At 43.2% G+C, this 121,896-nt stretch overlaps 4 protein-coding genes across 8 annotated transcripts in view; 3 read left to right on the forward strand and 1 right to left on the reverse strand.

The window, feature by feature from the left end:
• The window catches only part of GFRA3 (GDNF family receptor alpha 3), a gene marked incomplete at both ends in the record, with an annotated part of 8,345 nt that extends 3,208 nt beyond the window's left edge, over positions 1–5,137 (reverse strand). The window contains 4 exons of the mRNA XM_082323728.1: positions 1–114; positions 541–633; positions 1,351–1,626; positions 5,095–5,137. The exon at positions 1–114 is cut by the window's left edge and continues 232 nt beyond it. Of these exons, the coding sequence (XP_082179854.1) occupies positions 1–114; positions 541–633; positions 1,351–1,626; positions 5,095–5,137 (526 nt within the window). The remainder of the gene's footprint in view (positions 115–540; positions 634–1,350; positions 1,627–5,094) is intronic.
• Positions 5,138–16,423: 11,286 nt separating this feature from the next.
• LOC309596332 (C-terminal-binding protein 2-like) lies at positions 16,424–25,279 on the forward strand. The gene is made up of 9 exons (XM_082324404.1): positions 16,424–16,572; positions 17,248–17,402; positions 17,495–17,639; positions 20,058–20,264; positions 20,876–21,090; positions 21,869–21,999; positions 22,165–22,292; positions 22,851–22,971; positions 24,044–25,279. Exons 1-9 carry the CDS (start codon positions 16,524–16,526, stop codon positions 24,213–24,215), a joined length of 1,323 nt encoding a protein of 440 aa, XP_082180530.1. The 5' UTR covers positions 16,424–16,523; the 3' UTR covers positions 24,216–25,279.
• A 4,635-nt stretch (positions 25,280–29,914) lies between these two features.
• Positions 29,915–99,687, forward strand: KDM3B (lysine demethylase 3B). 5 transcript variants are annotated; one of them, XM_082324515.1, is made up of 24 exons: positions 29,915–30,184; positions 51,684–51,851; positions 54,300–54,413; positions 54,866–54,971; positions 56,480–56,604; positions 58,047–58,115; positions 59,045–59,623; positions 62,165–63,410; positions 63,710–63,911; positions 65,278–65,492; positions 66,556–66,708; positions 69,280–69,387; positions 73,594–73,721; positions 74,360–74,639; positions 75,652–75,908; positions 79,023–79,289; positions 87,371–87,542; positions 90,637–90,727; positions 90,815–90,945; positions 94,297–94,416; positions 94,931–95,070; positions 95,401–95,577; positions 96,138–96,272; positions 98,388–99,687. In XM_082324515.1, the coding sequence occupies exons 1-24, from the start codon at positions 30,014–30,016 to the stop codon at positions 98,466–98,468; spliced, it is 5,235 nt and encodes a 1,744-aa protein (XP_082180641.1). In that variant the 5' UTR covers positions 29,915–30,013; the 3' UTR covers positions 98,469–99,687. The 5 variants fall into 5 exon arrangements, 4 of the variants coding, with proteins under 4 accessions (XP_082180641.1, XP_082180643.1, XP_082180644.1 ...); XM_082324516.1 differs by lacking the exon at positions 29,915–30,184 and adding an exon at positions 46,294–46,396; XM_082324517.1 differs by lacking the exons at positions 96,138–96,272; positions 98,388–99,687 and having other exon boundaries at positions 95,331–95,454.
• A 6,477-nt stretch (positions 99,688–106,164) lies between these two features.
• On the forward strand, positions 106,165–121,368 carry REEP2 (receptor accessory protein 2). The gene is made up of 9 exons (XM_082323788.1): positions 106,165–106,207; positions 106,534–106,606; positions 111,824–111,900; positions 113,757–113,825; positions 114,030–114,150; positions 114,715–114,828; positions 115,196–115,343; positions 115,646–115,803; positions 118,668–121,368. Exons 1-9 carry the CDS (start codon positions 106,176–106,178, stop codon positions 118,740–118,742), a joined length of 867 nt encoding a protein of 288 aa, XP_082179914.1. The 5' UTR covers positions 106,165–106,175; the 3' UTR covers positions 118,743–121,368.
• Positions 121,369–121,896: the final 528 nt, after the last annotated feature.

Consider the following 121,896-nt stretch of genomic DNA (forward strand, 5'->3'; position numbering starts at 1 on the left):
CCTTGGTGCAGATCGAGGCGTAGTCTGTGCGCAGACGAACACACTTCTTGCTCAGATTGCAGACATGAGTTGCTTTCAGGCATGGATTTGTTGCATCTCCTGCTAACTGTGAGCCTATAAAGCCAAAAGAAACCCAGAAACAATGAAGCAAGTCTCCAGAAGAGATTCTGTGTGGAAACAGGAGTAGCCCTTACTTGATGGCCAGATTGAGAACATCAAAAAGAACAAAGCAAATTAGTCCTGCTATGTGCCTGTAGTATGACATTGCAGCTATACTAGTTACAAAATCATATTTTTTATTGGTTCATGTTAGGGTGTTTGTTTCAGAGAATGCATCATTGTGGTTATTCCCTGTTTCATGGGCCTGGATCTGTGGCTATATTTACACATGATAGGGGGGACAAATTTAAGCAAGTATCCAGAGCAGGCGTTCCTCTGGTTAAAGGGGCCATTACCCCAAATTGTTCTTCTTAATAATTTTCAGCCCCTGAAAAGATAAGAAAGGACAGTATTATATCACGTAACCGTTACAATCCTTACCTGATAACAGAGCTGCCAGTTTATTATAATCTGTCTTCCAGTGTTCTTCATTTGCAGGATTCTCATAGGGAGAGGTCTCCAGATTGAAATAACCTAGGCAAGATACCAGATATTTTATGCAGTGGGAGAAATGCTTTGTGACCAGTTGTTTTTTTTTTTAAATTTGATTTTTTTCTTATTTGTGCCTGGCTCTTTCCTCAGGCTGGAGTTCAGAGATGCTCTGTCTTGCTCAAAGCCAAATGCCAAGAATGGTTCTGCTGGAGATGCAAAGGTATTAGTGTGTAAAAACAGCATTACATTTTGTTATCAGATTTCCTCTGGCTGGAATCTGGTCTACATTGTCATTTAGTTTTTTTCAGCCTCAGTACGAGTGAGGAGATGTGCAGCACAGGCGGTCTTTAGTGGGAGGCCAAGTGAAAGCATCCCACTAAAGCTGGAGAGAAGCGGCATGCTCAAGGGTGCCATTACCGTGTGGGTCATAATCGCACGTCTCTTTTCAGTGACGGACAGACGTGACCATTTTGAGGTGATTTTCACAGCAGTCTCACCTCACAGCACTAAATCTAACTGCCTCAGAGGAGCTATCTTTGTCTCTTAGGGTCCCTGGAGTATTTGAAGGGCCGGTCCCAGACCAGGCCAGTTTTCTCTGCTTATCAAACAGAGCAGTAACGAATCCTCTTCACTAGGAGATGCGGTTGCAAAGCGATACCTGCAGTGTTGGGAAGCGGCCTTTCGCAGTTGTTTTCAGATGGGGGGCAGGGGTGAGCCTTACTAGTAAGTACCTTGTAAATTCATATTATTTCATCTCACCATCTGCCATGCTGGAGTGAACGGTCCAGAAAACACGTAAGCAGTGCTCCTGCCTCTTCATGCGCCGGTGACACCTGCAGTGCAGCAAAGAGCTGTTTCCGAGGTCTAGTTCTGCATTCAGACATCTGACCCTGCTGTCGTGATCCAGCGGAAGGATGTGAGTCTTAGCCAGGGCACAGTGTTCCAGGATCCTGTAGGTGGCATTGCAGGTAGAGTCCGAGAGGCACAGTTGTTCTGCTGCTATGCAGTCACTCCTTGGCAGAGCCAGGAGGTCTCCTGGTCAAGGAGGGAAAAGATTGTTAGGACAGCAATCACGGTGAATGCCACACAAACACCTTGTTCTTGTTCTGTAGGCATCCTATATTCAGTAAGGGCTCCTCTCAAGAGGCAGAACTGGTTGGGGTCTTTTATATGGAGTAGTAAGGAACAACAGCTGTCTCCATTTAGAAACAAAAGGATGAGTATTAATGTATGAAAGATGGAACAAAAGGTTAAAGAAAAGCCTCAAGAATAATTTTGTTTAATACAACCTTTTTTTATCACCCTTAACTCTTTCAGCTTGGCCAGGATCAGGGACAGCTCTGTATTTTATGGAGTAGTAAATCCCTCTGGAAACCTCTGGGTGGCTGAGGCCTGCTTTGAAGAAGCTCTTCTACCTGGGTAGTGAAAACAGCAGTGCAATGAGCACATAGTAACGCCCTACTGTGCGCTGTGCGTCCGTGCTGCTGCCATTGCTGAAGTACATACTGGTCATGAAGAGATGTGCTGAGAAAACCACTTGTAGGGTGTAAAAACAACTACTTTACTGAGCTTGGAAACTTAAGAATGCATATTTTTTGCACAATAGACTAAATTCTTAACCCAAGATGCAAGTAGCTTCATACAGAAGGGCTGATATGCAATCAATTTAAGTATATAGAACCCAGTCCCTGAAATCCCTGACAAAAATGCTGGGATGCAGGCTTGGCCTGCCAGCTTTCATCTGTTGGTTGATTGTGAACTCTGACTATATCTCGGTGTATGTGTGTGTATATTTGCGTAACACGTGCATTGATTATATACATATACACACACACACACACGCACCACCTTATGTTGAAGTATTAGATAATCTGAGTTTAACAATATAATCTTTAAAACTAGACTTTTTTTCAGCTTTTAAAAATTTTTATATGGACTGTGGTCTCCTAAGGGTAATACTGGGTTGATACCTAGGGTGATGTTGTCACAGGTAGGTGAATTCAGTCCATACCCTTTCTTCATTTCTGTAGTATATGAATCTGCGTTTACAGTAAAAGCATAATGAAGACCTGGAACAAGACTGTTTACCAATAAAATTTATATATAGGCTAGTACGTTTCTTCCCTTCAGGACAATATTGCTTGGCTGGTTTTAGGAAATGACTGTGCTGAGCCTTACATCTACCTTTAATGTTCTTTGGGTACATGATCTTACCTATCATCCTCTTGTTTGGCAGGTGCAGTAGTGTTATTTCAGTCTGCCTTCACTACAGATTAGAAAAAAAATCTTGGTACAGCTCGTATGACCTGGTATACCGTCTTCACCATCTAATTTGTCTCTCACTTCCTTCACTTTTGCTGGCTTCACCAGTTTATTTGCTGTAAGCAGTAGGCTGCATAATTCTATGCTAGTCTGCTTCTCAAACTTTCTACTTTTCCTACAGCCCGGTAATGCTATCTAGGTGTCTCTGTCTCACTTGTACAAATTTCTTTGCTTTTCAGGCAACTTCTTGTACTTTGTTGTTCATCTGGCTGTTACGTACAGACTGTATGACTTTATAAGCTCCCTGAAAAACAAATCTCTCATCAGAAATGCTTTGTACCCAGGACAGTGGGTTTTGGTTAGGCATCACACCGAGGCACAACCTTAATGAACGCTCCGAGTGTGATTACATCCCGTAAGGCTGCAATCAGTGCAAATTCCCAATAGCAAATCCGTCCGCTCTCTCCAGTAGCTTTTGGAACTCTAAACTGAGCGAACTGCTCTACCCCACCAGGCCAGACCAAAGCACCAGCTCCCCCAGTATCCCATCTCCAACACCGGCTCGCAGCAGCTGGCGTAGGAAGTTCCTACAAGGACACAATGCGCTTTCCCAGCCTTAAGAGCTCTGCTCAGCAAGCACCTCAGCTTGACGTGACGTTTTTAAAACTTTAAAGTGACCCGGTAATTGCCAGGGTAGAGCAGAGCTGGGTGTAAGTGCATGGACTGTGTTTCTACCACAGGCCTGTACCAGATGCTTCAGGTGAAGCTGCTGAAAACCTCAAATTTAAAACAGCCCTCCTCTACAGACATCATTTAATAGCTGTGCATTGTCTTAAGCCCTAATACTTGACATGTTGTTTAATTTTTTAAAACCTTGTCTTAGTATTCCAGATAATAACGTGAAAGAATGAGAAAGGTAATTCTTTCCTAGACCTATTGCAAAACACGTTAAAGATGCACGTGTAGGGGAGTCCCTTCTGTAGTTTAAAAAAAAAAGTTAAAAGGTAATAATCAATTCACAGACTATGATTATTTATACCTTAGAAAAAAAGGAAAGGTAATACAATATCCCTTTATTCTCCCTTTTCACTCCACGTCCTGTCATATCTATCTATCTATCTATACACACAGATGTATTATTTTGATGCCCCTGGTGCATGATGCTGTTGAAAGAGAGGACGATTGCAGAAGGGAAACCTTTCCTTTATTAAGCACAGTTATCAAAGAAGCATTAGTATTTGGACATGGAAAATTGTGGGAAATCTACTGTAATCATGTGGCTGCAAATGCTACTGAGGTCTCGGTGCAGTAGCCCATTTTTATAGCAGTCACCGTGCTAGCGATATAGCAGTTTTTTCTTAGTGTAAAGCACTGACATCCCATAGCCAGGGTCTAGGAATGCTTCAGAGCAGTTTCGTAATTTCTGTATTTCTAGTCACATCAGCCATGAAGACTGCACAAGAGATGAACTGGAAGGAGGAATAATTTCTCTCCTCGGCTTCTGTGACTGGGCAGTAGTAGAAGGCGGAGTAGAACAAACAGCTCCATCTCTGCAGGAGCTCCCTGGATCGGTCTTTGCAAACTGAGCCTCAGCTCAGAAAACTCAGCCTGGAGCATTTCGGAGGGGGAAGGGATGGAGGGTAGGTATCAAAAACAGCTTTCGGCAAAGTCATTGGGAGCGAGGTACAGCAAGGACTGCGGGCAGGTCCGGCTCCAGCAGATGCCGGCTTTGTGCCGTTTCTGCCGCGCTGGGGGCCCCCGGCAGCCCCCCGCCGCTGCGAGCGAGGGTCCCCCGCCACCTCCTCACGCCTTGCCCCGAGGGCAACCGCCTCCCCTCCCCGGAGCGTCCCTCCACGTCGGTCACAGCCACGCTTGCCATTCCCGTTTCGGGCCGGAGCAGCAGCTCGCCTCTCCTCGTCCGAGCAGCGGGCTCTTCCCCGGGGCAGCGGGGCGCCCGCCGCAGCCGGCGGCCGGGCAAGGAGAGGCGGGCGGCGGCCGGGAGCCCCGAGGTCTCGGGAGGCGCCGGGGGAGCCCCGGCCGCCCCGCCGCCAGCAGCGAGGGGCCCCGCCGCCGCCCCCAGCCGCCGCGGGCGCCCCCGGGGCAGGGCGGCGCGGATCCCGCTCGCCTCCCGCCGGGAGAGGGTCGGGGGCCGGGGGCCGCGCCGCCCTGCCCCGCCGCGCCCCCCAGCCCGCCCCGGCCCGCCCCGGCCCGGCCGCCGCCCCGCGCTCCGGTCGCTGTTACCGGCTCGGGAGAGGAGCAGCCCCAGCAGCAGGGCGAGCCCCATGCTGGAGCCCGGCGTCGGTCGCTCAGAGCAGCGGGGCCGCAGCTCACATGCTGCGCGCAGCCCGCCCGCCTGGCACCGCCCGCCGCCCCGCCTCGGCACGCCCGGCCCCCACCGGCCCCGGCCCGGCCCCGGCCCGGCCCCCACCGGCCCCGGCCCCCACCGGCCCCGGCCCGTCGAGGTGCGGCCGGCGAGCGCCGCCCCGCGGCCCGGCCCCGGGAGCGGGGCTGCGGGGCCGCCGCTGCGGCTGGCCCCGGAGCGGCCGGCCGAGCCCCGCGGTGCGGGGAGGCGCATCGCAGGCGAGGTCTGCAGGGGGGTTTCGAGAGGGGCTGTGGAAGACTTGTGTTTGTTTATTGATTCATAGTCCAGCCCAGGACGGAGGGCAAAGCTGGGACTGCTCGGTGAGGAGCACCCACAGGGGCCTACTTTGATAAAAGAAAGTAAGTCTTAACAGAGGGAGCGTTCTCGGCGGTGACTGGCTTTTCAATAAATTCCTTTTGTGCTTCTTTGGTCTGCAGGAGGGATGGGTGAGCTTCTGCCTCCTCCTTTTTGGCTTTGTTGTGAAGGGTCTTATTTCAGTATCCTACCTGTGGCTGGCTCTGCCTTGATGGAGCTATTTGTCTGTATCCACACTAAGGATGGCATTTCTGAGAGTCTACCCGGCATTTAGGCAGCTGTGCTTCTCTTTGAACAGGCCCTTATTTCAGTTTGCATCCTAAGGTCAAATTAACCAATGTGAAAAAAGTAACAGTCCAACGTGCGCACGTCAAACATTAGTATATGCAAATGAGGCAAACCTTTTGTAGGTTGATTGTTTGCACAGGTAGAGAGACGTACCCCATCCACCCAAAAAGCCCAACAGCAAGGGCAGGAATTGTGCAAACACATGAAGTATTCTCAATCCCAGTCAGTGGTGCCCTCCTCTTCCTGGGTTTTGAAAAAGATTACAAAAAACAAGAAGTGGGTTGGTCCTGTGAAATTCTCTATGGTTTTTTTGTGAGAAATGATGAGAATAAACAAGTGGAGCTGAAAGTTTTTAATCACGATCCAAATTGTACCTGTGACACAGTAGAGACGTGCTTGGACGATTACTATGGCTGGAATACTAATTTAGCAGTGTGCAACTTGTCAGGAATAACAGGCAGGCGAAGAAGAAGAGATGTTGCCCTCTGTGCCATGGATTCGTATACTTGCTTTGAGGCTGCAGGAGGATCTTTTCTAAGCAATCTGACTGATGGTTAAAATGAAAGAAAACTGGGCGCTACCATGCACGTTCCCGGATGCCTGGCTGGAAAACCAAGCAGAGTCATCCAGTGCACAGCAGCGGGAGATTACAGCTGCCCCGGCACCTGACGGCAGGAGCACCGCTGGCACAGGAACCTTGTGGAGCCTGTTACGGACTTTCTCGGTACAGCAGATGATGACAACCACAGGACGGGAAGCTCTGCTAGACCGGACCGTAGCTGACGGGTGTAGCTTTTTGAGAATATGAACGTCAAGGGCAATTTGGATGGTACTGGTTGTCAGTCTGCGATCCTTAGTCTGTTGTTTCTATTTTGCTGGTTTTAGGCTTCTCCTAAGCAAAGACAGATTTTGGTAAACTCAGTGAATTGATAGGCAACATCTCACAAGAGAAAAGCCTGGAGAAGAGAAAACAGTGTGTGTGCCTTGAGAAAGGAAAGAATATAAACAATCTTAACTTCAAGCTCTAGGAAAATTCTGGAACACATAAACAATCTGTTAGCATGTGGAAAACAACGGGCTTGCTATTTGTCTCCCAGATGGCTTTGTCAAAGACAATACAATTTCTTGTACAACAGGATAACAACTTTTGTGGGGAAGGAAGAAAAAGAAGACATCATATGTACTGGGGATCTTTAAGAACAGCTTTAGATAGGTCAGTCTGGCTTGGTACACGAGAATAGTTTAGAGGATCTTTCAAGTTCCTTTCCAGACTGTTTTTCTGATTCTGTGATTATAAATCTTCACCCAAAGCCCACTGAAACGATTCATTAACTCAGCTTTGAATTATGCTCTGCAGCAGATAAAAAAAGGAAAGGGAAAAATTCCTCCTTCCATGTTAGAGCTGAATGCTGGAGCAGCGTTTTCAGGTTGCCTTGGCAAGTGGCCAAGTCGAGGAACCCTAACGTAACGTCTGGTGAAGGGCTGGCCAATTCCCTGCACCTCCCTAGCCCGCACAGCCGATGACTGCAGTGGAACAGCCCCTTTCTCGATTTTTGCGCACTTACACGTACCTTTGCCTGGGACCCAGGACATAGAAGGTTATTTGGTTATTCCCCCCCTGCACACCCGCAGAGCAGCACTGTAACCTCGTTACAGGTCTCAGAGAGTTGGATAATTACCAGTCTCTCACGACCAGGGCTTTCATCACTCTTCCCATTTGAAATTGTATAGGCCAACTCTGACCTGTGGGGGTCATCTACCGGTGTAATGTGTAATATCTCAGGAATCAGTTTCTCTAATTCTGTGCGAGGTCCAGGCCTTTGACCTTCTCAAACAGTTGCAGAAACAGTGATCAACTCTGATCTGATTTCCTCAGCTTTTAGCCGCAGTTCCATGGTTTATGTTATCTTTGTTGCTCTTTGCAGGTTCATATAGGTCCTGGCTGATTTGGGGTTAGTGATGTCAGCAGGTCCTCTGATGAAATGGATATGACTAAGGCTCATAGTAAGTAAATACTTGTCAGATCTTTGCCAGTATTTGGTTATGCCCAAAATTGAAGTGTTAGCCTTGTGCATCAAGGCTGCATGGGGGTTAAACACATGCAAAAATCGCACACTTTTTGTTCCTTTCCTTCCTGTCCCGGCAGATTTGCCCGTAGCATCTTGTCAACACCTCCTGCAGTAAGCACCGTTCTGTTCATAAGGCTAAGCAGTACCTGGGCAGTAAATCATCACGCAAGTATTTAAAACACGCTCACTTACACACAAGCTCATGAGAACTGTTACCATTAACGCATGGGACCTTGAGGCACAGAGTTGCCCAAACTCATCAAGGAAGCCAATTTGCATGCAAATTCTTTCAATCCAGAGCTATGCAGTCACATTCATGTGGTCTCACTCTTTTCCTAGCATCTAAAGAGAGTTTGCTCCTCAGCAACTAGTTGGAGGGTGTCATCCCTGCACATACGAGAGAGATGGGCTGTCACTTCAAAAGAGCTGAGGGAAGCATTCAGTAAGGTAGTTTGTCATGGCCAAGGAGGCAGTCAGTTATCTTACAGAACCAGAGTCGATGTTATTACAGAGCTGCAGTTCCTTTCTACTGAATCCCAGGAAGACAGAACTTGTGCTCTGACTCCGGCGTGAACCATCTTCCTCTGCTTTTGTTCTCTGAGGGAAATGCTGCTCTGCCTGCTGGGCATTGAGCTTGAAGAGGCCAGCTGTATGCAAGGCGATCCGGCATCAGGTTTGCATTGCCTGTTTCATCCTTATTTCGTCCTCACGGAGGCTGTGTGGTTTTGACTGTTAGGCTGAGAATCATCAGCCAAAGAGAGCAACTGCTTTTACAGCAGTCGCAGGAACTCTCTCTCCATCCCAGTACACTCCAGGCAGCATGACCAGTACAGCTTTGTACGGGTCCTCCCCTCACCGCCCCACCTCTGCTCCCTGGCATGCTGCCTTACTTTTTGCTTTTCATTTTTGTTTTATCATCCATGAGTCTGGACCCTCTGGTCCTCGCAGTGCAGATTACCATCCAACTGCCTCTAATGGAAAATATTAGCACTAAACCTCGTTCGTGAAATTCCTTGAGCCATCACAGTTCATCTTCTTTGTATTGCTTGCAGGCTATGAAGGACTTGATACAGTGCACGGAAATTTTTCCTCTAACACATTAAGAACTCGTTCAGCAAGTTTGGACACATGGCAGGCCACATCTATGTTATGTCTTATCCTAGACTGTGCGCGAGGTGCACGCAGGATCCTCTCTGGAACAAGGATTCCATCCACCATGCTGGTGCGGCTTCCTCATGACTTGTTCCTCTCTTTGGTGGCAGGAAGATCCCTACGGTATCTGCAGGAGAATAGTTTCAGTTTTCTTGTCTGTTCAAATCAACAGCAATGGACAGTCCTTTCCATTACTGGGGAGCCCTTTTGAACAAAACAAGAGCAGAAATCATTAGTTTCCCTCTGAAGTGACTGCATATCACTCTATTAAAGCAAGTAGCAGTTCCAGTGATGTCCTAGGCATTTCTTCTCTACACCTGCGACTGCCACAGCCAGTGAAGAGTGAGTTTCATCACACAAATATTTTGTTTGCAGTATGCACTGAGTTACTTAGTTGTACCTTATTTTGTGTAGTATTAATCTTAGGAAGATTATAGCACGCTGGTGCTTCTGCTGCGTTTTTCAGGATTTGATCACTACAACCCTTCTTGAGTCAAAACCTGAGCATGTTACTGCACAGTGCAGACGATGCGGAGGCTCTGGCAGCTGAGCCTGGGTCCTTTGTGCGGAGCACTGTCAGAGTGCTGCTGCAGGAGGCAGCACCGAGGAGGGCTGTGCAAACACTTCCCTGCCTGCACTAATATTGACAGCGCCACACTCTGCTCTTTACAGGGCTAGAGACAGACAGGAGACACTCACAGCTCGTATTAACACCTGTACACTACAGAAATATTAACCTAATGCAAACAGCCCAGCAGAAGTTAATGTCTACATTCACAGAAAACCAAATAAAAACCTCTTCCACTTCCCAGCACGAGTGCTAGTGCCCTGAACGGCTCCGGCTGCTCGTTGCCAAAGAAGGTTCAGGGGTTTGACATCCAAAGCAGCTACCCGTAATTTTCTGCTTCAGTACCTGTGGTATTTGGCCACTTCTGGTTCAGATAGTTTGATTCCTTTGTTCCTGTGAATAAAGCATTCAAAGCTGCTCTTGTATTTTAGCCTCAGTGTGGTTCACAGCAGGGAGATCAGAGACATTTAGGTGTCTGTCTGGATAGGTACAAAGTTATATAGCTTAATGGATAGGCTTTATCGTTGGTGAGAATAACTGTCTGTAAGTCATCCTCCAGGAAAAAGGAACTAGCAAATTTACAATGATAATAATTTAGGGTGAGCAACTGACATGCTGAACAACTGAGCTTCAATTCAGACTTTGAGAAATGAGAGGAGTGGGCCAACAGGCACCTTGTGAAGTTTAGGAAGGAGAGTGGAGTCCTATAACGGGGCACAGTAACGCCATGCATCTCTTCTGGGTGGGGACTGACTGGCTGGGAAGCAGCCCCACTGGAAGGACCTGGAAATTGCCAGTAAGCTCTGATCCTGAGTAAGACAACCCACGCACCACACTGTGTGAGGAAGAACATGACCAGAGACCGAGGGAAGTTATTCCTATTCCTACTCCTACTCCTACTCCTACTCCTACTCCTATTCCTATTCCTATTCCTATTCCTATCCTGTGCAGCCACACCTGGACTGCTGTGTGCAGTTCCCTACCCCTGAAGTTCAACAGGGATGTGGAGGAACTAGCGAGACTCCAGTGGAGGGCTACCAAGATGGTAGCGTGTGACCTACAAAGAGGTTCACAGAGCTGAGCTTATTTGCTTGGCAAAGAGGAGTTTCAGAGGCAATCTATTATCAGCCTACAGCTACTTGATTGTGAGTTGCACAGGTGGCAAACCCAAACTCGGGTTGGCAATGGCAGGTGATATAAGAAGTGATGATGGCACAATTTGTAGCTTGGGTTGTTCAGGCTGGATACTATGAAAAACTTTTTTGCTAAGAAGTTGGTGCAGTGCTAGAACAGGTTATCCAGAGACATGTTGGAGTCTGTATCCAAACCCGGAGAAAAAGCCACAGCTGACTTGCTCTTGTGTTGGTGTAGTACTGCCTAGCGCGGGTTTTGGATTAGAGACTCTGTAAGTCCCTTCCCACCAACTCGTCAAGGCAATGGTTAGTGTGTGCACGCTTGGATGGCAGATTCAGAAGCAATCCAAGTCATGAGCAGCTCAGAAGAAAAATCATTTGTAAAAAAGGAAAGCCAAAATATTTCTTCAGGCGAAGAAAGGAGGAGCTCCTTAGAACAGCACTGCTCTACTACCTTAAGTCTAAATTTTTTCAGAGACAAGACCATAGAAAAAAGTAAGTGGCTTTAATAATGTATTACACTAGATCTTGGCTCAAAGACATTTAAGGGATGCACTGTGAGCCCGCTGTTCTGATCCTGGTATACCCATGATGCATATTGTCAGAGCAGCTACTTGCTTTCTCCTTGTCTCAAGTGAAGCTAAATTAGCATGCGGGACAGCGGATCTGGCAGTGGCAAGACAGACCCAGGCCTTTAAGGGGTAGCAGCTGTTCAGGGGCACGTACTATATTGAACATGGTAACAGACAGAAAAATAATGAACTGAAAACAAGATTTTACTGTTCCTGTAGGTTGGCAAGGTACTTCAGCAGGTATGAGAACATCAAGTTAGAGAACATATATTAGATTTTTTCCCCTTGATTCAGTAGCAGCCCTACAGCTGCTTTCCGCAGTGAAATGGACTTGGTCTCCATTCATCCAAGCCGTGACACAGAGGACTCCAAGGCACATGAGGCAGCAAAGATCAGTGGTCGCACCCTGCTGCCGCCTTCACTACCCTTCAGTGCTGTGGAAGACAGACCCGCAGGCAGCAGGCTCCAGCTGCTTGCAGTGGGTTTATATTTTAATCCCTCCTGCACATTTTCTCCTCTTTGCTTGTAAAAGAGATGGGCACATGGCAGGGCAGCAGCACAGGGGCTGTTTACTTTACATCTTATCAGCAGCATTAGGTGCTCTAGAGACTGCCAGGAAAGACCCAGGTACGAGCCGCTCCCACATGGCAGGACTTTGGACCACAACATAGAGCTGCTGTGTCCAGATGGATGAGACTATCTCTGCTAGTGCTGGCCCTGGCAACAAGGTTTCTAGGATTTCCAATTTCTTTGTCTGTCCTCAGAAAAACCGTCTCTTCCCTCCTGTCCCTCCTGTTCTTTTTAAACATCCAACAAAGTACTTGCCTTCAGAGCTATCAGCAAGATACTCTGACAGTCCGGGGGGATAACTCACTGTGCTCAGAGAGGTTTTAACTGAGGTTTTTATACGGAGGTGAAGGTCAGTCAGCATAAATGTAAAGGGAGACTCCACGTGCCATACGCCATGTGCTCCGGAACACTCGGGCTGTTTGGCTAATAGGTAGGAAGGTAGGGCTTGCCTCTGAGAGTTTGCATGCAAGCCAAATGGGTACAGCTGTCCAATTTTTTTTTTTAGTAGCAGTATATAGACACTGTTGTGGTGGTAGTTTTTTTTTTATTTTAACTAACCTATGCTGAAGGAAAGCTGTGCCAATAGCTGAGGCACCATCGCAGGTATGCTCATGCACCTCTTTCACCCCAACGAACTAGTTAATGTGTAATAAAATGGAAGATGTTCTAGGTAGATCCCCAGGGCGCTGCTCAGTGGCAGGCGCATGGCTGGGGGAGCAGGACAGCCGGGAGTAACACAAAGGAGCACAGCACCATCTCTTCTCGGGGAACACGCATAGACAGGGGCTGCCGTACTGGAGTCTGTAGCCCACCTAATGCCCCGGGGCGAAAAAAAATCCCCTCATGCAGGCCTAAGGCGGCTCAGGAACATTATATATTCCGCAGGGCTCTGCAGTTTCTGTTTGTGCCCTCTCTCGGGAGAGACCTGTCCTAATCCCCTTTCCCTAGGAGTGAGCTGTGCTGGAAAAGCAGTTGGGTGCAGCGGGCTGTGGCGGCTGTCCCTGCCGGTGCTGCAGGAGTGCCACCTGCTGGGGCCTGTCCTCACGCCGGCACCCACTGGGTGCGCTGACGGCCACCTCCGCCTTCCAGACAAGCATGCCCAGAGCGGTGTCTAGAAAACACTGCCACGAACAAAAAACCCTGACAGTGCCGTGTTTATTTCTGCCATCTCCAGAAGACGCGCAGAAAAGGTAACGCGCTCTTCCTAGCGAGCGTGATCTTCAGGCTCTCGTGCTCTCAGGTGGGTTTTGTTCAATAAGAGCTGATAAATGAATATGGACACATCTCAGAATCACAGCCTTCAGAAGTACTTCATAGGGCAGGAGACAGTTAAAACATAGATGGCTGGTAGAGTGCAATTCATATACAATAAACAATAAAGTTGGAGTCGCAGTGCCCAGAATAGCCCAGAGCAGAGGAGGCAAAGGAATGATGGATATATATGGTACACTGGTAGTCATCCATGTTAATTTTCTTCCCCAGCTCCATCATGGAGGTCACAGGAGAGGGAAAAAGCTTGCTTGTCGGACAGGAGTTGGTTCAGTGACTACAAGACTACTTGTAGCTACGGGCTTGCTCTCTAGTTCGAAGACTGACTTGAGCAAGTACTGAGTGGAGCAGAAATCTGCTCTCCCACAGGGGGTTATGGTGACAATCGGCGTGGCACGCTTCACTGCTGAGGGTGTCTGGAGCTGGCCATCACTACTGTGTGGGCTGGTGCGAGGGTTTTGGTCCTTCCTGAGATGCGGTGACTCTGTTTCCCTCCGGAGCCTTTCCCTCATCACCCCGATGTGGCCTGCGATGGCAGGTCCTCCAAACTGTTACTTTGTCTGGATGGATTTTACCTGCTGTACCCACATCAGTCTCTTCCCACCCCCAGCTCTTTTGGGGTGAGTTTGTTGTTGTTGTTGTTGGATTTTTTTTTTACTGGTTTAAATAGTTATCAGAGATGAGGTCAATACAAACGTGGAATGGATTTGATCAGGGGTCAGTTTGCAAAGTGTGTGTTTAAGTTTATGGAGGAGAAATGCTCAGACCCTTTTCTGGCTCTAGGAAGCACAAGACTGAGACTTTCCCCTTGTTTCTTTTGTCTCAAGACTGTGTTTCACCATATGCCTAGTCTTAACTCTCCTTGTCTCATCATGCATGATTTTAGCTTTTCTGTGGCATCAAACTTAGCAGCTGGACTATTTGCTATGTGACAGTTCTTTAAGGTGGCTCCTGTTGTTCCACAGCACAGGCATGCATGTCCTGTGCGGTCATCTCTATCACCCGTATCCAGAACTGCAGCTTGCCCGTATTTGTTCAGCTGGGGGTTTGGTGATCTTAGCGGGCAACCGAGATCATCGGCTTTTCAGCACGTTGCTGAAATAGGCTTCTTTAAGAACTGGTGGTGCAGCAGCAAGGCCTTGCGAATTCCAGGAGCTGGGCAGGGACTGTGGCATCTGCTGCGCTTCAGTGTGGTGCATTCAGACTTGTGTACACACTTACTCAGTAAAGTTCTTTGTGCTCGGTTTCTTTTTTGGGGAAAAAAAGGGTAGTGAAGGAGGTGATCACATCTCCTCTTTCACCTCCAAACTCTAACTGGTGTATATTAATGCTCTGCTCAGGGAAAAGGCAGTAAGTTTTGGATATCCAGAATGCAGGCTGCAGTGAGGAAGGCCTGTCCAGTCTGTGCCCTCCCTCACTTCGTCCCACCTCCTGAGGCTTGCTCCGTTTGTGTAACGTCCTTTGCGCCTCACCTATCTCACAATGATTGCATCCTTTCTTGCTCGGTCAGAAGGAAGCTGTATCCGTTTAGGGCAATCTCTGCAAACAAGACAGATGCTGGGACCCATGTCCAGAAATAACCAGCTCCAGCTCTTTGTGGGCGCTGGGTAACAGTAGTAATGGAGACTGTTGGGGGGGCAGCTGGTGAGCTAGAAAATTAGCCTGCTTTGTGATATTGTGCGGCTTGTTTGTACATGAAGCGTGAGCAATTGTGGTGACTAGCTAAGGGAGCTGAACTGTGACGTAGTCAGCACACACTTGGGGCCAAACGTTCCTCCAGGAGAGGCAGTCAGCATGACGCACTCAGTGACACGGTGAGCACAGGATATTACTAGATGGGATGCAGAGATGCTGGAGAGGATGCTGTAGTGCTGATCCACTCACAGGCCCATGGGACAAGTGTGGGAGCTATGGCTGCAAAGGTGACAAGACAGAAGCTGAGCTGTTTTGGATGGCTCTCCGGTTTGTCTCATGCAGACAGAGCTTCCTGGGAAGACCTGAAGCCATAGCCCAGGATCCACCTTCCAGGCAACGCAGGCTTTTGTAACCACCCTTCGTGGCTGACTCCTTGCAGCCACGACACTGCTCTCCAAATGGCAAACTTGCATCTCAAACATCTGCTGAGGACTCTCTTACTTTGGAGAAGACTTTAGTTCCTCTTTCCAAGAGGTACTGCAGAGGCAGAGCAGAGCCAGGCCCAAAAAGCCTGTGTTCTCAGCTTTGGCTAGGCCTCTTCTGTCTCTTTCCTGCACGCGCAAGGCAGCAATGAACAGTCCCCCTTTCTCTAGCCTGGGCCTCTGCTGGGAATTCCCTGTCATGGAGTTTCTGAGAACTGGAGGTATCTTGGATCTTTACAGACTGCACTGCTGCTTCTCATCGTCACCTTTCCCTCTTGCCCTTCCAAGAGAGTTCACGTGCCTCCATGCCAGAACTGTTGAGATACCAGCGACCTCAAGGGGCATGAAAGAACACGTAGCAGGCACCCGCTCAACAGACAGAATACGATCCACATGAGGTGGTGGCAGAGGGCTAAAGGGGCAGAAGCGACAGGGTTGCCTGGCTGTGCTTTCTGTCTTCTCAGGAAGGTGCAAGAGGCCGTGTAGTTCCTCCCACTTTTGTGAGCGTCCGGTTGTTCGTAGGGATCTTCGGGGTTGAAGACCACCGTGATCCATGGCCCTAGCAGCCGGGGCTCGGAGAGGCACCCCCCTGCAGCGGCAGGTCTCCCCCCGCCCCGCACTCGCGCACCCCGAAGGCCCGGGGGCCTGACCGCGGGGCCGCCTCGGGCCGCGCAGCCCCTCCCGGCGGGCGGCGCCGCGGAGGCCGCGCAGGTCCCGCCCGGCGCGGAGGGGCGGGGCGGCCGCCGCGCTCGGCCCTGCTCCGCGCTCCCTCGCTGCCCGCCGGAGGAGGGCGGCTCCCCGGCCGGGCCCGCAGCCCGCCGGGCCGCCGCTCTGGTTGCCGGCCCGCAGGCGCACGCCGCTCCCGCAGGACCCGGACGGCCCGGAGCCGGCTACGGCCCCGGAGAACAGCCAGGGCCGGGAGGACCGGGAGGCCCCGCAGCGGCGGGGCCCGGCTCGCCCCCGCCCCGCCCGCGGCGGCCGCTGGGCCGCGCTCGCTGCCGCTCCGCAAAGGCTTGTGGGGCGGGCGCGGGCCGGAAGCGGAAGCGGCGCCCCCCGAGCTGCGGCGCCTCTGTGGCGGCTGGGCCGCTGGGCGCGGGGCCGCGGCCCGGCCCTTCCGCTTCCTCCCGGCAGCCGGCGGCGGGCGCGTCTGCGCGGGCGGCGGGAGCCGGCGGCGGCGGCGGCGAGTGGCGGCAGCGCGTCCCTCCGCGTCCCTCCGCAGCGCTGAGGGGCGGCGCGGCGCCGCCCGGCCCGGCCCATGGACCGGCACAAAGTGAAGCGGCAGCGGCTGGACCGGATCTGCGAAGGTGAGGCGGGGCGGGCGCCCCTCGGCAGCGGCGGCGGCGCCGCGTGGGGCCACGCCCGGCAGCGGCCCAGCGCCCGGGCGGCGGGGACGAGCGCCAGCCGCGGCAGCGAGCCCTTCTGCGGCGGGGACTCCGGCCCGGCCGCCGCTCTCCCCGTCGAGCGGGGCCGGGTCCCGCCGCCCGCGGGTGGGCGTCCGCCCGGCGCTGCTGGGGGGCGTCGGTGCCCCGTCCGCCCGGAAAGGGGCGGCTGCCAGCGGCTGTCAGCGGCCCCGTGAACGCGCAGGTCCTCCTGCCCGCTGCAGGAGGAAGCGGCCGTAGTGCCTGGGCACGCTGAGGGGGGAGAGGGGGGCGGGTTGACGGGGAGCAGGCCTGAAGCGGCTTTATAACTAGTTTCAGGAGCCTAGAGTAAGACGGCATGCTTCCCAGTAGACCACTTCTATCATCTCATTATTAATGATAAAACATGTTTTGTTTTTCTTTATATCATGGTGGCAGAGGTTTTTTTTTTTCCCTATCTTCATTTCCCTGCGTTTGTTTCCTATTTATTTCTTTTGCTTTGACTAATTCCTTCCTAAATACCACAGAACTCTAACAGAACTAGTGACTTGTTGGACTAGCAAATGAGCGTTCCAGAACTCTTGTCTTTCATGTAATCACTGCTGCTGACTTTCTTAACAGGCATACGGCCTCCTATTGTGAATGGCCCAATGCCGGCACGGCCACTGGTCGCGCTCCTGGATGGACGTGATTGCACTGTGGAGATGCCCATCTTGAAGGATGTTGCTACAGTGGCATTTTGTGATGCTCAGTCAACTCAGGAAATCCATGAAAAGGTGGGCAAGAAAATGTGCAAGCGTTCGGACGTAGAGCTCTGCCTCCTCGAGTAACCGAAGCAGAGATTGATTTGAACTGGTTTTTGTTGTAGGTGCTGAACGAGGCGGTAGGAGCCCTGATGTATCACACCATTACCCTTTCTCGTCAGGATCTGGAGAAATTCAAAGCCCTCAGGGTCATTGTGCGTATTGGCAGTGGCTATGACAATGTTGACATCAAATCCGCTGCAGAATTAGGTATGATGACACCATTAGGGCTCTGTTGCGGTCAGAACTGAATGTGAAGTGGAACACTGCGCATGTTTTTCTGTTTTATAGCTGAGTGCATTTAAAACCTTTTACGTAAAAAGATTTGGAGCTGCTTAGTATCAGGCATCTTTACGAAGCTGACCAATATCGGAGCTGGTAGGTGGCTTGAAGGAAAGATTCTCAGATTGCTCTGCTGTAGGTGTCAGCACCTTTGCTATCGTTTGGGATTCAGATTGTGGGGAAAGAATTGAGCAAACTCTGATGTCTGAAAGCAGCCTGCAAACGCTGATGCAGGATAAACTCACTGTAAATGCTTGATTAGTGAGTTTTCCTGATAGTTTTTTATGTGCAGGTAGGTTCTGATTCAACGCTTTATTACTGATCCGTTTAGAGCCCTAGGCATGTGAAGAGTCTCTGGATCAGGTGACAAAAAGCTGCTATTTATTAAACATGGCAGTGAGACCGTTGGACCTTGTAGTCTCCTAGGCGAGGTGCGTCATCTAAGTACCTTGCCCCTTCTTTTTTGGGTTTGTGTCAGTGCTTTGAAACCTTCCTTAACGTAATGCAGATCAGATTAAGCTTAAATCAAATGCAAGTATTTTATATATGAAATTGAAATAGGCATTACAGTTTCCAGATCTGTAAGAACAGATGAATTGCAAATAAACGAAGAGTGCATATTTGTCTAGTGCTTGAATGAGGTCTAAAGAGTCTTCTCGTCTGAATGGTCTCAAGAGGTCCTGGCAAGGTCTTTGGCTCTCATCCAGCCATTACAGTTTTGGGCTGAGTTTGGAACCTAATCTGCTCTTAGGGTTCTCTACTTAAAGTCGCTCTCCATAGCTTTGATTCATTCAGATTCAAAGCTTTCCCTTTCCCCCCACTCCACACTCATTAACCCAAGGAGAAATGGGTCAAAGGTCTTTCACCATCAGACTGCTGCTTGCCACTTTTGCTTTGGAGCGATAGTATGATGATCCTCAGCATGGCCAGATTTGCTTTTACATGGACAATGAATGGTTATTTCCAGGCTTAGCCAGGCCATTTAATTCATTCTGAGGTAAGATACTGTTCCTTATGTGTTCTGAATCTTCAAATCAGACCAAAGGGCTGTTGTATGTGTTTGCGTTTTCTTACATTTAGGCATAATGTTGCATGTAAACTCAAATTTGTGTCTAGCTGTGTAACGAGATGAATGCATGTGACTTGTCTGAAGTTGAATGAGATGGTAACCGGTGAGATGAAAAGAAGTTAGGTTTCCCTGTCTCCCCTCCTCATGTCCTCCGAGTTGTCTGTGTGGCGTTGTGGCACAATTGCAAAGGATTTGATAGAGAAAAGGCGGCGGCTCTCTGGGATTGTGTGTGGCCATTGCTCTCCTAGTTCTTTTGGGAGAGTGTGGTCTGCGTTTAGTCAAATGTCTCCTCTGTAATAGGCTTACAAAAGAGTGATGCATTGCTGAATTTTATGTGCCTTCAACCATTGCCTAGATTTTATTCCTAGTTTTTTAGATAGGTGGCGGACTTTTGAGGAGGAAGAGTTTCCTTGGTTTGGCAAGCGGCTCGGTTTATGTTTGGGAAGAGACCACTTTCATCTAGTTATTTTTATTTCTTGGCTGGTGTATTGGATGGAGGATAGTGGCAGTTAAGTGGTATGTTGCCAGCCCCCCCCTTGCCTTTTTTTTTTTTTTTTTTTAATGGATTGCTCAGGAATGACCAGATTTTGCTAGCGTTCCATCTTTCCCTTTCCTGACAGTAATTTGTGCTTCCAGGGCTTTAACTCTGTTTGCATTAGTAATTTACCTGATAGTTCTGGCCCTGGGTTTTATGGTCCCTTGTGGTTCTATGTTATTCTAGAGTTGGGAGTGTTATGTGTTGTTATTTTTAAATGTAGCTTCAAATGGATTTAGAGAGGCTCCTGTGGCTTCTCTCCGCATTTAATGTGTTAGTTACTTATTGTTGCTCCTGGGGAAGCTGATGCTTGCAGTGAGCATCTGGACTGTGAGGCATGAAAGAGCTCAACCATCTGTCTTAATTCTTCTACAGTCTGCCAGTTAATCTGTCAGGAGTATCTCTGGAACAAGTGCATCTATTTGGATGCAGATCTTCTAAAACAGTCAGTTTCTTGCATCACTTCTATGACCCAGTTTTCTCATTTCAGCCTGTTTTTTTTTTCTGGTGAGCATGTCAGTCAAATGGATATTTATAAGGAAGGAATGGTTATTTCCTTGGGGTTAAAAAGCTGGCTGGTCGCAGCTATGTTGCTGTAGAATGAGCTTCTGAAATGAATCCTGTGCTTCTTGGCAGTAGTTCTGGAGCACTGAATTATCTTCCAGCACTTATGCCTGAAGAGCTCTATCTTGGTTTGGCATTGTGATGCTAAAAATCTTATATGACCTCTGTGGCTTTGTAGGCATTGCAGTTTGCAACATCCCTTCCTCCTCAGTAGAGGAGACTGCTGACTCCACCCTCTGCCACATCTTGAACCTCTATCGCCGTGTTACTTGGCTACATCAGGCTATGCGGGAAGGGAATCGAGCCTCGAGCGTAGAACAGATTCGAGAGGTGGCTGGAGGCGCTGTGCGTATCCGTGGGGAGACTTTGGGCATCATTGGACTAGGTAAGTGATGGGAATTGTTAGATTGAAAAGTGAACCGTGAAAGTTTTTGGGAACCTAAGAGTCACAGACTGAAAAAAGTGATAATTTTACAGCTGTTCATTGTGGAACACACTGACTCATAAGGAATGCTAGTGCCCTATTCTGTGATGCTGGATATCTTCGAGAGTTGGGTGTATGTCATGGGATTGGGGATTTTTTTTTGTATTCAAATGGCTAGAAGAATTGGAACATTCAGACAGCTCTTCTCAGTGACTGTTTCCCTGTGTGCTAGGCTCTGTATCAGTAACAATGCCACCTGAAAGCTACCAATTCCTTCTCCAAGTTCTTGTAATCAGATTATTTCTGACTCAGGGTCCAGATTTGGCCTGAAAAACAGAGCTCCTTCTAGGCTAAGCTCTGGCTATTGCATGGGGAAGGACTAGAATTAGCCACATGGGATCAGCACTGAATAACCTCCTCTGGATCCCTGTGGCAATCCTAGGGGTTTCCAGGGCTGCAGTACCTTGGGCCCTGGCAGTAAACTCCAGTGTAGGCTCCCAGTCTACCCCAGTATCTTGTCTTTAAAGTTTGTTTTACCTTTCCTTGATGATTGTGGGTTTTCTTTTGTGAAGGCCGAGTTGGACAGGCAGTGGCTCTGCGAGCCAAGTCCTTTGGCTTCAACGTGATTTTCTATGATCCCTATCTGCCGGATGGAGTGGAGCGATCCTTGGGTTTACAACGAGTAGGAACCCTGCAGGATCTACTAATGCACAGCGATTGCATCACATTGCACTGCAGCCTGAATGAACATAACCATCACCTCATCAATGACTTCACTATTAAACAGGTGCAGCAGGAGCTTGATTTCCCCCACAGAGCACTGTGGAAATGAATGCAAACAGAAACTGCTGCTTTCACAGAGGCTGAGAGCGTGTGAATCCTGCTGCCTCTGTCGTGTGCCTCCTGCTGCCTTTGGAGGCTGGGAGCGTGTGGATCCGGGTGCCTGTGCTTTGAGCTGTATAGAATTTCATGTTAAGAGAAGGCTAGGATTGGCTCTTTTTGCCAAGTAATTTCATTTATAAAGAGTGTTTTAGGTGATTCGATAATTTCAAATTACCTTTAAAATGCATAAGTGACTGTGTTAGAGCCAGATGTGGTGTGGCTGGGACTGTGTAAGCTTCTTTACACAGCTCTGCCAAAGGCTCTCTGCCCAAGCCCACTGCAAAGTCAGTCTCGGGCTCTACTCCACTAGTCTATGAATGCTTTTCAGTGCTTTCATGAGAGACATCTGGACGTTGTAGTCCAGTTTTGTATAGCTGGATACTTGATTCATGTCCTCTTTCTTTTTTAATGCAGTAGGATGAATATGGAGTGCAGAACTTGAGAGTTCCACTTTTGCCCTTGTTGTCTTGTGATTTTGTTTGTTCATTTTTAAAGCAAATTTCTCAAGCATTGCTTGCAGGCATTTCCCCTGTGGTTAGCTTTGCAGTGAGAGCACTCCTAGTTCGTCCAGGCCTCATCTAATCACTGCAGGCTCCTGCTCATTTCCAGTAGACTTCCCAAGATTCACTTAGCTTCGATGAAAAGTCTCATTCTCAACCCACTTAATATTTTTCTTCTTCCAGATGCGGCAGGGCTGCTTCTTAGTGAACACAGCCCGGGGAGGGCTCGTAGATGAGAAAGCCTTAGCGCAAGCCTTGAAAGAGGGGAGAATCAGAGGAACAGCATTGGACGTGCATGAGTCTGAGCCTTTCAGGTAACGTTGCACCTGCATGCCTGCTGCTGTCCTGTGACTCACCTACGCTGGATGACTCGTTTGGTTTTTTGTTACTTGAGTTACAGTGATACCTGAGAGGACAGATGGTGTTATCTCTTCTGGAGAGAAACCACTTTTGTTTTTTTTTTTCCCCCCCCACCACAGCTTTGCTCAGGGGCCCTTAAAAGATGCACCCAATGTGATCTGCACCCCTCACACTGCCTGGTACAGTGAGCAGGCTTCCATTGAATCCAGAGAAGATGCAGCTAAAGAGATCCGCAGAGCTATTACAGGTAATGAGGAAGACTGTGTGCTCTGGAGCTGCTGCTGAATTAGTATTCTTTTGTTAGTTCACTGCAAGGATTATGCTGATTGTTCTGAAAACTTAGACTCAGTAACTGGTTTCTGGTACTGGAGCGTAAGTTGATATTGTCTCTTTGCCTTCCGAGAATCTTGTAACTGATGCTGGAGTGGCACTTTCCCTCCCTGGGACAGCCTTGTACCTAGTACGTCTTCCAAATCCTTTGCAATAATTCCTTTGACAATAACACGGTGTACACCTTTTTTCTGGAGTAGTACATATTGTCTCTTGGGGAAGGAGAGGCTTGGCAATTGCAGTTTGTGGCCAATAATCTCCACAAGATCACAGAAGTGGGAAGGGAGGATCAGTTTCTTGTCTTCTCCAGAGCCCAGTTGTTCAGAGGAGAGTCTCCCCTGCCCAGCGTTATCCCGTGGAGGCAGATGGAAAACATGTGGCGCATTTTCTTTCTACTTTCCTTTGTAAATGCTTCAGCAAATAAGTCCCTCCTACTTGTGTTGTGGTTTTTTTGTCATTCTTGGTGCTCTTCCAGGTCACATACCTGATGCTTTGAGGAACTGTGTTAATAAGGAGTACTTGCTGTTACCAGCTCAGTGGCCCAGTATTGATCCTGCAGCTGTCCACCCAGAACTCAACGGAGCTGCAGCTTACAGGTGAGATATGTCGGTTGTCCAAGTTACTGCTTCCAAGCATATCTTCCTACTGAAGCAGGCCGACATCCCTCTTTGGCTTTGAGAACTGCTTGTACCTGCCAGCAGGTGTGTTCCTGTTCCTATATGCTCTGTATATGAGCTCTTTCCAGAAACTTAACAGCAGCACTTCTGAAGCTGTACTAAGATCTAACGTTTACTTGCTCATATTTAGTTCCAGCTGCATACTGGTTAATTTTTCCAAATCCTTGCAAGACCTGCCCAAGAGATATCTTAACATAAGAAACCCTGCTGGGTGTTTGAAAAGAGGTCTGGAGCTTAACATTTAGAAGTTGTGCATATCATTAGGGCTGTATAAACAAAGCCCAGTTCTTATCTAGCGCAAATATAGACTATTAAAGAGGCATTGTCTGGTGGATTTTAGTGGCCTAAATAGGGTGTATTTCAGTTTGTCTGTTACAGACCCGCCAATTGATTGTGGGCAGGTTGCTTCCCTTCTGTTTTTCTCCCATCTGAAAAGTAGGAAATACATTCTATTCCCTTCTCTGAGAGATCTACAGAGGTTTGGATATATTTATGGAGAAGGCACAGGGAGGCATAATGAAAATAATGGAAGAATGGTTCATTAGCAATTCATGAGTATCACTCTCCTATTTTTCATCTTACATCTAGCTGTTGAATGAGTTCAGCTCCTTACTTTTTCCCTCTTGGAGCCTGGTGAAGGATAACTGGCAGCTTGCCCTCCTCCTGCTGATGGGGAGGGAGTTTCCAGCCCTTCAGGGTACCTTCATACAGTGCCTTACGCTGTTTTCCACAGGAGATAAACTTTGTACCTGTTTTCGAAATGCTTAGTATGTGACCTGAGATCTCTCTGCCTGGCTGAGGACAGGTGTCATTTGGCACTGGGCTATAGCTGCTACTCTGCAGCTCCGGAGACTTTTCCTGTGTTCTGTCTCAGAACATTTCTGTTAGAAAGAGGGGTTTGTATTCAGCAGGTGCCTGAGGGCACGGCTCCTTTCCCCTTGCCTAACTCTGTTGGACAAGCTTGTAATTTCTATGTTTCTGTTGGTTTCAGGTTTCCTCCAGGAGTAGTGGGAGTAGCCACCCCTGGGCTACCAGAACCGCCAGTAGTGGAAGGGATTGTAGCTCACGGGATCCCGTCTGTTTCTCACTCTGCACCGCGTACCCCTTCCCCAGGAGAGACGAGCAAACTGGATGCAGACAGAGAGATTCCTGCTGACCAATAGCAGCATCTTTCTCTCCTCTGGCAGCAGAAAAAAGTAGGAGGCGATCTCTCCTAGGACCTTCTTTAACACCCTACAGAGACTGGTTCCTGTTCATACGGGACGGGAGAATGCATTTCATTACCGGCAAACTTTAGCTCTTGCCTTTATTTTGTAACCCTTTAGTTTTAATCTCTCAATGAATCTTTCTCCTTCTCTGGGGCAGGGCAGCAGTGACCTTGCCTCCCCTTGGAAATACTTGGTTTAACCAATGATTTTTCCCATGTATCTGCCTCGGTTGTCTGTGACAGGGAACTGTCCTTGTGCACTTGAAAACAGAAGTGGAGCTGCCTGATCAGGGATGGCCCTCAGTGTTCCTAACACCAGGCTTCAGTGCACACTTTTCAGTTGTGACTTGTAGCTTAAATTTAATTTGGCTGAACCTCTGTAAGTGTAGCCATGGGGAATATTAGAAAAATATTAGTGAACTGGAGAAGTTGTGACTATTGTCTTTATTATGCCCTTGGTAGAATGCAGCCTAGGCTCAGCTGTGTGTTACTTTGCTTGTTTTAATTAAGGTTTCCTGTGAGAACAGACATAGCGCAGGCCTTGCTGTTTCTTGACCATACAAAGTTTTGTCTATGCAGTACCAGGCCTGAAGTTAAAAGTAACAGTCTCAAAACCAGCCTTGTAAATAATTTGGAAGGGATTAAAATGTCATCAAATGTGTTCTGGTGGCCACTGTGTTTGTGAGGCTTCAGAATAGTTCACCCTGGAGTCTGTAACTCGGAGAAGGCAAGAGAATGCAGAAATGGGAAAAACTTGCACTGGGAGACAGCAAGTAGCAATAACTTGCAGCTGCAGTTGCTGGTTCCTCACACACACGTACCTCACAGTCTAATGGCGGTGGTTATCCACACGGTATCTGTCCTGTTAGAATTCTAAGCTTTGTGCTACAGTTTTGGGCTTTTTTTGGCATAATTGCATCAACTAGAAGTAACATAGCAGTTCCAGTGACACTTGTCTCTGTGCTGATGGAGAAGGCAGCTTTTAACAGTTGACCAAATTACTCTACTTTAGCTCTGCTAGCATATACTGCATCTCCAACAGTGGGCAGGGCAAGGTAGTGTTTTTTCACACGAATAAGCTTTGTGATACTGAAGGAGAAAGAACGTTTTTAGCTTGTCACCTGAAGCCAAGGCAGGATTGTTGCTCCCAAGTCTTTTCCCATTTCCCAAATGACTGACTGTGAATCGCTTCTTTGAGGGTTACGGAGTCTTCAGCAAAACAGGTTCCACGGGAGAAGATTTCCTTAATTCCAAATCTTCCTTTAATTTCATCTTGTTACGCTTTAGTTACAGCCTTTCCAGGCACAAGATGTAACAACTCCCGATTGATTTGTTCATGTTGTGTGGGTATATTAAAGTAGGTGCTATACGGGAGGCATACCCTACGCGTGGGCTTGTCTGCCTCCCTTGATTCTTCCCTCTGTTGTGTGTGACTGGAAGCTGAACAGCTGGGAACTGGAACAGACTGGAAATACACCTTGAGGTGTGGACAAAATCCTCTGTTTAAGCTGTTTACAGTTTGTGAAGCTGAGGAAAGCTTTCGGAGTGAATAAGTTGTCAGATTTTTTCCTGGTTTTAATTTTTTCTCCAATACTGCCTTCATATAATGGCTTACTACTGATACAGTGAAGTGATTCATTCCTTTCTCTGCCACCCTCCCATTCCGCCCTGGCAATTCAAGAAAGGAAAATAGGCAAGAAGTAAACTTCAGGTGTTTTCTTACAGATTTTACACTTTAATTATTTAGCATTAGTAAGATGATATTAGTTCTCTAGTGCTGAGTGTCTTTTTTGATAAGGTATTTGTCTCGGTGAAGGTTCTTGGCTTCTGTGTTTTCATGGATGATGCTGATTCTACTTAAATTCATATACCTCCTTGGCTGCTCAGGTTTAGCAGATCGGACTGGGACTGGTGGTAGGCACAAGTTACAGGAGAACTTTTCTGAGCAAAAGCTTAGAGCTCAGAAGCACTTTGATTGCAGCTGTACCTAACATAACCAGCAGCACTTTCCTGAGTTCTCTAATCTCTAGAAATGTAAATTTTAACAAGCTACTCGCTCAGAAAGCTGTTCTTCTGACAGGCAGATGGGGAAAAGTTTTCAGGGACTGAGAGTCATCTTCTGGCTATTACCACCTTAGGGAAGCAGTCTGTCATTAACTCCTCTTTCCTTATTTGCTGCTGAAAACTCCTGCCCTGCTTACAGGTTCAGGTCTGAAATTATTTTGTGGTAAGGGGCTTCTAGGTATGAGCTTTGTGAATACAGAGAATCAGAGTACATTGACCTTGTCTCTTCTAGAGCACAATGCAAGATAGGTTTATTTTTTTAAAAGAGGCAGCATTTTTTTTTCTTCTGAACTGCAGGTATCTCTGTAGACCAGTCAAATAACTGAGCAGAGGAAGAGTGGAAAGATCTCATTTGGGGGACACTTGAGTTTCTCAATTCTTATTTTTTGGTGCCTAGATATACTGGTGACTAGTAAGCGTAGGAATTAAATAATTGATTTCATAAGAAATATTTTCAGTTATGGGTATTGAGGAGTTGAAGCTGACAGCATTGATAGTGGCTCTGTTCTGTCCAATGCCGTGTAGGCTTGTGATTGGATATGAAGGCAATTTTCCCCTTGATTAAAGCCACAGCAGAAAATGTTGAGGTAAAAATGAACAGAACCCTTATGACCTGAAAGGAGGACTCTCTTTGTGCTTATAGGATTACTCTGCTTCTATGCCATTTGTACCTCTGCTTATAGACTGAACCTATTATCACCAGACGAAGGCTGTTCTGAACAGATAGCTCAAAGAAAAATTTACCAGTACTAAAGCACCCTGTGGTCTTCTCCATCCCCTGAGTGCCAAGTCCTTTGTTAGTACTCTCTCCTGTGTGATACACTGATTTACAGCTCCCCCTCCCAAGCTTAGTGCCGTATACAGAAGTGGAAGGATTTTTCTTTTTCTTTTTTCTTTTTTTTAGAATGCCTTCCTTCAGAACTAGCGCAGAGCTTTAATCCCAAAGAACAGAAGTCTCCCAGGGTGAGGCAGGAGTGCCCTAGCTGCACTAATCTGCTTACAGGAGGTGCTCACACTGTCCCAAGGTACATTCTGTTTGTCAGGGTCACTGCTGCTGACCAGCTTTTTTATAGAGGACTCAGAGTTTCAGAAATATATTTTTGTAGACAATGACTAAACTGTGAAACATTGAAATAAAGCATGTAAACAAAAACTTACAGCACTGTCCTCTGTACAGATGTTTTTCTCACTTTGGTTCTCTCCTGACTCGTTAGAAAATGTTTGATTACTTCTTGGATATATTTTAATAAAGTTCTCCAAAGAACATGGCTGCTGTCTATGGAAGGGGTGGCCTTAGATACAATACTGAAGGGGAGGGTTGAAAACCTGTACAGGTAAGTGTCTGCATCACTCCCGCTTTTCTCAAATTAGGTAAGTTGGATCTTCCACACACTCAGTCCCTGGATCAGCCACTCTGGCAAATGGCTTTGGATTCTGGAGCATTGACCATCAATCAAGGCTGTGAAGGTGGCAGACTGGAGAAGAAGCCAACTTCAGTGGTTAAGGGACGGCTTTGGATGTAGCCTGGTGTTTGCTTACATGACTTCTCACAAGTTGAAATTGTGGTAACTGGTTTTGCAGCCTTTTACATGTGTAATTTAAATATACATGTGTAAACAGCGGTAGCTGTCTTCATCCTTTTACAGTAAAATAGTATTTGAAATTAATACACAAACTATTTTTTCTAACATACAATAAAAGTCGGTGCAACAGAATTAGCATAGAAAAGTAGTTAGGTACTTCATAAATTGGAGTTGATTCATGTTTTATGGCCTCCGCGCCCTGTGTTGATCATTAATGAAAGCTGGGAAACCCCTTCGTACTCTTGGTGGATTACATCACTATTTGGCTAGCTGGTGCTGCACGCCTTTGCAATATCCAGCACCACGCTCAGGAGATGGGATATGGGAAGTGCTGGCCTGCTTTATCATGGCAATTTCAGTCTTGGAGCTCGTGGAATGGGAAGGGGCCAAAGGACCACTTGGAATCTTTCATGTGGTGGTACTCTCTCTAATACACAGCTGATGATCTTACTGTTTCAGTAAAGAAGCTTAAGACATGAGGGCAAAGCCTGGTCTTCAAAGAATGTAGTCCTGATCTTGGATTTACCATGGCAATCGCTTGGACACAAGAAATAATGGCTCTGCTGCCCTTCAGCAATGTTTCATGTAGGTATTGGCTCCTGTACTTTAAAAAAAAAAGGGGGGGGGAGGAGTTAGCAAACCTAGTGGTGTGTAGTAAATCAAAACTCGCAGATGCTGCACAGCAGGAGGGTAGAGCAGAGTTCTGATGCTGCTAATGTCAGTTCTTAAGTTCGATGTAGTTCAAAATACCAAAGGCAGACCCCGCTTCCAAAAAAAAGTCTTTTGAACCTTCTCTTGATATAATCTGTCTTAGAATCTGTTCAGTATTTTATCTGCGTGCCACATCAGGACTAAAATCACACCATATAGAGTACAGATAACAGGATGAAATGATGAAATGCACTTGTGAGGACAGGCACATTGTACAAACTGGCATTGTGCATCGCCTTACCCATTTCCCAGCACAGTAAATTGCATCCCTCTAACCAGAAAGTAACGAAGATGAAATGTTGTCATCTACTTAAAACAACCTGACACAATCATTTTGAATAAATGAAAGTGAAAGCAAGCAACTTGCCTTTGCTGCTGCTAATTCAGTGTCGCATGTGACTCTCCCAAAGCGAGGAAACAGCACACGCGCAAGAAGAAAACAACTGCACAAGAATATCTTGTTCTGGTATGGAGTATAGCATCTGCCCCTCCTTCCAGTTTCTGTCAGTGCTGCTGTGTCTTTACTGCACAAGCAGAAAGAGATGTGAAGTTGCACGTCACTTCTCTAACAGTGCAGGATTCTGAAGTATTTTGTGTTTGTTCAAGAATGTTGAAAAGGAGCAGGTTTAGGGCATTGCACCATTCTACATGAGAACCATTCAAATGTGTCGGTGAATCATGACAGCTGCATCCTATTAACATAAGGATTTTGTGTCTTAACCACTCCCTAAATAAATGCCTTTTCAAAATCTACCTCGCCGAAAAGCAAAGTGCCCAGACCTGGGACGCGCTGCTGTTGCGCTGGGGCCGGCAGCGTTTACTCACGCCAACCTGAAACATTCAAAACCGCAACGCGGATCCCAGATTTCAAGCTGTCATTGTACTGTTTTTTGTGCACGTTTACCTCGAAATTTAGGTAAAAACTCCTTAATGTCTGTCACAATTTCAGATTTTGAACTTGGCGTTAACGAGAGGCCCTGCCGCGGGAAGGCCGCCTGCTTCGGCTCCTCGCCGCCGACCGGCTCCCCTGCCCCGCCGCGGGGCCTGTCCCTCCGGGCGGCCCCTCAGCTGCGCGACGGCTCCGGTTCCCCTCCGCGGGCTCGACGCCGCAGGGCCTTGCCCCTCCCGGGCCTTGCCCCTCCCGGGCCCCGCTCTCCCCTCCCGGCCCCGCCGCCGCTCCTCAGGGCCGGCGGGCCCGCCGCGCCAGGCGGGGCGGCGCGGGGCATTGTGGGGCAGAGGAAGGGGGGGGAGACTGTGCGAGCGCGGTGCATGCCGGGATCGGGGCGGGCGGCGCTCGGAGGCCCAGCGCGGGGCAGTCGCTTGCTCGGTGTCTCGGGGCGTCGGCGGCGACCGGTGGGCTCGGGCCGGCGGCGGAGGAGGCTCCTGCCCGTCGGGGATGGCGGACGCGGCGGCCTCCCCCGTGGGGAAGCGGCTCCTGCTGCTGCTGGCGGCGGGGCCGGGCGAGGGCGAGGCGGTGGGGCCGGAGCCGGGGCCTGCGCTGCCCTCCCGGGCCTGGCGGAGCGGCACGGTGCGGGCCATGAGCGGAGCCGTGCCCCAGGACCTGGCGGTGAGGCCCTGACGGAGGGGGGGGGGGGGGTCGGGGCTGGGGCGACGGGGAGCCGGGGGCGGGGAGGCCGCGGGTCGGGGCCGCCCGCGTGGGGCGCGGCCTCCCGCCGCTGCCGGGCAGGGCTGCGGTGCGGCCAGGCGGCGGGGCCGGGGCCTCCCCCGGGCGGGTGGCGGCCTCGCTGGAGCGGGCTGCCCGCCGCTCCCCGCTGGGCCTGCCGGGACGCGCTCCGGGCCGAGGAGCGGCGGGCCCGGCCTGCGGCGGCGGAGCGGCCCTGCGAGCTGCCGGGCGTGGGGGGTCTCCGGGGCCGAGAGGGTCCGGCAGCCTCGGGTGCGGCGGCTGAAGTAACTTAGGTGTGGAACAAATGCGCCTGGGGCCTTTCGGATGCTGATGCGGCTGTATGTAACTTCTAAGTGTTGTGGGTTTGGTTTTTTTGGTTTGTTTTTATTTTTGTTTTTTTTTTTTTTCGGGAAGATGTTAAGTGTTCTTGATGAGTCTAAATGATGCCCCTTGTTTGAAGGCGTAATTTTGAGCAAGCGTTATCGATTTTATTCTGTCTTATATTTTGTTTTCAGCTGTAGGAATTTGTGCTTTATGTAATGTGTTTAACACTCTTTAGCATTTGTTTGGTTTATTTCTAGTGTAGCTCAGTGAGCCGCTTGGGTCAAGATCTTAAAAAAACGTTCTTAAGATATCTGCGCTGTTCTCTTTTCATGTGTCAGTGTGGCAGGTATTCGCTGCAAGTGGTGGCGTGCTGCTGCGAACTGTGGCTGTTAAAATGACCCATGTTAGGGGGGATGAGGTTCCGTGTTTGTGAAGAGTTTTGTCAGTTCTCTTTATGATTAGCTTTTTAAAAATTTGTTGTTGTTACGATAAGTTCTTTGGGTTTCTTTGGAGAGTTCCAACTCCGAGAAGTGTCCTTGACTCCCTACAATAATGCTGCTTTCTTTGGCCTTGTTTTAGAACTGCAACTGGGGCTATCAGTAGGAAGTAGTGTGCTGGTTTTAGCTTTGCAAAGCCAGGTGGCCTGGCACCCTGTCTCTGGTTGAGAGCGGTGGTGATGCACTCTGGCTGCTCCCTTATTTGTTTAAGGAGGAGGGGAAAAAAAAAAAAAACCACCAAACCGTGCGGAAGGGGGATCTTCAAAAGGAAAATGGGACAAGTGTTTGAGACTCTATCTGAAATGTGAAAATGTGGTGGGGCTAGCGAAGACCTGGTGTGGAGAGCTACTCTTGTAGCAGACTGCATTTGACGTGTGTATCATCAGTACTCTTGCGTTATGGAATCATCCATCCCAAATATGAGTATGTTGTAATGAATTTTTGGTGTGCCTGATCTTACTGCTGTTTTGGTGGAAGGACTGGTGGAGTGTTGCTTTTTTTGGGGGGGGCGCGCACAGAGGAATCTCTGTCCAGTAAAAGGTAGTCACTTTTTTCCTTGTTAGTTATTGTTGTCCAAGCACGTGACAACTGTTAGACTACCCTAACAAAGTAAAATTCATCTGTGCTTGATAGCATGGGAAGAATAGGATTTTTTTGGGGTGTGAGTTCATTACCTTCGTTCGGCACTGCAGTTCTCACCCCAGTTCCTTTCATCAATAACCTTCTACTTAGCACAGTTTCAGTGATATAGCTGTCTCTAAACAGTATGTTCTCCAAATCTGTACAAGAATTCTTAAATGTAAACTGTGTAAGATACTGAAGGCAGATTTTTCAGAGTTCTGTAATGTGGAATATTTAGTGTTGTCATGGAACCTTCCATGCATAATGAACACTGCTTTGACAATGATAATGATGTACTATCAGAAAAATAAGTCTTCTTTTTAAACTCATTCTGCCAGAAGAAATGACGAGTTGGCACCAAGCAGTCAGCCACAGTTTAGGAAATACTCATCTAAGGTAAAGTAATAATGTGGACTAGATCTGAAAAAGGCTAGAAAAAAATCTGTTCTACTCTTTGGGTTCCTTAAGTGTGTGCTTTCTCATGGTATCCTGTAAGGACGGTTTCACTTACTAGCCCGTAGTCTGACACTGGGCTTTTAGAAATACAAAACTGCAGTTGAATGTCTACGCCTTTCCAAGGCAGAAAACCCAGGAATAGACAAGAAGTATAGAACTTAAAGCATTTCAGAAAGCAGCTTTTTTTTTTTTTTTTTTTTTTTTTAAATTAGAATTTTAGGAGACTTACTTTTTTTGGTGAGGTGAAGCCTCTGAAAAGGTTTTGCTTTTTTTTCCCGTGTATAAATTTGGCTTTAGAGAGTAGCTCTTAAATATTCTCACTTTGATCAAATGTGGCATAATCTAATCATGGTTAGTCCACAAAAAATATATATAATGGTCAGTCCTAGTTATACCATTTTCAGAACACCTAGAAGAAATCCTGAGGAAAAACTCTGCTGCTATTAGAAAACAGTTTTGCCTCTTCTAACTAGAAACAGATCTTACCCTTTTTCTGAAAATGTCTCTTAGGACAGAATCATAAAAGACCTGTCAAGCTTTAGCTCAGTATTGTCCTAATATTGTAAAAGGACATGTTACGTGTCAATGGCAAAATAGCTCAACGTGTCATGCAGGACAGTACTGCTTTTGCTTATGTGGAAAACCAAAGTGTGTGAGATGACTATTTTAATATATAGAGAAGCTATACAAATACTGTGGAAGTCAGGAGGCCTGGGACACAAGGTGTTTTGAGTAGGACTGTTTTGGAATAATCCACATATGCTTCTTATGGTAGATGGTAGAGAAAGGGTTGTTTTTTCTTCCCCCACCTCCCCATGGGTAGTAAGTTATGTCTCACAATTTTTTAATGTCTGAGTTTTTATCTATTTCCTACAGTAATCTCCACATAAAATGGAATGTATTCTGAAGACCTTTTCACTTGTACATGATAAGTAGATTATACAGTTTAATGAAAAAATAGTAATCTAAAGTATCTTATTCATAAGGAATTTCACTGAATAAAGCTGATATTTAGAAATGATCTGAATTGTGGATTAAGCTTAATTTACTTTGCAAGTATCAGAACTGTTTGAGTTAACCATAAATATCAGGGTATTTCAACTAGTTTTTCTAACTAGGTCACACTGGAAAAGAGTATCTTCCTGTCTGGAGACTGTATGTAGTAGATGAGGGATGCTGGAACCCTGCAAGGCTGGATTTAGATTTATGTGCTCTCAAGCAGTTTTCAGATGCTGCTTGAAAGTCATCTTGACAGTAGAGAAGAATGTGGGAAAATGCGTGTACTGTCTGTTTGGGATAGGGGGTGTGGAGGTTCTTGCCAGCTGTGCATATGTGTCAGCTGCAGAATTTCAGTTCTCTCTGGTTGGGACTGAATGGGGAGTTTGTGGAGGCTTTTAAACAGCAATAGATATGGCAAGAGGAGTTTTCAGACAGGGAGTTGAAACCAGGACTCTATGGAAGCGGTGGGAAGGTTCACAACAAGCTGAGGTTGTTTGAGTCCAGGATATCCAGGTTGCTTTCTGTGCCTCTGTACTCGTCTTCATTTCTGTCTGTCCTGCAGAGGTGATCGTATTCCTGGATCATTCTTCCTGTCAGCAAGACACTTGTGTGTGTTTGCGTATTGAAAGAGTATATGAGGGGAATGGACCACGGAAAGTGGTCTGGGCTTTGTCTCACTCCCTAAGTAATGTCTCCTATTGCTGCTGTTGAAGGCAGAATACTGGGCTGGCTGGATGTCGGTAAGACCAGTAGGCGTATCTTTAATGCTTCTTGTTGTAAAAGAGATGTTTAAGAACAAACAGAATGTTGAACAGTTTTTCAAATAAATTTTTACTTGCTTTGCAAGTAAAATACAGTTCTTAGAAGGAGAGCTGACTGCAAAGGTAGTAGATGTACATTTTCTCCACATTGCTCCACTCTGTGATACTTTATTGGTGGCCTAAGTACGAAGTACTATGAACGCTTGTTTTGCCACCGTTTTTTTTCTGAAAGCTTTTCTGTCTTCCCCTGTGTGAGAGACATCTACACTGAAAAATTTGCATCCTTATGGGGAGCAACATCTTCTGTGGCTGCACTGATTACTTTTGTTAGGGCTCAATAGGGTCATGAGGGATTCTGTAATCATTTATACTACTGAAATGCAAGGAGCAGGGATGATATGAGGGGGCTGGAATACCTCTGCATTTGTAGCTTATGTAAGCATAAGTTTACGTGATTTATTTTAAAAAAAAAAAAAAAGTCTTGGCTGCTTTGGCAGTGTAACTGCAGTAGAGGAAACTCAGTGTGACGTGCAAAATTCTCAAAAGGATCTTGGCAGATCTGAAGTGGTTATCAAGTTAGAGATGAGGAATGGAGGGGAGCCTCAAGCTACTGAGCCTTCCCAGTCTTGTGCCATCTCTGGTGTCCCTGTGTCGTGCTCACTGAATAGTACGGGCAGGGCAGATGGTGGCTGTGGAAGGAATTCGTAAGGCTGATCTCAGCAGTGGTGTTATCAGGGCTGGCAATGGGACTGGGAGGTGAAGGGCTGTTCCTCCAAAATACAGGTTATGGAGAAGTAACAGTAACAGAATTGGTGTGGCAGTGTATAAGAGAAGCTTATTAGCCTGCATGCATTTGGTTAAATCCTTTGGGGAGTTGTCCTTACACATCACTGATTCCACGTCCACCCTGTTGTCTTCCATGTTTCTGTTAACCAAGACACTCCAAGTGCCTGTCTTTTTTCTTTTCCTCCCCGTTTCCTTATTTGAGGATACTTGTTATAATTTCTTGACACCTGGTAGCAATTACTGTACACGTGCAGGAGTTTCAGTTGAACTGCTTGTCGTGGTTTAACCCCAGCCAGCAACTAAGCCCCACCCAGCTGCTTGCTCACTCCCCCCCAGTGGGATGGGGGAGAGAATCAAAAGAGTAAAAGTGAGAAAACTCATGGGCTGAGATAAAGACAGTTTAATAGGTAAAGCAAAAGCCATGCAAGCAAAGCAAAGCAAAACAAGGAATTCATTCGCTCCTTCCCATGGGCAGGGAGGTGTTCAGCCCTCCCCAGGAAAGCAGGGCTCCATCACGTGTAATGGTTACTTGGCAAGACAAACGCCATCACTCTGAACGTCCCCCCTTTCCTCCTTCTTCCCCCAGTTTATATACTGGGCATGACGCCATACGGTGTGGCATAGCCCTTTGGCCAGTCTGGGCCAGCTGTCCTGGCTGTGCCCCCTCCCAGCTTCTTGTGCACCGGGCAGAGCAGGGGAAGCTGAAAAGTCCTTGACTGGTGTAAGCACTGCTCAGCAGCAACCAAAACATCAGCGTGTTATCATCATTATTCTCATCCTAAATCCAAAGCACAGCACTCTACCAGCTCCTAAGAAGAAAATTAACTCTATCCCTGCTGAAACCAGGACACTGCTTTATTCCTGAGGATTATGGAAATGCCCACTTTCAGTGTTCACTGTGCTTAAATGGCATTTATGCAGTGTTTCTGCTATTTTAGGAAGTTTCACGCTGTTGAACATGTGCTATGCTGATCTGCATGTCTGCTGTAATTTCAATATGTTTTAAACCTATTGGACTTGCACAAAATAAATATGTTTGGGGAAGTCTAGGTAGAAATATGGAAACTCTAGATAGTGAAGGTAAGCTTCTAACACAGAGAAATGCTGCCTTTAATACAGCAGTCTGACTATTTTACATTTGTGTCAATGAAAGAACAGCTGTACTGGACAAGGTCAAAGGTCCACTTAGTCCGTCCCCCCCTGCCCTATCCTGTCCTGCACTGCTCAGATGTGGAGGTCCCTACGCAGCTGTGGAAGGAATCAAAATTTTTAAGCCTTCCACCGACAGGCTGCCAGGCGGGAGTTTTCTGAAATGATGCTTAGCTGTAGAATCACACACAGCATGACTGCTATTTATTTGCATCGGTGAAGGGCTGTAAAATAAGTTTTTGCTCATCCGATAGTGGATGCTCTGTAGAGCTCACTGACTTGTAAATATTGGATTGACTTTGGAGGGTCGGTCCCTTCCTCCTTCTGTGTGGTGTTTGTTGCAGCAGAATCAAAGATTTCAGATTTCCTAGTTCAGACTCGGTGAACCGTGTTTATGTGACTTTGGAATATTGCTGCTCAAATAGGCTTACTGCTTAAAATGTATATTCAAGGAATCTCTTACTGGAGTTAACACATCTTCTTTAGTGGTAACTGCATCTACAAGTTTTATTTATACCGATATAAGCAACATGAAATCCAGTAGTGTTCTTGCATGTTAAATTCATAGGAGTTTTCAGATCCAGCTTTTGCAAGTGAAAGCTGGAAAGTTACCGTGTACTGGCAAAGTCCGTCTGCAGGAAGCTCCTTGTAAGTGTTTGCATTTGCAGATCAAACTGCCTTTGAAGAAGCTGAATGTTCCAATTACAGGCAGAAGAGATTTAGAGATTTCATCAAAATTATTTGTTTTGGCCTTTTTGAATATTGTTTTGTAGCATTGAAGTGTAACAACAGAAACAAGGAAAAAAGGCTAGAAAAATAAAATATACTTTGGCAAGACCTTGCATTTTTTCCCCATCATTGTCAAAACATAGCATATTTTTCCTTTGATAGTTTATTTTCTTGGGTGGACAGTGTTGATGTAGTATGTACAGGGCTTGCTTTTTACCGAATAAAATGCCATAAGCTGGGAAAGTAGAAACCATATGTTTTATGGTCTGTTTGGTGATATATAATCACTTCATGTAGCTGAATTTTTAGTTATGGCTACAGAAAGCAGTAGAGTCAGTAAGAGCTATGCAAATAGAGTAAAAGTTAGCAAGTTGAACGCTGGAATGTATAATCATAATTTAGGTCCCTGTCTTGACACATTTGTTGGTATGTTTTTCTCTAAGGTGGTTGTATGTGTCACACTTCAAATAAAAACAAAAAACTGCATCATGCATTTGTAATGGCAGTAGTTCAGCACTGCAACTGGCAAGGTTTTTGAGCCGCAGGTTGGCAGCTGGGAGTCCATTTTGTCATTCAAGGGGTTGCAGAAAGTCAGGTTTCTGTAATATCCATATGAAGATGTTTTCTCAGTTTTCAGTGGAGGTTTCGGCAGAGATACTAGAAGTTTGAAAGGTTTCTTTTGTTTGTTTATGCTTCTAGGTGTGACTGCAGTGCACTGCCTGATGCAGGAATTCCTGTGGAATAAGGGCAGTTGTGTACTTTTTTCTGTCAGGTTTCAAATGGAAGACTGATTATTTCCTAGGAGGTGAAAACACGTGGACTTGTGGATATGGAGCGACTTCTACTTGAAATGCAAGTGATTATGACAAAGTTGCTTGGGGTTTTTGTCTTGAGTTATTACTGTGTTACATCTCTCTGCTCTGATGGCAGTCCGTTTCCTAAACATCGTGGATGAAAAAAGGTAGGCCAGCATTTTAACCGAGCAACTGCTTCAAGAAATTTTGTAGGTTTAACTTCTTAAGGTATAAGGCATTCATTTTTTTTTCTGTTTACATATTCCTTGGGCAAGTTGTGTGTGCTGAGTAGCTGTTTTCTTTTGGCTGATCTTGTTCTGTGCTTCAGTGAATTCCTTGATTATTAATTAGACTGACAATTCTTTTTTTCCTTCAAGGTCTGTCTTGTGATTGTTTGGGTTTCTAGGGTTTTTCCGTGCACAAATTTTGTCTTCTCCGTGTTGCTACCATGTGCTTGAGGTTTTTACGGAGCTCCCACTTTTTTAACCAACTTCCTAGCTGATGGTGGCTTCAGAAATATTTCTATATAGCCACATCATGTTCTTATGGAAACATTTGGAGAAATGCCTTTCCAAGAAGACTTAGCCAGTGTAATGACAGTTTGTGTATCATGTTCGCGTTTGGTTGTTGAATAGCTTTTTAATGTGGTCATAAAATACATTTGCTCACACAGCAACTTCTCTCGATAGTGTTGGAGTGCTCTCCAAGTAGTCTTAATGCTTCCAGTTTCAACTGCTGATTACAGAACCAAAACAAAACTCAGTTTTACCCCCACATAGTTACTGTCCTGAGGTCACTGTGCTTGTGACTCCAGTTACTTGTGCAATGCTTCATGCTTTCCCTGTGAAGCCGCCAGTGTCTGTATCTAATAATTTGCGCTACCTCCTTTGGATTAGATGCTCTATTTTATCAAGGCATCCAACTTGTCAGTCAGCGGCAGATTTATTTTCTTCTGTAGTTTCTAAGTACATTTTGTTTTGAAACTGTTCTTAATGCAAGCTTATCTGTAGTTGGAAAAAATCTTACTACTTCGGTCTTGTTAGCATTTGATTAACTGATCATGCTTTTCTGAGGTAGTGCTGCTTGGTAGTAACTGCCTTGTTGCCAGTACTCACTTTTGGGAGTCCCGTTTTAGTATCTCACCTACACTAGAAGCTCTGTTTGCAAAACATAAACATGGGGAGGTTTTCTTGTGTAGTCAGGTTTTCTTTGTGGTTTTTGCATGCTTAGCAGACCTTTTGCCATCTTTCTGAATTTTCTCCAAAAAGCCATGGTTTTGTCGATGTCCACCTTGTTCATTTTGACATTAATAACTGTATTTAGAGAGGAGTTTCATTTCTTAGCGTTGCTTAGTATGATAAATGACATTGAGGTGGGTGATTCTGGAGAGAGACTGACAGTTTCTTAGATATTCTTCGAAAGAACAGCATCATTTTCTACTTAAGAAGAATAGCTTTGGTTTGTCGTTTTCAGATGGTTGAGAATGTGGCATTAAGGTTCGGGTTAAAGCTTTTCTTTGAGATTGGGTTTCTTTTAACGATAGTCATGTGGTCTATCATCTAATAAACTAAAATGAATGTTTTTCTTTATCCAATTTAATCTATAAAACTCAGCAAAAATGAGATGTACTACTACTTTATCACTAATGTTTTTTCAAGGAAGATGCCAGACTTGGAAAGCAAAGGAAAAAGTGAGGCAAACCAGAATTAGCAATTGGAATAGCAAATTTCCAGAAGCTGTGATTGTAAGAACTTCCAAAAGCTCCTCAGATTCTTCTCTGGTCTGCATAAGGTACCATTAGACTTGAGGCCAGGAGTGTGTCTAAAGAAATGTGATACTTTTTATGCCAGCTTCATCAGTGACATTATTAATTATTTTGCAATAATAATTCTACTGCTCCAATACTCGCCATTTTAAAACTTATAATTTTCATCCTGCTTTTACCATTCCCCTTAGACTTTTGTAAATCCCAGCCTTCTTCATTTTCAGTGCAGGGCCATTTAACGCTTTGGGTACTCAAGTTCAGGTTAGATGCAGTAAGAGAAAGTCCTTCATGTCGTATGTAAGCTATGTAGCTAAAACTTCCTGTCACTTTTAACTCCTTCCATTTATTGCCACTCTTTTTTTTACAGCCCCCTCCCCCAGCCCTCACCTGAAACTTATTCTAATATTTGGCAAATCACTGGTATTGTCTTAATAGACTAATAGTTATGAGGTTCTTTTTTTCTTATTTTTAAATACAGGTGCTGTATTTGCCACATGCCAATTATACAATACCAATTTTAAATTGTTTGAAAAACCTGAGCATCAAACCTGCAAGTTAAGATGTTGCTTTTCCTTCAAAGTTCTGAACTGGAGGTCCTCATCCCGTTCTTGTTGATAATTGAGTTGTAGAATATTTGGGATTAGGAACAGCCTACTTGGATTTCTAGGTGATTTGTTTTGCGAAATGGAAGATTTCATCATCTCTACAGTCCAAATAGCTGCAGAAAGAAACAGTAGTAAAAAAAGATTGTCTTGATATTTCACTGAAGTCGTTTTTTATGATACTTTGCTTGGGATGCAGGCAGACATCAAATAAAGATGCATTTTGGAAGAAATAGCAACAAAGAGCACAGTATTTGACAAAAATATGTATGTGTTTCCAAAACAAATTTATTCTATGAAACTCATGCTTTCCAATAGCTCAAGTATTTCAAGTTACTAATAGCAGAGAAAATTCAGAACTGTTAATTTTAGTATAAATTAAGGAAAAAAGGCATCACTTTTTAAGGATAGGCCTGGGGAGTGGTGAATGAGTTCTTAGTGTGCAAAACAGGCTGGTACTGCTTCAAAAGGCAGTCTGTCTCTGGCTATGCAGCAAGGAGGTCTCCGATGGCAGGAAGTTTCTGTAGGAATGCAAACATTTTCTGAAATAAAGTTCCGCTTAAAAAGCAAAGCATGGTGATTAACATATTTGGCTCTGCCTGGTGTAAAATACACCACAATTACTGGATTCATTTCAGAGTGTGAGGGATGTTGCATAACGGGCTTGAGATACGGCTTGCATAAAGTGGTACTGTGTCTAACGTGCACGGCGTTGCAGGTTTTGCTTCAGCTGGTTTGATAGACTCAGGTTGACTGTGCAGCCACAGGGCTACGAGGTTACTGTTAGATCCCAAATTTGACTTGGATAGCATTTGTTATCCAAGAGACATACTTGGCACGGTCATTTTCTTGTTTGGCGTAAACCAGTACTGTCCAAATCGGCTCATATCTGGAAGTGTTCAGCTGCCTGATAGTTGTCGTGAGTCTTATTGGGTAGAGTGGAAAAAAGCAGTGCTGCATGTGGGAGAGATGATAGTCCGGTATTTTATGTTCCTGCTCTTAATGTGTAAGAAAAAACTTGTTGATGAAGACTTCAGTGGAAGAGTTTGATCTGACGTTACTATTAAGTCAATTTAGTAGCTAGCTACTTGTCGTGGTTTAACCCCAGCCAGCAACTAAGCCCCACCCAGCCGCTCGCTCACTCCCCCCCAGTGGGATGGGGGAGAGAATCAAAAGAGTAAAAGTGAGAAAACTCCTGGGCTGAGATAAAGACAGTTTAATAGGTAAAGCAAAAGCCACACGCACAAGCAAAGCAAAGCAAGGAATTAATTCACTACTTCCCATGGGCAGGGAGGTGTTCAGCCCTCCCCAGGAAAGCAGGGCTCCATCACGTGTAACGGTTACTTGGGAAGACAAACGCCATCACTCTGAACGTCCCCCCTTTCCTCCTTCTTCCCCCAGTTTATATACTGGGCATGACGCCATACGGTGTGGCATAGCCCTTTGGCCAGTCTGGGCCAGCCGTCCTGGCTGTGCCCCCTCCCAGCTTCTTGTGCACCGGGCAGAGCAGGGGAAGCTGAAAAGTCCTTGACTGGTGTAAGCACTGCTCAGCAGCAACCAAAACATCAGCGTGTTATCACCATTATTCTCATCCTAAATCCAAAGCACAGCACTCTACCAGCTCCTAGGAAGAAAATTAACTCTATCCCAGCTGAAAGCAGGACACTACTATTAAAAAAAAAAAAAAATTTGCCCTTCCTATCTCTTGTGCATGATGCTTCGTTGGACCCTTAAGCAAACAGCATGGAGGAAGATTGCAGGAAATTAACAATTCCTCGAGCGTGCTTAGTTTCTAGGCCGCACGTTCCCTAAGCGTACGCACCGTGGAGTCGGCTGGGTGGCTTGTTCGAGGGGAAACAGTGAGACTGTGTAGTGACCCTGGTGAGGCGATGTCCTGGCGCTTTCAGTAAGAGCAAACTGCTGGAGTGTGGTTTGATCTTCATCTAAGCTGGTCTCAGGGTTTTTACCCATGTAAATTTCTAAATCCTGTTCACTACATACACTGACTACAAAGAACCTCCAGCATTTTCTCAAAGTGCTGTTTTGAAAGTAACATCATAAAGATACTTTGCGTACAGAATTATAAATGCACTTATTTGTTACCTGCTATGTATCAGGAGAATAAAGCACTATGCTACTTGAAGACTTTAATTTTTGAATTGTGGACAACTGCTTTTCTTGGACTAATGATCCAGTTTGCATGGTGGCTAAATCTCACGGGGAGGGGGCAGAAGTGTTGAGGCCACCCTCAATCTGCCTTTGGCATTTGGATTGTATTAAGTGGAGTCTTTGGAGTTCCAGGCTTGATGTAAATCTGCTTGTACTTCACCTTGTGTTGTAAACGAAATTGTACATCAGTTTTGAGTAGTGTCTTGTTACAAGGATGAGGTAGCGTGGATTGAGGGCTAACTAGATTGCTCTCACATTCATACCTGTGGTAACGAAGGTTGTGGACTGTCTCTGTGTCACAGAGGCACCGACAGGGCTAATTGTACAGGGCTCTGAGTGTTGCTCACGTTTGTTACGACACGAGTGTGGCAGTTGCAGTGTGCTCTAAAATGACTGTGAACGGACATTGGTACAGAATGGGGTAGGGTCTTTCCGAAGATGAGGCTTCTTCCCTTGCATTTTGTGGTTTATGTGTAGTTTCCAGCACTGATGCTGAGCTGTGATATTCACAGTACTTGACATTTTCCTCCGTATATGTGGCCAGCGTTAGGGTCGGTAGCGATGCTCAAGCTGGAAATGCTATAATACTGAAAGAAGCGGGATACTGATGGAGCGCTGTGGTGGATTCTGTTTGTTTTGGCACTTTGTCATTCTTTCTTTCCTACCTACTTAACCCAACTTGTCTAAATACATACCTTTTTGAGCCATATGAGGAGGTAGTGGAAGACCAGTGTTTTCAGGAATGGTTTTCTCTACTATTTTTGCTGAAATACATGTTGTGGGCTTCTTTTGGCTCCCTCCCCCCACCTTGTTTTAAAGAGCTTATTAAACCAGGTCCTGCCTGGAACTGTCTGGGGTTTTAGGATAACTATAGAATTTAACTATGGCATTCTTGTTTTGCAGTTGCTCCTAATTCCCCCTATAATTCTGTTTCTTATTAATCTCAGAATTTCTTTTTCCTCCTTTGTTAAACTAAAGTAAAAAACAAACAAACAGAAAGGGAAACTTATCATTGTTGTAGTGTCAAATGAACAGAGTAAACAAACTCATATTTTTCAGATACACTGTATTTGGGTACTTAAAGATCTAAATTTTACTGTGGAGTTTGCCATACAGTACTGTGGTGTCAGACCATTGTTTAGACTTCAAATGTAATAATCATAATGCCAGCCAAGAGAGATTTAAATTCTAGGAAGCTGTTTTGATTCAGTAGTTGTTTGAAATGGCTGTACAACTGATGATTTTTGTATTGGCCCCAGTAATTTATTGTATAAAGAGTGTTCCAGAAAGGTGTCCAATGTTGATTTGATTCTCCGTGTCATATGGTGTTCTGTCACTTTTTACTTATTCATATGAGTGATCACCTTTGAATAATAATGACAGGTTCCCCCCATCTCTTTTTTGTCATTCCATCCTGTTGCATCAAACCATCATTAATTCTGCCAGTGCCATTCCTGACATGTTTCTGTAGCCTCTTTTTTTCCATCTCCAATATATAGAGGTCTTTACAGTGTCCCCTCATAGTCTCTTCATTGCTTCTGTTCTTGTAATCTGTCATTCAAGAAAATTTTCTTACCCAAGTATTTCTAGTTGAATCTTAATCCCAATATTGTGTCATTTCTATAGTGGACAGATCAAATAGGATTATTTATTCTCTTTTTGGCAGGTCTTTCATGAAGAACATGTTATTAATACCCCTTTCAGTCTTCTTTTTTCTCAATAAAGCAGCCTAATTTAACCACTCCGAAGTTTGCATTTTCTAGACCGTTGATTGTTCTTGTTTGCTTTCTTCGCTGTCTCCTGTTCTGACCCAAACCGGTCATAAGTATTTTAGCAGAGGACTTACTGAGGCTGAGTAGAGAGACAGTCACTTCAGGTGTCTTGTGTACTATAAACCTGTTTAGGTACGTGTCTGTCCTTTTCTGAAACAGCATAAAATAGCTGAACGTATACCACCTTACGATCCATTATAATCTGCTCACTTTTTTTTTTTTTTTCCCTATAAAACTGATCCCTGTCCTGCCACTGGTAGTTTCTGCCTTTGTTTAGCACCTTGTGCTTATTTTTGTGGTTGTGTTGTGCTCTGATCTGAGGCAGTTTCTCAAGTTTGTCAAGGTAATTTTGAATTCTGTCTTCAAGTGTACTTGCAGAGCTCTTCAGCATGCGATCTTTCTGCCGAATTTTGCAATCCTGGTCTCAGCTACAACGTTCAGTGACTTGTTCTCAAACACTTTCATTTTTGGAACTAGAACAGATCCATGTGAAGACCCTCAATCAAATGCTTCCATTTTATCAGAGAATAGTTGTTTTTTGTGCTCAGCACATAGGCTATCTTTTCCTGGTGTGAAATGCTGTACCAATGTTTTCCAGAGCCTAACTTCAAGGTGTGAGACCTATATTTCTCTGCTTGGAAGACCTGGTAATCTTTCTGCAAGTGGAGAATGACAGGGCCTTTAAGTATCTAATCTGTATCTACCAGTGAATGTTTTAAAGTAACTTTTATATGGGAAAGTTACTGCTCTTTCTTTGTAGCAATAGATTAACAAAGCTTTTTCATATTTTTTTTGAAAGCTTCAATAGTAAACTGAGGCAAAATTGTTATTTGTGTTGTGTGCACCTGAAGATTATAAAAGCTATGTTTCACAAAAAAAGCCCTTCATTTAAAAAACAAAGTGAATCGCTTGCATCTGTTGAATACTCCCAATGCATTACTTCTCAGGATGCAATGCTGTGTTCTGACCGCACGTCCAACATCTTATAACAAAGAAGTAGGCTGCTAATTTCTGACTGGCAGTGCTAAACGTGTGTTTTGTGATGCCATCAGCCTGCCCGAAAACGTGAGGTAGGGCTGTGCTGTTATCCTTGTTGTTCCCTTTGGAACTTTTTAAGTAAGGTGCCAGCTTTGTCATTGTTACCGTGTTTCTGGGTCATCAGTGCATCAAAACTAAGTAACGTTGGACCAAATACCAAGGTCTGTTGAAGCTCACATGAAATACTTCTTTTCAGTGTTCGAGATCCATCAGGTTCATGGGTTTTGTGTGTTTAACTTGTACTCTTGTATGTATTTAGTATGGTGTGACACTAATATTTTACAGAAGTAAAAAATAAAAGTTTGATTAGTCAACAAAATAATAATTTTATCAAATCAGATTTGAGATAGACCTGTCATTTTTGTAGTTTTGTTTTAATTTTCATGCTCTCCGCTCTGTTTTGGCCAGAACTGCACTGAGGCTAGTAATCAGATTCATTTCTTGTCCTTTTTTACACCTGGCTCCTCAACTGCTGAAATTGTTGAAAGAAAGGTTTTAAAAAAAGTAAAGTACATGAAGGCAGGTATCTTGTTAAGCTCTTGCAAAAAAAAGTTACTGGTACCTGGAACCCATTGATTCATAAACATGTTCATCTTTATTAGAAATTGTTAAGTACTGTTGTAGATTACTGTGCCCTTTTAGTGTTGACTCATGTGATACCAATGCTCATCTTCCATTGCAAAACAGAAACACTTCTGATAAATATTTGTGGCCATTTATTAGCAGTTCGCTACCCCATAAGGTAATGGCTTTAGTACAGTTATGATTTCTCTAGTTCCTGCTGTTTTAATACTATTTCTGCCCTAGATCCTGTCAAAAGCGTTTCTGATTGTTTTGCTTAATTATCATTATGCGTTATGAGCATAGGAAGGTGCCAAGGAAATACAAAAACTACGTATATTTTCTAATTTTAGGAATATATTTAGTGTGTTCACAAAATATATAGTGTCTTAATCAGTATCAGCCTTTAAGCATAATTTTTCTGTCTAATAACTGTGATTTCTTGGTTATATGATGAAATCGACTTTTTGCCTGGCTCGATACAAATTATTTCAGAGGAGGATTTTTCTCCTTGTTTTTTTCCCCTATTTTTCCTGGCTTTGGGAATAAGCTGCAGTAAAACACCTAGTGTGTGTATATATATACTTCAGATCAGATTTTTTTGCCTTTGCTTGTAAGAAATAGTTTGAAGCATGATTACTGGATTGGAAGCTAAAAGTTTTCTAAGCATCGGTGTGTACGTTGTCTTTGTCCCACATAATGGATTCCAAAATAATACTTTGATTGCATTAGAAAGCTATTAGAAAACTGCTGTAGTTTATTTAATCTCATTTAATGGTGGTACTAGCTGCACAAGATCTCAGATGTGTCTCCCAAGTTGAAATCTCAGTATCTACCTTCCTTTCTTTCCTCTCCCACATGTTGACAATGTAGTTCTTTCTACATCATGAGTAAGAGGTCATGGACCAACTTGTTACCCAGTTTTACTTGGTAGTCTGCAACAGATTCCTACCAGTGCCTCCTTTCTGGGCGTAAGTACTATTATTCCAATTTACAGATGGGGAAACTCAGCCAGTGAGACTAAATGGCTTGACCATGGTCATGCAGGAAGCCTCTGATGAAGCAGGGAATTGAACCTGGGTCTCTGGCTACTCTCTAGCAACTGATGGACCATCCTTCCTTTCAAAACTAGGTAAAATTTAAGACCATTTTAAGGGATATTTTTGAACTTGGATTTTTTGCCATCTTCTGCTTTTTATAATATATAAAACCCTAAAATGTAAAGATTTTATGTTTTTCATAGATGGCATCTAGATTAGACCTTTGTGCAAATTCTAATGCAAGAAGCTGCAGTATTTTTTCTATTCTAAATCATGTTTAGAGCTTGTGTGACACGTGATGAAAAAGACCAATATATCTGTCTTAGCTATACTATGGTCTTCCTATTGTTGCTGCTTTTATAGTGGAACCGATGTTGGAAAACTTCAGGGGAAATTCCACTTGAACCAGACTATAGTTCTCTGTAATGTATTAAAGCCTGAATGTTAGGGTAGTAGCTAGACAAGAACGTGTCTTCTGGAAAAAAATGCTTTGGGCTGTCTGTGTCTATCAAATAAAGCAGAGCAACGGCTCTGCTTTCTAGTGTCACTTTTTATTGGGACAGGCAAAAAAAGGGGGGGGGGGCGAATTACAGGTGTGTATGCATCCTCTGGTTTTTTTGTATTGGGAAAAAAACCTGGTTTTGTAGATTTAAAAAAACCCAAATGATCAAAACATAAAAATCTTTATTTTTTGCAATTAAATATTGCTTAGGGAAGGCGTTTTTCCCTGTAGGAGAACTTGGGAAATCCTGCAGGTGCATTTTTGTCTAAGCAGCATAATTTTTTTTTGTGATACAAATATATCTGCACTAATTGCATATCTAGTTGCTGTCATCAATATCACTGTTCAAAAGCATTGGTATTAAGAAAGCACCACTGCTGTTCTGATCAATGGCTTGTCTAAACCGACTGTAAGCAGAGTTAGGAGGGTCAGCAGAAGATGTGATCGGTAGATGTGAACCTATGAATTGTAGGGCCATTGATATATTTGAGAGGTAATTTATTCCGAAGAGCCAGGGCTTTAGTGTACAGACATTTCCCTCTTGACTCAGAACTACACAATTTTTAAATTAAGATGAGAAAAAACCCAGGAAATTCTCAGTTATAATGCAGCTGCTTTGCTTAAGGCTTCTGGGTTTTTCAACAAAGGTAGAATGTTTCTGTTTGCCGCTTTAAATATCAAAGGGAAATATGTTTATTCACTCTGAAGTCTGTCTCATCTGTCCTTACTTTCCTTGCGTTAGGCATCTCTTTCAGGATTCCCTTAGTGTTTTTCTCATTGAATCTAAGCATATTGGGCATCAGTTCATGAATATGCTGTAGTTATTTTCTGTAGTGATACCAAGTGGTATATGCACAAACACTCAGCGTGCTGTGCAAGTCAGCTGCTGTTTCTTGCACACCCAGTACACAAAGTGATTTCTATTCCATGTTCTGGAAACAGAAACTGAGAACATAGCTGTTCATATTGAGGCTTTCATCCTTTTTGTTGCTGTGTGATCTGTTGGAAACTACTGACAATACTGACAATATCATGTGTGGTGTTGCATGGACCTGGAACAGCTGCCCTGCATATCTGTGTGTAGGAAAATGCTCTGTGGGGTATCGACTGAGAATTAGTAACACCTTTTTTTAATGGTTGTAAGTCAAGATTTGGCAGGACTCTATTGCTTATGTTGATTATACAAAGATGGAAGAAAATTGAATATTGAACGTAAAGCATGTAAAACAAAACTTCCATGACTTCTCTGTTTTGCAGGGGAGAAAGATGATCTCAGTATGATAATGTTGTAAGTCTTTTTCTCTCCTTTTGACCCAGTTTGTTGGTCTGGGGTTTTAGAAAGGAAAATGATAAGGTCTGTTTTCTGAGTTAAGTGATGGAATAGAATAGAATAGTCCAGTTGGAAGGAACCTACAACGACCATCTAGTCCAACTGCCTGGCCACTTCAGGGCTGACCAAAAGTTAAAGCATGTTATTAAGGGCCAAATGCCTCTTAAACACTGACAGGCATGGGGCATCGACCACCTCTCTAGGAAGCCTGTTCCAGTGTTTGACCACCCTCTTGGTAAAGAAATGCTTCCTAATGTCAAGTCTGAGCATCCCCTGATGCAGGTTTGAGCCATTCCCAGGCGTCCTGTCCCTGGATCCCAGGGAGAAGAGCTCAGCACCTCCCTCTCGACGTCCCCTTCTTGGGAAGCTGCAGAGAGCGATGAGGTCGCCCCTCAGCTTCCTTTTCTCTAAACTAGACAAACCCAGAGTCGTCAGCCGCTCCTCACAGGACATGCCTGCCAGCCCTTCACCAGCTTTGTTGCCCTCCCTTGGATGCATTCGAGGACCTTCACATCCTTCTCAGATGGCAGGGCCCAGAACTGCACACAGTGCTCAAGGTGAGGCCGCACCAACGCTAAATACAGCGGGATAATCCCCTCTCTTGACCGGCTGGTTGTGCTGCGTTTGATGCCCCCCAGGATGCGGTTTGCCCTCTTGGCTGCCAGGGCACGCTGCTGGCTCCTGGAGCCTGCTGCCGACCAGCACCCCTGGATCCCCTTCTTCAGGGCTGCCCTCCAGCCACCCCTCTCCTACTTTATCCTTGTGTCAGGCATTACTCCTTCCCAAGGGCAGAATCCGGCATTTGTTCTTGTTACATTTCACGCCATTGATGATTGCCCAGTGCTCCAATCTATCTAGATCCCTGTGCAAGGCCTCTCATCCCTTGAGAGAGTCGGCAGCACCTGCCAGTTTGGTATCATCAGCAACTTGCTAATGATGCATTCAACTCCTGCATCCAGATAATTGATAAAAATACCGAAGAGCACTGGCCCTAGGATTGAGCCCTGAGAAACTCCGCTGCTGACCAGTTGCCAGCCAGATGTAGCCCCATTCACTACAACCCTTTGAGCCCTGCCATCCAGCCAGTTCTTCACCCAGCTAACTGTGAACCCACTTATCTCCCAGTTGGACAACTTGTCCAGAAGGATGCTGTGAGGGACATTATCTAAAGCCTTACTAAAATCCAGAAAAACTACATCCACCGCCTTCCGTTCATCCACTAGGTGGGTGATCTTGTCATAGAAGGAGATTAAATTAAACAGAACTTTCCCTTTGTGAACCCGTGTTGACTGTGCCTGAGGATTGCATTGTCCTTTAAATGTCTTTCAGTAGCACCCTGTGTGATTTTTGTAATTTTTCCAGATAGTGAGGTTAGACTAACAGTTCAGTAGTTCCCTCGGTCTTCCCTCATGCCCGTCTTGTAAATTGGAATAACGTTGTCTAGCTTTCAGTCAGTGGGGACCTCTCCAGACTCCCAAAACCTTTGGTAGATGATTGAGAGGGTTCCTGCTGTAACATCTGCTAGGACGTTACAGATGGCATTGCTACTGCTTTGTATATGAGGGGTATGCAGTATCCGTCAGAATATTTAGTGAGCCTCTTAAACAAACATGGAACATGCATCTTTAAGTTCATCACAGGCAATTTCTTGTAGTATTTTTCTTTTTCCCTTTTCTTTTTTTTTTTTTTTTTTTGAACCAGGGAGTAATATGTTAAATTTGCAGCTAGAAGTACAGCTGTTCCACTTCATCAGTTTATAATGGTTCATAGAAATGTGAGGTGTCTTATAGGTTAAGACTGGAAGAAATTTTCTTGTAGTCTCACTTCACGTGTGTCACAAAGTAAACTGACTTGTTTAAGTCTTGTGTGAAGTAATAAATTAAAAATAAATCTAATAGGTATCCTTATATATTTGGCACAGAGTGGTAAGCTGCACTTTATTGCTTATTTGAATTTGTCTGCCTTTAGTGATCCTTGCCAGCTAGTTTAAGGAGACATGCTAGTGAGAGGTCCTGTCTGTGTAGTTACTTATAAAATCTCCCCTTCTTTTCATCAAATTCTTAAATATCTTGCAAAAAGGCATATATTCCAAAGTCAGCATTATTCTAATAGTTCTTTTTGACAACCTTTTTTCATATAACCTTTATGATAAGAGAATTGTAACAAGATGATGACCTCACTAATATTGTCCACATAAACAAATAATTCCATTTTGTTATTCCTGTGTGCTAGTCCTCTCTTTATGTCACATTCGACTGCCAAAGTAGCACAAATATAATATTAAGAAAGGTACAGGCCCACTAAAACCAAAAAGGTGTTTAGTCCAATTTCCACTATATTACTGAAATTTGTTGAATTGAGGAAGCATATCTTGAAAGGCCCAGTCATCTTTCTCAGCAGGGCAGCTTAAGCTTGAGCAGTTACGGAGTTCAAGAATTCATCAGGAGAGTTGCTTCATATTCTCTCCCTCTTCTCTTGGAGTTTGAGCTTTTGAGTCTGGGGGGAGGAGTGGGGAAGAGGAGTGTATGAGTGGTCTCTAATACCCCTTTTAATAAGGATTACTGGTAAAGCAGAGAGCTGGCTGTCTCCGGTTAGTGCTCCGTTACCCTCAATGATCTTGTAGTTATTACAAAACTCTGTTTTGACTGTCTAGCTTAAGGTGTTTCTTAACTGATTAGGAATTTCTTGCTGTTCATCTGATGTATTTGATTATATTTGTGTAGTTTGTAAGTTCTGTAGATGAAAGATTGGAATGTGACTGTGCTTTAACATTTAATAGCCCTAGTTGTTAGGATGTGGAATGAGACTTGTAGCCCACGTTCCTGTTCTTAGCATTCTTGCCATGTAATTTCATATGGCTTTAACATTTGTCCTTTGTGATAGAAAAAGGAGGATGATATCTCAGAATAGTGATTTAGAATTGTAGTGTGGTTTATATTGTCACACTTGTAAATAAGGTAATGAAAAATCTAGTGAGTAGATGTTTCTGGATAATCTCATGCCATCCAAAATATTTGCATTTGGTTCAGGGAGTTTAATAAGGTACAAGGCAACACAAAACTTCTGATTTAGAGTGGATTTCACAAACACAAACTTTCCCGGCTGAAGGATTTAATTCTGTGAATGTCAGTTAACCATACTGATACAGGCCGTCTGCTGAAGCGCCAAGTAAGAGTGTCTAAATTCTCTAAAAAAATCCCAATGTATAAGAGACTTGCATTGGGTCATCAGTTGTATTTTGGGATGAACAGTTTTCACATCTTTAATTTTGCATGGGGAAATGCAGCATTTGGAGCCAGTGGTGTGCGTTTGGGATTAAATCATTTTTCACAGGTTAGTAATTGCTGTGAATTTGAGTCCCGTTTCTTTTGTAGCGTTTGATAGCTATGTAGATGTGATGTTCTCAGCGTTGTTATTACAATACTTAACCTGATTTTTCTGACTAAAGCTGCTGTCTCCTTATCCATAGCGATTGTAGGAATCTATTGTTTTTCTATTCAGTGTCTGAAAAGAGCTGAAATACCTTCTAAATTTTTTTTTTTATCAGATCTTTGTGGAATTCGATGGCTGTAACTGGAAGCAACATGCCTGGGTGAAAGTCCATGCTGAAGAAGTTATAGTGTTGTTGCTGGAAGGATCGTTGGTTTGGGCACCTCGAAATGATCCAGTTATGCTTCAGGGGACTCGAGTCTCACTGGCACAGTGGCCTGCACTGGTGAGTATTTGGCCAAAACTCTCATATCCTCAGAGGTCTGCCTCAACTCTGCTGTGAAACACAAGGCTTGGATATCGTACAGGGCGTCATTATGCAGGTACCAAAAATTGCTTGGGGATGGATTTTTTTAAAATGGTAAAGAGGAGAGCAGTTAACTGGGAATTATAGTGCCTTTGGAAAGGCATCGGAGAGGCAGTATGCTTCCAGTTCCCGCCCTGGAAACTGAAAGCTCACAGAAATGAGATATTGTTTACCAGTGGGTCTCTGAAGAAATGTGATACATATCTGAAAAGATTATTTTTTCCTATTTTAGAACTTTGAGTGTGGTAGGCTTTTCTGAATTGTGAGAATAAGCCTTTTGGTCTTATTATGGAGCTCTGTATGGTAAAGGTTGCTGCATCATTTTAATAGGTATTCCTGAAGGCACTTTGGGGGAGAGAATAGATTGTGGGCTGTGCCTGACCTATAAGTCATAAGTTGACCACTCCTAATCTAAAATAAAATTTTATTTCAGTGTTGTTTTCAGCATTAACTAACGTGACATGCAAAATTTTGTCCTGTTTCTTGAAGTAGTTATCCATATTGCTGTTTACATGGCAGTTACATGTCATGACACTTGAGACCAAAGCCAATATGTTTTAGCTGGCATATCTGAGTATATGCATTCTGCAAACATCTTGATAAGTAGTATATAGTGAAGAGCATTCCTTACATCCTTCTTTCTTCTCTTAGTGGCTTCTGCATTGTATGTGAGAATCCTACCCTTGTTTTCATGCTGTCTAATTTTTATTATTTTGCCCTTCTTTTGTTTCTTTTCTCTTCCTGCAGTCCTTGGACTGCTTGGGATCCTACTCTCTGCTTTTTAATACTACATTTTGTGCATAGGCACATTGAAATATTTTTTCCAGTCAAGGACCTTGTGCCTTGGTAGAATTTGAATTTAGTGTTTTAAATTGACACTTGGGCTCAAAGCAACAAGTTCAGCACTGCATCTGTCTCTGAGGGTTTCTTTATTGCAGTTGTCTTAAGGCATAAGAAAACCAGGCCTGTACAGCAACAGCAGAGCTTCTGTATATAGTGGTTTTTCCATAGGTGTGGCATTTCCCTTTCAATGTATTTCCAACTTGTCTCCAAGAGTGAACTCCAGTTTAATTTCATCTGGGACACTGTGTTTATACAGGATCAATTTCTTTCAGATGATTCCCAAGTATCTTGCTATCGGAGTGATTTGGGGGTGCTACCATAGTCCACACACTGATTGTGTAATGAGTTGTGTCAGAACCTGTTAGAAGATTGTTAGAAGCAAATATGGGTCCACTGAAGATTCCAGAGTATTTCCACTATTACTTAGAATATATCTGTAGACTTGCTGAAAAAATGTTTCCATACCATGTGTTCTGGACAGCCACATGAGCACTCAAGCTTTCACTAAGTACTGGAGGCCTACGCAAATAGCTGCATGGGAATACCGACTGGAGTTAGCCAAAGCACCGGCGTACATATATGCAATGTGGACAATTCTGAGAAGCCAACTACTTAGCATTACAAAGTGAATGGTATTTTTTTGGGGGGGTGTTGGTGTTGGGTTTTGGTGGTTTTTTTGGGATATATCACTTAGGAATGTGTATTCATCCTTCATTGTTTCTTTCTTATAGTCCTGTTCACTTTTAGGAAATATTTATTTTTCTCAGTTTACGTAAAATTATTATATTCGTACTGTTGTGTACAGGAGTGTGGAGTGTGAACGAACTTGATGAGAGCTGTTAAGGGAAAAATGTCGTGAATACTTGTGTGTTACAATCATGTAAGTGTGAGCGTGAGCCAGATAATACGTTTCAAAGACTCCAGTGTTGGCAACTTCCTCTTCCATCAGCAAGTTACGTTATAAGGTTGTCATTCTGATTCTGCTAGGTATTTTTAGTGACTTGTCCTGCAGCTTGAATAACAATAGTACACCTGTTATGAACTTCAGTTTTTCACAAAACAGTAGTAAAAGATGCCCCCCTTTATTAATATGCCTATAAATTACTTACACCTGACTTCTGTATGGGAATAAAAATGCTCCTTTCAGGAGGCTATACCTGAAATATGTAGCATAGTTTCAAACATTAGCCAAAGCTTTTATTTTAACCTGAGCATCAGAAGGTGCTTACCTATGAAAAAACAAATACCACAAAAAGTGTTTTCAGTTCTGCTTTAAGTTCTAACAGAATAAGTGGAGCCAATTTTCTATAATTCCTTCTTGTTACATGCCACACTTGTAAGAATTATTGGCTTAGACCTAATGAGTAATAATTTGCGTTAAAACTCACGCACTGGATGGTGCAAGGTGAGAAACAAAACATTTTATTCTTTGTGATACTCAAATAGCATGTGAAAACAACCATCGCTGGCCTGTATGTGCGCTCAGTCATTTTTATAACCTTTGTTTTCTGTTGTTCATCACAGACCTTCACTCCTCTAGTAGATAAGCTGGGTTTAGGCTCTGTGGTCCCAGTGGAGTTTCTTCTGGACAGACATTTACGTTTCCTGTCTGATGCCAGTGGATTACGTTTGTTTCAGGTATTTGAACTGTGTTCAGTTAAAGTGCAAATTTAACTTTGTGCTGTGATTGTCAGATTAATTTTTTTTTTTTACTGTTCCACTTCCATATTCTTGTCTTCCTCCTTTCACCACCCTGTCATGTATTTGCATTTGTCCCCCTGCTTTTCCAGGTGCTTACACTAACCTCCATCTGCATTCGAAAAGTCCTAGTTCTTCTCTGTATTGGTCAGTTGGAGAGCTAGCTGTCAAGCATCGTGTAGCTGGTACTTGCAGTGGAAGTTTTGCAACAGCTTTTGCATAGCTAGTCCTTTTGTTCCTCCTGGCATGTTCAGCAATGTTTTTCGTAGTTTTACTTTTTTTTGGTTTGTCAGTCTCTGAGAGCAGTCCAAGAAGAGCTGTCCCTTAAAAACTAATGATTCTATTACCTTAAAAGACTGTACTTTTATGTTAAAACTGTTTGTTGTTGGCAGATGGGAACAGAGAGTCAAAATCAGATTCTGCAGGAACAGCCTTCACTAAGAGAATCTGTCAACGCATTGATCAGTGACCAGAAGCTTCAGGAGATATTTAGTAGAGGTGAGACTGTGTTTTTCTTTCTCAGAGCTGCTTTGTGGTGGAACAGTTAGACTATGCTGGGATTTGTGAAGGAGAATAGTATAGTGTCTGTTACTGTTTGATTTGGAAGGTCAATTTTCTGTATTGTTTTGCAAGTTCTTTACAAAGAAGCGTTATTTTGTCACGGATACAGGTAAGCAGTTGCTGAGATACAACCAGAAATACCTACTGGGAATGACCACTGAAGATGTAGTTAAAGTAGGACAACGTATTCTTGATAATGTCCATGTATTTACAACTTCCCTTATTTTAGCTTTTAGTTTTGAATTTTTAAAGTTTTGATCCTATTCTATAGATCTATTCTATAATTCTGGAAATTAGAAGTGAAGTTACACTGTAGTTGTTGATCTTCAAAAAATTTCTTTTGTGACATCAAATTCAAATTTTGGCAGTTTGATAATTAATACATGATTGTTTAAGTTGAAAATGTGGTGTGGCCGTGGCTGCTCAGCCTATAGTTAATACCTTAATTGTTTGTGGGTTGTGTATTAGGGTTAAGCCTGATTGCAGCTTTTGTTGTCAGATTGGAGTCTTCTAGTTCAAGTGCTAAAACGATTTTCTACCCAGAGTTTGGGTTCATGGGCCAGGTGGCCACCCTAGATGTAGACCACTATTATATTTGAAGGACGATGTAATTCTTAATGGGGATTTGGTGCCTTTTTGTTAAATAAAATGTTTATTGCTAAAAATGCTATGAGGACAATACTTCTTACAAGAGCAAGTAGCTTCAGAATTGCCCAGTTTGGAGCCTTCTTCTGAAGCCTCGTTCTGGTTGTATCAGATACAGGCTGTTGGATTGTGTGGATTTTGATGATCTAATATTAACGAAGTTTTTGTTGTCTGGACTTAGGGCAGGAGGAAAGCTCTGCATGCTGATGTGGAGAGTGAGGGCAGGGTTGGAGGAAACCGGTCTGTAGATGATCTGTTACTCATGTCAAAGAACTAAGACTGGTTGGTTTAGAGATGTTGGATATTTGTGCAATTCTATTACATTTTCCACAGTTACAGATATATGTTTCTATTCTGAACTACATGCAGTTTATACTGGGATTTGATGCATCTGGACTGAGTCAGAATGCTGACTGTCCACTGGATTGATGCTTCGTAATTACTGACCTGTAGGTTTAGAAAGCAAAAGAGTTTAGTTTAGCAAGGAGCCTCCGTCTAGCTTGATTTTGTTTATTGAGTTTATTTTGATCTTTTGCGTTTTTTTTTACTTGTAAACTGCATTAATTTTGTCTTTACAATAGTTTTGAGTTACAGCAATGAGGGCTTACTGACTTTTTACAATAGAATGCATGGCTTATGCAGGATTTGCAGCAGAAGCCCTAGCGTTTTAATTTCTTTCCAGCTGAAAGATGACACTTCAAGCCCTAATTATGTGCACAGAACTCTTTTTATTGTATGACTCTTAATTAGTATGACACAATGCTTGTCTGGAAAATGTACTCAAAGTCCTTCTTTTCCAGGTCCTTACAGTGTCCAGGGCCAAAGAGTTAAGGTTTACCAACCAGAGGATGAAAATAGCTGGCTCTCTGGTGTTGTGAGCCATCAAGACCCAATAACTCGTCTTATGGAGGTGTCTGTGACTGAGGTAAAAATATGAAACACTGCTTTGGTGTTCCTAAAATACTATTCCTCAATATCTTGTGGAGAACGACAGCTTCACCAAAACTTGTACTTATGGTTCTTTGTTTTTTTACTTTAAAAGATGAGTAATTATCCATGTTGCAATTTGCAGAGTTTTTTTTCTTTCTGTTATGATGAGTTTCCACAATAAAAGATGATACACAGCCCACTTCTATAAAAGAAGCTATAAGAATTTCTTGGGAAATAAGTGCTATATGAAAAAATATTGGAAGGGGTTTTCTGGATGGGGGAGCGTGCTGATATACAGAAAGCTGCCTTCTGGGTCTGTTATGCTGTGGTCTTCCTATGCCTTCTCTCAGCTTCTGTCTGACAGGCTGTACAAGTGGTTTGAAACAAGTGTAGCCTAGAAGATGAAGTCTTAGTCTAAACATAACTGATTGATGTATTTTAGCTTAGGCTGTTTATTTTTGCCCTGTTCCTATCTGTAAACCTAGTAAGTGTTGTAAACAGCGTAGAAAATCTGTGCGCTGCTAGAGTTATCTGGTTTGTATTATATGCCTCTATGCAGCTGACAGGTAGTTCAGTCTTACCAGCAGCCTGCTCCTAAAGGCTTCCTTTTTTTCAGGAGCAACTAGGAACAGGTCTGTGGTGCTGTGTGTAAGTTACTGTAGCAGCAGCATTCTTCTCAGTTTTTTTGGGTCCCGTCCCATGGCCCCTGCCCCTGTAGCCTTTTCCATGTGCAGTAAAATACGTGTGCAGAATGAATGCACTGAATGTGCCCAATAAGTCCTGTGTCCACACGCAGTAATCCTGCGCTCTTGACCACTAGATCTATTGCTGGTGCACAGCAAAAAAGTAGACTATGTATGGTAAATAAGTATAGTACTTTGGAGAGGCATTGAAATTCTGGAGTATGTGTTTTCAGCAGATACATGCCAGGAAGCACCCAACTCTGTGTATCTACTGTGAAATAAAAAGGTAACCTCCAAGCACAGTGACAGAGATTGGGTGTTCGTTGCTCCTTTTGGGGAGATGCTGATGAGGATAGTTAGCAGAAAGAGACTACTGCAAGGACGTACATCATTTCTACATCTAGCAGAGTGAATGTGCAGAAGGCTAGAACAGTACTAAATCAAATTTAAGAGCTCTATTTAATGCCATGAATGCCTCTAGAGATACTCAGTAGAACAAATACACAAGGAAACAGCGGTAGGAATCAAATCTGAAAGTTTTTGAAATAGAGGAGGAGCAAAAGGATAAAAGGTAAACTGGAAGGCTGTAATATTACTAAGGCAGCAGAACAGCAAGAAAAGGCAAATGGGAGAGGGGCTGCAGAGTAACCCTGTGTTTAAGGTCTCTTGTGTTGATACTATATACTCTAAATTAAAAACTAACCTCCTGTTTTCTTCCTTCGACCTCCTCAATATCAATCTGCATAAAAATCAGAGTGGTGAAATAAAGTCGGTGGATCCTCGACTGATTCATGTGGTGATGGACAACACTTCTCCAAGCGAGGTACTGCAACAATTCAGGTCTTGTATATATAGTATGAAACTTCATAAAGATTTAGATATAAAACATCTAAAACATGGAAACAACTGAAAACTGATGCTGTGTTCACTGTGGGCTTTTGATTATGTAATTGGAAGAGGAAAATTTTCTTTACCACTTTGAGAGATGGTCATAGCTTTCTTTAAACAATCTGTTTTCTTTTTGTTCAGGCCTGTTTTTCTAAGTTCAGCGTGGATCTTGGGGCGGGGGGTTCAATAAACCTGTGGTTGTGCTCCATTTTAAAAGGTAGTGCTCTGATAAAGAATGTCTCTGTGCTTACTGCCTTTTTCTAACGGGATCACTCTGCTTCTTCACAGACCTTTTTAGGCATTTCTAAAAATTACTATCTGGCTTCTCTGAAGCAGGCTTTTATGCTTGTGGCATTTCTTTGCTTCAGTTGAGAGGTTCCATGATAACATTTGAACCTGTGTTTTTACCCTCTGTAAAGGGCAAGCTATCTTCTGTAGTTAAATATTGTAGGCTTTGGGTAGTGGACAGAAAGTGTGCCCTTCAGAAGAACTGTGGGGATTAGACTTGTAGCAAAAATTAGTGTGCAAATAGTTTTCATACATTAGCAAGAACCGTGTTGGAGTATGGCCATGCTGCATGTTTCCCAGAATCTGCCATGATGTGGTACGTGCTACAGCAAAGTAGCTCAGCTGAAGATCTTATTGTGACGATCCTATCCTAGTACAAAAAAGACAAGACTGCACTTATGCTTGTGTTCTGTGTTCACATAGTATCTTTCCTTCGATGTCTCAATTTGTGGTTAAAAGAAATGTTCCTAAGCTTAAGAGCAGTGTAATATATTCTTCGTTCTAACAGGAGAATGTTCTTTGAACAGGTATTCCTGATTGTTCTGTTTAGTGATTGCATGGTTTTGTTTATTGTAGGGAGGGGGCCTAAAAGCAGCTAAATCATCTAAAGGGAAAAAGAAGAAAGAAAGTCTGGAGGGAAAGGATGGACGGAGGAGGAAAAACGCTTCAGATTCTGGGTGTGATCCTGCAACAAAGAAGCTAAAGGAGAGGGGTGAGGTGGATAGCAATGGTAGCGATGGAGGTGAGGCAAGCAGAGGTCCTTGGAAAGGAGGCTCCAATAGCGAAACAGGACTGGATCCAAGGGCCAAACAGTTGCCTTCATTCATTCCTCAGATTAATCGCAATATTCGTTTTGCCACTTACACCAAAGAGAATGGCCGAACACTAGTAGTCCAAGATGAGCCAGTTGGTGGTGACACACCATTGCCCTTCACTCCATTTTCCTCTGTGGCTGGGCAAACGTTACTAGTGGGATCTGGATGTAAAGAGGCAGGAAAATCACTGGAACAGGTTGGCCAAGGCACGGTGACTTCTGCAACTGCAGTTACTACAACTGCTTTGACACCGACAACTGTGAGAATCTCTGATACCAGTTTGCCGGCTGTTACTGGACAGGAGAAACTGAAAACAGGCCGATCGCAAGCCCAGGGAGAGGTGAGTAGCTCATGATCCAGCGTATTCAAGACATACATATTTGCAATGGATCTTCTGCAATGTATTCCTGTTATAAAGTGTGCCCATGGAATTGAGAAAACTACTTTTTCTCTGATGAATCCCTCCCAAAGGAAACCTTTCTATTGTCTAAGAAAGACCTCAAAAGAAAAGGAAGATATTTGGTGGAGGAGTTGTAAGAGACAACTTTTTAGCGCTCTTATCTGTATTCAGCCTTAATCTGAGAAATGCAGCCTTAAAGTCACTTTAAGCACTGCACTTAATATCATTAATTTTGTTGTGTCGTATGGAAGATAACCTACTTAATATCTCTTGCCTTTATATAAACAAATACGCATGAGAATGTGCACTGAGTTGAACATTCAAGTTACTTTAAAAAAAAAAAAGCCTCAAAACCAGAAAAACAGTAAGGCTTCATTTAGAAGATCTTTTATAGATGCCTAGCTTGTCTTTTACAGCTATGATATCTCCGTAGTAGAAAAATGAGCCAGTTGCATCATCTATTATCTAGGGCTGAAAACAAGGAAATAATTAAAACATTTAAGATGGGTACCTTTAGAATAAATTTTAATAAAGAGCTCATTCTGGAAGCAGCTTGAAGACCTTTTAGTTTTTTCTTTGTTTGCAAGGGGAAAAGTGGAAGAGTAGAAGGGAAACCCTGTTAAAAACAAAACAGAAGACTTTTTAGGTAATCAAATGAAGGCTTATAAAAACAAAACCCCACCTCAGTAAGTACAGCAAAAATTAAGAAACTTGTAGTCTGCTGTATAAAAAAGTGAAGAAAATGGGAGATACATTAGAGAGTCCAAGGTGATTGCCAGGAGGTTAAATGGATTACATTTATCTGTGTCTTCTGTATTAGCTAATGGAACGGGGTGGGGAAAGGCAAGATGTTTACCTTGGGATAAAGATTCCGAGATGGTAAGGTGTAAAGGAGAAATGGGAGTTGTAGGAGACAGGAGTGTTACGTAATGAAATTGTTGTATAACAATATAACCTGCTCTCTCTTCCACCCCACCCCTGCCAAAAAAAAAAAAAAAAGGAGGGGAAGAAAAAAGTTCAGAGTTGGTAGCAACTACAAATTGTGTAGGTGAACGGTTGAAATTGTATCTATCGTCAATGGCGTTAAGGAATAACTTTTAATTGTGCTGGGAAGTTTTGGTACCACATCTCCTTCCCTCCCTCTCCCCATCCCCAAATCACTTGTTTTAAATCATTATTAATAATCTGTCTTCAGAATTTGCAGGTAGACCCCTAGTCCATTTCAAACTGTATTTTCCATCAGGGAGGGAACCTTACATAAATTAGTAAGAGTGTTGTAGATAGTTCACATGTGTTGTTGCTTCAGACTGTCCACTTTATCATAGAGCGATTTGGTCCTTGAGATTACTTAATAAGCTTGGTTCGCATTCATACTCATATGCTTTTTAAAACTGTTAGAACGCAGTTTGTGAAAATTACTTTGGCTCTGAAATTCTAATATCTGGAAGAACTGTCACAGGGGACACTAATATGTTATTAAAGTTATTACAGCTGGAGGTTGATAACGTGGAACAAGCTAAACATTAGTTTGCAGTGTAGTAGGTGTGCAGTGACACTAACGACCAGTAAGAGGTGTTGCGCAGAGGCTGTGGTTTTATTTAACATGGCCTTGGAATAAAAGTGTATTAATCATGAGTATTCCTCATGAGAAGGTTTCTAAGTTGAAACTCAAAGAAAAGGAGTAGAACTGATGACTTTGTTGCAGAATATAATCAGTTACAGTAGGACTGTTAGAATTGGAAAATCCGAATAAGTATAAATTGAGAAGAGAGCAAGTGAATATTCCGTATCACAGTTATGGGTCCAGTAGAAATCTGCAAGTTAGAAAACTTCCCAGTATTTGAAGATCATCAAAGCCCTTTGTGCTTAACCTCTATTGAGTAATTCCCTTGAAGGCACCACTTCACAGGCATCCACCTGCCTGTCAGCAGATGTGGCTTGCTGTGACCAAGAACGGTTTGTTCACTAACTGCTAGAGGGCTTTCTTTGTTTAATTAACTTTGCAAACTGAGTTAATTATTTCAGGAGTGCTGGTTAAGTAGGAGAAGCTCGTCAGGATGATCTTGGGGGAGGGTGAAAGGCAGGAGATTATTGCAAGGCAGTTTCAATTAAGGTTCTCTTCTTGCTGATTTGCATTGAAACAATCAGCAGTTTAAATAACTTGCTTTTCTGTGGATTAGTTCACCTTGTCTTGTGTCTCACTTTTCTTCTAAAGCCTGATAAGACATTAAGTGTTCATTTCCTCCGTGTGTCTTCAGTATGTACCAGACACTGTTAGCTCATTAGTTTCATTAGCTTGTAGGTAGGAAAAATTAGTCTAGCAGAATCTTTAAAGAACTTTCTTCATTGTAAATAATTCTGCTGGAAGTTTCTATTACAGGTGGATAAGTAGAATGCTAATTGTACAGTTAGATGAACCAAAGTATTGCTGAATCAAACAAGAATCCTTTAATAGGCTAATGCTTTTTAATTTTGTTTCAGAGTTCCCGAAATTCACTTTTGGCTTCTTCTGGATTTGGAGTCTCTCTCCCAAGTGCTTCCCAGTCCTTGGTATTTGGGGGTGGAAGGAGCCAATCAAATGGAGTGGTGACTCCAGAAAGCAAGCCTTCTGGATTTCCTTTTGGCTGTAGTACTGGACAAGAGGCTCAGAAAGATTCTGACCTGTCCAAGAACTTGTTTTTTCAATGCATGTCCCAAAATCTACCTTCCAGTAACTACTTCACAGTCATTTCGGAGAGCTTGAATGAAGATGCCTCTAGTCGGGACTCATTCAAGCAGTGCACAGAGAGTGTGGGTGCTGGGATCTGTAAAGGTAAAATGCTTTCAGCGGACACTAAACCGGGAGCCCAGTCTGGCAGTTCTGTGGAGCGGAAGCTGCCTGTGGAATCTATGCCTACCCTCACTCCAGCCTTTTCACGAAGTCTGTTGAATACTCGCCCCCCAGATAGTCATGAAAACCTATTTTTACAGCCCCCAAAGCTATCAAGAGAGGAACCCTCAAACCCTTTCCTGGCATTTGCTGAGAAAGCAGAACTTAGTCCTTTCAGTGGCTTTGCGTCTTCATCTCAGACAGGGGTTTCTACTCCCTCTACACCTGTGGGTCATAAGGCCACTTCTGGCTGGCCGGAATCACTCACCTCTACAGACTCTTCTCTAGCTAAGAAGAAAACCTTGTTTATAACAACTGACTCCTCAAAGATGATCTCCAGTACTCCTGGTTCAACAGTTGCTGCTGGTGTTCAGAGCCCTTCCACTGTAGGGAATGGCCGTTCCAGCTCACCGACCAGCAACCTGACACAGCCTATTGAGATGCCCACACTCTCCTCCAGCCCAACAGAAGAAAAACCAGCTGTTGGGCCTGGCCAGCAGGACAATCCTCTTCTGAAAACTTTTTCTAATGTGTTTGGCAGACATCCACCTGGCTTTTTCTCTTCACAGGCAGAGTTTCCACAGGAGAACAAAGCCCCTTTTGAAGCTGTGAAAAGGTTCTCTCTAGATGAGCGGAGCTTGACATCCAAACAGGACTCGGACTCCAGTACCAATAGTGACCTGTCAGATTTGAGTGACTCTGAAGACCAGTTGCAGGCCAAGGCTTGTATGAAGGGAATACCAGACCACTTGATGGCAAAGTTAGGCCCCAATGCAGAGCGCAATGCTGAATTGCTGCTGGGGAAAGGAAAAGGGAAGCAAGCCCCAAAGGGCCGGCCTCGCACAGCTCCCCTAAAAGGTGATGACTTGAATGCAGGGTGTCTTGGAAGCACAAGGATGTGGGATACTGGGATATCTCCTCTAACCACAGGTGTAAACCTCATTTATGCTCAGTAGGCAGCACACAGGATATTTACAAGGCTAAAGCTTAATGCTTCTTGTATGTGAATTAACATGTTCAGTTTGAGAAATGTTTAAGCATATATTTGTCAGGACAAAAGTGTGGTATGCTGCAGACTTGAACAGTCGTACTGGTTTTACATGGGTTTGCTGTTGCAGTTAACTAATGGATTTTTACTTCTACTTTGCCTCACTCAGTTGGCCAATCTGTGCTGAAAGATATGAGTAAGGTGAGGAAGCTGAAGCAGTCAGGTGAGCCTTTTCTCCAGGATGGCTCTTGCATCAATGTAGCTCCACATCTGCACAAGTGCCGGGAGTGCCGTCTGGAGCGGTACCGCAAATTTAAGGAGCAAGAGCAGGATGACTCAACTGTGGCGTGTCGCTTCTTCCATTTCCGGAGGTGCTCAAATTCTTCCTTCCTTCATATATAGTCTTTGTGCAGAGCTTGAACCATGTCCAAGCACAAAGTAATTATGTTTTACTTATTTAATATGATTGAGGTACAATAATGAAGATTTTGAGTGTCTTGCATTTCCCTGCGTCACCTGACTGGAATTCCCTCGCTGGGGCAGGAAGGGCTGCTGTTGGAAGATACAGCTATATGATACTAAGTGAGCCTCCAGGCCCAGCCTCAGGGGATTGAATTTGCTTTATTGGGTAGAATTTTACTGTTGGGTAGCAGTTTGTATGCAATAACTGTTCTCTTCCTCTTTCATAAGGAGTTCAGAACAGAGAAAAAAAAAAATTAATTTGGTTAACAAGTAACTAAACATTGCCAGCATGAGGATAATGTTTGACTAGGTTTTATTGAGTACAGAACTGATTTTTAGGAGTAGAACACTACCTGTGTTTTCTCTCTGTGTCGTGTACCCGTCTTACCGTTCTTTGACCTGTCACGCTTCTCTTCATCTTCCTTAACTGCCTATTCTAGCAAGTGCTAGAATAGCATCCAAAAAGATGTTTGTTCACTTTCTGACATATAAACGATGAAATGAATTTTTAGCGTGTGCCACCTATCCAGTAAGGATTATAGCTGCTTCTCTTCCTGAACTTGTTAAAAATTAATCTAGCATTGAGATTAAAGACAAGATTGTTTTTGCCTGAAAATGGAGTTATCTTTAGTATTGGCAGGAGATGTTCAGGGTTCTGTAACTTATGTTGTTATATCTTTTACCATACAAAGACTAGGAGGGTCAACAGCTACTGATAAAACAGTCGTGACTCGTCTTTGTGGAGAGCAGTGGCAGGAATAGTAGATATGATAAGGATTTTTGTATGTCTTGTAATGGGAACTGCTAGAACAGTTGCCAAGTGCTAGTGGCCCTAGCCAGGACTGAAAATACTGGTTTCCCAAAAGTTGGGAAATAACTTTCTCCTGAGTTAAAGTAGAGAATGAAAACCATGCACAATTTTACAAGCAGCATCATGCAGCAGCCCAAATAATTTGAATTTTGTCATCTCTTTCTATTAATAGTATAGAGAAATGTGACTTACCAAGCTGTAGGCATTTCCTGTATGTGGAATTTCCCACCAATGCTTACTGGGACCTGGGGATTCATTCTAGTGGGTTTTGTAGCTATTGCTTTCGTGTACCTTATTCTCTGTGTTGTTTGGATTTGCGTAATAATTGTACTGGCTGTAGAGTATAGCACTCTAGCTCAAGCCTTTTTTCCCCTTTCTGTGTTTATGTTCTGACATAGATGGCATTATAAGGTAATTAAAGGTGGCTAAGCAGCTTCTCAGTTGCTCCATTCTGTTTTCTGCAGGCTAATATTTACCCGGAAAGGTATTCTACGAGTCGAGGGTTTCTTGAACCCACAACAGAGTGACCCTGATGCCATGAGCCTATGGATTCCTTCCTCCTCCCCTGCAGAGGGGATCGATCTGGAAACTTCCAAATATATCCTGGCTAATGTTGGGGACCAGTTCTGCCAGCTTGTTATGTCAGAGAAGGAGGCAATGATGATGGTGGAGCCACATCGTAAGCTGGGCTTTTGACGTGTTTTTTGTCCATCTTCTCTGTGTAATGTGTGTACGATGCAGTGGAATAGAGTTGAAAGTATAATATAATTTGTTGTCAAAATGCTGCTCCTTTTCTTCCAAAGAGAAGGCTATATTCACTTTTGGGGGGGGGTGTAATTGTGGGACCAGCATTGGGGATTTTTCTTTTGGATCAGTGCAACATTACTACCAAGGAAGCTAACAGTAACTTTCCCAGACATCTTAATTATTTTTCAATAAATAAATGCAGAAATCAGGTGACCCATGCTCCTAAGAAAATAGAAATAAGTCCAGATCACTTATTGCACTGGCCAGCTACACTTTAATAAGCAGCTTTTCTTACGTATTCCTATCCTGTTACACTCCAGGGACGTCACATAAAAGCACAGGGTTTTCCAGGGAGGGAGCAGCACCTGCGTTCAACCTGCAAGGACTCAGCTCAGCGACTAGTTGGCAGTGTTGCCACTACAAGGGGAGTAGGTTTAGAAAAAATTTTCTAAAGGTATCCCAGCGTATCACATGGATAGCTCTATCTGATTTTTCCCTTTAGCTTCTGGAATGTTCAGGGGCAGCCATTTGGAGAGGACGTCCCCTTCCTTAGCAAATGTGTTGGTTTAGAATCCAAAGAGTTGACAGGCATCCGATTAGTAAAACTAAATACATATTCTTTATAGTATTATAAGCTCACATTATTTGTTCGTAAAACTAGCAGAAGTTTTATAATTTTGCTGTAAGTTCCGTAAGTGCTCCTTGAAATTCAGTTACTGCAGAACTCTGTAAGGTCCTCCATTTCTCTGTAGTGTGTGCATTTTGGGACTTGACCTTACCCACTCTTAGAAATGGGGATTTTTAATAGTGTCACAAGACTAGCAACTCAAAGAATGTATCTCTGAATGTAAAAAGTATGTGTTTCTATACTCTGTCCTCAAGTCATGTTTCTGTGAATTGTTTTCTTTATCAATGTTAACTGTGATATTCTCAGATTCGGTGGGAGAAATGCAAAATATAAAAGCAATAATTCCTAATGTTTCTTCTCTTTATAGAGAAAGTGGCATGGAAGCGAGCAGTACGTGGCGTGAGGGAAATGTGTGATGTATGTGAGACGACACTCTTCAATATTCATTGGGTTTGTCGCAAGTGTGGTTTTGGGGTCTGTCTGGACTGTTACCGGCTGAGGAAGAGCCGTCCACGTAGCGGTGAGTACTGGATTTTTTCCCCCCCACTGTAATCGTTGAACTGGCTGGCTTTCAGTGAGGATAGTTTCTGGGAAGTTGCTGAAGGTTTTGTGGGAGAGTGAGTGAGTATCAGCTTGGGAGGCTGGAGGTTTGGAATTTTGGCACTACTGTCTTATATGCTGCTGTTCCATTCTTTGTTTCCTTGAATACCTCTGTTTTATCTATTTGGTTAGAATTTGTATATTAATATTATAACGTCAGCAGGCATAGGCTATGTACTGAGACAGACTACTGAATAGTTTCATCTTTTCCTCAGAAAGTATAAAAGAAAATTAAGTAATATCTTAACAGTTTGGAACCATCACAAGATGAACTAGTAAGCAGACATTGCAGAGAGCTCCTTTCTGTAAAAAGGAGTTACATTGGAAAGTGTTCTTCTTTCTTTGATTCCTTGATGCACTAGGGTTTATAATTCAGGAAAAAGTTCAGTAAGTTCATTTTCTAACAAATAGAGGCACACTATGTTTACGAAAGTGAATACCTGGTTGCTTTTTTGTGTATTTTACTGTATTGAGACTGCTTTGGTAGTGTGGGTGCTGACAATGGACAATCTTAAGTGTAAGGCTCTTAGTGACAGTTACGTTATTATATGGAGCAGATGTACAAAATGCTGGATGTTTGTAAGTGTGAGTACTGCTGTCTATTCATTATGATAAAGGTGCCAGAGAACACTGAATGAGTTATAAAAGCAATAGGTTTTTGAAATAGATAAATAGTCACCTATTTTTATATCATTGTTGTGGCATAACCTCAGTAGGCAGCTAAGTACCATGCCACTACTTGCTCACTCCCCCACGACAATGGGACTGGGGAAAAAGGAAAGGAAGAGTAAAAGCGAGAAAATTTGTGGGTCAAGATAAAAGTTGTTTAATAATTGAAGGAGAAATAACAAAAGAGAAAGAAGACAAAACAAAGCAAGTTGATGCAAAGGCAATCACTCGCCACCTCCCATGGGCAGACCGTTGCCCAGCAGTTCCCCGAGCAAAAGATGGCTAGCCCCCTTAAACTCCCTCCTCTCTGTTTTTATGACTGAGTGTGACATTGTACGGCATAGAATGCCCCTTTGCTTAGTTTGGGTCATCCGCCTGGTGGTGTTCCCTCCCAGCCTCTTGTGCACCCCCAGGCTATTCCCTGGTGGGGTGGGTAGAGTGAGAAACAGAAAAGACCTGGACGCTGTACAAGCACTGTTCAGCAATAGCTAAAACATTAGTGTGTTATCAGAATTGTTTTGGTCGCAAGTCTAACACACAGCACCACGTGAGTTGCTATGAATAAAATTAACTCCATCCCAGCCAGATCCAGTATAATAACGAAGCCTATGAAATTACTGCCAGAATACACCAGAAGAGAGCATAACAATCTTTAAGACGTGGTTAACCTGGGTACAGTGGAAATAGTTGAAACTAAGTAGAATAGGGTTTCTTGTATCTGGCGCTGTACATGTTTGGAAAAAAGCATTTGGGACTGAACATATCACTGATGGAATGTGGCATAAAGCTGTCCATGATTCAAGGGCAATAGTCTCTTAACCCCTTTTCTTCTCACATCAAGGAAATAAATATGATTACCTTACCTGTGCCGGGTTAAAATGAAGAGATGTCCAGGGCATATGAGAAGTTTTTACTCACTGGTGTACAGAGGAGGGTCAGCATTGAAGAGATTGATATTTTACAATGTCAAATATTGGGGGGTGGGGTGGGGTGTATACATATATATTGCTTATCAATGATGTCTCCTGAAAACAGTATTGTAATTACAGATTATTGATGAAGTCTGAAATTTTGGAATGAGCCAAACTGTAGAACCAAGGCATTACTTAAATACAATTACTTGCCTCAAGAGGCTTCTGAACTTTGTTCTGTAGAAACAACCTATGCAGATACCAGGTCTAAAGGACCATGAAATGAAGTTTTATATGATCCTTCTCATATTCTACCCCATTCACCCTTCCCCCCCACCTTCATTTTTAAAGGAAGACAATGGCATGCAGCTTATGCAGCTACATATTTGTAGGCCCAACTTGATTTAAAATCTGAAGAATTAAAAGTTTGTCAGACTACTTTTCAAACTATTAGTTTGCTACTTGTTAGCTTTGTAAATAGATATACTGACAGGAGAGCTTAGTTTCTTCTTCCTGGAACTGATCTGCAGATAACTTTTTGTTGAAAAAGCTTAGGAGATGATGACAAGAAAAGACAGAATTACTCTATAACTTAGGAAAGCATAATGAGAACAAGAGTGTGATATTCAAAAACCGAGGCTAGAAGCCAAGATTTTTAGGTGATTGAAAATAACAAGCTGCTAGAGATAAAGGGAAAATGACTGTGGTAGCTGTATAATCTGAAGAGGCAAAGAAGTTGCTGTAGATCCTGTTCTAATGGTCTGTATTTATAGTTTATTTCTGAGATCACCAGGTTAACCTCCTGCACTGTGAAGAATCTAAAGAAAAAATATTGATGCAGAAACATTCTGTATTGTAAAGTTTTAGTGACTTTTGTACAAAATTTTACTTTTTGTGTGTCTTTATTCCAGAGACCGAGGAGATTGGTGATGAGGAAGTCTTCTCGTGGCTGAAGTGTGCAAAGGGTCAGTCTCATGAACCAGAGAATCTTATGCCGACACAGATCATTCCTGGTACAGGTAATGCTTGAAACCTGAAAGGAAAAATTCCAATTTTTTTTTTCCCTCAATTCTGAGCAAGCAAGTGGAAAAAATACTAAGATGGTTGGTGTTGTAGCTGTCACCTTTTCTAGCATGGATTTAGAGGAGACTTTCACTTGCTACAGCAGAAGGGTTGAAGGGAAGGTAACCCAAGTAAGATCAATCTGTGGGTTTGAAGTGAACACCCTTCTGATACTAGGTGTGACTTCTTGTGCTCAGCTCAGCAAGAAAGATCTTTTTCTTTTCTGTTGGGGGAGGGAAAGTAAATTGTCAGTGCTGAACATTTACTTGACTGTTTACATAACTGGTCCTAAAAATCATAGAATCATAGAATGGTTTGGGTTGGAAGGGACCTTTGAAGTTCATCTAGTCCACCCTCCCTGCCATGGGCAGGGACATCTTTCACTGGATCAGGTTGCTCAAAGCCCCGTCCCACCGGACTTCGAACACTTCCAGGGTTGAGGCATCCACAGCTTCTCTGGGCAGCCTGTTCCAGTGCCTCACCACCCTCAGAGTGAAGAATTTCTTCCTTATATTTAATCTAAGTCTACCCTCTTTCAGTTTAAAACTGTTGCCCCTTGTCCCGTCACTACAGGCCCTGGTAAAAAGTCTCTCTCTGTCTGTCTTATGATCCCCTTTATATATTGAAAGGCCACAATAAGGTCTCCCCAGAACCTTCTTTCCTCCAGGCCAAACCATGCTAACTGTCTCAGCCTTTCTTCATAGGCGAGGGCTTCCAGCTCTCTCATCATTTTCGTGGCCTCCTCTGGACCTGCTCCAACAGGTCCATGTCTGTCTTGTACTGGGCACCCCAGAGCTGGATGCAGGACTCCAGGTGGGGTGGGGTAGAGTAGAGTAGAGGGGGAGAATCACCTCTCTTGACCTGCTGGCCACGCTTCTTTTGATGCAGCCCAGGATACAATATGGCTTTCTGGGCTGCAAGCGCACATTGCTGGCTCATATCATGGTCCTGCTAGATGGCCTCCCTTCCCTCTAGCATATCAACTGCTAAACACAACTCAGCTTGGTGTCATCCCCAAGCTTGCTGAGGGTGCCCTCAATCCCACTATCTGTCATTGATGAAGATATTAAATAGTATTGGTCCCAGTAAGGACCCTTGAGGGACACCACCTGTTACTGATTTCCGCTTGGATATAGAGCCATTGACTGTAACTCTTTGGATGCAGCCATCCAGCCAGTTCCTTATCCATTGAATAGTCCAGCTGTTAAACCCATATCTCTCCAATTTAGGGGCAAGAAAGTTGTGGGGGACCCCATTGAAGGCCTTACAGAAGTCTAGGTAGATAACATCTTTTGCTCTTCCCTTGTCCAATGATGCAGTCACTCCGTTGAAGAAAGCCACGAGATTAGTCAGGCACAATTTGTGCTTGGTGAAGCCGTGTTGGCTGTCTCTAATCATCTCCTTGCCTTCCATATGTTTTGACATGTCTTCCAGGAGAATCTGCTCAATGATCTTACTGGGCACTGCGGTGAGGCTGACTGGTCAGTAGTTCCCAGGGTCCTCCTTTTTACCCTTTTTAAAAATGGGTGTGATGTTTCCCTTTTTCCAGCTAGTGGGGACTTCACCTGACTGCCAGGACTTTTCAAGTATGGTGGAGTGTGACTTGGCAACTACATCAGCCAGTTTCCTCAGGACCGTGGGATGCACCTCATCAGGTCCCATGGACTTGTGTATGTTCAGGTGCCTCAGGTAGTCTTGAACCTCACACTGGTGGAGCCCCACCTCAAGTACTGTGTGGAGTTTTGGGTGCCTCAATACAAGAAGGACATCATACTATTAGAATGTGTCCAGAGGAGGGCGACCGAGATAGCAAAGGGTCTTGAGGACAAGACTTATGAGGAGTGGCTGAGGTCACTCAGTTTGTTCAGCTTGGAGAAGAGAAGGCTGAGGGGTGACCTCATCACAGTCTACACGGTCCTCAAGGGGAGCAGCGGAAGGGGAGGTGCTGATCTCCTCTCTCCACTGACCAGCGACAGGACACGAGGACATGAAATGAAGCTGCGCCAGGGGAAGTTCAGACTGCACATTAGGAAGCGGTTCTTCACTGAGAGAGTGGTCAGTCCCTGGAACAGGCTCCCCAGGGAAGCAGTCACAGCACCAAGCCTGTCAAGAGTTCAAGGGACATCTGGACGATGCTCTTAGCTATATCATTCAGTTTTAGGTAGTCCTGCAAGGAGCAGGGAGTGGGACTTGATCCTTGATGGGTCCCTTCCAGCGTGAGATATTCTATGATTCTCCTATGATGGGAGGAACTTTGTTCTCCCGGTCCCTGCCTTGAGGTTCAGGGACTTGAGAGAATACCACTGAAAACAGAGGGGAAAAAAAAAAATAATTGTTGAGTACCTCAGCTTTCTCCGTGTCAGCTGTGACCAGCTCTCCTGTCTTATTTAGTGAAGGTAGGGTGTACATTTTCTATAATCTTCCATTTCTGGCCAACATACCTGTCAAAGCCCTTATTCTTTGCATGCCTTGCCAAATTCAGCTCCAGCTGTGCCTTAGCTTTCCTGATCCCATCCCTACACATCCAGGCAGTGTCCCTGTATTCTTTCCAGGAGACATGTCCCTGGTTCCACTGCCTATGCATTTCCATCTTATATTTTAGTTTGACCAGGAGGTCCTTACTGACCCATGCTGTTCTCCTGCCTTCCTTGCTCGATTTTTTGCAGATGGGAATTTGGAGCTCTTGCACTCTAAGAAAAATGTTCTTAAAGAGTTGCAAGCTCTGTTCAGTTCCTTTGTCCCCGAGGGCAGTTTTCCAGTGGGTCCCATACACTAATTTCTTAAGAACTGAAAGTTCACTTTCCTAAAATTCAGCATCCTGACTGTACTCTTCACCTGGCCCATATCCCTCAAGACTGTGAATTCCACCAGGGCATGATCACTGCAGCTCAGGCTGCCACCAGTCTTGACATCTGTAATTAATTCTTCCATGTTGGTGAGCAACAGGTCCAGTAACGCTTATCCTCTAGTCAGGCTGTCTTTTTCTGGATTAAGAAATTATCCTCGATGCACTGCAGAAGTCGTCTACACTGCATACAGCTTGCTGTGCTGCTTTCCCAGCAGGTGTCAAGGTGATTGTATTTCCCCACCAGGATCAGAGCCTGTGAGCATGATGCTTCTTGTAATTGTAGTAAGAAGGCTTTGTCAGCAGGCTACCCTTGCTCAGGCGGCCTGTAGTAAACAGCAACAGTGAGGTTTCCTTTGTTGGCTTGGTCCCGAATTTTTACCCATAAGCTCTCAACCTGTTCATCGCTGTTTTTCAAAGACAGCTCTGTGCAGTCAATCCATTCTTTTACATAGAGAGCAACCACTCCGCAGTGCTCCAGTCATGCGATTCGTCCCATCATGTTTCAGCGATAGGAATTAGATTGTATCTTTCTAGTTGCACAATGACTTCCAGCTCCTCCTGCTCGTTACGCATGCTGCATGCAGTGGTATATAGAGGCACTTCAGCTGGGCTGTCAACCTTGTCAGCTCTTGAGAGAAGCATGCCCAAATTCCTTTGAGGCATTTCACAGATGTTTCCCTCTTGGTTCCTAATACATCAGCAGCCCCTGGCTCTTCTCTGTTGCTCAAATCTCTGTCCCCTTCCCCCATTAAATCTAGTTTAAAGCTCTCCATATAAGTCTGGCCAACTTGTTGGCAAAGACTCTCTTGCCCTGCTTGGGCAGGTGAATCCCATCAGCTCCCAAGAGACTCGGCTTCTCAAAGGTAGGTTCGTGATCATAGAAGCCAAAACCTTGAATATGGCACTGGCCGCACAGCCAGGCATTCACCTGTTTAATTTGACCTCCATCTTCTTACTGGGAGGATAGAGAAGAACACCACCTGTGCTCCAGATCCTTTTAGCATTGCTCCAAGGGAGATACAGTCTCTTTTGATGGTTCTAAGTTGCCTCATTGCAGTATCATTGGATGCTACAGGGAATAGTAGGAGCAGATGATAATCTATAGGATTTGCCAGGCTTGACAGCCTCTCAGTGACATTGCAAAGCTAGTGCTAGCACAATTCTCTACACTATTCAGAGACAAGTGTCTTGTTACAGCATGTGATCTTCAAGATACTTAGCAGTAATACTAAAAATACTGCATACATGTTATAGTTAAGACCTTGTTTTTAGTTTTCTTTACACGTGATATTAAAGATTTTAACTTTATTTCCAGCGCTTTACAATATTGGAGATATGGTTCATGCAGCACGAGGCAAATGGGGTATTAAAGCCAATTGTCCATGTATTAGCCGGCAGAACAAATCAGTGTTGAGACCAGCTGTCACTAATGGAATATCACAGGTATGTAATTTGAGGCTGAAATTACCTTGTTTGGGATTACATTTTTAAGATCTATTAAAACGTTAGATCCTTTAGACTAATCTATTGTAAAACACAAACTTTATTTTCTCAATATGTATTCTGAGTGTTTTAGCTTAGCAAAAATCTTCTGGGACATTTTTCAGGGATGTGTGGTGCAACTGTGATTTACCAAGTGGACATTTGGGCTAATACTCTCATGTAGAAGTTGGGTGGGAAGCCATTCATATTGATGCTGTATCTTTAAACAAACCAGTATGAGTAGCTTGCAACATGTGCATTTATTTTGTTATGGTTCCTGAATGTTATGCTGGATCTCGAGCCCTTCTGTTTCTGTTCACACAAAGAGTCCTCCTGTAAAAAAGAGAAATCGAAAAGCATGGGCTTGTGTTAAAAGATGATGTGATAAGAATTCACACCGCAGTGCAAGGTTATACACAGAGACGAAGCTCCTGTACTCTGCTGCCGCATAAGCATAAAGGAACTCTACTGTGCACGTGAAGCAAATGAACAAACAAAACCAACAAGCAAAACCCAATGCATTGGATAACTAAAATGTCTCCCAAGTTGAACTCTTCCCTTTATTCAGCATTTAGCAGTTGTTTATATTTTTGTTTTAGCTTCCGACTGTAAATCCTAGTGCATCAGTCTCTGGAAATGAGAGCACCTTTTCCACTGGAGCAGGGACAGCAGGAGTGGGGCAAATAGAAATGGACACTGTTCCAAAATCTGAACCACCTGATAGTAGGATAGAAGAATCTGCAAAAACAGAGACATTACCAACCAATAACACTGGTGAAATAAAGACTAACAGACCACTTTGTCCAGAAACAGCTCCGTCATCAGCCTTACACTGGCTTGCAGATTTAGCGACGCAAAAAGCAAAAGAAGAAACAAAAGGTGAGCAGAAGACATGCCCTTGGGGGTTGGAATTAAAAGAGAAATGATATTGTACTGCTTGGTTGCTATTCTTTGTGAGAGTGCCTAGCCCTAAATAGAAGAGAACATTTTTCTTCCTTTGCCTCTTAGAATCAGTTTTCTTTTACAGGCTTAGGAATATGCAAAGCTGGAAAGATGATGATACAGCTGAAGATAAAAATACTGTCTTGTTACTCCCCCTTTATTTCAGTGTCAGTTCTTGTATTTATTTTCTAAGTAATAAGCAGCTGGTATCCTGATGTAAAATGATAGTAATTAATTTCAGATGCAGCTTTGTCACTTTATAAATATTGAAGTAAATAAAGCTGGTTTGTGTGCTATGTGAAGACTGCATTTCCAAAGAATTGAGAGAGTAGAGTCTACTTGGAGGGTCAGATGAAAGCTTAGAACTTCTTTAATACTCAGTAGTTTAAGTGTGATTCTCAATATGAAATAACTGTTCACAGAATACACCTCCCAGTCATCAAAGGTAACATGACTAACACAGGATTTATTCCTGTCCATATATCTAGCAGGAGATAGTTTATATGTCAATGTTAAATGTTCATGACTCTTTCACTAGTTTTTCAGGGCTTGGCCACTGTAATATTTTGACTACAGTTAAAATTTGAAATATTTCATATTGAAACATTAATTCAGAAAGTCAAGGAAATGTTTTGTTTTTTTTTTTTTTTTAATTGAGTCTATTACAAAGTTGTGGTTTCTTGTGTATCAAGCTTTCAGATGAGATCTATTGTGCTATTCAATATCTTAACTAACAGCATGCTAAGGGTAAAATCTATGTGAAGTACATGATGTCTTTGATTCTCTTTAAAGTGACTCATTCACTGTTGCAGTGATAATTTACCTTTACCACAAGATTCTGTCAATACTTAATGCAAGAGCAAATAATTTCAGAAAACTTTATGATCATTTGAACTTTGCCTTTTTTCTTCTTTTTTTTTTTTTCCCAATGTTGATATTTATCTTGCAGAATCAGGATCACTGAGGTCAGTGCTTAATAAAGAATCCCATTCACCCTTTGGATTGGATTCCTTCAACTCCAGTACAAAGGTTTCCCCACTAACCCCAAAGCTGTTTAATAGCCTCTTGTTGGGGCCAGTGACATCTAGCAACAAAGCTGAAGGCTCCAGCCTCAGAGATCTGCTACACACGGGGCCAGGAAAGCTTCCTCAGGTCCCATTAGACACAGGAATCCCCTTTCCTCCGGTCTTTTCTGCAGCTTCTACGGTAAATAATTTTGTATTCCTTCAATGATATCTGTTCTAGGGAAGAATTTCATAATGATCTAACAGTTTTCATCTAAATGTTTTTATAGTGTCTTATTCTTAAATGTTGAAACAAATGCAATATCTTAGCACCCCACAAAGCTGTAGAGAATTTTGATGCTAATTGTTAGTTTGTGGTTTGGTTTACTACTGCTGTGGAGAAGCTAGTCCTTGCAAGAGACCAAGAAAGTGAGTTAAATATAGCCTTTAGATTGTTTAATTGATAATCAGCATGCCTATAAAAGCTCGCTTTAAATTCCACATCTTTAAAAATGTGCAAGAGCATACCACAGAAAAAGACAAAAACCTACGAGCAGACCAGTTCCTTAAAAAAACTTATGTATACTTGAAAGGCATTTAACACAGAATATGAATTTAAGACTTTAAGGTGTAGTTGCTATTTCTGGATGCTTATTCTGGAATAAGGATACTTTGTTTCTCTTTAATCTGTTTTGGAGGAAATAACCTTAAAAAAACCCTTGAATAAATCAATGATATTTGAAATGGTTACAAGCATTTAGTTGAAGAGAAGGATAGATTCTGTGGGATTTATCAAGGCTTAGCTCTTCTTGGAGAATACTTTCTCCAAAAGCTGAGGCAGATAGAATGAGAAAGATGATGAAATGGCTTGTCTCGTAGCAGAATTTTTTTTTTTCCTCTGAGTCAGGCTGGAAGGATGAAACCTTAATAATAGTTCATGTTGTTTTGGTTTTGGTAGAGGGACGACCCGTACAGCTGTATGGGAAAATATGTCGCTGCTGCAGGAAAGTGAATCCGATAATACTTCCCCCCCGCCCCCTCTCATCACTGAGTACAGGCAAAGAAATTGCCATCACTTGTTTTAAAGCAAGTTATTCCTTCAAGGCTTGAGAGGGCCTGTCTCAACTTGTATCCCTGTCCCTGCGGCTCTATGCATTCTCTCACCGCATTGAATCAGATCTATTGTGTAATGTCTTTTTACACTTTCTTGACTTCTGGTTTTCACAGAGTAATTTAGATTTGAAAGAACTTGTGGGGAACTCTGGTCCAACCCTCCAGTTGAATGCCTGGATGCTTAATATAGAATGTATATGAACAAAACATACCTGAGAAACCGCAGTTGTGTTGGTCAAATTGAGAGGAATAAGAGCTGCTCATGAAGAGAATCATCTTGGTGTTTCTGGAGCATTGACATTCTGTTGTGAAGAGTAGTTAGCATTGACTGTAATAGCTAAACCACATATTATCTATTTCGTGGCCTCTAAAGAGTTAGCATAAAGGTACATTTTTAAGACCATTGTAAGTGGATGATGTTATGATCTAGTCTTACTTGCATAAGACAGGCTGTAGAAAACTAATATAATCGGCAGCAGCAGTACAGGCTGGGGTCTGACCAGCAGGGGTGTAACGCTTCTGAAAGGAGCCCAGGGAGGACAGCAAGCTGAACATGAGTCAGCATTGCACCCTTGCAGCTGCGAAGGCAAACTGTCCTGGGCCTCATCAGGAAGCATACAGCTGGAGCACATCAGGGAAGGTGATTATTCCACTCAGCACTTGTTAGGTCACACTTGGAACACTTTCTGGTTTTGGTCTCCCCAGTTGAAGAATTAAACTGAAAAATTGGAGGGGGTCCAGTGGAGGGCCATGAAGAATGATTAAAACGTTGGAGAGCTTGACACATGAAGAAAGGTTGAAGAAACCGGTTCTCTTCATCCTAGAGAAGAGAATGCTTTGGGGATCTGATCGATCTTATCGTATCTAAAAGGTAGTTGTAGAGAATATGGAGGTACTCCTTTCACAAGGGTGCATGGTAAGAGGGCAAGAGGCAATGGACACAAGTTGCTTCAGGGGAACTTCTCTCTGGATATAAGAAAAAATTCTTACTTTACGTTCAAGCAGTGGAATAGGCTGCCCAGAGAAGTGATGTAATCTCCTTCCCTGAGAAGTTAAGGTTTGGCTTGACCCAGCCCGGGGTAACTTAACCTGATTTCAACAGAAAGTTATACCAAATAATCTCTAGGTCTTCCTTCTGACCTATACTCTTCTATAATTCCATTAATATTTTTTACTGAATTAGTATCTTCAGTTATGGATAGTGTTATATTTTAGATTGATATCTCTGCATATGGTAAATTTTCTGTCTGTTGAACTTCAGTTTTAAAGAAGATGGCAAAACTGTTCCAGTAATAGTTTTTCACTGTTACTGTTCATTCAGGTTCCAGTCCCTGCTTTTTTTTGGAGGGGGGGCATTTTTTTGGTTGGTTTTTTGTTTGTTTGTTTGTTGGGGTTTTTTTTTTTTGCTAGAATGAGAAGCTCTTTGCTACTAGAAATCTATCACACCCCTGCCCCCTCCTATAGGTGTCTTGTGAATAATGCTCCAGTTAGTGTTTATCTTCTGTTAAATATATGAAGTATATTTAGTGTCTTAAGTATCTTGCTATAGGTAAGGCCTATAGGCAGGCTTTTTTTTTTTTTTTTTTTTTTTTTTTTTAAGTTAAGAACACAATTTAAGATTGTGTTGTTAATGTCTTCCAAATTTTAAACATCCCTTAAGGAGTTCTAAACGTCCCTTGAGGAGCATGGACGCCACAGCCAGAGAGGCTGTCTACTAATGGTTCTGTTAACATTATACATCCAGGAAGCATCTTCTCCTCTCTGTCTGTCAGTGTTTACTTAATGTTCCCATATCCTTCAGCTCACCTGTGCCGGGGTTGAATTCCCTTTCTTAGTAATGGAATGAGGAAAATGGGGAAATAGAGTTGAGATGTTAATGTAAGTTAAGAAAAATATGAACCTTTTTTTACCATTGAAGTAGCAGAGTTTAGATGACTTAAGTTTTTCTATTCCATGATTTTTTGCTGTAATATTTTTTTCTAGATAGCCTGTAGCAGGTTATTTTAAGTTTTACTATTATAAAACAGGGGCATAGCTGTTTCTGTTCTTACTGGGTATGTGCCTGTCTCTGAGCTGATTTGTTTACTGTTGCGTGTTTTTCTGATAGCAAGATGTCCGTGACTAAAATCTGAATGAGAGCAGATATGCATTAATATGTATGCTATTGCAAGACTAAACTTACCTCTGGATTTACGTCTTCTAGGGGGCCAAAGGTAAAGCCAGCCTGCCTAACTTCTTAGACCATATCATTGCTTCCGTGGTGGAAAATAAGAAGACGTCTGATGCTGCAAAACGGGCTAGTAATTTAGCTGACACACAGAGAGAGGTGAAGGAAATGGTAATGGGCTTAAATGTGCTGGATCCACACACTTCCCACTCTTGGCTGTGTGATGGTAGACTCCTTTGCCTTCACGATCCTAGCAACAAAAACAACTGGAAGATCTTCAGGGAGTGCTGGAAACAAGGCCAGGTGGGTGATGACAAATAACCAACCTTTACTGCTTATAAGTATCCTGAAATTTTAACCGGTACCTTGATTATTAACAAGTCCATTCAAACTTTGGCCAGTTGCTCCTGAGTGAATATGATGAATGAAGGTTTTGACTGTAGTGCCATAAACAGGGGACACAGCAGCCCTCTCCACTCCGTGCTGTACTGACTCAAGCCCATGTGCCCTTGCACATTGAGCTTCTCTCAGCTTACCAGTATGAGGGTGTTTGCTTTGACAGCCTTTTTAGTTGTGGTGTGGTTTGTGCTGAACCTGCTCTACTACAGCCCAGTAGTGAATCCACTATGATTTCCCACATGCATCCTAGCATCTACCCCATACTTAATGCTTTATAGCCTCAGGAAAAGGTCCATTCCTTCCAGCTGCAGCATGTACAAGAATATACTGCTACATGCAGTAACTTCTGCTGAATTTCTGCTGAAATTTTTGGGTGTGCTTGATGCAGTGTCTCATCCTGAGCCTACAGCTTATGTGAAGCCAAGTATTGTTTTGAATTCAGCATCTCATGTATTGAGCACTCTCCTGGATTGTCTGAGGGGTCATCAACCAGTTAGGCCTTCAGTCAAGAGACCGGACCTTAGACCTGCTGCCAGCATAGCCACTTTTTCAGATCTCAATCCATAGTGGTACAGCTTAGACTTCTCCAGAGAGTCATAAAGATTGGCCTGGTCAGACAAGCTGAATCTTAAAAAAATTGGTGAGTAGCTGCTGCTGCAGAGGAAGCACACCCATAGATCTAACAGAATATGGTGTCCACCAGTGTTCAAACTGTGTTCTTGGCACTTGGTTCTGCAGCTACCTCTGACACCGTTACCTTCACCAGCTACTCAGCATTTGAGACCATTGGTGCTAGACAGTTATGTCCCTCATCATCTTTTCTGGAGAAGTCCTCGTTGGCAGCTGTTCTGTTGTTATTGTGCTAATGCACTCGGCACTCACACTCCATACTTATTTGTGGTTGCTCAGAAGACGTGCGGACTGCTGAGCTGTGGTAGAGGAACAGATCAGGCTGCATGTTCCTCTTTTGGCATTCAGGGTCCATTCCTGCCAGAAGTAGAGTACTTTCCAGTTAATTTTAGTGTGTCCCATGGGACTGCACATTCTCTGGGTCCCCTGGGCACAAGCATACCTAGCATGTAGCCATGAGAACTGCAGAGAGGATTGTGGCACCACCAACCACAGAGTTACCGGTTCCTGTTTCTGACTCCCCTAGCCAGCTGCTAAGAGATGGAAGAGGCTACTGTGCAGCACACCCTCCTTGTCTGACTAGAAACTTAGCTTGCTGCTGGTATTGCCAGCTTTCCCCCTAATTGCAGGTATCTTCTTGTCCTGATTTTTTTGGAGTGCACAGGGGTCTCTTCCTGTTGCATCTTTCTGTATTTATGAAGGATTTCAGATCATTCTTTTGCAGTGCTGTGGTGTCAACCATCTGCCTGAATTGGCAAAGAGCTCCTTAGTTTCTCGTCAGTATACTCTGATAACTTTCTCAACCCTTTCTGTCAGCAAATAATACTGCCTCTCTGAGGAGGTTCCTAAATATTTTGGGAGGTACTTACAAAAGATGTGCTTCTCAGTTTCTCTGCAAATGAGACTGGTTAATCACCAGGTGCAAGATGCTGCACTTAGCCCTGGGGTTCTTGACTGTTAATGAATCCTGAGAGACTCCTTATGGAGTCTAGAGATGTGATTGTCCATCTTCTGTCTGATGTGTAGCTTGCAGTGTGCATCGCCTTCCAAGTCGGTGCACGCTCTGAGGCTCTGGCCACAACTGTCATGCTCATGTACTATTTGTGACCCTCTATTTTAGGCTTTGCCCCAAATTGCTATTGATGCTTTTGGATGATTTTATCATTCAGAAGACCCCTTGTATAGCAGCAGACTAGGCAAGTCCCTTGCTCATTCAAGGATTCTCCAGTGGTGTTGCACTCACTTGAGTTTCCAGCTGAAATGTGGAAAGCAATCTAACTGAACCTCTCTCATTCCTGCACGAGAGAGAGCAGGTGACCCAGGCAGGCGTTGCTGTCTTGACAAGGGTGTTCTAAACAGAATTTCTTCAAGCAGAGATTCTCTCAACAAACTCTGCTCTGTCACAGTTCTCCCTTGGCTGACATCCTCCTGTACATCCCAGCTGCACCCTTAAAAGTGAAGTCAAAGAACATTATTTCCATCACAATCCCCCAGATCATCTTCCCCTTCCCATTTTGTGGGCTGGAAAAGGTTAGTTGGAAAGAACCTCTTAGCTACTCTCCCCAGCACAATAAATGCACACTGGACACTAGATCTTAGTTGGAAAAAACCTCTTAGCTACTCTCCCCAGCACAATAAATGCACACTGGACACTAGATCTTAGTTGGAAAAAACCTCTTAGCTACTCTCCCCAGCACAATAAATGCACACTGGACACTAGATCTGAGCCGTATGAAGATCTTAGCCATGGTAGCATCCCAAATTGTTAAAATTCTTTTCACTTTAACAAATGGATAATGAATGGCACTCTTTCAGTGTCATGCAGGAAGAGCAACGCTTTTCAACTCCTTTGTCTTCGAAATTGTCAGAAATAAGTTAAATTCTGTCTTATCCCAGAATTCACTTGCAGACCATAAGATTATTTCTTTCTGGAGCTGTTCTTCAAGAGCATTTTGCTCTCCTGAACATGGTTGTTGCTCATCTGGGGATACTGTCAGGATTCTCATCCTATAGCAACCTGTTCTTTTCTGAGTTTTCATACTAAGCTTTCTCTTTTTTGAGATACTGAAGATTTGGAGTGGCGTTGGAGGTTTTTATTTGTTTTCTTCTAGTAGTGAGAACAGAGCTGGCAGGAAATGTCTACCAACCAAATCTGCAATCCTTTTATCTTGCAACCCTGGCTGTGCTCTTCACTAGAGAGAGCATTTTCTTTCTTCTGTGAGAAATTCTCTGCTTAATAGCTGGAAGGGTTCTAGTAGGTTAAGTAGATTTTTTTTCTTTTTTTTCTCCCCCCCCCTCCCCAATTGTTATGTTCAAGTGGTCAAGTGAATACAGCAGGGATCAAAATTTGTCATTATTTTCATGGACTGAAGAAGACTAATTTATCCATCAGCTTTATCCATGAGTTTCGACCCATCCTGTGAAAGGTACTGTCATTTTACTCCTCATCCATGATCCCTAGGTTTTTGTAGAATATGATTAAAACCTTTCCATTGCCTTAATGTTACAATTCCTGTTGGGATCAGGGAATATATTTAAATTTGGGATCAGTGTATCTGCTCTGTCATTTTAGGGAGGTTTGCTGCTTGTCAGGGCCTCACATTTGGGACATAGTGGAAAGACTGTCAAAGCTTGTCTGTCCCTCAGACATTTACCCTCTGCTACTCTTCCATATTGGCATGAACAATACTATCAGGGAGACCTGGACAGTATCAAGAGTGACTGTATGGCTCTGGGAGTAGTGGTCAAGGCCATGGAGCCCAGGTGGTTTTCTTAATCCTGCCAGTGAGGGGTAGAGGGGTGGACGGATTCTGCACGTCAACCATTGTTTGCGCAGCTAGTTTTGACAACAGGGTTTTGGGGTTTATGATCATGGGAACCTCTTTGAGAATTGAGGACTCTTGGAAGAGATGGGATCCATCTAAGTGGGGCAGAAGCGTCTTTGTCCACAGGCTGGCCAACCTGATTAGGAGAGCTATAAGCCGGGAACAAGGGAGGGAGAGCATGACCAGTTTTGAGAAAGGAATTAGTTGATTGGGTTGGCAAGCAAGCAACGTGGAGTGATGTGAACAGGAGAAATCTCATACTCAAGAAAACAGGGATGAAAGATGTTCACCTCAAGCATATGCACATAAGTGAGGAACTGTGTACATCACAGCATTGTGAGGAAAGCTGTCATACCATTTCTGGGAAATCAGTGTGACTAGGTGCCTTCCTGAAGTGCCTGTACACTAATGCATACAGCACAAGGAACAAACGGGAGGAATCAGTGTGCAGTTGCATGGCCACAATCTCATTGGTATGATGGAGAAGTGGTGGGATAGCTCATGCAACTGCATTATGGCAAGGGTTAGGTACAGGCTGTTCAGGAGGGACAGTTCAGGAATGACAGGCCAGGAAGGTGAGGAGGGAGCATTGCTGTTTATGTGAGGGAGCAGCTGGAATGCGTGAAACTGCATAGGAACAGATGATGAGCCATTTGAGAGCTTATGGGCCAGGATTAACAAGCAGATTAACACGGGCAACGTTGTGGCGAGTATCTGCTACAGACCACCTGATCAAGAAGAAGTGATAAGGCCTTCTTCAGACAACTGGAGAAAGCCCTATGTTCACATTTCCTGGCCTCATGGGGCCACCCTGGTATCTGCCAGAGGAACAACACAACAGGTCAGAAGCACTCCTGAAATTTTCTGGAGTGCATTGATGACAATGTCCTGACACAGCTGATCAAGGAGCCAAGTAGGGAAGGATGCTCTACTGGACATCATGCTTACACACAAGGAAGAACTGGTGGTTGATGTGAAGGTAAGGGGCAGTTTTTGTTGCAGTGACTATCAGATGGTGGGGTTTGGTTCAAGATCCTGAGAGGAAGGAGGAAAGCAAAAAAGCAAGACCAAAAGCCTGGGCTTCAGGAGAGCAGACTTTCACCTTTTCAGATATCTGGAAGAATCCCATGGGATATGGTCCTGAAGAGAAGAGGGGCTCAGGAATGCTGTTTGAGTCATGCTTAACCTGCCTCATAGCCTTCTGTGATGAGACAACTGGCTTGGTGGACAAGGGGAGAGCCCTGGATCTGTTTTATCTTAACTTTAATAAGGCTTTTGACACTGTCATAATGTTGTCAGACAAACTGATGAAGTACAGACTAGATAAGTAGACAGTGTGGTGGATTTAAAACTGACTGAAATGCCACACTCAGAGGGTTGTGATCACTAACACAAAGTCCGACTGGAGGCCAGTCACTAGTGGTGTACCCTAATGGGTCAGTATTGCATTGAGAACTGTTTAACATCCTCATTAATGACCTAGATGGGATAGAGTTTATGCACAATCAGCAGATTTACAGATGATACAAAACTGGGAGGAATGGCTGATACACCAGATGGTTGTGCTGCTATTCAGAGGGACCTGGACAGGTTGGAGAATTGAACCGAGAGGAATCTCGTGATGGTCAGCAGGGGAAAATGTAAAGTCCTGCACCTCAGGAGGAATAACGCCCTGCAGCAGTACATGCTGGGGGGCAGCCGGCTGGAAAGCAGCTTTGCCTGGAAGGACCTCGGGGTCCCGGTGGACAAGGAGGTGACCGTGAGCCAAGAATGCATCCTCGTGACAAAGCGGGGCAGCGGCATCCTGGGCTGCGTTAGGAAGAGCGCTGTCAGCAGGTCAAGGGAAGCGATCCTTCCCCTCTACTCGGCACTGGTAGAGGCGCCACCAGCAGTACTGGGTCCAGTTCTGGGCTTCCCAGTCCAAGACAGACATGGACTTGCTGGAGCAAGTCCAGCAAAGGGCCACCAAGACGATTAAGGGACTGGAGCATCTTTCATATGAAGCGAGGCTGAGAGAGCTGGGGCTGTTCAGCCTGGGGAGGAGAAGGCTCGGGGGAGTGTGGGGAGGAGATCTTATCAGCGTGTGTGAATACCTGGTGAGAGGGAATGAGGAAGAGGGAGGCAGACTCTTCTCAGCAGCGCCCACTGACAGGACAAGAGGCAATGGGCACAAATGAAAAACCGGGATGTGCAACCTGAACACAAGAGAACACTTTTTTTTAGTGTGAGGGTGTTTCCTTCCAACCTAAACGTTTCTGTGGTTCTGTGGGGTTTTTTTGCCTTTTTTTTTTTCCCTGAAGTTGACAGGAGGAGACAACCCCTATTTATTTTCTTAAACCTTACTCTTCTGGAGTTGATGTTTCTTTGCTGCCTTCTAGAACTTAAGGGCTATGTTGTGTTATATTTGAAAACCAAGGCCATTTCTATTATCCCCAAAGTTGTTGGTTTTTTTCCTCCATTCATTTCTGAATGAATAATTGTCCTCACTTAGGGACTAAAATGGATACTAGTCCTGTTGGAGGCCGTCAGGCAATCCAGGTGAAGCAGTGCTTAGTTACTGGAGTGTTTTTAAGCAACCTAATTTTGGAATTGCACTGATACTACTAGAACATCTAGGGGCATCTGTGCTCCCCAGGGTTATACTGAGCTCTTCATGTGAATAAACCCATGATCCACCTTCAGATCATTGTTAACGTAAGGGCACAGCTTGGAATTAATTTAAACTTGCATAAACATGTGAACTGTCATTGGAACATAGGTAGCAGTTACCAAACCTAGAGTTCTTCAGGTGCGGTAGCCCATGTGCAAGTTCACTTCATACCCTCTTTTGCTTTTCTCTCAAGTCTTGTAATTCTCTGTAGAGATTGTAGGGTGAGAAGAACTGACAAGGTCTTGGCCAGTGTTGGGAGGATTGTCTGGTATACCTTTCCTAGTACTGTTAGGTTAGCAAATCCTTGAGCATTTATGGGGAGAGGCCACTCAAATCTTGGTGTGGAATGTGTATATGTGGTTAGCCTAAACATCTTAAAACCCCTTTTGCAAGTGAACAACCACTTTTCTGCTACTTGGTTTTGTACTAGGGAATTAATGATGATCCATGATTATACATAAAGAATGAGTGAAATAGTTGAAAAATTTGTATCAGAATATGAAAATTTCGTATGAGAAGGCTTTACTATAAATGCTGTTTCTAGTGGTAGTTGCATTTGTGCTTAGAAAAAGGAGAGGTGGTGGGACTCAGCACCCACTGTACTTCCACAGGTGGATTGACCTTGGGTGGCTGCCAGACCCCTACCCAGCTGCTCTCACTCCCCCTTCTCAACAGGACAGGGGGAGAAAATAAGGTGGAAAAGTTTGTGGGTCACAGTAAAGACAGGGAGATCACTTAGTGATTGCTGTCATGGGCAAAACAGATTCAACTTGTGAAACAGTAATTGAGTTTATTGCCAATTAAAAATAGAGTAAGATGGTGGGGAACAAAGAGAAAGCTAAAAACACCTTACCCCCTCTGCCCTGCTCCTTCTTCCTAAAGGCATAACTTTACTCCTTCATCCCCAACTCTTCTACCTCCTCGTCCCCCCGGAGCGGCACAGCGGGGATGGAGAATAATGGGGGTTGCAGTCAGTTTGTAACACTTCATCTCTGCTGCTCCTTCCTCATCATGCTTTTCCCCTGCTCCAGTGTGGAGTCCCTCCCACAGGATACCATCCTTCACAAACTGCTCCAGTGTGGGCCCTCTCCAGGGGCTGCAGTCCTTCAGGAATAGACTGCTCCAGTGTGGGTCCCCAACAGGGCACAGTTTCTGCCAGAAAAATTGCTCCTGCATAGGCTTCTCTCCAAGGGCTGCAGCTTCTGCCAGGAGCCTGCTCCAGCGTGGGCTCTCCATGGGCTGCAGCTTCCTTCAGGGCATCTCCCTCTGCTCCACTGTGGTCCTCCACAGGCTGCAGGGGGGCAACTTGCTTTCACCATGGGCTCTTCCATGGGCTGCAAGGGAATTTGTGGAGCACCTCCTCCCCCTCCTTCTTCACTGACCTTGGTGTCTGCAGAGTTGTTTCTTTTGCTTCCTTCCCCCCTCCCTCCCCACCTCCCCACACCCCAGCAGCCGCGGAGCATTTTTTACCCTTTCTTATTATCACAGAGGCACCACCAGCATCAATTATGGGCTCAGCTTTGGCCAGCGATGGGTCTGTTGGAGCCAGGTGGAGCCATCTTTGTCCAGCACAGGGCAGCTCCCAGCTTCATCTCACAGAGCCCACCCCTGCTGCCAACACCTTGCCGTGTAGACCTAATACACTTGCCTTAGTAAGTCTAATACAATACCACTTCTAAGGCAACTGCACATGGCCTGGAACTGAAGTTTGCTTTGACTCTGGTTATTTGTTTGATGCACAAAAACCAGACATGGATAAAAACAGATTTGTGGTGTCTTTTGTATGATGGTAGCCAGGAGTCTCAGCTCTTAAGAAAGTTTGGCTGCATGTGTAAGAAATTTGGTTATGGTGGAGTAAGCATTCATCTTTGTATTCTCAGCCCGTGCTGGTATCTGGTGTCCATAAGAAGTTGAAGTCAGAGCTTTGGAAACCAGAAGCTTTCAGCCTGGAATTTGGAGATCAAGATGTAGATTTGGTGAACTGCAGGAACTGTGCCATAATTTCAGACGTGAAAGTGCGTGACTTCTGGGATGGCTTTGAGATAATATCTAGTAAGTAATATCTATGGCTGACTAGTTTAACTGAGCAGTCTGTCTCGCTACCTTCAACTCCTCCTTTTCCACTTATTTTCTCAAAAAATAAAAATAATATTTAAAAAAAACTCCAAATAGCTATAAGTCTCATCCAAAGAAGCCATTGCTCCTTAGATGTAGCGTACCCTAGAAAATACTTTGTTGATGAAGATTAGGACAGGGCTGCCCAAGAAAACTTCATCTGTACTACGGCGTGTTGATGTGTATTACTTTCATGTGTCAAAAGATGATCCATTTCATGGGAAATTACTTTTTTTTTTAACTTTCCTAAGTGAAATTAATCATCGGTTACCGTTATCAAGACAGTAAGTGATTTGACTACCCTTACTCTCCTTCCAACCTCAATATTTATTGTAAAACTAAAGGGAACCTGCAGAGCTAAAACAGACTGAGGCTTTTGATGCTAAAACTCAGACTTGGTGGAATACATCAACTAAGTAAACTTGACATTGCAAATTATTCTTATAGTAGATCATCTGCGAGTACAAATACATGTTTATATGTATTATGAATAGCAATGCTGTATGCATACCTCATGTAATAACACATTACTTAATGCTTGAGTTCTTCTTTGAGGAAACCTTCTGTCAAGGGTGGATGTGGAAGCTAACCAGCTAAAATTCCTGGGGATATCACTGGTCAGATTAAAGAGCTTCTGAAAAGCAGTGTGCTCTATTTTAGATTGTATATGCCTAGATCAGAGTGGTCTTATATTTACAGATGTTAGAGTTGTAACAGTTCATTGCAGTGTTGCTGATTGTAGTGTTTTCTGTATTTATTGCTATGTGCACATAGCAGAAATGGTGAACTATTGGATAGCTTAATGGAATGTTTGTTCAACAGCAAACAAAATGATAGATTTGTAGACCAAGAATTTTCCCTTCCGTAGTCATTTTCCAATCCAAGAGCTCCCAATTTTTGACTTGTTTTTATATGGTTTCAAGTACAGAGTCTTGTATTTTGTACTGTTAAATTTCATACTATTTCTGTTATTACTCAGAAGTAAATGGCCTAGAAGGATATAATGGTGTGGTCTTCCTGTGTATTAACAGTAATGGGGAAATTTCACAAACTCTTCGCTTTCATGCTAGGGTCATTCATGAAAATAGTAAATTTGTATAGGTCAAGTTATCTTTGAGCAATGTTTTTTGTAGTTTGTCTCCAGACAGACATGCTTCTTTCTGCAAAATCAGCTGCTGCCTTTCTTTTAGATGATGCCTTTACCACACTTTATATGAGAAATGTTAGTGATCTAGGTTGGAAAACCTGATGACTTGTGCTAGTTTCTTTAAATACATTTTCTTTAGCGTTTTTCAGCCGTGTGCAATCCCCGATTTAGAAGAGTATGGTTTGCTACTAGTCCGGAGATTTCACACACCAACTCATATGAAAACTGTTTGCAAATTATATAATGACTCTGACTTCTCTGCATTACATGAATTTTAGATTTCTCAAGTACATGGCTGGTTCCCTCCCCCCCACCACTCGCATTAAATTATTGAAGAGATGTAGAACAGCCACTGAATTTGGAGGTGGTATTGAGCTAATCCCTTGATTATTCAATATGATATTTTATTTTAATCTTGTGCTGCTTACTTTTAATATCTTTGAGTTCTAAGTGGACTTTTGGCAGGTCTCGCTTTTTTGTTTTGATCCTTCTTAGACCTGCTTTTCTTTGCTGATTGGATGTTTTCTGGGTTTTGTCCAGTTTCGTGTAATTTGTCAGATCCAAATGTTTTCTTCCAGGTAGCTCTTTGCTCTGTCCTTTCTGAATAGCCTTCCTACAAGTTTCTTCTCCTTATTTGGAACAAAGATCCTTGATGAGTTCAAAATCTTGAATACGGGAAGTTCTGAAACATCTTTAAATTCAAGTCCTTGAGCTTTTCAGTTCAGTTGCCTCTCTAAAATCCATAACTCATCAAAATTTGTTTTCTTTAAATCAGTCACTTTGGTTTACATATCTGAAGTTCTTAATTCCTTTTAATTTCAATGAAATCATTTTTTATATTGCAAACTAAGGCTGGCTTCTGTAGCCTGTTGATATATATAACACAGATGTGATTCACAGGTCTCCAAGTCCTAGTTTCTTAGATATGCTTTTTCTTTTGGTGCTGTCAGCAGCTCTGCTAGGTCTGGGTGAGATCAGTTGCTTTTTGTTTGGTAAGGTAGGAAGTGGTGAAGGATGTTACTTTCTGGGGAAAAGGGGATGTGAAGGTGTCAGACTGCAGTACCTCCTGTTTTCTAACTGATGGCTTCATGTAGAGTTGTGAGGAATCTGGTAGAAGAGTGAACTTTGTTTCTCTCTAAATTTTATACTGAGTCTTCTAAGCTGCTGCACGTGCCAGTTCCAGATATACTCTCTTAGCCATTGTAACATCTGAGGCAAAACAGCAATTGGCGTGGTCAGTGCTGTTACATCTTACATCCGCTGTTGCGTACGTAATGTCATCTTGTTGTGCTACCAGCTTTCTCTGTTACCAGTCAGGACTCACGTACAATTCTTGAAGTGAGGAACCAATGTTTGAATTCAGCACCCTGCTAATTTGAGTGCCTCCAGCAAAGAAGAATTTAAAAAACTAAAGGCTGTCTTCCTCAGGAACCACCTGCCATTTAGCTTTTTTGAGTGTGGTGTACCATGGTTTCTTCCTTTATACTGAGGTTAGGGTTGATTTCAGAGCATGAACCAATAACTTCAATTTTATAGAAACACAACTCCTCTTGAAATGAAAGACAAAACTCCTTTAGACTTTGGTAAAAGTAGTAAGGCAGAATGCTTTGGAAAGGCCTGTTTTTGAACTTGAATAAAAACTATTCTAAAACTTAGCAGCTGCGCAAGATCTGTGAAACTTCTGCTGTAGGTAATGATATACAGATCTGATTGTTAAACTGTTGTTTGGTCATACTATGATAATGCTTGGAAGCCCAAAGAAAAATCAGGATCCATTTTGCTGTGCAATGTAAGAGGTCTTGGTACAAAAGACTTACAGCTTAAACAAGGTAATGGGCTGTGGTAAAAATACTACATGAAGAAATCTTAATTTGTTTCTTGCAGAACGGCTCAGGTCAGATGATGGTCAGCCAATGGTACTAAAGTTAAAGGATTGGCCTCCAGGGGAGGACTTTAGAGATATGATGCCTACAAGGTAAGTAAACCTTAGTATCAATGCCTACAGGACTGCTGTAGGCACTACAGGAGGAAAAAATGTCTTTGTTCTCTTGTTGCTCTCTAGGTTTGAGGACTTGATGGAAAATCTTCCTCTTCCTGAATATACCAAGAGGGATGGCAGACTGAATTTGGCTTCTAGGCTGCCAAGCTACTTTGTCCGTCCTGACTTGGGTCCCAAAATGTACAATGCCTATGGTATGTGAAGATAGTTCTGCAGATGTTGGTATTTGTGACTCTGTTATGCTCTTTATTATACTTAGGGCATATGCAAGGCTGTGGCATTAATCAAAACTCAGTGCTTATCCTGGAGCACACTGTCATTTTTTTTTAATTAGTCCTGTGATCTATTCTTATGCTAGTCCTCTCTCTGTCAGATGTGCCATTTTTTGCCTTGTGGTTTCCAAGAGATGTACATATGATAAGTTTGCAAACAATTATTATTTAATACATATAATAAGCATAATACTGATACAGGGTTCAAGGAGAAGTTAATATCTTTTTGAGACCAATTGATATACTTGAGCAGAAAATCAGCCAGCTTCTGGGTACTTTGATCTGTGTGTTCATGTTTCTGACCAGGGTTGTCATTTTCTTCATCCATGTCTTAACAACACAGACCACAGACAATATGCAAGGGAAAACTGCCACCATATTCAGCTACCTGAATTGGATAGTTTTGTCCTCTTAAGACTGTAATTATATAGTAGGTAAATAGCATACATATGGAGGAAACCTTTGCCTGAACGCATACCCTGCATGGGACTGCGAAGCATTAAATTTTCAAATGCTTGTCAATATAGCAGAGTGTGGAGGAGATAGGAACTATTAATTCATGTCGTATCAACTTGAATTATTTCAGTTCCTGAATGTACCGACATTGAAGTCATGGCCAAAAGCAGCTTTTGGAGACTTTTAATTTGAAACAAATTATTTTTAAAGTTCCAGGATACTTTTAAATAACCGATTGATTTGGAAGTGTGTACTTTTGCAACTTTAGAGTAAGATAACTAAAGTAGTTGCTCTTTGCATATACTGAAAAATATCAAGTGATACTGATAAGGAAAAAGTTGCAGCCATCTTGCAAAGCAAGTATGTGGAAGCAAAGTTACCCTAATGTAACTTCTGTAGTTCTCTTTGAATATTTATGAGACAGGGGTGCAGGGGTTTTTAAGGTTTTTGCATTCCAATTATCGATACACCTACAGTAACAACTCACCTGAGGATGTGAAAGATTTTCCATTGTTTTGTCGTTAAAAAAATGTGTTAGCTCAGTAACGAAATGCGGATCAGACTTCAGCTGTAAACCAACATATTGCAGTTCTGAGAAAGTGTTTGTGGGGTTATTTTTGGGTTTTTAGCAGTATGACATCACAAATAAGAGTTAAAAAAAAGAGGCGTTTGTGAACTTAGTCATATTGAATTTATTGAGTAGTTAACGGTGTTCAATGCTTTGGTTTATGTATTACTCAACATGTAAGTTGAGTGAAGAAGGCTGTACACCAAAGAGCTTATAATGTAATCAAGCTGTATCTATCTATCTATCTATCTATCTATATATACCTTGCTTCTTGCTGCACCCTTATATATATATATAAGGGTGCAGCAAGAAGCAAGGTAATCAGTGAGGGCTTACTTGTCTTTGTGTATTGCTAGTTGCTAGCAATGGAAGGAATGGATTAATGTTGTTGAATTTATCTTAAATGTCAAAGTTCTCTTTCCCTTTGTATCAGAGTTTGTGGAGGGAGTGTTGACAGTATTTTTTTTTTAGCATAGAATGTAGCTCTACTATTTGGTCCTTCTTAGATATATAGGTCTTGGTCCAAAGAGAGAAAGTATTACACTTCATTTACTTTCAAGTTAAAAGAAAAAATTTAGCTAGGTCTGTCTTAAAAACCAGTTTTGTATCTTTTTGCTCTTAGCTGCTTTACAGACAAATTAAAGGGTGGACCTAGATATAAAACCAGTAATTCTGTCTATGGTGAATAAACGTAACTTTTCTAGCGTATCAAATGTATTTTGGTTGTAAATACGTGGCTTTGTTTTCTGAGTATGCGGTGGAAAAAAGTTCCAATAGTGAGGTAAAGTCTTTCATGTGCTTAGCATTTTAGAGCATTAAGATAGAAAAATGGTGACTGAAGCTTGATTCTTAAAGTGATACTCAGTTACCTAAATAAAAGGATTGTTTATAGAAGTTAACTGTGAAGAAATCTTATTCCCTTCAACAGGTTTTGACCAGTTTTATATATAAATACCTGAACTGTTTAACATAAGACTTGCCATTGGTGTTGTATTTGTATTGCCCATCATACTCTGTGACTTAGACCACTAGCGAATAACTAAGGGAAGAATGACACTTCTTAAATTATATCCTGCTGCATCTGGCAAAGCGATTTTGGGGTGGAGGTTGTGAGGGCCCTTACGTGAGGTCAATAATTAACCTCTCTTTTGTGAATCTGTCTGGCCTGTTTTTTGAACCTATATATTATGCTTATCCACGTTTGTATTTCAGTTGTGCTTTCTGAAAGTTCATGTTACAAACTGTCTAAATTAGCTACTGTTTCTGGCCTGTTATGATAGGTATTGTACAGGGAGTTGAGTTCCTGTCCCTAGAAGCTTATATTTTAAATAGAAAAGAGATAAATAGGATGGCGATGCTAAAACATAACCAGTACTCTTGTGGTCATACTTACGTTAGTGTTTGCTGATATAAAGATTTTTTTTTTTAAATCTTTTAATTTTTTTCCCCCGTGTTACTTACTAGAGGAGATGGTAAAGCAAAAGTAGAGAGAGAGAGTGTGCTATTGAAGGGTCAGAGGAAGAGAGAAGAATGTGTTGTATGAGAAGGTGAAAGAATTAAGCAGCAAACATTTGAAATCTTTCTCCATTACTCATAGCCACTTGAGAGGGGGAAGATCATCCAGTGTATAAAGGTATACGCACTTGAGAGTCTGCAGGTGTTTTTCCTTACTCAATTGTAATCTGAATTGTTCATGATGAGTTGGACAGTAACTGCTGTGAATTCAACTGATCACATGGATTTTACAGCTGAGTATGAGAAAATAATGAACTGCTGGAGGCTTATACTTGTAACGGTCCAATGACTTGCTGTACACGGTATGATGCTAATGCCACTTACAGCAGTCGGGGTTTCTCTTGTGCCTCCAAGCAAAGGAAAACAGTGCCAAAGAATGCCTACTACCTTTGTATTACAACAGCTAAGTTCCCTACTACAGACTGTATAAATGACCCTCAGAGAGACAAAATTGTGAAGTACAAGTACAGGCTTTGGTTTTAAAATGCTTGTTTTCTCATGACTTGGGTGAACTATATTTGCTACTTCTTTTTCCTGTAAAATAAAAATACTAGTTATCAGTAAATTTTTTACTTACACCACACATGACATGAAAATAACTACTTCACCTGCCCTTTGACATTGGTTTCTGCTCTCGTTGCTGTGTAAAGTTAGCATTCTAGAAAGATGTTTCAGGCAGATTATTTCTCTAAGAGCTTAAATAGAATTTGGTTTTATTTTACACTCTGTTATAGGCTTAATTACTGCAGAAGACAGACGAGTTGGTACCACAAACCTGCACTTGGATGTGTCTGATGCTGTTAATGTCATGGTGTACGTTGGAATTCCCATTGGGGAAGGGACCCATGATGATGGTAATGTTTGAGGAAAGCTGTTTTCTGTCCATTACAAATCAATTGTGTGTGAGAAAGACGACTGTACCTTTCACTGTTTAAGCTTGTCATATCTATGAGATATAACCCAAATATACAAGGCAGTTTGCTACGTCTGCAGCACATATTTAAAAGTGCAGTAATGCTTCATTGGTTCCCAACTGTGGAAGCAGCAGAGTTTTGCTCGAAATTAGATATCTCCTTGGAGAAAGGAGGAGAAACGGTGATAAGTTACTCTTTTTTTCTCCTTGTATTTGAATAATTGTAGTTAGTTCCGTTTAAATTAATGACTTAGTTTGTGATTAGCTGTCAGATGACACATTTCCTGCATTTTGTTAAGATGAAGCTTGATGTGCTTGGAGAGGGCACTGTATGATGCAGCAGTTGCAGTAGCGGTGTGACTGGAATTAGCAGCTCAAAATGCTCCTTCCTCTTCTGTATGTCAGAAGTCAGAAGCTTTGTAATCATACCGCTTTTATGTGGATTCCCCTTTCAGAGGTTCTGAAAACAATCGATGAGGGAGATGCTGACGATGTAACAAAGCAGCGAATCCACGAAGGAAGAGAGAAACCCGGAGCATTGTGGCACATCTATGCTGCCAAGGATGCTGAAAAGATACGGGAACTTCTCCGGAAGGTATGTTGGTTACAAAGGAGGCTTGAGCCTACAGGATTCCTTGACTAGCTTATTTATAGCAGCTGAATGATACAAATTGCTATCAACATCAAGTGCATAGGTATTTTAGTGTTGTCTTTGAGGACATTAGTAGTTATTCCCAGGTTTTCAGCCTGGTCTAGAATCTTCATACTAATGCACAGATCACTAGTTAAGACCTAAATGAGCTTAATGAAAGTAAAGTTCTACCTTGAAATAGTTTGTTATGTTTTTTGGTACAGAGCTTTTTGTGAGCCAGCAATATCAAGGTGCTGTGTCATGGTTTCCCCCCACCCCATATCTTGGCCCTAGGTTGGAGAAGAACAAGGCCAAGAAAATCCCCCAGATCATGACCCCATTCATGACCAAAGTTGGTACTTGGACCAGACCTTACGTAAGCGACTCTATGATGAGTATGGTGTACAAGGCTGGGCAATAGTGCAGTTCCTTGGAGATGCTGTGTTCATTCCTGCAGGTGCTCCCCATCAGGTAAGTATGCCAACTCCAGGCCATATTGACAACTAGAATTGAATTGGAGGCCCAACAGAACTGTGACTTCAAAATAACTGTTAGCTAATATTGCTGACTTAGGTTCCTTTTTCTACATATGCAGTTCTTACAGGAACTGTTTGAATTGGATTTTAGTCATTATATTGGTAAAAATTATATAAATACCTGAATGATGTGTACAGTACTGTGATGGAATTAAGGAAAAAAAAAAAATTAGGGTGAAGGGTGGGAAAACATTTCTGTGTAGTGAAACTTCAGCCAAGGGAACAGAATTCCAAAAAAGCGTGGAGAACAGTAGAGACCTTGCTTTAGAGAATGCTAGTGTATGTGGGAGAATAGGGAACATGTGAGATGTCACGTATTTTGTCCTGTTTTTACCATTAGACGCAATTCTGTGTGAGATCAAATAGGCTTCAGTTCCTGTTACTGATAAGTAAATGTGGAAGAACCTAACATACATGGTGGTGGGGTTTTTTGGGTTTTGTATGGTTCACTCAATCTTGATGTATCTGTCATTTGATACGGGGTTTTTTTTTTAGGTCCATAATTTGTACAGCTGCATTAAAGTGGCAGAAGATTTTGTATCTCCAGAACATGTGAAGCACTGCTTCCGTCTGACCCAGGAGTTCAGGCACCTGTCTAATACTCATACAAACCATGAGGATAAACTGCAGGTAACCATTTTATGACAGTAGTCACTAAATATATCCTGTTTTGCCAGCTTTGTTCAGTACTAGAAACACATGGCTAATGATTTAAGAAAAAAACAACAACTTTCCACAACTTTGGAGGTTCTCATTGATAAGTATTTAAAAAATAATTAATGCACCTATGTCTACAGTATTATGTAAACAAAAATTAGTAATAAACTTTTGGATTTCTCCAGAGAAAGGAGTTAGACTCGATTATCCTTGTGGGTCCCTTCCAACTCAGGATATTCTAAGATTCTATGAGAGAACTTTCCCACTATTGGACTAGAGTATGTGTCGGTATTAGTAAGTTTTTAAATGGCTGAATCCTGAATGACAGTGAAGCATAGCAGGAAAAAAAAAAATATTAAAAAGGAAAAAGCGGTGCTTTGTTTTGAAGAGAGATGTTTATTTGAGCAAGGACACTTGCATTTGTTTGTTTATTGCCTAAAGGAAAATTGCTCTGAAAGTGAAGGCTTGCTTATTTAAATCGGGGATATGGTTTAGTGGTGGACTTGGCAGTATTAGGTTTACAGTTGGACTCGATGATCTTAAAGGTCTTTTCTAACCTAAATGATTCAATGATTCTAAAGTAGTCCCAAACAGGAAAATTAAATGTGTTTTGGTTTGAAGAAATCTGACTGCTTAAACTAATAATTATGCACAGAACGTATTATGCACTGAAGTAGTACGTTGTATATAAGACAGTAAGTTGTACAGAGAGAAGACTGTGGGAGACCTTTTATGATTTCCCCTACGTATGCTTCTGAAGAGTTAGTATCTGTTTAGTTTGCAAATTTTGTTGTCAGCATTTTTTGTGTATTAGTAATCTCATGCATGTAAAATGAAGGAGGGTGGAGATCTGCAGAATGGCTGTTCTTGCAAAAGTGAGTACTCAATATACAGCCATCCTCCAGTATGTCACCCAAGAATGTCAGAACTTACCGTGTTAATTCTCTCAAACAATTCAGTGAAAAATTGCTGTAAATTTCTATGTGGATTTGCACAGGATTTTAAAGGAAAGCAGAAGTAGGATCAACTCTCATTGTGAGGATCCAGCTTCTAACACTGTACCTCTTCAGCTGTAGTGGTACAGACATGGAAGTATTTCTGTAAATGAATAGGTTGCAAATGAGTAATGCTTAGTATTTAAAAAAAAAAAAAAAAAAAAGAAAAGAAAAAAGTAACTGCTGGCAAAGTGGAACTTGATACTGCTGTGAAAAGGAATACTGGTTGTATTTGTGCCTCACAGCCAAACTTTACCGTTTTTCTTTGTCATTTTTCATGTATATTTTTATAGAAATATCTGTCTCTGTATTTTTACATATATATTAAAAAATACACAGAGACAATAACTGTCACATAAATGATACAAAAGACTGAGATCATATGTAAATCAGGAAAAAATTATGGTGCTTGGCAGTTAGTTGAGCAAGTGCAATTAAGCTACTCAGAGGTGAAACTTTTCCGTTCAATACCTAGAAACTGAATTCAAATAAACTTAAATCAGAAAAATCATAAACTAGATAGAGCTTTGATTGATAAATAGCTAAGCGTGGAACAGATTGCTGTGAGTACTAGTAGATTTTTTCATCTCTGATCTTGCTTCCCTTTCTGGAAGATGCACAAATTAGAAGAATTTCTAGCCTCCATACAAAGACAATAGGATGATTTGTTGCATCGTCTTGATTTACATAGGGTTAAACCATGTGATTTTCTTGCTCCTTTTGGGTTTGATTCATGTGAATCTGTAAGTGATACGCATCACAAGGACTTTTTCAAATTAAACTCATATGTGTGACTTCGTAGTGTAGTCCCTCCTACTCTCATGAAAAGAGACTACATCTAAAATAACATAAGTAAATATATGTTGTTAAGTGACCAGAAAATGAGTTAATAAATCAGTGCAGGTGTCTAAAATATTTGTCGTCTAACTGTGACACTTAAAATTTGTGCTGTTGATATCGTGAAGCAGTGATAGTATATACTTTGTGTATACTTGCCAGCTGTTACAAATTCAGCTGTCAAATTGATTGCATAGGTATGTGACACTCTCTTTGTTAGTCTGTAGAAGTTGATTTATTTTTTTTCCTGTTACAGGTGAAGAACATTATCTACCATGCAGTGAAAGATGCTGTTGGCACACTGAAAGCTCATGAATCCAAACTAGCTAGATCGTAGGAATTGCTAATTCCAAATGCCCTGTGAAGTAAGCCTTTTGCTCACAGTATATACAGGGACTGCACATGACTGCCTCTGCAGGAGCAGAGGCTTCTCACTAAGAGCTGGTGTGGTCAGTATTACACACACTCTTCAGCCACTGTTTTCTACGCTGCCTCAACACTGAAGGTCTAACGGAAGGTCGCACTGTTACACGCAGAATTCCAGATTCTAACGAAAGGTGCCATGTCCCTTTCCTGTGGCCTTTTGCAAATTGGAAGAACACGGAAACCACTTGGTGTTCCTGCATATTATGATTAGAAATGGTATAAAGAGTGTGGATGTTTTTTTTCCTCATGCCTAGTTAGTCTCCACGAAGTTAGAAGGAATGTGCTGGAGGTGGGTTGTCCTGCTGCAGACTTAGTTGATAGCTGCTGAAGGAGTGTGACCAACGGTAGCCCAACTGCAGAAATTTAAGCAAACTTCCCATGTGAGATACAGGCCAAGGAAAAGAATAAAGCTATTCTCTGCACTCCCCTTCTTGTAGCCGTTTCTCTATACACTGTAGAGTTGCAGAAATAAAGGGAGAACCCACTTTTTTTCCCCAGGAGACTCCAGAAATAGGAGAATTGTGTATTTAGTGAAAAACTAGGTTTGTAGTGAAACAGTTAATATTTCATGAAAGTAGATATTTTTAGTATTTTTGAAGTACCACAACTGTTCCTGGATTTTCAAGGAAAGGCGCATTACATATAGTCTTCCTTTCAATAAAATCAAGAAGTGATTTTTAGAAAGCAGTCCAAAATAGCACAAAAACAGCCAAAGGAGAGTGAATAGAAATTGACACCCCACCTCCCTTGCCCATATTCCTCACCCATCTTCCCCCTCTCCCTACGCCACCCTGCTTCCTCAGATGAAAAGTAAAAAGGAGTATAAACTCTGTTCTCATGTGGAGATGTTGTACATCTCTCCCTGCACTGGTGACTGCAGGCAATAGTTCACCCAATACCAGTGCTAGCTGAAAACATCTATCCTTTCCAAAGTGAAGGAGAAGTTAACTTTCAGTGTCAACTTTGTCCAGAACTATTTTAAGTAAAATGTTCCTGCTTGATAGAACTGTATTCAGAATTTACTAATGTCAGCATTGATGCAATGGATTTCATTGTCCGGGTACATGGGGAAATGTATCTACCTTATATCCAGCTGTACTGTAGTGCCACCTGCAGGCCTGTTAATATGTTCACGGTTATTTCATTTTTTTAAAAATAAAAGTCATTTACTGTAACAGCCTGGGCAGTTTCTTTCAGACTTGCACACTGATCTTCCTGCTTTGACATTGTCTCAGCTTCTGCCTCTGGTAGCGTAGGCTGCCGGTTCATTTTGTGCCCTGTGTCTGACCAGAAGGCTTGGGTGTTTTACGCCTGGCGTCCCACACGCGTGCTGGGAGCATGCCAGGCTACCTGCGGATTCTTGATTCTCAGAGATAGTTTGGGTAGGGGATCTAACTTTTCCTAAACAGCATCTTGTGCTGTGCTCCCCACCTCTCACTGTCTTCCTAACAGCTTGGGGTTCAGAGCTGCCCTCTCCACTGGAGATACGGATATATGTATGGAGATACGGATATATGTATGGAGATACGGATGGGGTGGTAAAGGTTCCCTGGTTTCTGACCTCGGAGGTTGTGATGGCAGCAGCAGTTTGGTTCCCTGGCCCGTCGCATACTGGCAGCTTCTCAGGTTGGTTACTGGGTACAAGTAGTTCACTCCCGGGCTTTTGCGGCCTTCGTACCCTTGCAGCTAACCTGTGAATATGAGCTAATTCAGTCAGCTACAGATGAAAAGGATTATCCCGGACCCATGAACCGTTCAGCTTCACCATATTCCTATTGTGCAGAATGTCTTGTGCACTTCTGTTGTACTCTGTGCATACACGCCATTCTGAACGGTTAATTATAGCTGTTTCCCTCATTTGTGTGTGTCTGTATATCAGCAATTAGAATTAGATAAAGATCAAAAAGACAAAGACCTGGCTATGCGTAATGCAATAGCTTCGGTCATTTCCACTGCAGTGAATACACTAAGAGTTCTGCATCTCATGCTGAACCTTTGTTTGGTTTGAGTCTCTCAAACATTGTTTTTGTCTCTTGAATTTCCTCTTCTATTAATCATGGAGTACAATCAACCTAAAGCAATATTCAGCCAAAATCAGAGGAATGATTTGGACAAAAATTACAGATTGAAATTAAGAAATATGTAGCAATCCAGATTTTTGACCAGATGAAGACAGGAAGAATTTGTAAATTGATCTGGCAAATCAGTTCCAGTAACTTATGTCTGAAAACTTCTATCCTTTATCTGGATTGTATGCATCAGGAGATGGAGACTACCACTTGTTTTGGCAAGTTTTTCCAAATAGGTAATTTTTTTATATGGGGCACAAATTTGCATTTATCTAGATTCAGAATCCCCTTATCAATTCTTGCTTGTTTTCCACCAAGAGAAGGTCTTCACTTGACTAAAAGCTCTACTTGTCAGCTCTTGGAATGCTGTTAAACGAATCAAAATTTAGCTGTTACTGTACAGCAATTTCAGCATTTCTGAAATAGAATTTTCATGTATTGTGTATGTGCAAACATGTAAGTATTTATTATGACTAATCAGATATATAAATATATATAGATCTCATAACATTTATGGAGGTATGTATTATACATTACATATATATTACATTTTATATATGTATATATACCGAACCCAGAGAACTGCCAGGGTTTGTTTTGGTTTTGTTTTCTTTCAGACATGCTTAGCTTCTGCTCTCTGCTGTAGCCTTACCTGGTCAGGGATATTTTATGGCACTTGTAATTAGACTCTGAAGCTCACTGCAAGCCTACCGTGTTGATGCCGGAAGCAATTGTATTTACAGCTTCTACTGCATCCTTTGACAGAGTTGCAAGATTTAATGATGTTTTGTTTGAAAGTATGTACCTTTGTTAGCTTAGCAGTTTAACTGGGCTCCAGAGCCTTTTTTCCCAAGAAGCGTTTGTCCTCTGTTTACCCCTTTGACCATTTTCATAGCTTCATAGTTCTTTTATGTGGCATTTCACTCCCCCGGTGCATCTGTCTTCCAAGATGAACAGTTTTGGACTGTAGAATCTCTGCACAGAGCCTGCTCGCTGCCTCTGATCGGTTCTGGTTGACTTTCTTGTGCCTCCTTTTTGTTTAGCTACCCTATTTTTGAGGGAAGATGATTCAAGCTACGTGCGGAGTTTTAAAGTTTGTTCACCATGCGTTTCTATGGTGAGATAATGGTGTTCATTCATTTCTGAAACGTGCCTGTTGCTGCATTTCTTACTAATGCTAAGCATGGAGATTTCCAGTAGCGATGACCGTACTGTCTTTCCTGCGTAGTGACAGCTAATCGGGGGCCTGTCACCTATACATTTATAGGTGCGTGGTTAGGGGGCTCTCCAGGGCACGCGTTGGGATTCTCTCTTAACGGGGTTTGTGTGAAGGGTCGGTGTAAGCACTCGCCCTCCAGTACCCACCGCTCATTCTACCATGCTTCATATAGAGCTTACAGCAAAAGCAGCCAGCCAAAATGATTATAAAATTGTTTCAAGATGTACAATCAGTAGTTTTTATCACAGTATTTTCTGGTTACAAATTTTAAGGGGCACCTGATATGTTACCTGGAACGTAAGCAGATTAACGGAGACATTATAAATCAGAAATTTTTGAGCAGAGGGAAAATAAAAACTTCAGTTGCATGTCTTAAAATTTAGTTCACTGCAGTCACGACATTTGTTCTGCTGAACGCTGTCGTGCTGTTACTGAATGGAGCTGCCCACGATAGTGGGCAGGCACCATTTTTTACTGGCTTTAAGCTCTGGCTGTCTTTCAGCCAATGTCCTGTGCAACTACGGCCAAGTGGAAGCAGGAATTCGGGATTACACGGCTGTTGGCCTGCCCAAGTGAATTTGGATTGCATTGACAATACTGAAGCTCGGTGTGTGCTCAGCCATGCAAGGGCGTACTCAGCACAGTTCAACGTTCAACAGTTTCACAGGGCCTTCAAAATGTTACACAGCACACATTCCTCTTTTTCTCTCAGTCTCAGACGAAGAGGAAGAAATAACGTCCCCCATCTGAAGATTTCACTTCTTTTCAGCTAACAACTCCTTCCTTTTCTTGCTATTGATTAAAAATTTAACAGTCTGCAAGGGTTAATTTTCCAACACTTAATCTTTTCTCTGTTTATAAACTGTATTCTGAGGCAACTGATCTGGGCAACATAAACATGGGAAAGATTAAGTGCTTAATACATCAGAGGTGGTGATCCGTATGTTGTTCCTCTGAAAGGTTCTGGGACAGCCCCTGGTAGAACCTGAGGATGTGGAATCGGAATTGGAGCAGAGGAGCCGGGTGTCAAGCAGTAACTTGAATTTACCTGCAATACAAATAAGATGAAAGAAGTTACCAGGCATGGATATTCTTTAAAATTATTGTTCCTATGTGCATGAGACTTCCCTTGCCTTCCTCACTTCTGATAGCCCTTTGATAGCTCTCTTAGCTTCTATGGGTAGGAGGTATTGGTTGAGCTGTATGACACATGCTAGTGGCTTATTCTTGCATCGAGGTTATCTTGTAAGTACTGGGTGGCAAAGGAGTGCGAAACTACACAGCGGGTGAGTGAAGCACGGCATGGATGCACCTGTGGACGAGGCATCCTTCAGGCTCTGGGTACCGGTAAGTAATCTTATCTTCTGATTGTCAGCATCGTTGTCTTCCCAAACTCATCCCCCGTCTATCCGAGATGCATAGACCTGCTTGTGGTCACTCTCTCCCAGCGCATCTCAGAATCTGAAATCAGCCCACAGCTTCCTTTCCTCCTCATCGGCACTGTCTCCAAGCCTTTGGCAAAGAGCTGCACGCTCCCACCAGGCATTTGAAAAATACCCAGGCAGAACTGATTTTGCTTTTCTCTCATCTCCCTCATCCCCCTGCCTTACAAGAGCTTTTTATTTTACCTCTCTGCCTAATAAATAGGCTAATTCCGTAGGCTCATATGGAAATGGTAAAGTGAGTTTCAAGAACTAGATGTAACGAAATACAGCTGCTTCCCCTAGGGAGGCCTCTTCTAACTAAACACCTTTCAATCACAAAGCAAAACAGGTAAAGAAGGGAAATGTTCTCAGAATAATTTCCGATTCCAGGGCCTTACCTCCAACAACATCAGTTTATACTGTCAGCTCACACTTTTTCTGTGTTTTCCTCATCCTTTTCAGCATTTGATACTCTGCCATTACAATCTGCACGTTTAAGCTTCAGAGAGAGCGTTCCCGTTGTGTTCTTCCACTCCACCTTTCTTCCTAAGACCTTTATTTATCCGGCTAAACATTTCCAGAGGCACCCTTGTGTTCTTGAGCCCTGACTAATTGCTGTTCCTCTTCATCACGGCAGCTTCTGCCTGAACCTCGGCTTCAGCAGGATCCCTGGATTTGACCTGGCATTGTTCTAAATGTAGCTTTGCTTAAGCTGCTCTACTCGAGGTGCAGTTAGTTTAATTCCCATGCCTTATTGTTTAGGCCATAATAGATTGATTTAACCATTTGTATAACACAAATTTGTCATGGCTTATTTCAGCAGTAGCATATTTGCTAGGAAAATACACAGCCTTAATTTGAAAACAATCCACAAATTGCTTTGCCAGATAGGTCTTAAGATCTTAATTACACAGCACTATACAATATTACTAATAACTTAATAAAAAGACTACAACTAATAAATCGCTCTATTTCAATTTGACCTGCAGCTGGCTTTTATTCCAAAAATAGCCCTTCGGTACCAGTTGTTTCTCCTTGTGGGAAGGTAAGTTAATGAATTAATTTCTCATTCTTCTTTATGATATGGAAAGAAATTGGGCTACTCATTGCCAATTGTAAATTGCTAGCTTAAAATACATTTCCTGAAGTTGCTCTAAAGCTCAGTGAGCTGCTTAACAACGAGCTGCCGCTTAAGACATTCGCAAGACCACTGCTCTGCCGATGTTCGTATTCTGTTGTTCTTACCACCATTTATTTCTAACGCACTGTAAATCTTCATACTGCTCCTCAGCAAATTAAATGGTTTAAAACACTAAGGCACATTTTATTTAGGCGTCACTTACCCATCCTGCAGTTATTCAGCACTCCCACACTTTTCATACGTTGTACTTGGTCTCTGAATTTTCTGTTTGCATCTTCCACTCACCGGAGCACGAACGCATTATTCAAGTACCAGAGCTGTTGCCATGCTGCTCCCTGGTATGAAACCGGTGCAGTTAGAAATAAAATTATTTTGGTGAAGGTTGCGCACGTTTGAGTTACTTGGATGTGTGAGAGCAGATTCCTTTTATCCTATTTGTAGGTTGGTTACGCCATCAGTGGCGTAAATTGTGCAGTCCCTTATGCAGTCATTTTGTGGCCATTCATGTCCAAAAGCAGACTGTGACAAAATGCTGTCACTGCCTGTAGAGACATTTGTGTTTTCAACTCTTACATGCAATGGAAAGTTGCTAATGTTCTGTAACTTTCATCATTGCTCATTATACTAAAGTTCATGCACTCATGAGAAAATTCTTCCCTAGCAGCTCTTTGTTTTTGCTCCGGCTCTTTCTTTGGTCTCTTTCTTTTTCATAAAGGCTGTTTGGCAAGTAATGAGACATTGCCATAGTGCCTTCCCTCAGGGTTTGTTTTGGTTAGCTGAAGAACAACAGTCGTTTTCTATCAAAGCAATTTTATTTTTTTTTTTAATTAAAAACCAGCTTACGTAATGGTCACCTTAGTGTGGGTCAGAGATCTGTGTGCTGGGCCTGCTCCGTCCTTCAGCGTAACGCATACATCCAGGCTCCCCGGGGGGCGAAAGGGGCCCGGTGATCGACTCTGGCGCTGGCTGAGGAGGAGGATTCTCTCAACAGTATTCCTCGGCGAGTTGTTAAAATATAACAATTTCTGGCACTTTGGTATGCTTAAGCGTACACAACAAGGAATTTTCCCTTTTTTTTTGTTCAGCCTTCTCTGTGTAGTTAAGCCACCCTTGGCCTCTCAGCTGAAGTTTCTAAGAGCACTGGGCAACACTGAATTATCCTGGAAGCAACTATGAGCTTCATCCCTTTGGTTTGATAACCCCGGCCTCGTGTCTTTTTTTTTTTTACATTTGGTTTTGGGTGAAACTGGGAGCCGTGAGACTTTGAAATGCTTTTAAACGTAACCAATCTGTTTGTTCGCAGCATTTAGTCGCTGTTTTCTTGAGCTCCCCAGAGGAGGCAACTTTACAGAAGATGGCTTCTCCGGCGGTCTCCATCGCTCTCCCTCCCGAAGTGTCGGTGAGCCGGGATGAGGGTTACTGCCCTCATTTCCTGGCACTGCGCACCTTGCGCTCCCACCACCTTCCCAGCGGGGCCCCGCTCCTGCCGCCCCGCTCTCCCCCGGGGGGCGGCGGCGGGGGTCCCTCCCCCGGCGCCCCCCGCTGCGGCCGAGCGCGGCCGCCGCCCCCGGGCGCTTCCCGGCGGCGGGGCGGGGCGGGGGCTCCGCAGCGGCGCAGGGCGGGATGCGCGGGGCGCGCTGCGGCCCTCTCCCTCCGACTCCTCCCCTCCGCGCCCCCGGGGCGGGGCCGCGCTTGCTGCAGGAACCTGCCCCTGAAGAGCCGCCTCCCGCCGCCGCCGAGCCCCGAGCCGCCGCCCGGCGCCGCCATGGTCTCCTGGATCATCTCCCGCCTCGTGGTGTGAGTGCGGGCGGCGGGATGTGCAGGCCGCCGCGCAGGGCCCTGCCCTGACGGGGGAGCCCCCGGGGGGCCGCGGCCGCCGCCCGGAGCCGGGGCTGCAGCCGGTTCTGCCTCGGGCTGGGGCGGGGGGGCGGCCGCGGGGCCGGTGCTGTCTCGCAGGGCGACCGGCGGCTCGGCGCAGGCTGCCGCGGCCCGAGGGCGGTGCCGCGGTGGGGGCGGCCGAGCGCCGGCTGGGGCGGCCGCGGGGGACCGGCGCCCCGCCGGGAGCCTCGGGGAGGGGCAGCGGGGGGCGCCGCCGGGCGCTGAGGGGTCTGTGCTTCTCGCAGGCTGATCTTCGGCACCCTCTACCCCGCGTACTCCTCCTACAAGGCCGTGAAGACGAAAAACGTGAAGGAATACGTGAGTAGGGGCTCGCCCCGTCCCCCCGCGGCTGCCCCGCCAGCCCCGGGCCCGGCCCCGCGGCGGGGGCTCCCCGGCGCGGCGGGGCCGTCGGGTCAGGCAGGCCGCCCCAGCGGCAGCGGCCCCGACGGCCTCTGGAGAAGTTGGCGAGGAAGGGCGCTTACCAACATGGGAGGTTTCACACCGTAAACGTGGGCTGTTTTTTTCTCAGGAGATGCTGAGTGAGGAAGGGAAGGCGGGGGAAACACTGCAGTCTGGAAGCATCTGAAAGTCCAGGACAAGTTCTTTCCTCTAACTTTATCCTGACTCTGTGTCCTTTTACTGCTTTTTCAGGACTACTTTTGTTTTCTTCCAAAAGGCTGAGTAATTTTGCTTAGTTTGTGTCTTCCTATCAGCCTTGATTGTGATTAGTGTTTTCTGTCGGTCAAGACTTCATCCTCCTTTCTGGAATCATTTCCCTGTCTCTATCTGCACCGTTGTTACAATTACTGTATTTAAAACACCAGACGCTTTCTAGTGACGTGATGTGTCGTCGTCTTAGAACACCTCTTCTGTAAGTTGATCGGTGGAGACGAGCTGTTTTGGCTTATGGGTGGGACGAGTTTCTGTTTAGAGCGAGGAATAACCTGACGGAGAAGAGAGGTAACATGGGTGAATAGGCTATAATTTGTCAGTATTGCTTTGCGATGCCGTCTGAGACTCTTCATCCAGCTGGCTCTGTTTCTTCCTTACAAAATGACGCGTCAACAACAAATATTGCAGGATATGGTCCTTTTTTGTCTCGTGCTGCTTCAGTCCTCTAGAATTGCCTAGACCTTTCCTATGTGTTGGCTTAAAATTCAGCCCACTGGTTTTTGAAAGAGACGCTAGCTGAGGCGAGAGTCTCGCCCATAGCGGGCAGCTTTACAAACCACGGCATCTGGCTGAGGTGTTCTGGGATTTGGTTTGGGATTTGTTTTTTTTAATTCTGGTCTCAGCAGAGAAGTTGAAATGTAAATGTTCAGGAGGCGTTGATAACTGATACCGTGTTTTGAGTGAGTATTACAGATATAGTCAGGAATATGATGAACCTTACTAAACTTTGAAGTTTATTAGTAATAATATTAGAAACTGAAAAGAAAGCATGAAAGAAACTATGATCCTGTGACTTCATAGTTATCTTTAAAGTTATGTATGAAGTAGTATCATATTACTATTTTCTCCTCTGGCCTTCCTCTCGTCTTTCCTTCCAGTTGCCTGTGACCTTCATTTGCTGCATGAAATGCCTATTTTTTACCCAGAATTTTGTTCTGGCTCATGAGTGTCTGTCACAGAATGATTGTGTTCCAGTTAGAGAATCTGTGTTAACTTTAAGACAGACTCAGACTTCAGAGTTTTAATTTGTTTTGTTGAGAACCTGAGAGGAAAAAAAAAAAAAAAAAAAAAACAAACCCAAAAACCCCTCATTTTTTAAAACAGCCTATAGCAGGCTTGTTCCGGAGCTCAAAGACCCGGTAAATATGGAGCCTTTGCATTTGTAGGAATTGTTTACAGTAAAAACCTGTTTATTTTCTGTGCTGTGTTTCCTTGCAGAACGTAAACATTGTGTTGATCTGATTTTCTTTTGGTAGATGTTACCTAAATTGCTGTAAGACTTCCCTAATCTGATGGTGCAAAAGAAATGAGAGACCCTGCTTGAGTATCGTAAAGTTGTCTTAACGATAATATCAACTAATCACCTGGTCGTAAGCCCCACTATGGCTGATGTGGAGAAGTATGGCCTTCATTTTGGGGTTTTGTTTAACGCTTCATTGATATGGTTTTCTTGAAGTAGATAGTCCTGGATTGCTGCAGCAGAAAATTTTCTCTTGTTTTTATTTTCAGTGAAAATACCGGAGTTGGTTCAAGAAAATGCATTTGAACTGCTAAAACAGACCTTATATATAAATTATTTCTCCTTGAGAGGACTACATCAGAAATAAGCATTTAGATGTGGGACTGCCATCTGCCTAATTCATTTATCTTTGGAGGGCTTCTTCCTTTTCAACATAAGCGGAAAGATGGGGGGGAAAAAACAATTTCGTCAAACACAAGAAGGGGGGCTAATATCTGTTCAAACTGTTCTTCTTGTGAAAAGTCAGTGGAGAACTTGAATGCTGTGCTGCACGTTTTCAAAGTCAGCTGCGTCTACGTACTACTACTTGTTCATAGCGCTTAAGAACTAACGTTGGCGGGGGAGAAAGACCTTACAGGTCTGTGCTGGAGAGTGTGGTGTGTTGAAGGTTGAGTTGACACAGACCAAGCTACCACAAGCAATCCCTCAGTGGCATCAGAGTACAGTGCAAACTTACTCTTCTCCCCCACCATGATATAAATTTATGATAAGTCCTCGAGCAGCTGTGACAAACTGCTTCTAGTAGTTCAGACTGCTTTAAAAGTAATTTCTTTCTTTTTATGCGTCATCTTCAGCTATGGTCAAATCTACATTCCATTTATGCTTTTGCATTTACTGAATTTATTTAGGTTCTTGGTGCAAGTTGGGGAGACTACATAGGTGCAGTTAGCTGAAGCTGGTGGTCATCAGCTTGAGCAGCAAAGAGCTGACTCCTTTTTAATGGACTGAAAAAAACCCATAGCCTAGTTTGACCCTCAGTTTTTGAAGGTGTTTGTAATCTGTGGATTGCAAACACCATAAGAAAAAAAAGTAGTGATTCTTCCCCTCTGCTTTTCTGGTTTTTGATCCTCTGCACTTCAGGAACTTCTAGAGCTAGAAGTTGGATCCTCCTGGTTGATTTAAGAGCTATATTTGGTTTTGTCTTTGGCTGTAGAGTGTGGGGTAAATGATGGTAGGAGGAGACAGAGGGCAAGGGACCTGTGTCCAGTATCAAAGATGTGAGCACACAGTTTATTTAAACAGTAACAAAGCAATATTTTCTCTTCTTCTCATTTCTTCTTCTAATACTCCTGAGCGTTCTGTTAGCAGAATGAAAAAGTCTGATGAGCACTGAGCTTATGGTTTCATCAGGCTGTCTACAGTGACCACTCCTGAGTGGCAGGAGCTAATTTATGTAACCACAACAGTTTTCCCTAAGAAAAAGCAGATACCGTAAGTTCATTAGTTTGTATTTAATGACATTTAGCAACAAAATGTCAACTGGAGATCAATCGGTATAGATGCCTTTCTGAATTTTTTAATCAACTCATACCTAATCCCCTGGATAAGAAAAGTGTCTTCTGCACATTTTGTCACCATCTTATTCGCAACCTTTTCCAGATCTTTCATGAAGATGGGCAGCACAGATCTCAACACTGATTCCTGTGGGATTCCACTGGTAACTCTCCCCGTTGTGAAAAATGGCCATTTATTTTTATCCTTTGTTTCCTCTCTTTTAACCAATTGTTAATCCTCAAGAGTCCCTTCCTTTTTATCCTTGACAACTTAGTTTCTTTGAGTGTTTATTTAGGCCTGTTGGAAACTTTGTAGAAACTCCATACATGCTGCCTGTAAGGGAAGCGCTATAGCAAGAGCTTATGGAAACCTTCTAAGAATTCTGCTACATTTGTGAGATTAAGTTTTTTCTGCAAAAAACATATTCCTCATTATGTTATACACATCTATGTATCTGCTGATTGCTTTTATTATTATTATTGCCTTCATCAGTAAGATTTATGCAGCTTCTCTGAAATCTCTCGCCCATTGGAATCTCTTGTTTGCCACCTTCGATGTGTCATTGTTCGCACTTCCGTACAAGAGCTGATTTATGTTGCTGCATTGAAGAGTTATCCGTTTGTTTCATAGAGTTGCTTTAGAAGTGAATGACACCTGGTCCTGGTCCTGTCCAAACTGATGATAAAGGAAAAAAAAAAAAAAAAGGCAGGAGAGACCCATAAAACAGAAGTTTTGCTACTTTCTCTTGTGAAAAAAATGCACAATAAAGTGGAAATAATTTGGGCTGCTAACCACTATCATCAAAACCATCCACTGTGTTAAAGGGGTTGGAGGCAGCATAATTTTATTGGTTTTTTTAGAAAGTTTTGGAGGGTCTTTAAGAACAAATCACCAAATTTTCCAACACATGCAAGTTTGGGGAAATATCTGCTTTTATAACTCCATTTGCTGTAACAAAGACTGTCACTAAACTGTTCATGTAATTTTAATATATGGATTAATGTGTGGATTTAATATGTGGAATTTCCTTGATTCAACTTAGTTCTCCTTTCCCATTCTTGATGACACTAAGAGCGTTAAGTTGCGTTTAGCAAAGGTGACCTCTTCTGTCCATTTATCTGCTACTTACATTTATTTTTACTTCTTAACAGTATAGAAAACTGGCAGTTTCCCTTATAAGATATCGACTCTTCTGCTATTGGACATTTTTGGGTAGCGGTTTTTATAATTCAGCTGATTCCTCTTTAGGAATAATTGGTCTGTAGCTGGGAGACTTGTTACTAAAACAGCAGAGTGTGAGCGTGTGTCTGTTAGGGGGGAATTATTTTATGTTTGCTTTGAAAGAAATGCCTACTGCTCCAGAGGAAGGTGTGAGGAAGTAGGCAGATAGACGGTAGGCATACAGGTGTGCCATAATGGCACAAAGGACGCTCTTTACACTATGCTCAAGACCTTAAACAAGAAGATAAGGTTGAGGTGGCATGTTCTTGGCTTTCTTACCTCTCTTACTGAGCCTTTATTTAAAAAGAAAAGAAATGCTTATATAATTTCTGGCAGTAATGATTATGGTAAAGAATGCTTATTAATGAGTTAGAGCAAAATACTGTATCTGTTGGTTTGGGGTTTTTTTTCTTCCCAAGAAAAAACTTTAAATCAAGAAAATATTGGGCTGCAGTTGAAACTAAACTTTTGCATGTGTGTGTGTGTATATATATTTATTACAATAATCATGATATATGAAAGACTATAACTTCTTAAAGTGAACTGTTTACTCTTTTTAGAGAGCTTATTTGGGACTTCAACACTGTTGCATCAGGATATTGCTGCAGGGCATGCATTCATCAGTGTATCTGTATGCATTTATCTATTTAGAGCACATTAATCCTACATGTTTTCCCAAACGATAATGTACCATTTGGTATGCGACCCTCTCCATTACTGATTATATATGCCTTCTCATTGTTGAATTCATCTTAATGTGTGGAGGTGATGAGTCATTTATACCGAAAAGACATTTTGCTTTTTTCTGGGTTCTGATGGATGTCTATTGAGTGATTGCTCTTTTGCAGGTGAAGTGGATGATGTACTGGATTGTGTTTGCCTTTTTCACCACTGCAGAAACACTCACAGACATTGTTCTTTCTTGGTGAGTTCCTTGGTGGCATGGGGTTTTTTTGCTGGTTGTTTTCTTATTTTTTAAAGAAGAGAGGAGTAGTGTTAGAATAAACTGTCTCTCCTTCAGGTGTTTTCAATCCCTATGAAGAGTCTGCAGGTTTGTAGATATTGTGGGTAGCAGCTGCTGTCTTAGCTGTTTCGTCTCCTATACTTGCAAACAGTTAGGATAAATACACAGTATCTGTAAGAGGATCTTCGTTCATAAAATACGAACCCCCCATATGAAATATGAAACCAAAATATGAAACTCCGCATAACATAAAATATTTTTGAGAAGTTGTTAATGTGAATGGGTAAAGTTTGAGAAATGGTGGTCTAAAAGACACTTTAAAAAAAAAAAAAGATGGTAGAAGGAAGGGACCTGTTTTGCTTTGCGAGCCTGTTGTGTGGAGGAGCAGATCAGATGCATGTCAGTGCTCTGAAGGGTGTTTTGCATGATGAAATTCTCTTCCACTAGCTGGGGTGGAGTGGAGTTGGGGGAAGCAGTTCTTAGTCCTTTCAGTGCTGTGTGTCATGCTTGGCAATATGGAGGCCTCCAGAAATGCCAAATCATTGTTACATGTCTTCAGCTGCACCTTTGTGTCGTGGTTTAACCCCAGCCAGCAACTAAGCACCACGCAGCCGCTCGCTCACTCCCCCCCAATGGGATGGGGGAGAGAATCAGAAGGGTAAAAGGGAGAAAACTCGTGGGTTGAGATAAGAACAGTTTAATAATTGAAGTAAAATAAATTAGAACAGTTAAATAGGCAAAGCAAAAAAAAACCGTGCACGCAAACAAAACAGAACAAGGAATTCATTCACTACTTCCCATCGGCAGGCAGGTGTTCAGCCATCCCCAGGAAAGCAGGGCTCCATCACGCGTAATGGTTACTTGGGAAGACAAACGCCATCGCGCCTAATGTCCCCCCTTCCTTCTTCTTCCCCCAGCTTATATATACTGAGCATGATGTCATATGGTATGGAATAGCCCTTTGGCCAGTCTGGGCCAGCCCTCCCCCTGGCTGTGCCCCCTCCCAGCTTCTTGTGCCCCCGGCAGAGCAGGGGAAGCTGAGAAGTCCTTGACCAGTGTGAGCGCCACTTAGCACCTATTTAGAGACAGCTTAGCACTACTTAGCAAGAACCAAAGCATCAGTGTATCATCATCGACATTGTTCTCATCCTAAACCCAAAACACAGCCCCATACCGGCTACCAAGACGAAAATTAACTCTATCCCAGCTGAAACCAGGACACTTTGGAACAGGTTACCTTCAGTTTCTAAATTGCTTTAGTGTTTGAGCCTTGCTTGCATCTCTGAAAGAAAACTAGTCAAGAGTTGCATCTTTTAAAGAAACATGAAATAGCTACACATGCCTTACAGAAGTGCTCAGCAGTTTTGCCGCTTCCTGCATAAACTTTGAAAAGCAGAAAAAGATCTAAAAAGTACGAGAGCTTTGGCTTGTTCACGTACTTAAAATGGACCACTGAAAACAGAAGTCTCTTACTGCTAACAGAGACAGCAGAAAGTTTGCATTCACTTGTTTCAGTCTCTGCTCCTGTATCTTCCCAGAGACTTTATTGGGTAAGGGTTAGAGATGAGAGACTTACGTGCTGCCTGCTCTTTTTCATTTATGCTGAGCCTCCTTTTGTGTCTTCTCTGAGGAGTACCTACGGGAAGTTTCAGAAGCTGAGCTGTCAGCCTTAGCAGGAACTTGAGATTTATTATGTAGTTGAAAACTTTGGAAAATGAGAGGGAAACTAATGTAATATTAACATTCAGTGGATGCTGTCTGAACAAACTTCGGGATGACGAGAGTAGCTATCAGATTGTAATTTGGTGTGTTTGCAGGGCTGAGAGATGCCCTGTTTATGGAGTTTTCATGGCTATGGATGAAAGACTAAATGAGACTCGAAGAAGGTATGTCCTAGGATTCCAAAGAGGGTTCTGCTATTCTGACCTGATATATTGATTCTTTTGTTTCTGAGCCTTTATCTTGCCTTTGCTCTTTCTGCCTATGCTGCTCTCTACCAGTTATCTCTATCTGTCTCTGTGCTGATCTTGACTCCAGTTCTCCATCTTTCTCTCTCTCTCCTTTTTTGTTTTCTTCCCTCTTTCTCTCAGGTTTCCCTTTTATTTCGAGCTGAAAATCGCATTTGTGATTTGGCTGCTCTCCCCTTACACCAAGGGCTCCAGTGTCCTCTACAGGAAGTTTGTGCACCCAACGCTCTCCAATAAGGAGAAGGTACTCGCTTGTTGTTAGAAGATACTGACCTGTCTGGGAGCTGACTGACTTCGGATTCAGTTATGCCACAATAAAAACTGAAATGCATGAATCATGCTTGCGCCTACATTAGTGGACGTAGAATGACTCTGTCTCTGACAACAATGTCATACTGCAGCTTACTGAAGATCGTAATGTAGCCAGTAGTTTGCCTAATGCTTAGAAAGCATGTGTGGCTAACCCAGTGTCATGAGCCCTTACAGTCACTGTCAGTAGTTAAGCTCTTGGAATCATGATAGGAGCGGCATGTTCTGTAGCCATGGTGTTTTTTCACATTGTCAGTATAAGCAACTGCTTTGTTTCAGTTGTTACAATTTGGAGATAGCATACTTTAAGTAAAAGTTGTATTTGCAAGCTTTCTGTAAGTAGCAAAGAAACTGCGGTTACGTGATCAATGACAGCTGATGCCGGTAGCCTGGAAAAAAAGGTCCAGATGAGCTTTGGGTTTTTAAGGGTGATGGTGGGGAGACTTTAATCATGTTTGTAACGAGGAGCTAAATGCCGTGTTCCACATTGCCTTCCTAGGAAATTGATGAATACATTACTCAGGCTCGTGACAAGAGCTATGAAACCATGATGCGAGTTGGCAAGAGAGGGTTAAACCTTGCTGCCAATGCAGCAGTTACTGCAGCTGCAAAGGTAATGCAACACCTTCTGTAACATTCAGGAATTCCCCAGCGGTTTGGTTTTGTGTGCCAGCAATTAGTGCTATGGGTCTGTTAGGGATGCTCGTACTTGTTAGCACCAATCCACTTTTCCTTTCTTCCAGTTTGCCTTGCAGTTAATCCCATCCTTTGACTTATGAAAAGCGGAGGGAGAGTGGAATGGATTTTGCTTTAACCTCTTCCCTGTTGGTCTTGGGAGCATACTTTTCTTTTTCCCTTCGCTGTATTTTTCAGAGTACCCTAGTGGGGAATAGGGCACCTTTCCTCTTCTAAATGATCCTGTGTGAGATGATCTTGGTGAAGGTGAAGTGCTCTTGACCCTAATTTTTATGTCCTCTTAGGGCCAGGGAGTTTTGTCTGAGAAGCTGCGAAGTTTCAGCATGCAGGATCTCACTCTGATCCGAGATGAAGATACTGTGCATATGCGAAGCCATGAGCCACAGCTGCACCCCTCTGGTGGGAGTCTTCTTGAAACCATTGAGGATACAGGTACACCCCTGCTGGGCCATTGTAGGAGGCCTCATATGGTGAGCCAGGAGGGGAGGAGGGGTTCCCTGGACCTTCCATGCACTGAGTTTCAGGAGGACTACAAGATTCCAAATTATCTGGGAGAAGTTAAGTTGTCTTCCCTAGTCCCTACCCGTCTACTCACACATCTCTCTACTTTTGGGATTATCCTTCTTAAGGATTGTTGACATCTGCCTTTCATGTGGCCCTTCTGGATGGGCTGTTTTAGACGTCGCGTGATTTTTTCAGAAGTATTTGCTAAAACTTCGTCTCTTATTCCTTAGCTTCCTGTTACTCCTCAGGAGAGGAGAGCAGTGTGGCACAGAGGTCTAATGGAACCCCGTCAGAGACTAGGACAGACCCATCAGATGAAGATGCAGGAGACAAACTTCCTAAACGTACCCAGAGTCTCAAAACTCCTAAGAAGATGACGAAAACTGAGGTGAGCTGGTGTATAAATTATTTCCAGCATAGGCATTGATTTGTGAGCTTTGTTGGAAGGCTCTGGCTTTGTAGTCTCGATGCATTTAAAAGCTGTTTATATAAAATTTGTTGGGCTAAGTCTTTGCTAGTTGAGTCCTACATCAGAGGACTTGCTGTCTACTTGCTATACTGGTCTCTAGCTTTTGTATTTTTATCATGTCTGTAAGCCTCTGTCATAAGCCAGGACCCAGCTTTGCTTTCATTCAGGTTGTGTGTTGAAGGGTGGGGCATTAGATGTTTTTAAGATGTGTTGTTGACTGTATCCTCTCTCCTGTCTGTTAGAGTCTGAATATATACTACTACTGTGACATTTATCCCTGGGACAGCCACTTTCTCCTCATCTAAAATGCAATGGTTCTGTACCCTCTTAGGCCTTCCTGGACTTCTGCATAGTAGATATGGGGAAAATGTAATTTCCCCCTCCACACCACTCCCCATCCCTCCCGCTTCCCCCCACCCCAGGGTTTTGTCTTGAAGTTTGGGTAACTAGTCAGTGTTGAGCTGTCCCCTCCCTGTCACCATGTGATGATCCAAGATATTTGCAGCCGTTCAGATGGGACATGAGTTGCCTCTATTCTTATTATTAAAACAAATCATACACAAAAATAAATGCAATTGTGTCCCAAGAGCCATTTTAGCTTAATACTCTTTTTTTTTCAGCTGTTGGTGTGTTTTGTAGAATATGCTTTTTGAGGTGCTGCTTTCCAGGTTTTGACTCTTACTTGAACATTTCTTGTGGTTTAATTTATACATGATAAAATGCTTCTCCCTTTTTGCGAAGCTGGAGTCCTATTTGCTTGATTCAACTGAGACTCCTAATTTTATTTTTTATTTTTATTTAAGATAGAGAGTGTTGTATGACTGGCTCACATTGTCGAGCTTTGCAAGCTAAATATTAAATAATTTGGAGGATTGCTTAGAGCATCATTTTAAGTTGTACCGTTAACCTGATTCTACAGTGTACAGGACACCTTTGTGTGTGAGTAATTACTCTTTATAACAGAATCATGGAATAGTTGAGGTTGGAGGGGACCTCCGGAGATCACCCGGTCCAACCCCACTGCTCAAGCAATGCCATCTAGAGCTGGTTTCCCAGGCCTGTGTCCAGATGGCTTTTGAACATCTCCAAGGATGGACATGTATGTCTAAAGATCCGTTAAAATCAGCCTGGATCTTTATTAAATTCCTAAGGCTTACATCTGAGTTGACCCTTCTGCTTTCTTCTCTAGCATGTTAGACAGGAGCAGGAAAACAAGAGGAACAAAATTTGATCCCAAGCTTCCTAGTAAGGAATTTTGGAAGTGAAATCGTAAAAAGACAGTAATGACTCTTCTATGCTGTTTATTGTGAATACAGAAATTCCGATAAAGCCTTTTGCACTCATACTGGCTTTCATGCTCAGTCTGTTTGGATCTTTGGTTCAGATGTAGGAATCATAGGTCTTTGGCTGAGATCTCTGAGATTGCCCGGAATGGCTGAATGCATCGTAGATCATAAATGCACTCTTCTTGCCAATATCTGGAATGAAAGACACTGGAGTTAAAGCGTGCAAACTAGTTCAAGATGTTTCTACGTCTTTCAGAGAACAGCATTTGGGATAGCAGTCAAGAAGCAGTAAAGTTATAGCAGTGAAGTGTTATGTGAATATTACCAGTTAGAAATATCGCTGTGTCTAATCTTTTGTCGAGACAGCTGACTTTGATTTTTTTTTTTAATTTTTTTTTTTTTTTTTTAATCACACTTGTCCCGTTTTAGAATGTCTTCCTCTCCTGGTTGCTATTTGATGGATATGCTCAGAGTGATTTGTTCACTAACCAAAACCAAATGGAATGGTTAGAATCATAGAACCATAGAACAGTTTGGGTTGGAAGGGACCTTTAAAGGCCATCTAGTCCAACCCCCCTGCAGCGAGCAGGGACATCTTCAACCAGATCAGGCTGCTCAGAGCCCCGTCCAGCCTGGCCTTGGATGTTTCCAGGGATGGAGCATCTACCACCTCTATGGGCAACCCGTTCCAGTGTTTCACCACCCTCACTGTAAAAAATTTCTTCCTTACATCTAGTCTGAATGTGGCCTCTTTTAGTTTAAAACCATTCCCCCTTGTCCTACTGCTACAGGCCCTGCTAAAAAGTCTGTCCCCATCTTTCTTATAAGCCCCCTTTAAGTACTGAAAGGCCGCAATAAGGTCTCCCCGCAGCCTTCTCTTCTCCAGGCTGAACAACCCCAACTCTCTCAGCCTTTCCTCACAGCAGAGGTGTTCCAGCCCTCGGATCATTTTTGTGGCCTCCTCTGGCCCCGCTCCAACAGCTCCACGTCCTTCCCATGCTGAGGACCCCAGAGCTGGACGCAGGGCTCCAGGTGGGGTCTCACCAGAGCAGAGTAGAGGGGGAGAATCCCCTCCCTTGCCCTGCTGGCCATGCTGCTTTGGATGCAGCCCAGGATATGGTTGGCCTTCTGGGCTCCGAGTGCACGTTGTTGGCTTGTGTCCAGCTTTTCATCCACCAGTAGCCCCAAGTCCTTCTTGGCAGGGCTGCTCTCAGTCCCTTCATCCCCCAGCCTGTATGGATACCGGGGGTTGCCCTGACCCAGGTGCAGGACCCTGCACTTGGCCTTGTTGAACCTCATGAGGTTCACACTGGCCCACTTCTCAAGCTTGTTTAGCTTCGTGAGTTAAATAGCCTTTTTGAAACAACGGATGACCTGAATAGGGTCATCGTGTTGTAGTTGTTTTGTCCTATTTTCACTCTGCATTCTTGTATCTTTCTGTTGGACATTTAGGTGTTAGTAAATTAACCTAAGATGCCTCTTTTTCTTTCTCCCCAGGTTCCAGTAAGAAGCGTGAAAGCCCGCCCTAAGAAGAAAGCTGCAGGCGCTCTTGCTTCTGGCGAGTCATCCTAAGGAGACCTCCCCCTCCCCAGCACCTGTCTGTGTCCCGGGATTTGCCTGTCACTTTTGAGGGGAAACTCCCCAAAGGAAGGGAGCTGAGATTCATGTACATAACAGATACTGCTTTGTAGAGCTCATTCCAAGGCAAGGGGGAGGCTGGGATTCAGAAAATGGAGTAGAGGATACATATCCTCAGGAATTTTCTCCTTTTCATCTCTCTGTTGGAGGGAATGCTGATATGTCTGTACATAGCCTGTTGCTTTGGAATTCCCACTCTATAACCCTAGTTGGGGAGAATCTTTGCTGGAAGAACTGACTGGGGTTAGAGACATCCATTGCACAGAAGCTGGAAAAATATTAGACACTGGAGTTCCACAGGGGTGGGTGGCTCCCTAAAATGTCTTATCTTGCTCTGGGTATTCTTCTGCAGCTGTGTGTTGTTAAGAAGTGCCCACCATGATTCATCCTCCTTAAGAATGGACCATACCTGTCATGTCCATCCCCTTTGAGAAGGTGACTGAAATGATGTATGCTGAGTGCTTTCGAACATAAAGGACTAGCTCATGGGAGGAGTATGCTAGATTCCCGTTACTAGTACTGGAAGATGAAGAGATTGGTTTTTATTTTATTTTTTCTGGAAGGTGAAGGGAGATAATTGAAAAACTGAGTAGTGAAGAAAATGTGCTGTTATATGCACATGTGATGGAGTGGATACAGGTATCTGTAAGAGTTAACTATTGAGAAAGAAAGTTGGGCATCTGTAAGATATTGGCTTTTTTGAAGCTGCTTGAATTTTATTTCAGGTTCTGTTGTTAACTGTGATTCCTGTGAGAGCATCAGAGTGAGGCAAGTCCCACATAGTGGGAAAAGTTGGCAGGGAGACTGTAGCTTTGCCATTTAGTGGTTTAACTCCATGTCATCCTGATGCTTGTTACTACAGACAAATTCTTTCATTCTAGCAGATGACTGGGGAAAATCTGGCTCAGTGTAGTCTGCAGGCATACTTGAGAATTTCAGAAGCCCTTATCTCTCTCAGCTTTAGGAGATCTAATCCTCAGGGCATGAGAACCGATAAATAGCTGATGTATTAATTTTGCTAGTTCCAGGATTCCATTTATGGGGGATAAAAAGCAGGGAGGAGGGCACAATACTGTGATTAATCAGTCCTCTTGCTTTATCCTACCGCAGCCCTTGCACAGATTTTCTATGTGCCATGTTTATCAGTGTCGTGAGACTTGAGCAATATGTAACACTTGGGACAGAACTACATTGAATGTAGAGTATGTATCATGGGAGTGAAATTGCAGTGCTGCAGAGAGAATTTGCATCATGCCAAGCTATACTGGATTCTAATCTCTTGAACGTTGTTAAGGGGAGATCCCCTGTACACATGCCAACAGAGTCAATGGGAATTTATGAGATGAGTAGTGTTCCTGTTGTTGAGGTCCATGATGGGGAAGCACCATTATAGACATGGTTGTCTGAAGGAATACTTGATGGTCGTAATCTTTACTGAAACTAGTTATCGAGGAACCTGGCTCCTCCTTCCCTACTGAAGACCATTCTTAGCTCTAGGTGCAGGCATTTGTGTTTGCCCATGTCTTTTGCTGTCACATTTCTGAAATTATGGTGGATTCTTCACAGAGCCCAGTATTTTGCTGTTGACAATGTACAGAAGCAATTCTGCAAGTAACATTCCACAAGTATTTCTGTCTTAAGGAATAGCCCTTCAGAAGTTCATAAAGTTGAAGATTAGGACTGAATTTTTTCTTGTTTCCCATTGTCTTGGTGGCAAATCATTATGCATTGACTAGTTATTTTAGGAAACCAATTAAGTTGGTTTTATTAAGCTACTTTTATTTGTAGCGTTTAAAAATTGAAGTCTTGACAGACCATGTCAGAAACTTGCATCTTGTCAGAAATACTTGTCCTAAATTATCCACAAGGCCTTATCCAGAAGCCAGTAGGAAATTCTTGATTTGGCTTTGAGTTTTGAGTTTCACAAAAAAACCCAAGTATTTTGTTCTTTTTAGTTTGTTAGCAAACATTGTATACGTGTCTCACTAGTACATGCAAAGGCATGTCCTGAAGCAGGAATTCTTTGTTTCCAAAGGAAATTCCTCTCTCCATATGAGAGAGAAAAATCTTTACTAATTATGTGGAAGATTCAGTTGTGAGGAATTGCTGTCCTAGATTTTGCTGTACTGAACAAGGTAGAACCATTATTCTCTATATACAAAATATCTCTATGACCACATTTCTTGGAAAAAATTTTTTTTTAACTAAAAATTTCCATAGCAAATTATTTATGTAAATCATTGTGAGGGACTTGATTCGGAAGCCAAGGATTGGTTAGTCTCCCTTACGCTGATCTTCATGCCCGTTCCTTGTGCATGTGTTGTAACAGTCTCAGATTACTCTGTTCTCGTACAGTGACTTTCCAGAATGTTTTCTAGAATCAGTTCATTTGTAGTAACTCTTCCTGCTTTGAAGCACAGGAAGAATTTCTGAAGACTCAGTTTTGGCATTTGGATTTACCTCCTGAGCTACGTCCTGTGCTAAGTATTTTTTACTTAGCATTGATGCTCGATGTCATTAGCCTGTGGGTAAGTACAGGTCAGTCTTACTCTAGCCTTTGTTATACAGGGGAATTAAATGATTTCTGGTTGTAAGAGAGAGCCTGGAGTAGTGTCACGGACTATTAGCTAGTGTGTGATATGAAGCTGATGATGTCAAGCAGCAGAACTTACCCAGAGCAAGAACAATGTCTTAGCATGGACACAATTTTCTTCTTCCAGTACAAATGTGACTGCTAGATTGTGCTCTGCTTGATCAAAAGCCTCTGCAGGTCTGCCACCACCCATGTGACCTCTTGGTGAGTTTCTAGATATAGTTCTGCATTGGATGGCACGGTCCTGCACAGAAATTCTCTTGTTAATGAGAACGCTGAATGTGCTGTTTTGATAAAATGCTTTTATCAGCTGTTGTTCAGTGTTTTCAGCAGGAAATGCTGGAATGTAGTTTCTCTTCAGTATCATCTGTGGGCTTCGTTGTGCAATTAAGCAAATGGTTAAATCTTCACCTAGCAGTAGAACCAGTTGTGTTCAGTAAGGTTTTCTACCCCTTTCCTAATATGCCTCGGCACAGAGAGAAACGCAGTAAGAGA

The sequence above is a fragment of the Platalea leucorodia genome (genome assembly GCF_965183815.1).
Source record: "Platalea leucorodia genome assembly, chromosome: 11".
In the NCBI taxonomy this organism is placed as follows: Eukaryota; Metazoa; Chordata; class Aves; order Pelecaniformes; family Threskiornithidae; genus Platalea; species Platalea leucorodia.

Bases quoted from the DNA above. Each gene is read 5' to 3' on its own strand.
- REEP2 (XM_082323788.1), top strand. From the start codon at position 106,176: ATGGTCTCCTGGATCATCTCCCGCCTCGTGGT. The intron at 106,208-106,533 runs GTGAGTGCGGGC...TGCTTCTCGCAG, and splicing joins ATCATCTCCCGCCTCGTGGT to GCTGATCTTCGGCACCCTCT. The intron at 115,344-115,645 runs GTACACCCCTGC...CTTATTCCTTAG, and splicing joins TGAAACCATTGAGGATACAG to CTTCCTGTTACTCCTCAGGA.
- KDM3B (XM_082324515.1), top strand. From the start codon at position 30,014: ATGGCGGACGCGGCGGCCTCCCCCGTGGGGAAGCGGCTCCTGCTGCTG. The intron at 90,946-94,296 runs GTATGTGAAGAT...ACTCTGTTATAG, and splicing joins CAAAATGTACAATGCCTATG to GCTTAATTACTGCAGAAGAC. The intron at 96,273-98,387 runs GTAACCATTTTA...TTCCTGTTACAG, and splicing joins ACCATGAGGATAAACTGCAG to GTGAAGAACATTATCTACCA.
- LOC309596332 (XM_082324404.1), top strand. From the start codon at position 16,524: ATGGACCGGCACAAAGTGAAGCGGCAGCGGCTGGACCGGATCTGCGAA. The intron at 16,573-17,247 runs GTGAGGCGGGGC...CTTTCTTAACAG, and splicing joins GCTGGACCGGATCTGCGAAG to GCATACGGCCTCCTATTGTG. The intron at 22,293-22,850 runs GTAATGAGGAAG...GTGCTCTTCCAG, and splicing joins GATCCGCAGAGCTATTACAG to GTCACATACCTGATGCTTTG.